The 143,292-nt window shown below is 49.8% G+C and overlaps 2 protein-coding genes, 2 long non-coding RNA genes, 1 pseudogene and 6 gene segments (V, D, J or C); 9 read left to right on the forward strand and 2 right to left on the reverse strand.

The window, feature by feature from the left end:
• Positions 1 to 182, reverse strand: part of LOC139358677 (breakpoint cluster region protein-like) — a 24,555-nt gene extending 24,373 nt beyond the window's left edge. For both annotated transcript variants that reach the window (XM_071080105.1, XM_071080104.1), the window contains exon 1: positions 45 to 182. The gene's annotated coding sequence lies outside the window, so the exon portion shown is untranslated. The remainder of the gene's footprint in view (positions 1 to 44) is intronic.
• A 22,675-nt stretch (positions 183 to 22,857) lies between these two features.
• LOC105498520 (immunoglobulin lambda variable 3-25-like) lies at positions 22,858 to 23,876 on the forward strand. The segment is given in 2 exon segments: positions 22,858 to 22,936; positions 23,412 to 23,876. Coding segments are annotated over 2 exon segments (363 nt in total).
• A 244-nt stretch (positions 23,877 to 24,120) lies between these two features.
• LOC139358681 (uncharacterized) lies at positions 24,121 to 32,186 on the reverse strand. Of its 2 annotated transcripts, XR_011613936.1 has the most exons (4): positions 31,790 to 32,186; positions 30,855 to 31,007; positions 28,914 to 29,033; positions 24,121 to 25,229 (listed from the first exon to the last, which is right to left on the reverse strand). It is a non-coding gene; the product is annotated as an uncharacterized lncRNA (long non-coding RNA). The 2 variants fall into 2 exon arrangements; XR_011613937.1 differs by lacking the exons at positions 24,121 to 25,229; positions 28,914 to 29,033 and adding an exon at positions 29,072 to 30,060.
• Positions 32,187 to 36,655: 4,469 nt separating this feature from the next.
• Positions 36,656 to 44,645, forward strand: LOC105498519 (immunoglobulin lambda like polypeptide 5). The gene is given in 3 exon segments (XM_071080106.1): positions 36,656 to 37,091; positions 42,484 to 42,605; positions 44,184 to 44,645. Coding segments are annotated over 3 exon segments (690 nt in total). The 5' UTR covers positions 36,656 to 36,843; the 3' UTR covers positions 44,504 to 44,645.
• A 3,586-nt stretch (positions 44,646 to 48,231) lies between these two features.
• LOC139358396 (immunoglobulin lambda constant 3-like) lies at positions 48,232 to 50,291 on the forward strand (the record flags this gene model as incomplete). The annotated part of the segment is given in 2 exon segments: positions 48,232 to 48,505; positions 49,831 to 50,291. Coding segments are annotated over 2 exon segments (594 nt in total), but the record flags the coding sequence as incomplete, so codon positions are not given.
• Positions 50,292 to 53,645: 3,354 nt separating this feature from the next.
• Positions 53,646 to 55,633, forward strand: LOC139358676 (immunoglobulin lambda constant 6-like). The segment is given in 2 exon segments: positions 53,646 to 53,868; positions 55,173 to 55,633. Coding segments are annotated over 2 exon segments (528 nt in total).
• Positions 55,634 to 59,237: 3,604 nt separating this feature from the next.
• On the forward strand, positions 59,238 to 61,220 carry LOC139358675 (immunoglobulin lambda constant 6-like). The segment is given in 2 exon segments: positions 59,238 to 59,460; positions 60,759 to 61,220. Coding segments are annotated over 2 exon segments (528 nt in total).
• Positions 61,221 to 64,820: 3,600 nt separating this feature from the next.
• LOC139358682 (immunoglobulin lambda constant 6-like) lies at positions 64,821 to 66,841 on the forward strand. The segment is given in 2 exon segments: positions 64,821 to 65,043; positions 66,381 to 66,841. Coding segments are annotated over 2 exon segments (528 nt in total).
• Positions 66,842 to 78,277: 11,436 nt separating this feature from the next.
• Positions 78,278 to 80,352, forward strand: LOC105498528 (immunoglobulin lambda constant 6-like; annotated as a pseudogene).
• A 1,195-nt stretch (positions 80,353 to 81,547) lies between these two features.
• Positions 81,548 to 83,380, forward strand: LOC105498507 (immunoglobulin lambda constant 6-like). The segment is given in 2 exon segments: positions 81,548 to 81,647; positions 82,947 to 83,380. Coding segments are annotated over 2 exon segments (420 nt in total).
• Positions 83,381 to 112,956: 29,576 nt separating this feature from the next.
• Positions 112,957 to 115,957, forward strand: LOC105498505 (uncharacterized). The gene is made up of 3 exons (XR_011614423.1): positions 112,957 to 113,202; positions 113,854 to 113,995; positions 115,508 to 115,957. It is a non-coding gene; the product is annotated as an uncharacterized lncRNA (long non-coding RNA).
• The last annotated feature ends 27,335 nt before the right edge of the window (positions 115,958 to 143,292 follow it).

The raw sequence follows: 143,292 nt of genomic DNA on the forward strand, positions 1-143,292 counted from the left end.
CCTGAAGCCAGAGATCCCATAGCCCAGCCCCACTCAGGTCTCACCTGGGCTCTTGGGTGCTGTGTGCCGTGTTACTCTCCAGTCGCTTAGCATAATTGAAGGCTGCTGCTGAAGCTCGGGCACATCCCAGCTGGAAAAGGCAGTTCCTTCCTCGAGCTGCAGAAAGTGGCTGGAGGAGTTGGCTCAGCTCAGGGTGAGGATTCACACTGGGGCTGAGTCCAGCGATGAGTAGGTGGGAGGGTGCAGGACGGACCCCCAAGCCCCTTGGGGAAGAGGCTGGAGACAAGGCCCTGGTCCGGCACTGGGCCCTGCAGGGCTGTTGGGTGGCTGTGCCAGGGCCACCTGGGTTTTGCCTGAGTCCTGGCAGGGGCATCCATGATGTGGTCAGCAGTGGTCATTGGGAACATTCCCTGGGTGTCTCAGGGGGTGTCACAGAGACCAGCTGTGCCGTGAGGCGCTCATGCCGTTGCACAGGAGGACACCAGATCAGGTAAGGAGCTTCAGTCAAGCCTGGCTCGGCTTCTGCATCCTCCCCGGAGGGGGATTCCCCGCCTGTGCCCCCAGCTTTTGTTTGGCTGAAAGTTGGGCCTTAAGGCTCCAAGCATCGGAGGGCTCTGGGTCTCTTTCCCCAAAGTCCAGGCTTAGTTTCGTCCCAGAGGATCCTCCTTCCCCAGGGCCCCACAATGACTCAGGCCAGGACTGTGAGGTGCCTTGGTGGGCTGCGAGGAAACAACTGGCTTCTCAGAGACAGTACCAGGAGCTGGCCCTGCGGGTCTCCACAGGGCGCCTCTGACTCATGTCCCTGTCCCACATAGAATGCTGTGGCCTTGAAGTGCCCCTCAGGAAGTCTTTGTGTGCCCCCCCATCCTAGACAGAATCAGCCCGTCTGGGCCTGCCCTGCCCTGCCCCAGGGGCCGTCTCCCCAGCCCCAGAACTTCCCCCAGGGATCCTGGGCCTCTGAGGGTGCAGGTTCCAGGGAGGCAAGGGGCTGTCCCATCTGGCTACCCCACCCCCACAGGGTCCGGTGCCAGGCAGGCGGGAACCGGCAGGTGGCTTTGAACCCCGGGAGTGTCCCGAGGCGGCAGGTGCCCTGCCCCTGCGCTGGCCTCCAGGCCTTTGCATGCCTGGGTTCCACCCTTGACAGCCCCTCACTCTGCACTCAGAAATCAGCGCAGGGCTGCCAGGGGCTCACGGGAGCCCAGAGTGCGCCCAGCCCAGGTTCTGGTCCTCTATCCAAGGCTATTGTCTGACCCAGCAAGTCTGTTGAGCGCCTACTGTATATGCATACAGTTGAGGGGGAATGTTGTTCAGCCTCCACGTTGCACACTAGTCTGGTCCAGATAACTGGACCAGTTTAGGGGCATTGGGGCCCATCCCCCAGGGCATGGCCACACCCACTGGACTTTGCCCTTGCTGGCTGCCCCCACCCTGCCCCCTGCTATGCACACACTCCAGGTCCTGGGCAGTGCTACCTGCCAGCCTTCTCAGAAGGCCTCCCTGACCTTCCCACTGCACTCCATGCCTCCCATGGTGGTCCTCCCTCCTGACCCCTTCGCACCACCATGCCACCTCGTATCAGCCTCGGGCCACCTTTCCTTGCACTGTCCCAGGGCAGCACACAAGACAGCAGCCGGGGGGACATGGAGTGGCTAGGAACATCAAGGCCTGGCCCCAGTGGTCTGCTCTGCCCATCCTGACCCAAAGCCTGGGATGACCCCTCCTCGCCAGAAGGCAAAGGAGGGTTGGATCAGCGGAATCCATCAGCCAGGGGGCAGCTCCCACACGCTGACTGTACACAGCTCTTAGCTTTCTGAAGAGCCAACTAAATTGTTTCAACAGCAGAGGGGTTACTCTTTTCTGCACTGCAAGCTGAGGCCCCAGGAGTTCTTGCACCCTACTAGCTGCCCCTCAGCCTGGGGCTGGCCCCAGCCAGCTGTAAGGATGCCCATATGCCTGAGGCCAAGTCAGCTTGGGGACCTGGGACCAGCCTGTCCGGCATTCCTGGACTCAGCTGCCTGCTCCAGGGAGTGATGAATCTGATCCAGGCCTGGCCCCGGGTCCGTGACACGCTAACAGGGCCCCAAGCAGACCTGGAGTGTTCCTACCCCCACTCCACTGAGAACACATGGCAGCCCTGCACCTCCAGCCTCCTCCTTCCCCATTTTCACGTCTCCACTCCCCGCACTGCTGCTGTGCTGGGGGACCTGGGGACGTGCGGGGTTTATAGGGGCCTAGGCACACCTGGCCAGGCCCTGCCTCAGGGATCACATGGCAGAGCCCGGCACCCCACGGCCCTTGCTTGGGATGCTCCCTGCAGGTCCCAGGAACCACTGTAAGGTGGGTGCGGGGCCTCAGAGCCCTTCCCCTGAACTGGGGGCTTGCAGTCACCCTTGGCTATGGAGGTGGTGAGCCAGGTCTGCCTACCAGAAATGAATTATTTCTGCAGCAGCCGCTTTGCCTGCCCGGTGCCCCCACTGCCCTCACTGTAGGCCCCATGGCTTGTTCTGAGTGTCGTGCGTGTGTGCACATGTGTCTGTGAGCATGCTGCCTCGTGTGTGCGCTGCACGTGTGAGTATGCTGTCCAGGTGTGCATGTGTGTGCTGCCCCCATGGGTGTATGTGAGCATGCTGCCCAGGTATGCATGTGTACATGTGTGAATATGCTGCTTGTGCATGTGTGTGTGAGCATGCTACCTACGTGTGCCTGTGAGTGCTGCCTATGTGTGCCTGTTTGTGAGCGTGCTGCCCACGTGAGCATGTGTGAGAGCATGCTGCTGTATGGGCATGTATGTCTGTGTCTACTTGCCGTGCCATGGTATGTGCCCTCCTGGGCTCACCTGCCCCTTTATCTCCATGATGCCCTATGGTCCCTGACTCTCCCCTGTATCCAGTTCCTTTCTCCCCCACCCCACCCAGTGCTGATGGGGGAATCAGGGACCAGAGTGTGTACCTCTCCCAGCCTCACTGTGTGACTGGGAGCTAAAGAGCCCTCTCTGGGCCCACTGCCGCTTCACTGTCTCCCAAGTGAGGTTACTTGTGCACCTGACACAAGCTGAGCTCAGCAATTACGTCCCGGTTGCTCCAGCTCTGGAAGGGGCCCCGAGGATAGACCCAGGGTCACAGGTAGGCTCTAGGCTGCAGAGCTGACCACAGTACAGGGCGGGCGACCAAAGGGAGCCACGGAGTGACAAGCAAGAAAAGAACCCCCAGCTCTGGAAGGTTTGGGTCCCCTCAGCCCCTATCCACAAAAATGAAAATCATCCCTGGGCCTTGACTGATGCTCAGCTCCTGCGTCTGGCTGGCCTCAGTGAAGACAGGAAATCCATACCAGGCTGAGGGATGTTTCCAGCCAGGTCACACCCACTGGCAGGGGAGGCGAGTGGGGGCGGCTGCTCAGCAGCCAGCCTGGCTGCCTCCCCTCCGCAGCTCCCAGGCTGAAATCAGGCCGAATGTCCAGGCCGGCTTCCTGCAGACCTGAGCACACCAGGCTGGGCTATCACAGGGCCAGGTCCTGCCGGGCTCTGTCCAGCTTTGCTGGGTCTCCGGCACACAAGCCCTGACCCCGGGGCCCAGCCGGAGCCCTGGCAGCCCAGGTCCTCACACATAGGCAGCGGGGATGCAGGTTCTACTCCACATCCCAGGAGCCAGCACAGGGGCCAGGACACGAGAGCCCTTGCTAAGCAGGACAGAGCCACCCAGCAGAAATGGATCCTCACTCTCTGGCCACCCCCTGTACCGTCTTCCCCTTCCCAGGCCTGCCTCAGGGTCTGCTGGAGCTTCAAAGGTCCCTGCTGGGGTTCCACTTCACTGCCTCAGCACAGCTCATCTCCCACCTAGGAGCTGTCGCCCTGGATACCACCTGCTCCCACAGCAGCTCAGAAAGGCTTTTTCTGAGCCTCCCAGACCCCCTGGCCAGGCAGGAAGTGATGGCATCAGCATCCCCTCTACCCAGGAACCAGCTGGCCAGCTCAAGAACATGTGGATAATTAAATGAAGGGACGAACAAAACAAATGCTCCAGGCCTCTCCACAGAGCTTAGGGTTGCCCCAGGTAACTGCAGGAAGAGGAGCTTCTGGGCCCTAAGGATGGGGAGCCCAGTCCACAGGGCCCTGGACCCAGCCTTGTTCATGGTTCCTATCAGCACCAAGGATCAGCTACAGGACAGCGATGCCCAGTCTGGGCTCGGGTGCCCGAGGCCTGGCGCCAGCCTCCCTGATGCACACAGCTGGGCAGGGTGTGCTATACGGTCTGCTGGAGAAGTGGAGGCAGAGGGATTGGAAGCTCCTGCTGCTTCCCAAGTTGCTCCCATCTGCCCCTGACTGCTTGGCAGGCTGGCCCTTTCTGGTGTGGCACCACCACGTGGCTGGTTTTGGCTTGTGGGGCACGTTAGGAGTAGGGTACGGCACGCCTGGGTTCCACGCACGACCTGCAGGCTCTGTCTCCCTCTGGGATCCAGCAGCATCTGTGAGGACCATCAAATGACTTAGAACAGGGCCTCACCCACCCACCCTGTGGGGGTTTGCTGGGCCTCTGCCCTGGGTGCCCAGACATGTAGCCACTGTCCTCTGGCACTGGCCAGGGTGGCCTCTGTCTCCGTTTCTCTCCTCCAAGAGGTGGCTCTGCTTGCCAGCTCTTCCTGCTGGTTCCTCCCTCCTCCAGGTCAGACCCCCCAACCTATTCCCCAGGCCTGACTGTGGAGGGGTGTAGACAGCCCCCTGTGCCTGCCTGGTGACCACTGCACACTCTCCCAGGCCAGCCGAACCTGGCACACACTGGGTGTTCCCTAAATAGCCATGGAGGATATCATAGTGACCCCCCATTTTATTCAGGGGTCATCAGCTCCCTGACCTTAAGGCCAGGCTTTCCCTGAGCCCTAGATGTTATTTGGAGGGGGGTGGGGGGGGCACACCTCCAAAGCCATGTTTTCATTAGCAAGAGATGAATAATTAATGCCACAGCACCTTTGAAAACTGTGCACTAAGGAAATAATTGAAAACATGAAGGTAAAAATGAAGAGAAATTCAAAACAGAACTCTGGGGAAAATCAGTAAAAGTAAACCAATTATTGGGATAATTTAGGAACAAAACAAAAAGATAAAAGACATACAGAAACCAAATAGCAACAAGCCAGAAGGTCTTCCTTATCAGAGAGTGCTTTCAATGTTACTGGATTAAATTTCTCAATGACGGCAAAAATGACAGAATTATATTTAAAACAAGATTTAAACATGATCCTATTTATATGCTTTTCACAGCGAATCACTTGAGACCCAAAGACACAAATAGGTTAAAAGAGAAAACAGCGAAAATATGAATAGTAAGAGAGCAGGGGTAGCAAAAGTAATTTCAGACAATACAGACTTTAAGTTAAAAATGCTTAGAAGAGACAAGGGTGTTATAATTGAGAAAATAATTACTCAAGAAGATATAATAGTTATACCCAGATCTGTACCAAGAGATAGCTCTTTAAAATACATGAAGACCGATTTGAGACAAAAATAATATAAGTTGGAGACTTCATTTCCCCACTTTTAATAATGAATGGACCGTCTAGGCCAAGTGCGATGGCTCAGGCCTGTAATTCCAGCACTCTGGGAGGCCGAGGTGGGCAGATCACTTGAGGTCAGGAGTTTTCAGACAAGCCTGGCCAACATGGCAAAACCCTGTCTCTGCTAAAAAAAAAAAAAAAAAAAAAAAATACAAAAAATAGCTGGGCATGGTGGTGGACGTCTGTAAACCCAGCTACTCTACTGGCTGGGGCAGGAGAATTGCTTGAACCCAGGAGGTGAAAGTTGCTGTGAGTGATGATGTCACCACTGCACTCCAGCCTGGGAGACAGAAACTCTGTCTTAAAAATAAATAATTAAAAAATAGATCATCTAGAGAGAACAGAAAATAGAGAATTTGAACAACACTACAAACCATTAGACCTGCCACACATGTAGAAGACACTCCACAAAACAACAGTGGATCACAGTCTTCTCCAGTGCACATGCAACATTCCCCAGAATGAACCCCATTTTTGGCCATAAAACAATCCTCAAGTTTGTTTGGTTTTTTTTTTTTTTTTTTTTTTGAAACTGAAGTCACACAGGGCATCATCTAAAACCACCATGGAATGAAGCAAGTGCAGGGGAGGAAAATATTTTTTTCTTCTATTCGACTTAGGTTTATTAGCTAGAGACCCCTATATCCAAAGGAAAGTTTAAACCTGTGTATTTTTTATGTGGTTAGGTGAATAGAAGATAGCGTGGAGAAATGCGATACATGATAAAGAGTCTGCAGTGAGTGTAGTAGGCTGGGGAAACCTAGTTCAGCCTGTGTGCTCGATTCTTCTCAGCACTTTTCTGTTTTGGAGACAAGCGTGCTCCTTCCCAGCTCTGATTAACAATCCAAATTTACAATTCATGGAACAACAAAAAGAAAAGAAAACCTAAACCATAGCCCACAAAAGGAAGGAAATCATCATTAGAACAGACATAAAAAAAGAGAGAAGAGAAAAACTGTAAATATCAATGGAATGAGAAGCTGGTATTTTAAAAATAGCAACAAATTAACAACTTAGGTAGACTTCAGATCTTAAAAGACAGAACTAAAATCAGAAATTTGGGACAAAACTACCAACCTTATGGAAATTTAAATAAATACATAAGCAATTGTATGGCAAATCTTAGGAGATACGGACATATTCATAGTAAAAATCAACAATCTGATCCAAGAAGAAATAGAAATTAACAGAAGCATAGAAAAGCAGGAAATTAAATCAGTAACGGAAACTTCCCAAAACAACAAGCTCAAAACCAGATGCCCTCACTGGCCATTCTGATAGTGACTTAAAAGAGGAAATGATACCAATATACTCAATCTCTTTCCAAAATAGATTAGGAGGAAGCACTTTCTAGCAGTTAAGAGCCTAACATTAACCTGATACAAAAGGCAAACAAGAACAGTATAATTAAAAAACAAAAAACTAAAGGCTAGTATTCCTTAAGAATAAGCATGCAAAAATCCTCAACAAAATAAACCAAATCCAACCATAAGAGAAATACAGGATTTCAAGGATAGGTCTACATAAGACCATGAAGCGATGTGAAACATTAACAGAGTGACAGAAAAAGCATATGATCATCTAAGTAGATGTAGAAAAAGCATTTAGCAAAATTCACCACACTCCTGATAAAAATTCTCAGCAAATTCAGAAGGAAACTTCCACAAACTGATAAAGGGCCTTTACCTGAAGCTACAATGTACATCACATTAAATGGTAGAATTAAAGCTTCCCTACTAAGATCAGAGACAAAACAAGGACTCCTGCGCCTTCACAACCACTATTTGACATTGTACAGAAGTTTTAGTCAAAGTGCTTAGGCAAAGAAGTATCTAGGATGGAAATGAAGACGTAAAATCATCCTTATTTGCACATCACAGGATTCTAAATGTACAGTGTCCCGAAGAATCTACAAAATAAATTAACAAAGGGAAAAAACATATTGAACAAAGTTTCAAGGTACAAGAACAACTGCTGCTCAACAAATTTTTCTGTTACCCTGCGCATTAGTTCTCTTGGCCTCAATTTTATCTTTACAACTGGAAGGCTTATACTATGGTTATGAAACTGTTTTCTTTAAAAAAAAAATCCAAAAAGACTTGAAAGGGACCTATTAAAGATGGAATATGTGAATCTCAGAGAGTGGAGCCCAGTTGGTGGAGTCCTGTTCATTTCTGTGGGAATTCATGAAGCTCAGCAAAGGAAACGTTTTTGTGGAATGCGGGAATGCATGTTCCCAGGTGTATTAGCAGGATATTCCCAATTTTCTTAAAACAACACACAAGGATGTGTAGAAATCCTCCCACCACCAACTATGAATGGTGTGGATGAAATAAAAATAGAGGAAAAGATGGCAAGGATGATGATAATGATTTAAGTACACAACTAAGGTCTAGTGGCAGAAACATCACATTACCAATTCCAATGCAGCTTTGCTTTTTTTTTTTTTTTTTTTTAAATAGACGGATTCTCACTCTGTTGCCTAGACCAGAGTGCAGTGGCATGATCTAGGCTTACTGCCACCTCTGCCTCCCAGGTTCAAGCAACTCTCTGCTTCAGCCTCCTGAGTAGCTGGGATTAAAGGCACCCGCCACCATGCCCGGCTATGTTTTTCGTATTTTTAGTAGAGACGAGGTTTCATCATCTTGGCCAGGCTTGAACTCCTGACGTCATGATCCATCTGCCTCAGCCTCCCAAAAGTGCTGGGATTACAGGCATGAGCCACTGCGCCTGGCCTCAATGCAGCTTTTCTTATAGAGTGGGGGGCATCAGTCTTAGTTCCTATATATTTAGGAATTGAGGGTTCCTGTAGGGTGACACTGCATTTCTCTGGACTTTTATGTTTATCACAGAAGAGCAACAGGTTATCCTGCATTCTCCAGTCTACAATCAAAAACCATGGACCAAATAACATTTCAGCCCGAGACACCGTTATCAGAATTGCACCTTCCCCACCTTCCTGAAATGATACACAGGATCTTTCTGTGCTGTGGTGAGAAGACCACAGTGGTTCACATAGGCACAGAGTGAGGCCAAACTCCCTGGTCCCCACCTTCCCAGGTGACAGGTGCTGCACCATCATCTGTAGGATGGAAGCTCCTGGGCTGAGTCTCAACCACCAGCAGGGAGCAGCAGAGCCGCAGCTAGGAGCAGCCAGGGAACAGGCTGCGGCTTCCCAGGTGGTGGTTAAGAGGGAAGAAGCCCCGGGGAGGTCCACAGGACTCTCCACAGTCCATCCTATTGTTTCTAGCTACAGTGACCATGATCTGAGGGTGAGACTCACACAGTGTCATTTCAGAACATTGCCATGAGCCCTGGCACAGTGAGGGCCTCACCCGGGAAATGCAGCCAGAGGAGCTGGGCCCAGGTGTCAGTCTGGGCAGCTCCCACAGGGCTGGGATTCCCAAGGAGACGCCCGAGGTTGAGGTGCTCTAGGAGGGGAGCAGTGTGAGGATACAGGGCTCCCAGGGCTCTAGTCCTTCTCCTAGGATATCTGCCTGAGCCTCTTGTCAATCTCAGGGCCTCATCCCTCCCTGTCCAGCAGTGTCCTGGGGAGCTGAGCCCTCTGTCCTAGGCACTTCCAGAGATGCCTGACTCCTCCTCCCTCTGCGTCTCCTTCCAGCTCCAGGCACACTGTGACTCAGTGGGCAGCTCCTGTGCTCAGGGGAGTCTCAGGTGGGTGGCATGGCACATTCAGGGTCCTGGTGCTGGGTGGGCATCTCCAGCCTCCTGAGATGCTCTCCAGAGAGACAGGGATTCTCACCTGCCTTAAGCCACAGCTCTGACTCCAGAGCTATCCTTGTCTCAGTGACACGATCTGCCTGGGTAGAGGGACCAGGGACCACCCACCCTCCAGAGTTCGTGGTCTGTGCACATACTGAGAGCTTAGGACTCTTGACAGAGAACAAGGAGCTTATAAAGTTGACTTCTCAGTTCGGTCTGGGTTTCTGGTACTTTTTCGAGTTTACATAATACATTGATGAGAAAAACAGTAAAGAAGTGAAGAACCAAGAATGCCAATTTTTAGCCTACTTTGAGGGATGGGGATGTCATAGAAGGAGCAACATCAAATGTGAAAGGAGGCTAGACATTGGGATGCATCCACAGAAAAGCAGGTGGTTGTTCACCGAGCAAACTGCCACACAGGAAAGACTACCAGTGATCCTAAAGAGTCAGAGCCTCATTCTGATGAAATGACCAGGAGGGACCAAGTGAGTTTGGAGAGCCCAGAGAGGACAAAGAAGAGGAAGACGATGGGTCCCTGGTCTACCTGCTGCTGAGTCAGGTGTCATCAATGATCTCTGAACAGGGCCCAGCTCAGCCCCAGCCCAGGCTCTTGGAAGGTCCACAGCCCTGCTGAGCCTGGTCCAGGACAGAACATAGACCAGAGAGGTTTGGGACAGTGGCTGTGTGGCCAAACCCTGGGATGGTGACTGTGACCAGGGGCCTTGGAAGTTGAGGCTGATTTTCTGACCAGAGAAGCAGATGGAGGAAGCTGGGGAACCCACCTCTTCCTCCTTGGTCTCCTGCGCTGCCCCCACAGCTGCTTTGAGTGACATCCCTCAAAGAGGAGTCCAAGAGGATGTGCATTTGCATAAACACTAAACACTCACTGCCCCAAAGGGCCTCCTGAGAGAGGATGAGAGACACCTGGGAAGCCCAGATGTGCTGTGGGCTCAGGAGACAGAGCTCTAGGTATCTCACCATGGACTGGACCCCTCATCTGCTCCCCCCTCCTCACTCTTTACTCAGGTGCTGCCCCCAGGCCCTTCCCTAGGCTCAGCTCCCACTGAGCTGAGACTGCCCAGAACCCTGAGCTCACCTCAGGCACAGCCTCAGGGTGCGATCCTCTGGGAATAGGTTCTTCATCTTCAAGCCCTCTCTCCTCCCCTCTTTCACGGGTTCCATGGCATCCGATGAGCTGACACAGCAGTCATTGCTGTCAGTGTCCCTGAGATGGATGGCCAGGATCACCAGTTGTGGAAATACAGTGGGGAAAATTATGATCATTAGTACCAGCTAAAGCCAGGCCAGATCACTGTGCTGGCCCTATATACAGATCACTCCCAGTCCTCGGGGTCTCTTAGTGATTATCGGGGTCTAGATCAGATCAGCCAAGACAGTCACCCTGACCATGAGTGGGACCCAGCCGAGGATGAGGCTATTAATGTCAACTGAGTGGCAGCAGTAGTACTCAATCCACGTTGACTCAGGCAGATGGGGAAGTGAGACAGACACAAACCCCTTCCCAAACTCTGTCTTCCTTTTCTTCCAGCCCCAGGAGGACTGTGGACAAAGCCATGAGCAGGTCTGGCCCAGGTCACCTGGATCCAGCCCCAGGCGACAGCCAGCCCTCCAGCCAGGCTCTGCAAAGGGGAAGTCAGCAGTGAATTGGGGTTTGGCAGAACAACTGAGACCTCAAGTCCAGCTGAGCAGAATGTCAAGGGAGAAGATGAACATTTTTGTCAGCGGGTCACTACGGACATTAATGAGTGGAACCACTCCGACTCACTCCTTGATTCCTGGACCATGAATTTTGGCTATGGGAGGAACAGTGCCACATATTAGCCACTGACAAAATATACCCCATCCTGGAAGACATAGTCCCAATCATACATGTCCTTGCCACCTCACTGGCATAGTAAATGAGTCTTCTAACAGCCATTAAACCATTCATTGAAGCCACATGCCTCAGAATGCTGGGGATGATGGCAAAACACTTGAATTCTATGAGGACGGGCCCATGGCAGCCCTTCATTTTTTTTTTTTTTTTTTTTTTTTTTTTTTTTTTTTTGAGACGGAGTCTCGGGCTGTCGCCAAGGCTGGAGTGCAGTGGCCGCATCTCAGCTCACTGCAAGCTCCGCCTCCCCGGGTTCACGCCATTCTCCTGCCTCAGCCTCCCAAGTAGCTGGGACTACAGGCACCCGCCACCTCACCTGGCTAGTTTTTTGTATTTCTTTTTAGTAGAGACGGGGTTTCACCGGGTTAGTCAGGATGGTCTCGATCTCCTGACCTCGTGATCTGCCCGTCTGGGCCTCCCAAAGTGCTGGGATTACAGGCTTGAGCCACCGTGCCCGGCCTCATTTGCAAATCAGTTCCTTTATCAGAGCCCCCTGTGGAATACCGTCACGGTGGCTGAGGCATTGTGTAGTTCAGGGATAATGGTTTTGGCAGAAGCATTGCAGCCAAAGAAAGCAAATCCCTCTCTAGAGTAAATGTCAATTATGCTACCAAAAAAAGAGCTATTCCTGCCATGATGGAAGAGCTCTAATGAAATTTATCCCAGCCAGATGCTTTCCTGCTTCCTGCAGAGAAGGGCATCCTATAGGGATCTTCCTGCTGGTCCCTGCTGTTGGCAGATGGTCACTCAGCAGTGGCAACCTCAGGCCATGCCCAAGGAAACTGAGACACCAGGCACCAATGAGCCCTTAACTAGAAAATGCACCTGCGAGGTTCCTGCTTGTATATGTGGGCTGCAGGAAGCAGAGCTCTGGGTGTGTCTCCACCCCTCTCTTCCTCACTCTCTGCACCGGTGTGGGTCCTGACCTCAGGCTCAACCTCCACAGGACCCTAAGCCTGGCCATAATCCTGAACTCAGCCTAGAAGTTGCTGACAGTGAGCTGCACATATTCGTGAACTTGCAGGCTCTTTGGTCTTCTAAAGTCTCAGCTGCTCCCAACAGAGGTGGCCATGAGATACCTGTGCCCCACCTGCTCCAGGAGTAGGGCAGGCTACAGAACAGAGAGAAGGAGCAGGAATGAAGCCAGGCCATGTAGAGTGCCAATACAGGCTCCCACCCCAATCCCCACAGATTATCCAGCTCTAACCTGCGGCACGGCCCTGCTGATCCCACCACCTGCAGGCTGAGGTGAGTGCCTCACGATGCCCAGGCCATGATGGGAGATGGCAGTGTACCAGGTGGACACAGCCCTGCTGCCAGCCTTACCCTTACACCCCCTCCTTCCCTGCCTTGGTCAAGCCCTGATCCTCAAAGCAAATTCAGGACACTTGGATTAACTCCTGGATTTGCCATTGCTTTTCTCTATTGTCTTGAGCAATTCAGTCTTTCTGTTCTCAACTTAACTTTCTGAGAAATGAGAAAGCATACACTGACTTTAAGGGTTTTTTTCTAATTCAATAATACAGATAAAAGTGCCCTATAAATTAAAGAGAAACTTGAGAGGCATCTGAATGAGGGGCAGAGTTCTTAGAATCCTGTTCTTCCTCAGAGAGAATCCAGGAAAGAGCCTTGGCCAAGAGCATGTTTTCTGCATGATGGGAATGGGCTTCGCCTTTCATCAAAACTCTAGACCAGGCTATTGTAGAAATCCTCCCCACCAGAAACTCCAAACCTTTGTGATGAAATAAAATAACTAAAATAGAGATAATAATAATAATGATGATAACGGCAATGATGGCGGTGGCGGTGATGGAGGTGGTGATGGTAATGGTGGTGGTGATGCGATGGTTGTGGTGGTGATGGTGGTGGTGTGGTGGTTTGGAGGTGGTGGTGATGGTGGTGATGATGGCAGTGGTGGTGGTGGTGATGGCAGTGGTGGTGGTGATGGAGTTGGTGGTGGTGGTGGTGGTGGTGATGGCAGTGGTGATGGTGGTGGTGTGGAGGTGGTGGTGATGGTGGTGACGGAGTTGGTGATGGTGGTGATGATGGCAGTGGTGATGGAGGTGGTGGTGATGGTGGTGGTGATGGTGGTGGTGATGGAGTTGGTGGTGGTGGTGGTGGTGGTGGCGGTGGTGATGATGGTGGTGATGGCAGTGGTGGTGAGGTCAGTGGTGGTGATGGAGGTGGTGGTGGAGGTGGTGACAGTGGTGGTTATAGCAGTTGTGATGATGGTGGCAGTGATAGAGATGGTGGAGATGGTGGTGGTGATGCTGCTAGTGATGGTGGTGGTGAGGATGGTGGTGGTGGTGGTGATGGAGTTGGTGGTGGTGGTGGTGGTGGTGATGGTGGTGGTGGCGGTGGTGATGCTGGTGGTGATGGAGTTGGTGGTGGTGATGATGGCAGTGGTGGTGATGGCGGTGGTGATGATGGTGATGATGGAGGCGGTGGTGATGGTGGTGGTGATAGAGATGGTGGAGATGGTTGTGGTGATGCTGGTGATGATTATGGTGGTGAGGATGGTGGTGATGATGATGGTGATGATGCAAGTGGACAACTGAGCTTTAGTGCCAGAAACATCATGTATTCCCAGTGAGTTGTAGTTTCTCCTCTTGGGTGGAAAGAGCATCAGTCTTGGTTCTTAAATACACAGGAACTCTGGGTTCCTATAGGGGGTCACAAATGTTTCTCTGCACCTTGACACTTTGCAGAGAACCTACAGCTCATTCTGCTCTCTCCTTTCTTCCAAAAACCTTGATTCACAGAAAGGCATTTAAATCTTCAGTCAGGGTTACAGTAATTGCACCTGCCCCACCTCCCTGAAACACATTTGTAACCTCGCTGTACTGGCCAGAGCAGAGCAGGGTGCGTTACACTAGTATAGAGTCAGGCTGGACTCCCCAGTCCCCAATTTTTCCCTCTCTCCCTCCGCCTCCTTGCTCACTGCACAGGTGCTACCCCCAGGGTCTCAGCAATTCATCAAGCCCCAGGGCTCTGGGTCCAGCCTGGCCCTGACTGTGAGCTCAGCAGGGCCCTGCCTGTGGTGGGCAGGATGCTCATGACCCTGCTGCAGGTGGATGGGCTGGGGGCTGAAATCCCCCCACACTGTGGTCCTGTGCTCACACTGCCCTAAGGGCTCTTTCATCCCTGGAACTGTGTCTAGGCCAAGCACGTGGGAAGATTTTCTTGGAGGTCAGTTTCTCAGTTTTAAGGCTTTCCTCTTTTCTCTCTCTCTAGGCTCCGTGGCCTCCTATGAGCTGACTCAGCCACCCGCGATGTCAGTGTCCCCGAGACGGACAGACAGGATCACCTGCTCTAGAGATATGTTGGAGGATAAATATCCTTCCTGGTGCCAGCAGAAGCCGGGACAGGCCCCTGTGCTGGTCATCTATGAAGACGGCAGTCAACCATCAGGGATCCCTGAGTGATTCTCTGGCTCCAACTCAGGGAACACAGCCACCCTGACCATCAGCAGGGACCAGGCTGGGGACAAGGCTATTAATGTGCTACAGATCATGGCAGTGGGAGCAGCTGGCAGTGACTCGCAGTGACATGGACAGAAGGACAGAAGCCTCTCCCCCAACCTGGCTGTCGCTCTGACCCACCCTCAGCAATGACATGGCCTTCATTACAACTGACTCTGCCTGTTTCTCCTGCAGCCCAAGCAGCAGGAGAATGGTGTCAGACTTCCATTTGTATTGTAGTTTTCACAAATAATTCATCTGAAGTCCAAATATCTTGCCACTTGAAATGCAAGCCTCTGCAGAGACCGGCGCACAGGTTCAGAGGACAGAAAATGTCTCTAGAGAGTTTGATTCCTGCATTGGTGACCAAGTCTTTCCCCTCCCTTTCAACCCAGACTGTGGCAAGAGCACCCCCTACAGGCAGCTGAGTCTATGGGGAGAAGCTGTCTCAACAGGGACCCTGATAATTTGGGCTGAGGATTTTCCCATGCCCTCCCCTGGCAGGCTGGTCCCAAGATGCACAGAAAGAGGCGATTGTTATGGGTTCAGGGCCTCCATGGTCCTCCTTTTTTCTCTCCATCGCAAGTGACCTTTGGATTGTCACACCCCTCTCAGTCCCTTTCCTTCTCTGTCAAGTGCTTTTTGCAGATTCTGTGCTCCAAGGTCCTAGATCTGTAGAATTTCAGGGTAAGAAGTGCTGCTTACCCACAGGGGGCCCCAGGCAGCTGGCACAGGCAACAGTGTAGCTCCCCATAGGCCTTCATCATGGGCTCTGAGCGGAGGAGAGAAACCACTCCCCCGAGTGTCTTCAGTCCCAGGTGAACTAGGAAGAAGCCACTGGGCTCAGCTGAACACACCTGAGCCTCCCCTTTTTCTGGCCTAGCAGCATCATCTTGGATGCCCGTGTATGTGCTAAGCAGCCACCAAAGAACCCAATTACCTGGAAATTTTCCCTCATCACACACGACTACAAAAGACTCTTGTGCCCAAATTACTCATTTGTTAAAATAGCACAGTGAGCCTAAACTGGCTTGAATCCGGGACCCCTTTCAGGTTTGCCACTGTCTTCTCAGAGCCTCACACACACCAGACCCTTCCCACAGGGACCCAACTCCACCATTCCCCACACAGCTCCTGGCATTCATTCCTTCTTTCAGTCCTGACAGCGGTTGCAGAGACACTTCCCCATTAAGGTATCCCCTGGCTCTTATTATAATATGTCCTGCCTGTCATTTTCTGGCCAAATCTTTTAAATTTTCTGCATAATGTTTGTAACTGTAAGGTTCTTTCCTGTCATTATTTTATTAATTGACTGACTTGTGTTAATTATTTTCCTAACGGGTCAGCAATACTTTTTTATTTATTTATTTATTTATTTATTTTGAGATGGAGTGTCGCTCTGTCGCCCAGGCTGGAGTGCAGTGGCCGGATCTCAGCTCACTGCAAGCTCCGCCTCCCGGGTTTACGCCATTCTCCTGCCTCAGCCTCCCGAGTAGCTGGGACTACAGGCGCCCGCCACCTCACCTGGCTAGTTTTTTGTATTTTTTAGTAGAGACGGGGTTTCACCGGGTTAGCCAGGATGGTCTCGATTTCCTGACCTCGTGATCCGCCCGTCTCGGCCTCCCAAAGTGCTGGGATTACAGGCTTCAGCCACTGCGCCCGGCCCAGCAATACTTTTTAACCACAAGAGCACACATATGAAAATCAGATGCACAAACAGCTAAAGGCATATTTCTCCCTGCAATAATACCCACCACTTTCACAAAGACGCCAGGCTCTTTCTCACTTTCTGTTCCACCATCCCTATGATGTTGGCTTTGTTTCTATCCTTGCTGATGTAAGACCTCAGGGTGGCTGCTGCGGCTCCAGCTATCACTCCCATATTCAAGAGGAAAAGTGCCTCATGAATCCAGTGGGTTTCTTTCCTTCACAAGAGCAAAACTTTCCTGAGAAGAACCTCACCCACTGACCTCCCATCCCACTGACCAGGCCTGAACCACACGGTCAGTCTCCATTGAGAAGGACCTGGGAATTGGCCAGGCATGGTGGCTCACGCCTGTAATTATTCCCAGCACTCTGGGAGGCAGAGGCGGGTGGGTCACCTGAGGTCGGGAGTTCGAGACCAGCCTGACCAACATGGAGAAACCCCATCTCTACTAAAAATACAAAAATTAGCTGGGCGTGGGGGCGCATGCCTGTAATCCCAGCTACTCAGGAGGCTGAGGCAGGAGAATCACTTGAACCTGGGAGGCGGAGGTTGCATGAACCAAGATTAAGCCATTACACTCCAGCCTGGGCAACAAGAGCAAAACTCCGTCTCAAAATAAAATTAAATAAATAAATAAATAAATAAGTATAAAAGAAAAAGAAAAGAAAAAGAGAAGGACCTGGGGATCACAGGTCTATCTTTTCAGTGAATATAGAAGACAATGCTCGGGTTGAAGGTGGTCAGGACTATCTGCTTGGTCTGCAAACCCAGTGTTTACTGAACGGTGGAACCAACATGATGAGCAACTCACTTCAAGAACGCTGTGTCCCATTCCTGCTGAATTCCCAGCATGGAACGTGACCCAGACCAGAGTGGGTGGCGATAAACATTTGTTGGGTGTATGTGTTTCTGTCTCTTACATTGGAACAGCAGCCACCACTGACTGTTGGCTCTGTACCTAAAGTGGGCAGCAAAAAGAGGCTGTCCTTGAATTCTGTGAGCCCACTCCCCTGTGCCAAGCCCTGATATCACCCCCATGGCCACCCACAACTCAGAGTCATGTGCAGGCAGCCTCAGGTCGACCTGCCTTCTCCTCCAAATTCTCATGTTCATATTCTCATGGGTAACCTGCACCCCTTGCACCTGGTGTTGAGGCAGGCTTGGGTCACACAGAAAAGAGGAATGCCGCCCCTGTGGCCAGTAGTCCACAGATCAGGGAGTCAGGGACCTGATCACCAGGTTCTGGTTCTACATCTAGACCCAGGAGGCCCCCGAGTCTCCAGTAGTCAGTGTAGAGTGGCCACCAGGGGATGCAGAGTCAGCTGGTAAAGCTACCTGGAGATGGGGGTGGACCCGGGTGACGGGGAAGCTGATACTCAGGGAGAGTCAGTGAGCACCACCTGAGACCTAGAAAGGAAGGCAGCGTTCATCTACAGCACTGTCCTTAACACTGAGGTACAAATTCTCCATGTGTTTCTCAGTTTTGTCTCTGGCCGATGTTGCATATTTGACATAGATCCAGACACTGTTTCCCCGCCACACACTGGCCCACTCTTCTGTGCTAAAACGCTGTCACTGCCACAAATGCTGTCCTCCCTGTGGGCACATTTATTTCATCTCCCTCCTGTTTGCTCTGAGAGCCTCCTCACTCTGCTAGACAGCAAAGATTTCTTTGAGCATGGAAGCTGTACCTGACCCTGACCACACATTGGGAGTACTGAGGCACAGCACCTGTACCCTGCTCCAGGAACTCACAGCCAAGGCCAGGAACTTACAGCATCTGCTGGATCTTTCAACACTCCATGTGAACATGAGAAGGGTGACACTAATTCTGGGAACCACCACTCAGAAGCAACAACAGGTCCCTGCGCATGTGCAAGCCTCATGGTGTCACCTGCAGAGTGGGATATCACAAGGATCACTGCACTGGGCTGAAAAGTGCCCTCCAGAGGGGGAGCTCCAACTACACCTACATCTGGACACTGCCACAAAATGTTTAAGGAAAGGACAGCCCATCCCTGGATTCCTAAATTATCCACATCACTCCTGAGCCAGGATCCAACAGAGAAAGGACCTGAAGTCCCAAAATAACCCCACAGTTGCCACTGTGACTCCCTGGCCACCTCCAGACAGGACAAGGAATGGCCACATGTGCAGGACATTTGATTGCCTGGCAGATGCACACGGAATTCCCCTCAGAGCTTTGCATGACCAGGGCAGCTCAGGAGTGAGGACAGGACCCCACAGTCTACAGTGGGGACATCAGCCCAGATGGTGGGATCAGTAGGAGAAGAATTCTCTGCACTGGGACTGGGTCTGCAGGGCCCACCCCTCCTCTCTCTGTGTCCCTTGGGGTTGAGCCCTTCTCTGGAAACTACAAAGCTCTTCCAGCAGTAGCCCCCAACTCTGCTGATTTAAACCATGGGTTGCTCTCTCCAGTAACGGGATAAGAGAGGTCTTGGAGGAACCTGCCCAGCCTGGGCCTCAGGAAGCAGCATCAAGGGTGCCTCAGCCATGGCCTGGATCCCTCTCCTCCTTGGCCTCCTTGCTCACTGCACAGGTGCTGCCTCCAGGGTCCCAGCCAGCTGCCAAGCCCCGGGGCTCTGGGTCCAGCCTGGCCCTGACTCTGAGCTCAGCAGGGCCCTGCCTGTGGTGGGCAGGATGTTCATGACCCTGCTGCAGAGGGAGGAGCTGGTGAGGCTGAAATCCCGCCACACTGTGCTCTCCTGTGCTCACACTGCCCTAAGGGCTCTGTCATCCTGGAGCTGTGTCCAGGCCAGGCACGTGGGAAATTTTCTTGGAGGTCAGCTCCTCAGTTTCAAGCCTTTTCTCTTCCATTTTCTCTTCTTGTAGCTTCTGTGGCCTCCTATGAGCTGACTCAGCTGCCCTCAATGTCAGTGTCCCTGGGACAGACAGCCAGGATCACCTGCTCTGGAGATAAACTGGGGAATAAATATACTTTCTGGTATTAGCAGAAGCCAGGCCAGGCCGCTGAGCTTGTCATCTACAGTGATAGCCACTGGCCCTCAGGGATCACTGAGTGATTCTCTGGCTCCAATTTGGAGAGCACGGCCACATTGACCATCAGCGGGGTTGAGACTGGGGATGAGGCTATTACTGTACTGCAGACCATGGCGGTGGGAGCAGCTCACAGTGACTCCCAGTGACACAGACAGATGAAGACATGAGACAGAAACCTCTCTCCCAACCTGGCTGTCACTCTCAGGCTGCTCCCTGAGCAGTGACCATGACTTTCATCTCAAGTGAGGCTGCCTATTTCTTCTACAACCCAAACAACAGGAGACTCCTGTCAAATTTCCATTTGTATCATGGTTTTCACAAAGAATTCGCTTCAAACCCAAACATCTTGCCACGTGAAATCCAAACCTCTGCAGAGACCAACCTGCCGGTTCAGGGTGTGGAAAATATCTCTAGAGAGCTTGGTTCCTGCACCGGGGACCAACAGGCTTTCCTATCCCTTTCAACCCAGAGTGTGGCAGGCGCGCCCCCTACAGGCAGCTGGAAGAGCCCACAGGGAGATGCTGTCTCCATAGGAAGGGACCCTGAGTATTTGGGCTGAGGATTTTCCCATGCCCTCCCCTGGCAGGCTGGTCCCAAGACACCCAGATGTTATCGTTACAAGTCCAGGGCCTCCGTGATCCTTTTCTCTCGCCTTCCCAAGTGACCTTGGGATTGTCACACCCCCTCTCAGCCTCTTCCCTTCTCTGTCAAGTGCATTTTGCAGATTGCATGCTCCCTGGTCCTAAATTTATTTCAGAGAAAGAAATGCTGGTCACCCACATGGAATCCCAGACAGCTGGCTTAGGGCCAGAGGCACAGGCAGCAGTGCAGGTCCCCACAGAGCTGCATGGTGGGCACTGGGTGGAGGGGAGGAACCAGGAACCACTCCCCAGAGTGTCTTCAGCCCCAGTTGAACTAAGAAGAGGTCAACGGGCTGGCCTTAATCCACCTGAGCTGCCTCTGTTTCTGGCCCAGCAGCATCATCCAGGAGGCCCCTATATGTGCTAGGCATTCTCCAAAGAACTTGATTAATTACGTGGAAATTTCCTGTCACCACACCTGACTACATATGACTCGCCCCCAAATTGCTCATTTGTTAAAATAGCACAGTGAGCCTACACTGGCTTGAATCTGGAACCTCTTTGAGATTTGCCACTGCCCTTTCAGATCCTCACATGCACCAGACACTTCCCACAGGGCTGTGACTCCACCGTTTCCCACACAGCTCCGGGAACTCACTCCTACTTTCAAACTTGACAGCAGCTTCAGAGACACCTCCCAGTGAAAGTATCCCCAAGCTCGTATTCTAATATGGCCTGCTTGTCATTTTCTGCCTAAAACTTTTTAATTATCAGCAAAACATTTACAACTATAGAGTTCTTTGCCTACTGTTATTTTCTTAATTGTGTTAAGAAAGTAATGTGTGTTATTTTCCTAATTGTCAAAAATGCTTTTAAACCACACGAACACACACATGAAAAATGGGCACAAACAGCTAGAGGCATATTTCCTCCTGCAATAACACACATCACTGCCGTGAACACACTGGGGTCTCTTTCTATTCCACTATCCCTATAATGTCGGCTTTCTTGTCATCCTTGCTGTTGTAAGACCTCAGGGTGGCTGCTGCAGCTCCAGCTATCACACCTGTATTCAAGAGGAAAAGGGCCACACAAATCTGTTGTGTTCCTCCCCTTCACAACAAAAACTTCCTAAGAACCACCCTACCCACTGAATCTCACAACCCATTTGACCAGTCCTTGGCCACAAGGTCAATTCCAGCTAAAAAGGACCTGGCACCGGTGTTTTCAGTGAATATACAGGACAATGCTGAGGTGGAAGGTGGCAGGGACTATCTGCTGGGTCTGTAAACCCTGTGTTTACTGTACGGTGGAGCCAACATGATGAACAACTCACTTCAAGAATGGTGTGTCTTGTTCCTGCTGAGTTCCCAGCATGGAACGTACCCCAGACCAGAGTGGGTCTGGATAAACATTTGTTGTGGTTCATGCTGTTTTGTCTCTGACATTGATGCAGCAGCCACCACAGCACGTTGGCCCTGCATCCACAGCTGGCACCAGTAAAAGCCAATCCCTAAGTCCTGTGACTCACATCTTCCAACCCAAGCCTTGTATTTCCTCCATAATCACCCATCACCCAGAGACATGTGCAGGCAACCACAGGTGGACCTGCCTCCTCCTCGGTTAAACAGTCATGTTTATATTATAATGGGTAAGGTGAGACCCTTGTACCTGGTCTTCAGACAGTCAAGGGTGACACAGCAAAGGGGAATTCCTCCCCTGGGGTCAGCAGTCCACAGATCAGAGAATCGGGGGCCTGAGCAGCTGGTTCTGAATCCACACCTGGACCAAGGAGGCCCCTGAGCCTCCAGCTGCCAATGCAGAGCAACCACAAGGGTGAGGCAGAGAGTCACCTGGCAAAGCCACCTGGGATTGGGGTAGGCCTGCATGACAAGGAGATGCTGACAGGCAGGGAGGGTCAGTGACCATCAGCTGACACACAGAGGGAAAGATAGCATTTTTTCCACTAAGGTACAAATTCTCCAAACCTTATGTTTCTCAGCTCCATCTCTTGTCGATGTCGCATATTTGACACAGGTGTAGATACTTTGCCGCCCCCACACCCGTTGGGCCACTCTTCTGTGCTAAATGCTGTCACTGCCACGGAGCTCACCTTTGGTTTTGTGTCTTTCACCTCCCTCCTATTTCCTCTCAGAGCCCCCTCATTCTGCTAGACGGCAAAGATTTCTTTCAGCACCGAAGCTGTACAGCACCGAAACTTACAGCATCTGCTGGATCTCGCAACACTCCATGTGCACACGCCACAGGTGAAGTTTCTCCTGCCAATCACCACTCAGAAGCAACGGCAGGTCCCTGCACGTGTGCCTGCCGCGTGGTGTCACCTGTAGAGTGGGGTGGCAGGGTCACTGCACTGCATTCAAAAGTGCCCTCCAGAAGGGAAGCTAGACCTACACCTAACATCTAGACTCTGCCACAAAACATTTAAGGATAGCACTTTCCCGGAGTCCCTAAATACCCACACTACTCCTGAGCCAGGTGCCAACAGAGAGAGGACCTGAGGTCCCAGAACAATCCTTCAGTTGCTATTTGACTCTCTGGCCACCTCCAGGCAAGATAAGGCATGACCACAGGGGCATGACATCAGATACCCTGGAAAACGCACACAGAATTCCCCTCAGAGCTCTGCATGGCCAGGCCAGCTCAGAAGTGAGGCCGGGACACCATGGCCTACAGCGGAGATGTCAGCCCAGACTATGGGGCCAGCAAGAGAAAGAGAATCCCATGGGCTGAGGGTGGGTCTTACTGAGCCACCGCAACCTCTCTGTGTTCCTTGGTGCTGAGCCCTCCTGGAAACCACAAAGCTTCTCCAGCAGCAGCCCCTGACTCTGCTGATTTGCATAATGGGCCACTGTCTCCAGCAAGGGGATAAGAGAGGCCTGAGAGGAACCTGCCCATCCTGGCTTCAGAAGCAGCATCTGGGACATGTCAGCCATGGCCTGGACGCCTCTCCTCCTCAGCCTCCTCGCTCACTGCACAGGTGCTGCTCCTAGGGTCCCTGCCACCTACCCAGCCCCAGGGTTCTGGGTCCAGCCTGGCTCTAACTCTGAGCTCAGGAGGGTCCTGCCTGTCCTGCTGCAGGGCGAGGGGCTGGTGGGGCTGAAATCCACCCCCTCACACACTATCCTCTCTGGCTTGGGTATGCCTGACAGGCTGCACCTGCCATGAGCAAGGGGGAATGCAGGCAGAATTTCCCTGTAGACTGGGACATCCTCTCCTTACTCCTGAGCTGGCCTGGCCATGCAGAGCTCTGGGGAATTCTGTCTTCCATTTTCCCATTTGTTCAAAGTCCCCATCCTTACATGCACATGAACCATGGGGGCTGAGATCAATGGGATGGAGTGAACTGTGGGCCCACAGAGTATCTGGACTTGATTCCAGGTACAAAAGGTAAGGAAATGTCTTAGAACTCAGCTTTTTGTTCTCAAGCCCACTTGTCTTTTCTCTCCTTGCAGGCTCTGTGGCCTCCTATGAGCTGACTCAGTCACCCTCAGTGTCGGTGTCCCCAGGACAGCCAGCCAGCATCACCTGCTCTGGAGATAAACTGGGGAATGCATATGCTTACTGGTACCAGCAGAAGCCAGGCCAGGCCCCTGTACTGGTCATCTATAAAGATAGCAACCGGCCCTCAGGGATCCCTGAGCGATTCTCTGGCTCCAACTCGGGGAACACGGCCACCCTGACCATCAGAGGGGTCGAGACTGGGGATGAGGCCGACTATTACTGTGCTACAAGCTATGGCAGTGGGAGCAGCTGGCAGTGACTCACAGTAACACGAACAGATGGAGACATGGGACAGAAACCTCAGCCTTAACCTGATGTCACTCTCAGCCGCCCTCTGAGCGATGACCGTGACCTTCATTTCAACTGACTCTGCCTGTTTCTCCTGCAGTCCAAACAACAGAAAATTTGTGCCAGATTTTTATCGTGGTTTCCACAAAATATTCATTTCAAACCCTAACATCTTGCCACTTGAAATCTAAGCCTCTGCAGAGACCAGCAGGCAGTTTCAGAGGATGGAAAATGTCTCTAGAGAGCTTGGCTCCTGGATTGGTGACCCTCCCTTTCAACCCAGAGTGTGGGTCTTTCCCCTCCCTTTCAACCCAGAGTGTGGCAGGCGCGCCCCCTACAGGCAGCTGAAAGAGCTGGCAGGGAGAAGGGCTCTCCTTAGGGACCCTGACAATTTGGGCTGAGGATTTTCCCTCCCCTAGCATGCTGGACCCAAGAGATGTTATTGTTACAGGTCCAGGGCCTCTGTAGTCCTCCCTTTTCTCTCCTCCCCAAATGATCATGTGATTATCACTTTCCCTCTCAGTTCCTTTCCTTCTCTGTCAAGTGCACTTCGCGGATTCTGTGCTCCCAGGTCCTAGATCTGTAGAATTTCAAGGAAAGCAGTGCTACTCACCCACATGGAATCCCAGACAGCTGACCGAAGACTAGAGGCACAGGCAGCAATGTGGGTCCCCACAGAGCTGCATGGTGGGCACCAGGTAGACTGGAGGAACCAGAAACCACTACCCTGAGGATCTTCAGCCCCAAGTGAACTAGGGAGGGATCAGCAGGCTGGGCTTAACCCACCAGGGCCTCCCCTGTCCCTGTCCCAGCAGCATTGTCTTGGGATTTTCTTTATGTGCTAAGCAACCTCCAAACCACCTGTCTAATTACCTGGAAATTTCCCCTCATCACACCTAACTACACATGACTCTTGCCCCAAATTACTCCTTTATTAAAATAGCTAAAAGAGCTTAAACTGACTTGAACCTGGGACCCCTTTCAGGTTTGCCGAGTACTCTGGGATCCTCACACACACCAGAGCCTTCCCACAGGAGCCCGACTCTGTCATTCCCCCCACAGCTTCCGGGACTCGTTTCTTCTGTCAGTCCTGACAGCAGTTCCAGAGACACCTTGCAATTTAGGTGTCTCCAGGCTCTTATTATAATACAGACAGCCTGTCATTTTCTGCCTAATTCCTTTTCGTTGTCTGCATAGTGTTTACAACTGTAGGATTATTTGCCTGTCATTATTTTATTAATTGATTGACTTGTGTTCATTAGTTTTCTACTTGATCAGGAATGTGTTTATACCACAAAGGCACATATATGAAAAACTGAGGCACAAATAGCTAAGGGCGTATTTCTCCCTGCAACAATACCCGCCAATTACATTAAAATACTGGGTCTTTCTCATTCTCTATTCCACCATCCCTGTTACGTTGGTGATGTTTTCATCCTTGCTGATGGAAGACCTAGCTGCTCCAGCTCCAGCTATCACACCTATAGCCAAGAGGAAAAGGGCCTCATGAATCCAATGGGTTTCTTTTCTTTATAAAACTTTCCTAAGAAACACCTCACCCATTGACTCTCACATTCCATTGAGCAGGCCTGAGCCACATGGTCAATTCTGGCTGAAAAGGACCTGGGAATCACAGGCACCGGTGTTTCCAGCAAATATACAAGACAGTGCTCAGGTGGAAGGTGGCAGGTACTGTCTGCTGGGTCTGTAAACCCAGTGTTTACTGAACAGCCGAACCCACATGATGAGCAACTCACTTCAAGAAGGCAGTGTCTTCTTCCTGCCGAATTCCCAGCATGAACCATGTCCCAGACCAGAGTGGGTCTGGATAAACAATTGTTGGGTTCATGTTCTCTTGTCTCTAAGCATTAGTGCAGCAGCCACCACTGCACAATGGCCCTGCATCCACAGCGGGCACCAGTAACAGCCAGTCCCTAAGTCCTGTGACCTGCATCTTCGGTCCCAAGCCCTGGTATTACCCCCAAAATCACAGAGACATGTGCAGGCAGCCTCAAGTATACCTGCCTCCTCTTCTTCCAAATAGTCATGTTTCTACTGTCATGGGCAATCTGCACCCCTTGCACCTGGTACTGAGGCAGGCAGGGGCCACATAGAGAAGAGGAATTTCTCCCCTGGGGCTGGCAGTCCCAAGGGGAGAATGAGGGAATCAAGGACCTGAGCAGCAGGTTCTGATTCTATACATGGACCCAGGAGAGGCAGAACAGAGTCACGTCGGGATGGGGTGGAGCTGGGTGACAAGGGGATGCTGACATGCAGGGAGAGTCAGCGACCAACACCTAAGACCTGGAAAGAAAGGTGTCACTTTCTACAGCATCGTCCTCAACACTGAGGTACAAATTCTCCAGGCTTTATGTTTCTCAGCTACGTCTCTGGCCGATGTTGCATGTGTGACACAGATGCAGACACTTTACTTCCTCCCACACACTGGCCCACTCTTCTGGGCTGAAACGCTGTCACTGCCACAAATGCCGTCCTCCCTCGTGGTCACGTGCGTTTCATATCCCTCCCATATGCTCTGAGAGCCTTTCTATTCTGCTACACAGCAAACACTTCTTTCAGCATCCAAGCTGTACCTGACCCTGACCACACTGGGGATACTGAGGCACAGCACCTGTGCCCTATGCCAAGAGCTCACAGCCAAGGCCAGAACGCACAGCATCTGCTGGATCTTTCAACACTCTGTGTGCAGATGACAAGGGTGACGTTTTTTCTGGGAACCACCACTCACAGGCAACGGCAGGTCCCTGCACATCTGCAAGCCCCATGGTGTCACCTGTAGAGTGGGGTCACTAGGGCCACTGCATTGGCTCGAAAGGTACTCTCTAGAGGGGGAACTAGAACTATATCATCTGGACTCTGCAACAACTATTTAAGGACAGGACACCCCTGGAGTCCTAGATTACCCACATCACCCCTGAGCCAGGATCCAACAGCGGAAGAACCTGAGGATAATTCCACAGTGGCCATGTGACTCCCTGGCCACCTCTGGGCAGGACAAGGAATGACCGACCACATGGGCAGGACATCAGATTCTCTGGAAAATGCACACAGAAATCCCCTCAGAGCTCTGCATGGCCAGACCAGCTCAGGAGTGAGGCCAGGACACAGCCCGCAGTAAAGATTTCAGCCCACACTATGAGACCAGCAGGAGAAGGAGAATTCTGTAGGCTGAGGGTGGGTATGCAGGGTCCACCCCTCCCCTCTCTGTGCCCCTTGATGCTGAGCACTTCTCTGGAAACCATAACACTCCTGGAGGCCCCTATATGTGCTAAGCAACTGACAAAGAATCTGATTAATTACCTGGAAATTTCCCCTCACCACACCTGACTACACATGACTCCTGCTCCCAAAGTACCAATTTGTTAAAATGGCACAATAGGCCTAAATAGCCTGAATCCGGGACCCCTTTCAGGTTTGCTGCTGTCCTCTCAGGTCCTCACACACACCAGACTCTTTCCACAGCAGCCTGACTCCACGATTCCCCACACAGATCCCGGGACTCGTTTTTTTCTATCAGTCCTGACAGCAGTTCCAGAGACACTTCCCCATTAAGGTGTCCCCAGGCTCTTATTATAATACGACCTGCCTGTTATTTTCTGCCTAAATCTTTTTAATTATCCCCATAGGATTTACAACTGTAGGAATCTTTGCCTATTATTAATTTTATTAACTGATTTGTGTTAGTTATTTACTTAACTGGTCATGGATGCTTTTTTACCACAAAATCACACATTAAAAACAGAGGCACAAACAGCTAAGGGCGTATTTCTCTCTGCAATACCCACCACCTTCACGAAGACACCAGAGTCCTCCCCACTTTTTGTTCCACCACCCCTATGATGTCGGCTTTGTTTTCATCCTTGCTGATGTGTGACCTCAGGGTGGCTGCTGCACCTCCAGCTATCGCTCCCATATTCAAGGGGAAAAGGGCCTCATGAACCCAGTGCTCTTTCGCAAGAGCAAAGCTTTCCTAAGAAGAATTTCACCCACTGACCTCACATCTCACTGATCAGGCCTGAGCCACATGGTCAATGCCAGCTGAGCAGGACCTGGGAATCACAGGCACTGGTCTTTTCAGTGAATATAAAAGACAATGCTCAGGTGGAAGGTGACAGGGACTGTCTGCTGGGTCTGCAAACCCAGTTTTCCTGCACGGCCAAACCAGCACAATGAACAGCTCACTTCAAGAAGGCCATGTCTTGTCCCTGCTGAATTCCCGCATGCAATGTGTCCCAGACTACAGTGGGTCTGGATAAACATTTGTTGGGTGGATGTTCTGTCTCTGACTTTGGTGCAGGAGTCACCACTGTACACTGGCCCTGCATCCAGAGCAGGCACCAGTAAAAGCTAGTCCCTCAGTCCTGTGATCCCCACCCTCTGTGCCAAGCCCTGGTATTACCCCTATAACCACCCACCATCCAGAGACATGTGCAGACAGCCTCAGGTGGACCTTTCCCCTCCTCTTCCAAATATTCATGTTCATATTGTCATGGGTAACCTGCACCCCTCGCACCTGGTATTGAGGCAGGTATGGGTCACAGAGAGAAGAGAAAAACTTCCTCCATTGGCACCAGCAGTTCACAGACCTGATTCCACAGCAGATCTGATTATACACCTAGACTCAGGAGGCCCTTAAGCCTCCAGCAGCCAGTGTGGAGCAGCCACCAGGGGACAGAACAGAGTCACCTGGCAAAGCCACCTGGAGATGGGGTGGACCTGGGTGACAAGGAGATGCGGACATGCAGGGAGGGTCAGTGACCACAACCTCAGACTAGACAGAAAGCTGTCATTTTCTACAGCATTGTCCTCAACACTGAGGTACAAATTCTCCAGGCTTGGTGTTTCTCAGCTCTGTCTCCGGCCGATGTTGTATATTTGAGACAGGTGCACCACTTTGCTTCCCCCCACACACTGGCCCACTCTTCTGTGCTAAAACGCTGTCAGTGCCACAAACGCCATCCTACCCCCGTGGGCACATGTGTTTCATCTCCCTCCTGTTTGCTCTGAGAGCCTCCTCATTCGGCTACACAGCAAAGACTCTTTCAGCATCTAAGCTATACCCAACCCTGACCACACACTGGGGATACTGAGGCACAGCACCTGTGCCCTATGCCAGAAGCTCACAGCCAAGGCCAGGAACTTACAGCAACTCCTGGGTCTTTCAACACTCCATGTGCATATGACAAGGATGATGTTTGATTGTGGGAAGGACGTCTCAGAAGCAATGGCAGGTCCCTGCACATGTGCAAGCCTTATGGTGTCACCTGTAGAGTGGGGTCACGAGGGTCACTGCACTGGGTTGAAAAGTGCCCTTCAGAGGGGGAGCTAGAGCTACACCTGACATGTGGACTTTGCCACAAAATATTTAAGGACAGGACACCCCTGGAGTCCTAAATTGCCCAAATTACTCTGAGCTAGTATCCAACACAGGAAGGACCTTAGGTCTCAGAGTAATCCCTCAGTCACCATTGTAAGTCAGTCCCTGGCCATCTCCATGCAGGACAAGGAATGGCCACAGGGGCAGCACATCATACAACCTGGAAAACGCACACAGAATTCCTGTCAGAGCTCTGCATGGCCAGATCAGCTCAGGAGTGAAGCCAGAACACAGCCTACAGTGGTGATGTCAACCCAGATGTTGGGGCCAGAAGGAGAATGAGAATTCTGTGTGCTGAGGGTGGGCCTTCAGGGTGCCCCCCCTCCTCTGTGTCCCTTGGGGCTGAGTTCTTCTCTGGAAACCACACAGCTCCTCCCGCAGCAACCCCTGACTGCTGATTTCCAAACACAGGCCACTCTCTCCAGCAAGGGGACAAGAGAGGCCTGGAAGAATCTGCCCAGCCTGGGCCTCGGGAAGCAGCATCGGAGGTGCCTCAGTCATGGCCTGGACCCCTCTCCTCCTCGGCCTCCTCGCTCACTGCACAGGTGCTGCCCCTCGGGTCCCAGCCACTGGTCCGGTCTCAGGGCTCTGGGTCCAGCCTGGCTCTGACTCTGAGCTCAGCAGGGCCCTGCCTGTGGTGGGCAGGATGCTCAAGAACCTGCTGCGGGTGGATGGGCTGGGGGGCTGAAATTCCCCCACACTGTGGTCCTGTGCTCACACTGCCCTAAGCGCTCTTTCATCCCTGGAGCTGTGTCCAGGCCAGGCACGTGGGAAGATTTTCTTGGAGTTCGGCTCCTCAGTTTCAAGCCTTTTCTCTCCCCTTTTCTCTCCTGTAGGTTCCATGGCCGCCTATGAGCTGACTCAGCCACCCTCAGTGTCAGTGTCCCCAGGACAGCCAGCCAGCATCACCTGCTCTGGAGATAAATTGGAGGATAAATATGCTCACTGATACCAGCAGAAGCCAGGCCAGCCCCCTGTGCTGGTCATCTATGAAGATAGCAAGTGGCCCTCAGGGATCCCTGAGCAATTCTCTGGCTCCAACTCTGGGAACACGGCCACTCTGACCATCAGCAGGACCCAGGCTCTGGATGAGGCTAATACTGTCAGGCGTGGGACAGCAGCACTGCACACAGTGACACAGACAGATGCGGAGTGAGACAGAAACCTGCCCCCTCGACCTGGTTCACAAGGCCCTGCCCTCTCTCCTGCCCCATTACACTGAGCAGGAGGGAGCCTTCCATGTGGAATGGAAGTTTCCAGTCCTGTCCCTGCCCTTATGTTCCCGAGAGATGGGAGCAATTTCCTGCCCACCTCTAGGCTCAGCTTATCCCAGAGTAAACTGAGCTGGTCACTTTGATGATCAAATGCCAGCTCCCAAAAGACCTCAGAAATCCTGGTATCTAAGTAGCACCAAGTCTATTAGTATCAAAGGAGACCAGCCCTAGGATGGAGTCATTTTAGTGTCTCAGAAGGCACAGGGCAATGGAAGGTTTTATGAGGTTTCAGGATATGCACGTGAGCAGTTAAAGGCAGGTCTTACAAGGAAGGAACCTATTAGAATTGCGGCCTATCTGTGCTATCATAGCACAGCCTGGTGGACACAGAGAAGGGAAGGTCTTGAATCAAGTCTTGATCAATAAATATTCATTAGATAAGGGAGCAATTTACCTAGGTGAGAACTGTGTGCTCTCTTGAGCAGACCACTTACCTGGATAATTGGTTTTCAGAAATTTCCTGAAGCAATGAGAGACATTCTTTATTGTTTACATGTACCTCATCCTCCTGGGAAAGTGTGTTCTGGAACCAGCAGTTAACACTGACACAGTTGGTTTGAGTCCTCAGCACAAACATTCATTGCAGGCTGAAAAGTGATAATGGAAGAGAAAGGAGTTTATTAAATCCCTAGACACAACCAAATCCATGAGCAGGGATGAGAGATGCGGGCTCAGCTGGCCCAGTCCCACAGGGGTCATCCCTCTTTTGATGGAAACGACCACACAAGGGTTCCCCAAGTGGTGTTGGGGGACCATCCAGATGGAGGGAACTGGCCTCCCAGGGTTCCCTGCTGCTTGGACTGAGCCAAGGTTAGAGGGATGGAAGTCTGGTCCAGTCCTTCCCAGCAGCATCTCCAGGCTCCTCCTCCCTCTACTGGGGCTTCCCCTCCGCTCCCCAGCACCATCATTGCTGCCTCATCTCCTGTCTCCTCCCTGTGCTCACCCTGACTCCTCCCTCTGCTCCATGCCCAGCCTCTATAGAGCAGCCAGGGCCCAGAGACTTGGGCAGAAGCTTCCATCCCACCAGCTGCAGAACCTTCCCTACAGAACCAGGCCAGTCCCTGTGTCTCGTATTTGTAGAGATCCCAATCCCCCTGAGAGATGCCAGGTGGGCTCTCTGACCCTAGCTGGGAAACAAGCCCACAGTGACCTAGGCTGTTGGCATATGGACTTCAAGCTGGCTAGACCCCACTTGACTGCATCTCCCTGGCCAACTCCAACATCCGGGCTGGGAGTCTGAAATCCTAGTTCCCTTTGCCCATTCACTTCCACTAGATTTGCTTCTAAACTCCCTGTGCCTCAGCTAGTCTGCCCACCAGAATCAGCGACGGGCATTTTCCAGGGCTGTAGTGAGGGCCCTGGAACTCACTCTCTCTCTCTCTGAGCCTCTGTTTCCTCATCAGTAGTGGGAGCTAGAAGACCCCCTGCCAGGTGGGCCAGTCCATGACATCTACAGAGAGAGCAGGAACCTCTCCTATTTCCTGGAGGAGAGCTGGGGTGGAGGCTGCAACCCATGATCATCAGAGGAGCTGCGGTGTTCAAGGCTCCTACGGACCCCTTAAGCGGGGGTCAGAGTGACTTCAGGGGTCTTATTGCTCGGTCCCGACAGAAGATGTTTCCAGTTGTGAAAAATGACTTCAGGGACAACAAGGACAGAGATTCCCCTCTCTGGACACCAGTGGTTGATGTGCCTGGAGTACTCCTCGTACCAGGCAGGGGAGAGAGACCTAGGAAGTTCTAAGTGTCACCTAGATTTCGGGCCTCGGGGCCTGTATCAGGGGTAGGTGATGTCACAGTGAGTTGATGCTCTACAGCCCCTTCCCTAGGAGGTGGCAGAGGGAAGAGTTGGGGGTCATCTGAGGTATGAGTGAGTCCAACCCTGAGGGTCTTCCCAAGCTGCAGGTGCCTGGGTGTAGAGGGAAGAGGTTCTGGTTAGACAGGCCTGGTGTTGAATCCTGGTCCATTTATTCATTTGGTCAAGAAATACTCATGAAGGGCCCACTATGTGCCAGGTGCCACGTCAGGTGACTGGGGACACAGTGTTGAGTGGGACAGCTGGCCCCTTCACTGCTGGAGGTATGATATTCTCAAGCCGGGACTCAGGGCTCTACGATTGTATGTCAGATATACAGCCTCTATGTGCATGTCTCCAGAGACTGGTTTCCTGGAGTTCCAAGTGACAGCCATCATTCATTCGCCTTGAATGCAAAAGTTAAAAGAGCATCCAAAAACGTAGTGACCCAGATCAATAATATTTAATGCAATATTTTCAAAAATCAAAATTAACGCCCAAAAAACCCACAATGCACAAAATTTCAGGATCTGACTCACTTGTCTCAGTGGTTTCCCTCTTGGTCCTACCCACAGTCCCACAGGTGAGTGAGTGACCACGGGAATGCAAACCCAGAGTCAGGCTCCTGCACCCCCTTCTGCCCGGCCACCAGAGCCCTCCCCTGGGTCTCCACCTTCCTCTTCTGAAGAGCTCCAGTTGGTTAGTGCTCAGGCTTCTACTCCTGGTCTCTTCTGCCCCCTACTGGACTCTCCCCTTCTAGCTGCACTCCAGGCAGCTGGTGGAGGCTAAAGAACAGAAACCTCCCAAAACTCCACCCTCCAGTTCCAGGCTGGCTCCACCCCATGTCCAAAAAGTCTGGTCCTCCCAGCTCTCTAATTGCTATTAGTAAGTCCCGGGGTGCAGTCTTTACACCAAGTCGCTGTGTGCCTCAGGCAAGAAACTCTCCCTCTCTGAGCCTCTGTTTCCACATCAGTAGAAGGAGCTAGAAGGCCTCCCTGCCAGGTTGACAAGTCTACTCTGTGACATCTACAAAGGGAGCAGGGATCTCTCCCATTTCCTGGAGGAGAGCTGGGGTGGAGGCTGCAACCCAGGATCACCAGAGGAGCTGGGGTCTTTGGGGTTCCTGAGGACTCCTCAGAGGGGGATCAGGAGCTGCAGAGTCAGCTTCTACCTCTAGGGACTCAGAGATCCAGAACCTTTGTCACTTCCTCAGCCAATACTTGTCATCCTGTGCCTCAGACTCTCCCAGATCCCAACAGTGAGAAGCTCAAGATGAGACAAGAAAGACCAGCCAGCTTGAATTTGGGGATGGTGGGGAGTGGGGAGCTGGGGATCCCTGGACCTGGGAGAGAGGAGTCTGCAGTGCTTGCAGGTAGAGTTTCTGGGACGTGGGTGCTGCAGACTGGGCAGGGGACTGACCAGCAGGAGGCCAAGGTGGGGGACACCCTCAGACATGGAGCAGAGTAGAAGCAACTGGATGGGGTACACCCCTCTGCTTTGAGAGAGAAGGGCCAGGGCGGGACCCAGAGGGCTCTGCAGAGGCACCATAGACCCTGAGCAGGGGGTCCACCAAGCAGGACAGCTGGACTTGACCTCCTCTGCCCAGGCCTGGATCCAGCCCTTCCACATCTCAGTCCAGGAGGGCAGGGGGCAGGCCTGGGTGGCCAGAGCTGCAGCTGCACCTGCTGGGGAGGCCTAGTCCAGTCCTCTAGGGCCCCCGGCCAGACTCGGATTTCCGACTACAACCACCATAGGAGGATGTGGTCTGCGGTGGCGACGTCTGCCCAGAGGCCACAGCAGGTGCAGTGGTGGGGGTAGGGGCAGCAGCTGGGGATGCTACATTTAGGGACAGCCCCTCTTTATCCCCAAGACCTGGGACTTTCCCTGGAAGGAGCCACAGCTTCTGGGTCCTGAGCAGTGGGTAAGTGTCATACCCACAGAGGGCCTGGGAGGGAGCAGCTTCAGCCTAGACCCTCAGGGTAGACCCTTCCCCAGCCCCCATAACACAAAGAGCCCAAGAACAGAGGCAGGAACAGGCCAAGCTCCCCGGTGGAGGAGAAGGTGTGCTGGACCAGGGGTTTCCTAGGGCCCTCCCTTGTGCCCTGAATGATGTCTGTTAGGGCACCTACACAACGTTACAGATCAGTGCCTTGCCTATCTCCAAGGACAGGGATGTGTGATGATTATTTGTATAATCCAGCCCCCAGGCGCCTGGGCCTCAAAAGTTGCCCAAGCAATACATATAAAGATCCAGCCTGGAGATCTTTGAAAACTGATTCGATGAGTTGAACCATTAAGTCATGATCACCATCCTCAACTTCATCTCTTTCTTCCCCCTCCTCCTCATTATCATCACCTTCAAGAACTGTGAAGGGTCTGAGACTTCATCCTATTTGCAGACTAAAATGTAAGCCTGCCACAGTGTCATAGATGCTGGCAGAAGATACAAGATTCCTGAGTCAGAAACAATGGACAGTCTGTCTTTCACAGCAAGAGCAGTTGCCAAGGTATCAGCATTGTCTTGCACCAGTTCCACAAGGTGATGCAAAGAAGGCCAGGTGACATCTGCGTGCCAGAGCTCAGGGATCTTAAACATTTTATACTTTACAGTAAGCATATCTGCCTTTTGCTCCAAAGAGAGGCACTCTCTGTACCTTCCAAGGTTGTTCACCCTACAAACATCCTTGCAAAGATAATCCACAAGAAAGGCAATCAGTGCCTTTGCCCGAGAAACATGCAGAAATGCAGAGATCCATAGCAGGCCACTGTCTCCCAACAACCATCAACTTTATCAAAGAAATGAAGTCTCGGGCAATTTATCTGTTACCATAGCCCTCAAAAATGTCTGGCTTGATTGTCACCAAATGTATGAGGGAAGTTAAGGAGTATCTGACTCAAAATATGAACCAAGCAATTCTCAAAGGGGCCTCCCAGGAAATTCACTTTAGGAAGTCCTACAAGGCTCCTCTGAGAGTTGCTAAAACAAAACATTGACAGCCCTAGGGGGCTGCATATCCGAACTCGAGCAGATATTTTTAAAGATTTTGTGGCAGAAAAAGTAACTGGAAAGCAAGAGGGCAGACCCTCACTGCAGTTCTGTAAGTGACGGAGCAGGGGCCTTTCTCACCGGAGTATGGGGTCCTGAAGATCTCCTCAAACATTTTTATACTAGGTTCTCAGGGGCAACAGAAAAGATGGCAGCGGTGAATGGGGGGTAAAGGAATGCTAATGACACAAGGGGCCACTTGAAGCAAAAGAGGTTTATTCAACCAGATTTAGTCCATGTTTAATTGAGCAACTCCTTTGTGATGAGCTCTGGGTTTTCCCATGCACCAAGCAGTGATGTTACCACCTAGACCCGGAGAGCTATGTCATCATCAGGAAAGCACGCCCTAGTGTCATGCAAGGACCAGGCCTCAGATTCCGACTCCAGCCCTACCGCCTCTTGGCCCTGTGACATTAAAAAAGTAGGGAATCAGCCTAAGCAGCATTTCCTCATCTTCAAATGTGGGGGACAGTAGATAATCTTAGCTGCCAGGATTAGTGCTTGTAAAGCACCAGGGCTAAAAAGCATTGCTATTATTACTGTATTATGCATCATATTCCCATATCATAGTCAAAAAGGACCCCAACTCAAAGCAACCGCCAGCCCTCTCCTCCTCCACCACTGCTGAATGGAGCCAGACACGAGTATTCTAGGTGGACAGATGAATAGAAATACAGGGGACGAGCCCCTTCCTAGATCCTAGCGCAGCTTGCTCCCTACTCAAGGAATGACATTGGGCCCTGCATTCATGTTCTCTGGATGGTAATTTTCTCACCTGTAAAACAGAGACACTTGCCTCAATGATGCCCCACACGTTGTTCTGAATCCCAAAGTAAGGAACAACAAAAAGAGAACCAGGATTTGTTCAACACCCACTGAGTGCTTAGCAAACACATAGTTTCTTTAACCCTCACAACCTTCATGCTGCAGAGGAACTCTCCCCATTTTACAGATAAGGAAACAGAGGCCCGGGGTAACCTAGGTCTGGATAGACTCCACATTTATGATTTCGCAACTCTTCCTTGCCTGAAGGATATAGAATCACTCCCTGCAGGGCTCTTGCCCGACTCAAGAAAGGGCCACAGGGTAGCTGGCCGGGCTTAACCTAGCCAAGAAAGGGCTGGTCCCAACTGGCTGAAGTGCAGTGTGCAGTCACGCAGCCTGGAGGACTGATCAGAAAAGAAGCCACAGCTCCAGCCCCAGCCCCAACACCCTGAGCTCAAGCCCTTGGGGACTCCTGCTGGGCAGCTCTCTAGGCCCTAGGGACATGCTCCACAGACCCAGGCTGCCCTTTGGGAAACGGGGAAGGGAAGTGAGTCAGGTGTGCACCGCCCAGGGCCCCAGGGGCGGGGCCAGGCAGGCGGCTGCAGTGGGAGGCAGTTGAGCCCTGCATTGTGACCGCATCAGGGCAGTTGGTAGAGGCCCCTCTGGGAGAGATTCCCAGGGGTAACAGCCATGGACGAAGGGCCTGGGCTAGGGACAGGGACCAGAGCCAGTCCAGGGAGAGGACAGAGCCAACAGACTGGGGCGCACTGTAACAGCCCTGCTGGCGAGAGGGACCTGGGCAAGGCCTTCCAGGGAGCCCATGCTGCAAATCGGGTCAGAGGTGCCCCTGACCCTGAGGGCCAATAGACCCAAGACAGGCCAAGTGGGTCGTGAGACCCCTGAGGAGCTGGGTCCTCGTCCCAGGCAGTGCTGGCCCCTGCTGCTGCTGGGTCTGGCCATCGTCACCCATGGCCTGTTGTACCCAATGGCTGCACCGCAGAGCAGGGACCCAGACCCTGGAGCCTCAGTTGGAAGCAGCCGATCCAGCCTACAGAGCCTGTGGGGCAGGTAAGGAGCGAGAGATTTCAGGGAATGTGGGGGTCCTGCGGCAGAGCTGGGAAAGGTGACCAAGGGGAGACAAGCCAGAGGAGTGAGGAGGAAGGTTAACCCCTAAGAGGGGCCTGGGCAGACACTGGCTTTAACTAATGGGTTGATATTTGGTCCATCACAGATTTGTTTGAATTATTGTTTTTAATATCATATTAAGATATTATTTTTCTTGATTTCTGGGTTTTCTAACCCTACTTAAATTTTGCACCAGGGTCAGTGCCTCAATTACCTAGTCCTAGTCCTCTGGGTAGGGCAGGAACAGAGGCAAAGACAGGACGTCCACAGGGGGTGATGGTCACTATCCCCACAGGATGCCCAGGCCTGTTCTTCTTCCTCCTCCTCCTCCTCCTCTCTGCCCATGTGCCTCCTGCCCTGTGAGGGCAGGGGCCATTCCCTGGAGAAGGCAGCAAGGGCTTGGCTTGGTCTCCCCCAAAGCTGTTCATTCACCGACTTGCACATAAATGCTTGCTGGGGCCAGGCTCAGGGACACAGGGAAGGTGGGCTGAACCGAGGGGAGCTGTCCAGTCATCGGAACAGGCCCATGTTTGGAGCAATAAAGGGAGAGGAGAGCTCCCTCTGGGATGATGCCCAGGCTGGTCTCACAGATCAAGGGGCACTGACTGGTGATGGGTGCCCCCAAAAGACAGAGCAGCGTCAGAGGAGAGGAGAGCACAGGATGAAGCTGGGAGCTCCTGGGTGACTGGGAAGGGGAGGAAGGAAGACCATAGGATCCGTGCCCCATCCCCAGAGTCCAGGACGAGTCCTTGGATGGATTTAGATAGGAAACTGATTATCAGAGTCAGATTTGTGTTTCTGGAAAAATTAGCACTGGATAGGAGGCTGATATGAGGACTGATTAGAGGAGAGAGGAGAGAGGAGAGGGGGTGACGGCCAGGTCCAGGGTAGGTGGGGAGCCTGGAGGAAGTCGTGGGGTGGGGAGGACACACAGATCCAGAGCACCCAGGTGCCCAGTTTCCTATGAAATGAGAGCATGAAGCTGAAGTGAGGGATGAGCAGAGGGGAGCAGACACTCTCGGGGACTGTCTATGGGCGTTGAAATGTATAACCATTTTAGTAATAGGCAGCGAGTCAAAAAACAGAGTGTATTTATCTAAATTGGGCAATTCCACGTCTAGGAATTTATCCTAAGGGTGTGGCGGGGAGGGGAATAATCAAAGCTGTAACCAAATGTTTATAACAAGAGTGTGTTAGCTTAGCATTATTAATGATGGGAGAAAACTAGAAATAACCCAAATATCTGAAAGGGTGTGAAAAAACGCAATTGTATTTGGCGGTTGTTGTTGCTGTTGTTGTTTTGAAACAGAGTCCTGCTCTGTTGCCCAGGCTGGAGTACAGTGGCATGGCCACAGCTCACTGCAGCCTCAACATCCAGGGCTCAAATGATCCTCGAGCCTCAGCCTCCTGAGTAGCTAGGACTACAGCTGCAGGCCACTACACCTGGCGAATTTTTATTAGGATTATTATTATTTTAGAGAAAGAGCTTCACTATGTTGCTGAGGCCTGTCTCAAATTCCTAGGCTCAAGCAATCCTTCCGCCTCAACTTCCCCTGTGCTGGAATTACAGGTGTGAGCCACTGCACCTGGCCCAACTGTGTTTTTAAAGTATATATACCTTTTCAAAAACCTGTCTGAAAACATAGAAAAATGTCAATGATGTGTCTGGCTGGCTGGTGGGATTTCCCCTAATTTTAATGTGGCTTTATAATTTTCTGGTTTTGTGATGTTGTTCACAAAAAGAGACATTTCTTCTAATACCATTTTTAATACAAGAGTAATGTACTCATATACATTACTCTTTTTGCAATGAGTACGTTACAAAATATAATGACTTTTGTACATTACTCTTTCTTGCAAAAAAAAAAAAAAAGATTAAGCAGATAAGTATATAAAGTAAAAACAGTGCTTCTTCTTACCATCTCCCACCTCTTCCCAGAGATAGCCACTGTCAGGTTGGTCAATATGCTTCCAGAACTTCTCCTGTGTTGTATGTGTCCCTGAAAATACACACACACACACACACACACACACACAGAGTTGGTGTTGGGATTTTATTTTGCAAAAATAGAGCCATATTCTGCATATTACCAACTTTTAATCTATTATTGACACTTTCTGTATCAGTCCATATGGATTAACCACATCCACTGCTTATAAACTTTGCTTTATAAGCAAAGTTTAGATGAGCCAAGATTTATTTCCACTAAAAAATCTAAATGACAAATGATGCTGCAGTGGAAATTCCTGTGTGTGTGTGTGTGTGCAAAGTGCACTTATATATCTCCCCAAGATAGATGCCTAAAAGTGGAATTGCTGGATCAGAGGACGTACTTTTGAAATGTTATAGGTGGTGCTTCCAAAAGTCTGTGTCCACTCACTCTGGTGAGTGGTAGTGTCTTCTCTCATACATTCTTGCCAACAATGCAAAATTGAATGTGTTTATTGTTTTATTGTGTATTTTATCACTGGTGAAATTTATTTTTTATATTTTTATTTATTGGTTTCATTTCATCTGTGGTCACCATATTGCCCGCTTTTCCATTCAGTTGTTTTCACCTTTTTATATATCTATAATATATTGGGATATATTTGGGATTTTAGCCACTTGTTTAATATATGCATTGTAAATAATTTTCCCTGGTCTGTTTTATGGGTCTTTTGTTTATGGGGTCTCCCACTATAAAACTGTCGTAAATTTTTATGTGTCGAACTGGTTTAACCTTTTCTTTATGGTTTCTGTGACCTCCACCATGTGTAGGAAGTTGTCTTTATTTCAGTATTATAAAGTCATTTTTCTATCTTATTGTGGTACTTTTGGTGTATTGGTGTTTTATTGGTTTTCTTTTTCTTTACTTCACCTGGAGTTTATTTTTGTGGATGTAGGAATAAAACCTTATCTTCCAAATAGGAAAGTCAATCATCACACCTTTGTTGAATATAAATGCAGCTTTCCTCAACTACTACATTACTGATTTGTTACATTCTTTCTGTGGTTCTCTTGGTTTATTGATCTATTCCCGCACCCAAACTGTTTTGATTATTTTAGCTTTATAGTATGTTCGGTATCTGGTAGGGAAAGAACCTGTCATCGTTACTTTTTCTCAAAATAGTCATGTCTATTACCCGTTGTTCTTAAGAGTTAGACTGCAGAATCGGTTCCCTAATTTTCAAAAATCATTCTTTTGGTGTTATGTTTGTAATATCACAGAATATGGGATTAATTTGAGAACTGCTATATTTATAATGCTCAGTGGTGTTTTTGTCCAGAGACATGACGTACTCTCCATTCACTCAGAGAAGTGGTTTAATATTTTATTCATGCAAATCTTGCACACTTTATGTTTTTTATTCATAAAGCATTTGTAAATATAATTTTATTGAAGTTACAAATTTTTTCCCAATTTCATATCCTAAATGATTACTATTTCTATAGCAAGGAACCCTGTTAACTTCTGTATGTTACTCTTGTATCCAGCCACTTTAACTCTTGTATTAATTCCAGCAGTTCTTCAGCTGATTCTGTGTGTGTGTGTGTGTGTGTGTATGTGTGTGTGTGTGTATGTGTGTGTGTGTTTAGTCAACTATCACACCATTTGCCAAAAACAATTTTCTCTCTTTTTCCCTAATATTTATACATCCTCTTCTCCCCCTTTTATGTCATTTCATTGGCTAGAATCTATGGAATATGCTGAATAATAAAAGTGAGACTAGACAACCTTGCCTTGTTTCTGACTCTTCAAATGTTTTGCCTTTAAATATGAAGGTTGCAGTAAATTTGGGCAGATATTCGTTAAGAAAGTTTTCTTCAGTAACTTAATAAAATGCTAAATGTTTGCTTTCTTTATATGAGAAACAAGTGTTAAATTTATATTACTATTATATTAAATTGTTTCAAAAATCTTCTGCACACGTCTTAAATACAAATGTATTAAATACAACCTGCTGCTGAGATGAAAATTGCTGGCCCCGTCACAATGGGTATCTTGCAATGTAAATAAATTCCCATGGGAAATAAAATCAGATTTGGAAAAGTCTGAGGATTCTCGCCATCATGAACTCTTAGCCTGTGACCTCGGTGTTTTTCTTTTTCTCTGGGGGATGTTAATGGTATCTTGTGTCATGCTAGGATGTCTAGGACAGAGAGCAATACAATGAGGGGAAGGCATTCTGCGATGTCCCCATGCCTCTGGCTTGAAGAGTAACTTGCTGAAGTGAGGACTCTGTGGAGGAGCAACGTTATATGGAAATAAGTTTAGTTGGGATCTATTGAGTTGGAGGTGTCTACAGAGCATCCAAGCAGACGTAAGTTGAGGAGGCAGAATATATGTGAATCTGGAGCCAAGAAGAGAGGTAAGGGCTGGAAATAGGGATCTAAGATCCCTGGACAGTTGTGAGTGTGCACAATGAGGGTCAGATGCAGAGAAAATTAGGAGAATACAGAGAGCAGAACCCAGGATGGGGATCCGGGAGTCGGCAGTTGGGCATGGGCCTGAGAGAAAAGGAAGCCGAGGAGGAAAGGGGGCAGTCTCCGATACCAAGGAGGAGAGAGTGACTAGAAAGAACTTCTTGCAGAGACCTAAGGGGACTGGGGAAGAACTGCAGACTGAACTGGGACAAAGCACTGTTGGCCTTAACCAGAGAGATTTGAGGGAGAGATGAGGCTGAGAGCCAGGCGACCCTGCCATGTCCCAGCATAAAAACAGTACCTGACACATATGGATGCTTGGGAGCTGTTGTTGGATGAATGAGTGGACAGATGCATGGATGGATGGACGGATGGATAGGTGATATATGGATGGACAAACAGATGAACAGATGAACAGCTGGATGGACAATTGAATGGATGGGTAGATGGAAAGAATGATCTGAGAGATCAGAAAAAGCTTCAAGCACAAAGTGGGACTGAACTGCGTCTCCATGGGTAGAAAGCAGAGGACTATCCACTTGAGTCAGGAATGACCCAGTGTTCTCAATATAGGGAGAAAGCCAGCCTAGCTTGACTGGGGACACTCATGTGGGGGACTCAGAGGCCCTTTAAATGAGGTCAGACGAGGTTGGACGGGTCGAAGCCAACTCAGCACTCCTCTGCCACACTGCACAGGAGGGGATGTGTCACTCTGGGAGTTGCTGGGACCTATTGGTCCCAGTGTTGTCATCAGCACTGACAGCCTCAGAGAGGAAGGACACACACTGGGTTGACTCCAAGGCTGTGGGTGGCACTTGCCTTAGACAGGGGACAGGCATGGGGAAACCTCTGGGGGACTGGCCACCCCCCTGCCTCATGCCTAGGTCCCAGCCCCGCCTACTGCAACCCTGTGCCCGTCATGCCCAGCAGGCTCCTACTCTAGCCCAGCCCCCAGGGAGCAGACCCCAGGTGCTGGCCCCGGGGGTTTTGGTCTGAGCCTCAGTCACTGTGTTACATCTTCGGTGCTGGGACCCGGCTCACCGTCCTAGGTAAGTGGATCTCAACCTTTCCCAGACTGTCTCACCCTCTGCTGTCCCTGGAAAATCTGTTTTCTCTCTCTGGGGCTTCCTTCCATCTGTCCTCCCAGCCTTAAGCACTGACCCCTACCTTTCTCCATGGGGCCTGGAGGAGGCGCGTTAGTCTCGGGGTAACCGGCAGGAAGGGCCCCCACAGTGGGAGCAGCTGCCTTCAGGTTCCAACAGCTGGATGCAGCCTGGTCCCGGGGCCTGAGCTGGGATTGGGCAGGGTCAGGGCTCCTCCTCTCTTCCAGGGCAGATGTCTGAGTGAGGGACAGAGTCTGGCTCTGATGAGGGGCCCTGCAGTGGCCTTAGGGACATTGCCCAGTGACCCCTGGGGTCAAGGCCAGAGGCTGCTGGGGTGGGCCTGGGGGCTGCTGAGTCTCATAGTCTAGGGGAGTAGCCCCAAGAACAGCTGAGGGTCTAGGCTGAGGACTCGATGCCTATCCAGCCTGGGAGGGCCACATGGGGGCCTGGTGACACAGGGGTCACCCCAAGCGGAGACGAGTGGAGGGCACAGACAGAGCTCTGGGTCTAGGCTGCAACTCTGTGGTCTGTGCTGGGTCATGAGGACATGGGGACACAGAAGGATGGGTGAGACTGGGGGAGGTGCCAGAATCCGACCCTCCCAGGACAGTCACCAGAAAGGAGAGGGTGTCTTAGGGCAGAGATGTGTCTGTCCCTGGAGCCCCGTCACCTCTGGGGCTCGGTGTTTCTCCGTTCACGGATCGGACTCCTGCTTGCCTCAAAGGGCATGTTAGACTCAGGAGATGACCACAGGGGAGCAAATAAGGGGTGCAGAGAACTCCATGGCTACCACGCGAAGTTTGGGGTCATCAGAGGCTGCTGGGGTGGACCAGGGGGCTGCTGAGTCTCATAGTCTAGGGGGGCAACCACAAGACCAGCTGAGGGGAAGGGTTCTGTAGTCGGGCTCGTGGACACAGGAGACATCTCAAAGCCTCAGAGGAGCCCCGAGGCTTGTCTAGGTGGAGCCCACTCCTTGCCAGGAGAGCCAAGTGGGCCGGGCGGGGGCAGAGCCCGGTGCCTGTGAAGGGTAGAAAGCTCCAGTTCAAAGCAGGCTTGGGCCTCCCCACGCACTGCCTGCCAGGACAGTCCTACGGGCTGAGCAGGGGACCCACAGTTCAGAGGAGGCTCTAGGTCCCGGAAGAATAAAGTGGGTGGTGGAGGGGGTGTCTAGGGGTGGAAATGAGGGATCCAGGGGTCAAGGCCACATTCTGAACTCAGACTCCAGAGATCAGAGAAGGAACACAGCCTGCCCTGGGTATATGGGGAAATCGAGGCTGTAGAGGAGAGGGGCTGGACCAGGACACCGGGGAAAGGTGACTTGGGAGGGCTCCTAGGAAGGTACAGAGCTATCTGCCCTCCACAGGGCATGAGTGGAAAGGACGGGGAAAGGAGAGAAGGAGAGAACCCCGAGTGGACCGGACGGCCCCACTGTAAACCCTCCCAGAGACTTTAGACAGAGAGAGGGGCTCCACAACACCCCAGTGTTCTGTCTGCCCTCTCTCACCCCCTTCCCTGTCCACATAGGTCAGCCCAAGGCTTCCCCCACGGTCACTCTGTTCCCGCCCTCCTCTGAGGAGCTCCAAGCAAACAAGGCCACACTAGTGTGTCTGATCAGTGACTTCTACCCGGGAGTCGTGAAAGTGGCCTGGAAGGCAGATGGCAGCGCTGTCAACGCGGGAGTGGAGACCACCACGCCCTCCAAACAGAGCAACAACAAGTATGCAGCCAGCAGCTACCTGAGCCTGACGTCCGACCAGTGGAAGTCCCACAAGAGCTACAGCTGCCAGGTCACGCACGACGGGAGCACTGTGGAGAAGACAGTGGCCCCTGCAGAATGTTCATAGGTTCCCACCCCTACCCCACCCATGGGGGCCTGGAGCTGCAGGATCCCAGGGGAGGGGTCTCTCTCTCTCCATCACAAGGCATCAAGCCCTTCTCCCTGCACTCATGAATCCCTCAATAAATATTCTCATTGACAATCAGAAATCTTGTTTCATCTCATTTTTTCTTAAATTCCTAGTCTTCCCGGGGATCTTAGTGTGGGGTACAGGGAATTCTGCATCCAGTGTCAAAGTTACCAAAGGGGAGGAGGCTCACAGCCTCCCCGAGTGATCTCCCCAAAGGGTCCTTCCTCTCCCAGTCACCCCTCCCCCAACTCTCCACTGTACCCCTGAGCCACCAGCCTGGCATCAGTTCAGACCAGTCCCACACCTTCCTCAATTTTACTTCTCAACAAAGACCTGATCATGTAAAACCCAGCATTTCTAATGTGCCATCTGTATCTGGTCATGTGTCTGGGCTGAAGGGTCCCCGCTCAGGGACAGGGGGCAGTTCCAGGTGAGATCCCATGTCACCATCATCCCACACCCCACCCAACCTGCCAGGGAACCGGGTGAGCTCCCTGTGCCAGTGGGAACTGCAATCCAGGGCAGAAAACTGTCCTGCAGTTTTTGCCCAACTGGGAAGGGACAGGGGCCCAGTGGGAAGTTTGCTGGGGCCCTGTGGGGAGATTCAGGAGAAATGAAGGGGATCCCCGGAGACCAGATGTGGGTTAGAGGGAGCAATAATGGAAAAAGGACACCTTTGACTCAAGACCACGGTACCAGCAGGAACAGAAGCCGAAATTCCCCATTGCATACGAGGAACCAGTCAGGAGAGTGTTTACTGGGTGAGTGGTAAATAACTGTGCCGCCATTGCGAACTCGTAAAAACATTGGGAGAGGAATCATGCAGGTGTCTTTGTAAGGCTTCCACAATGCACACTCGCTGAGGAAACACACTGACAAATCCTGAACTAGGGAACCAGTTTAATATGATGAACCATAGCATATCCAAAAGCATGGTGATCTCCTTCTCCACCTTTAGAAGACCCAAAATATTCTGAAAGATACCAGCGCTTCCTGGAACTAGTTTGGGGAATATGGGGTGAGGTTGATGCACAAGATACTACAGGTGTGTGATCACATGGCTGTGGATTGGGGATCAGGCTCAAGGTTAACACTAGCGTGGGGCTGGACGTCAAGCATGAAGGGTGTGAACTACTAAGTCAGGCCCACGTAGAGTTAGTTTCTGACTGGTTTGTGGATGGATCTTGATGATGGTCAGCCTGCAGGAGCAGGAGGATGTGGGGAAATTGAGAGAACATGAGAAAAGTCACCAATCCAAGCTCCGCATCTATTGATTGCCTGGAGGAGGCTATGTCAGAGTCGAATTCAGGATGAGCTTCAGGGCTGGGTCAGGCTAGATGAGAGCTGAGTGAACGTGGGCTGACAGCTCCAGGCAAGGCCTGGCATCCGTTAGGAATCAGATCCCACAAACCCTCCTGCCTGCGGAGCACCCTCTCCCTCCCTAGCTCGTGACGGTGCAGCCTCCCTACCCAATCCCATGTACACCTGCTGCCTCATCTCAGAGACTTCTCAACTCATCCCAGTGTCTCTGGCAGCAGATGATGTTGGCCTCCTGGGTGTGGAGACACCAGCTGTCTTGGTGAGTCCTCAGTGCCTGGGTACTCTCAGACCCCTTGTCTCTGCCTCCAGCACATCAGGCATGTGGCAGCTGCCTTCACCAGACCTGCTGGCTAGTCCTGACAGGCCAGGGACAGAGCCTGCAAAGACAGGAAGCTCTACAGTCACAATGAGGCAAAGAAAGGGCCCCTTACAGCTTGATCACAGCCACACCTGATCCAAATCCCAGCCTCTCATTAGAAGAACACTTGAGGGTTCTAGTTGCCACAGCACCTGTCTGAGCCCATTTCATGGAGGGGAAAACTGAGACCACCAAGGGCCAGATCCATAGCCCTGCTGGGTATAAAGCCATCCCCAGCAGCTGCGTATAAAGCCATCCCCAGCAGCTGCGTGACCTCCTTTCACTGTGTGGTAAGTTTCCATTATGGAAAACTTTGAACACATACATAAGGAGACAGAGGAATAATGATGCCCCCAAGTTCCCATCACCCAGTCCCCCAAGTAAGCAATTCACAGACATTACTGACCTACACATGGCACAATAACCCCCACATTACACAATACTTACTAACAAATACCAGAAATCACATCTTTTCAGCTGTAAATATCCCATTTCTATGCTGGAAACATATGGACTTAAAAAATACTACAATATTATTACCAAACCTAAAAAGAAATTATCACTAATTTCCTAATACCAAGAAATAATCACGGGCTCCTCAAATGCCTCACAAATGCCAGAAGCATACTGACTTAGTTATGTGTTGGTGCCGTGGTTATTTTGGGGTTTTTGGTTGTTTATTTGAGAATTCAATATGGCATGAACTGGTGATGGGTGTATGTGCTGTTAGGCTGCTTATCACTGGTGAATATCTCCAAATTACTCTAGTGCTTCCTGGAAAGGCAGGAGCTGCAGGAACTGAGAGCTATCTGGGGACCTTCCCATGGTTGGAATAAAGCCACACCTCGCACAACAAGAACCCAGGACTATCATCTACTTCCGTTTTTGTTTTGTTTTGTTCTTTTCTGCAAAATGGTCAGAGCTTGGAGGGACATAACTGGACTCAGAATAGACATTGCAAAATAGCTTTCAAGGACATGGGGCTGCTACCAGCAAAGTCACCCATGTCACATTGCCACTCTTGTAGTAATGTTAGGTGCACAGGATGGTCAATAGCTACATCCCTCAGATGGGAAGGAAGGCAGAGGATTGAGGCTTCAGTTCACGAACTTCTCATGAGCGCTGCAGAGTGTCTTTGAAGCCAGGGGTCTACAGCTGGGCTCTGTTCACCCAGGAGTGAGCTTCATGCTCTAGGAAGGAGACACTTTGCACACAGATGATCCAGGACCCAGCCATCCTTCCAGGGTGAAGAATCCATGTCTTCTCTCACGGTGAACTCTAGGATTCGAGTCATCTAATGTTTTGGAAGCCACTGCCATTATATTTGATGATAACAGGTGGCCAACGATGACGAATATTTTCCCAGGGGGAGTCATCCCAAGTGGCATCAGACTTCTCACATGGCCCCAGAGGATTAAATGGCTCCTGATTAGTCAGAGGATAACACAGTCCAGCTTATCATGTCCCTTTCTTCTTTGTCTTCTATGTATTTCTTGCCCCAGTCCTCGGATCTCCGACTGATATCCCATCCCTTAGTGAGAGGTGGTATTTGGAGACCACATTCTGGAGGTTCCCTCATGTCCCCCATTTGAAAAGACAATGGCAGCCACCACCCCAGTTGTCCCACCCACCATAACACCACATTCAGTGCCCCAGGGGATGCTTCCAGGGTTACCCTAACACATGTGGCTGGCATTTCATATTGGGACCAGCCAGGCCTCACTGACCAGGCCTAGCCAATTAGAACTACTCCAGAAGGTGGGGCTGGAACCCACCAAGGTTCTCAGAACACTGCAACCAGCCTTTCCGTGGGAGGAGAGGGGCACCCTCGGCACCACCCCATGGTGTTACCAAAAGTGGAACCATGAGTTGGTTCAACTTTACAGAGAAGAGCCCACCTATCCCATCTGTGGAAATTCACTCCTTAGTGACACTTATGTCCTCTAATAAATTCAATCCTGGACCTGACTGATGGTTGGCACAAAACCAAATCCAAGATCCCAATGTCCTCCAGAAGCATGGATTTCCAGGGAAACTGCTGCAGGTCACAGGATGTCACCGGTCCTTTTTTCTCTGTAGGCTGAGTGGGGGGGGCCATACGGACTCCCTCACGAGTAGATGCCACCAGGGTCAGTGGCCCCAGCTTCCTCCTTCACAGCTGCACTGGGGGCTGGGGGTAGGGGCGTCCCAGGGAGGGTTTTTGTATGAGCCTGTGTCACAGTGTGGCTTATTCGGAGGAGGGACCCGGCTGACCGTCCTAGGTGAGTCTCTTCTCCCCTCTCCTTCCCCACTCTTGGGACAATTTCTGCTGTTTTTGTTTGTTTCTGCGTCTTGTCTCAACTTGTGGTCAGGTTTTCTCCCTGGATCCCAGGCCTGAGCAACGACCTCTGCCCTCCCTGTCAGACCTTTGCCTGCCTCAGCAGGTCACTACCACCCCTTCACCTCTGACCACAGGGGGAGGGAACTGTATAGAATGACCTCCTAAGCCCCATTTGTCTGTCTCCTCTATGTCTGTCTGTCTGTCTCTACATCTCCCAGAGGAAGGCTGGGTCTCTAAGCGTCCTTCTGTTCTGGCCGTCTCAGTCCGGGTTCTTGTCAGAGCAGCGTTGCTCTTGGGTTACTTCATTCCATCTCCTGGGGAATCAGGAACAAGGGGTCCGAGGGAGGGACCTCTTGGGAGACTCTAGACAGACCCAGTGCCCTCGGGGCTGCTGCTCAGGAATCCCAGGGCTGGGACCCAGGACCAGAATCCAGACCCAGAGTGAGGTAGGAGGTGGACGGGCTGCCCTGGGTGTCTGGGGGCTGCCAGGGACTGAGCCCTGAGCCAGCCTGAGACTCAGGAAACCCAGTCAGGAGAGAGAAGGGAAAAGCATACTCTGGATACCAGAAAGCCAGGGAAAGGGTCTCCAAAGGAGAGGATGTGAGGAAGGGGCAGGCTCCTGGGTCTCTTCAGGACATATCCCACGCCCAGGGGGATCAGAGGGGGCAGAGTACACAGTGGGAAAGCCCCGCTGCTATGACCAGGTACCCGGGACGTGGGGTGGATGCCAGAAAAGACCCCGTGGAATAAGAGAAACCCCAGGACAGCAGACAGACTCTCTGACCCCCCAGGCCTTGGCCCCACACACAGGCTCCAGAACTCATGTTTGGCTGCAACAGCCTGAGGGACCAAAACGCCCCAGCATCCCACAGAGCAGGGGAGCCAGGCCAGAAAAGTGACCTCAGAGGTCGCTGTGCAGGAGACACACACAGCTCTCTTCATCTGCTCAGGGGACAGATGCCACCCAGAAGGCCCTGTCAGGATGGCAGGAGAGGGCAGGGTCAGGGTGCTGACGGTCAGATGTCCGTGTGGGAGGCCAAGACCCCGAGACATCTCAGGACAGGTGATCAGAAGGTGTCTAAGGTGAAACAGCTCCCAGTGCAGATCAGGACATGGTGGAAAACACCCTGAGCCCTCTGCACGGCACAGACCCTCGACACACAGCCCCGGAACAAGCGCACCCCAACATCTCATCATATACTGAGGTCAGGGGCTCCCCGGCTGGACACCGGGACTCTGACCCCCTGCTCCTCGTTCACCCCGCAGGTCAGCCCAAGGCTGCCCCCTCGGTCACTCTCTTCCCGCCCTCCTCTGAGGAGCTTCAAGCCAACAAGGCCACACTAGTGTGTCTGATCAGTGACTTCTACCCGGGAGCCGTGGAAGTGGCCTGGAAGGCAGATGGCAGCGCTGTCAAAGCGGGAGTGGAGACCACCAAACCCTCCAAACAGAGCAACAACAAGTACGCGGCCAGCAGCTACCTGAGCCTGACGTCCGACCAGTGGAAGTCCCACAAGAGCTACAGCTGCCAGGTCACGCACGAAGGGAGCACCGTGGAGAAGACAGTGGCCCCTGCAGAATGTTCATAGGTTCCCAACCCTCACCCCACCCACGGGGGCCTGCAGCTGCAGGATCCCAGGGGAGGGGTCTCTCCTCCCACCCCAAGGCATCCAGCCCTTCTCCCTGCACTCAATAAACCCTCAATAAATATTCTCATTGACAATCAGAAATCTTGTTTTATCTCGCTTTTTCTTTTCTCACGTATAATTCCTAGCCTTCCCTGCCTTCTCAGTTTGGGATGGAAAGAATCCTGAACCCAGTGGGAAAGTTCCCTAGGTGAAGGGGTTCTCAGTCTCCTGGGTATCTCTGCAGGTGGGGCCTTCCTCACCCAGACACCACTTCCTCAGCTCTCCATTGTACCCCTGAGCCACCAACCTTGCCTGGCTGGGACCAGGGGGTTGTCACACTCTCCTAGATTCTGTCTTTCAACAGAGACCTAACCACGCATCACACGGCACTGCTCGCATGCCTTCTGTGTCTGCTCTGGTCTCTGGGCTGAAGAGTTGCTGGTCTGGGACAGGGGATATGTCTGCTCTTTGTCACATGCCAGGTCCCTGACATGGCATCCCTGACGTTGTACACCGAGCCAGTGACTCCAGGGAGCTCTCTGTGTCAGGGGGATCCATGATCCAGAGCTTCATGTTGTCCTGCAAGCATCTGGTGGGATGTAGGTCTTGCAAAACTGGGAAATACCATGGTTCAGCACCAGGATGCAGGACGGTCCTGAGAGGGAAATCAGGAAAAATGAAGGGGTCTCTGAGGAGCCCAGACCCGTGGGCTAGAGGCAGAAATAAGGGTGAAGAGCACCTATGAGTCAATGTCATGGTCTCAGCAGGAACAGAGTTGAAAATCCCCATTCCACATGAAACCATTTAGCAGGAAAGGAGTCCATACTTGTGCTGCCACCGGAAGCACTCAGAAGGCTTGGACAATGAAACATACAGGTGCATTTCCTAGACTTGACGACACACGTCATCCAAGAAAAGGCAATGAAAAGTTCTCTACTAGGGAAATCATTTCATATGATAAAACTTAGCTTTCCTAAAGTCACATTTATCCATCTGGCAGCTGAAAAAGCCCCATAATATTCTGCAAGGTACTCGTATTTCATGGAACTACTTTATGCAACATAAAGTGAGATTTAAGAACAAAGGTGTTACGGCTGTATGATCAGATGGCTGTAGGTTCAGGGTCAGGCTCAAGGTCTGAAGGAGGCCATGTCAAATTCATGACGAGAGTTGGAGCTGGGTCAGACTAGGTCAGGGCTATGTGAATGTGGGTGGAGGACTACAGGCAAGGTCAAGGCATCCAGGAACACTCAGCTCCCCCAGACCCTCCTGCCCACTGGGACCTTCTCCCTCCCTTGTTCACAGTGGTAGAGGCTTCCTACCCAAACTGCTACGGAGGCCCTGGATGACTGTGCGTTCTTAGTGCCCAGGCAAACTTAGACTCCCTGTCTCTGCCTCCAGCACATCAGGGATGTGGCATCTGCCTTCACCAGAGCTGCTGGGTGGCCCTGACAGGCCAGGGACAGAGCCTACAAAGACAGGAAACTCTGCAGTCACAATGACACACAGAAAGGGCCCCTTGGTGATTGATCACAGCCACCTCTCCTCCAAATCCCAGCCTCTGAATTACAAGAAGACTGAAGGGTTCCAGTGGCCACATGTCCTTCTCTAAGCCCGTTTCACAAATGAGAAAACTAAGACCACCCCAGGAGGGCCAGATCCACAGCTCTGCTGGGTACAAAGCCACGTCTGCTTCACACCCAGCAGCTGTCCAGAGACTGACCTGCGTTATGAGTGTATATTATGAAGAACTTTGAACATACAAATAAGGAGACAGAAAAATAACAATGTCCCATGTTCTCATTGCCCAGCACTCAAACTAAGCAAATCACAGATGATGCCGACCCACCTACAGCAAAATAAATTCTCCCTTATACAATATTTAGAAAGAAATACCAGACATCAGATCTGTTCACCTGTAAGTACTACATTACTGTCCTGGAAGGATATGGACCTTAAAATAACCATAATATCATTACCACACCTAAATAGAAATTATCGCTAATTCCCTAATATCGACACATAAGCAGGGTCTCCTCAAATGCATCACAAACACCAGAAGTGCACTGACTTAGTTACATGTTTGTGCCGTTGTTTATATGAGGAGCAATATGGCACCAAATGGTAATGGGTGCATGTGCCGTCAGGCCGGTTGTCACTGGTGAATATCTCCTCAATTGCTCTAGAGCCTCCCAGCAAGGCAGGAGCTGCAGGAGCTGAGAGCTGTCTGGAGACCTTCCCCTGGCTGGAATACAGCCATGCCTCCTGGAGCAGGAACCTAGGGCTTCCCTGAGCTTTTATTTTCCTGGAAAATGATTCCAGCATGAAGGGGATTAACTTGATTCAGATTGGACATTGCAAATGGCTTCCAAGGACACGGGGCTGCTGCCAGCCAAGTCACCCATGTCAGGTTGCCACTCTTGTAGTAATGTTGGGTGCACAGGATGGTCAATAGCTACATCCCTCAGACGGGAAGGAAGGTAGAGGGTTGAGGCTTCAGTTCAGCTCCTTCTCATGAGCGCGGCAGAGTGTCTGTGAAAGTCAGGGGTCTACAGCTGGGCTCTGTTCACCCAGGAGTGAGCTGCATGCTCTAGGAAGGAGCCACTTTGCACACAGATGATCCAGGGCCCAGCCATCCTTCCAGGGTGAACAATTCATGTCTTCTCTCATGGTGAATTCTAGGATTCAAGCCATCTAATATTTTTGAAGCCAACTGTCATTATATTCAATTGATGATGACAGGTGACCACCAATGATGAATATTTTTCCAGGGGAGGTCTCCCCAAGTGGCATCAGACTTCCTCACATGGCTCCAGGGGATTAAATGGCTCCTGATTAGTCAGAGGATCAGAGGTTCTGTCTTATCATGTCCCTTTCTTATTTGTCTGATGTGTTTTTCCTCCCTCAGGCCTAGGATTCCCCACTGATCTCCCATCCCTTAGTGAGAGGTGGTATTTGGAGACCACATTCTAGAGGCTCCCTCATGTCCCCATTTGAAAAAGACAATGGCAGCCACCACCCCAGTTGTCCCACCCACCATGACACCACATTCAGGGCTGCAGGGGATGCTCCCAGGGTTACCCTAACACATGTGGCTGGCATTTCATATTGGGACCAGCCAGGCCTCACTGACCAGGCCTAGCCAACTAGAACTACTCCAGAAGGTGGGGCTGGAACCCACCAAGGTTCCCAGAACACTGCACTCTAGGGCAACCAGCCTCTCCGTGGGAGGAGAGGAGCACCCTCGGCACCACCCCATGGTGTTACCAAAAGTTGAACCATGGGTTGGGGTTCAACTTTGCAGAGAAGAGCCCACCTATCCCATCTGTGGAAATTCACTCCTTAGCGACACTAATGCCCTCCAATAAATTCAATCCTGGGCCTGACTGATGGTTGGCCCAAAAACCAAATCCAAGATCCCAATGTCCTCCAGACGCCTGGACTTCCAGGGATCCTGCTGCAAGTCACAGGATGTCACTGGTCCCCTTCTCTCTGTGGGTTGAGTGTGGGGGCCATGTGGACTCCCTCATGAGCAGATGCCACCAGGGTCAGTGGCCCCAGCTTCCTCCTTCACAGCTGCACTGGGGGCTGGGGGTAGGAGCGTACCAGGGAGCGTTTTTGTATGAGCCTGAGTCACAGTGTGTGTTATTTGGAGGAGGGACCCGGCTGACCGTCCTAGGTGAGTCTCTTCTCCCCTCTCCTTCCCCACTCTTGGGACAATTTCTGCTGTGTTTGTTTGTTTCTGCATCTTGTCTCAATTTGTAGTCAGGCTTTCTCCCTGGATCCCAGGCCTGAGCAAGGACCTCTGCCCTCCCTGTCAGACCCTTGCCTGCCTCAGCAGGTCACTACGACCCCTTCACCTCTGACCACAGTGAGAGGGGACTGTATAGAATGACCTCCTAAGCCCCATTTGTCTGTCTCCTCTCTGTCTGTCTGTCTGTCTGTCTGTCTCTACATCTGCCATAGGAAGGCTGGGTCTCTAAGCGTTCTTCTGTTCTGGCCTTCTCAGTCTGGGTTCTTGTAAGAGCAGCGTTGCTCTTGGGTTACTTTGGTTCCATCTCCTGGGGAATCAGGAACAAGGGGTCCGAGGGGGGGACCTCATGGGAGACTTTAGACGGACCCAGTGCCCTCGGGGCTGCTGCTCAGGAATCCAGACCCAGAGTGAGGTAGGAGGTGGACGGGCTGCCCTGGGTGTCTGGGGGCTGCCAGGGACTGAGCCCTGAGCCAGCCTGAGACTCAGGAAACCCAGTCAGGAGGGAGAAGGGAGAAGCAGACTCTGGACACCAGAAAGCCAGGGAAAGGGTCTCCAAAGGAGAGGATGTGAGGAAAGGGCAGGCTCCTGGGTCTCTTCAGGACATATCCCGCGCCCAGGGGGATCAGAGGGGGCAGAGTACACAGTGGGAAAGCCCCGCTGCTATGACCAGGTACCCGGGACGTGGGGTGGATGCCAGAAAAGACCCCGTGGAATAAGAGAAACCCCAGGACACCAGACAGACTCTCTGAACCCCAGGCCCTTGCCCCACACACAGGCTCCAGAACCCATGTTTGGCTGCAACAGCCTGAGGGACCAAAACGCCCCAGCATCCCACAGAGCAGGGGAGCCAGGCCAGAAAAGTGACCTCCGAGGTCGCTGTGCAGGAGACACACAGCTCTCTTCATCTGCTCAGGGGACAGATGCCACCCAGAAGGCCCTGTCAGGATGGCAGGAGAGGGCAGGGTCAGGGTGCTGACGGTCAGATGTCCGTGTGGGAGGCCAAGACCCCGAGAGATCTCAGGACAGGTGATCAGAAGGTGTCTAAGGTGAAACAGCTCCCAGTGCAGATCAGGACATGGTGGAAAACACCGTGAGCCCTCTGCACGGCACAGACCCTCGACACACAGCCCCGGAACAAGCGCACCCCAACATCTCATCATATACTGAGGTCAGGGGCTCCCCGGCTGGACACCGGGACTCTGACCCCCTGCTCCTCGTTCACCCCGCAGGTCAGCCCAAGGCTGCCCCCTCGGTCACTCTCTTCCCGCCCTCCTCTGAGGAGCTTCAAGCCAACAAGGCCACACTAGTGTGTCTGATCAGTGACTTCTACCCGGGAGCCGTGGAAGTGGCCTGGAAGGCAGATGGCAGCGCTGTCAACGCGGGAGTGGAGACCACCAAACCCTCCAAACAGAGCAACAACAAGTACGCGGCCAGCAGCTACCTGAGCCTGACGTCCGACCAGTGGAAGTCCCACAAGAGCTACAGCTGCCAGGTCACGCACGAAGGGAGCACCGTGGAGAAGACAGTGGCCCCTGCAGAATGTTCATAGGTTCCCAACCCTCACCCCACCCACGGGGGCCTGGAGCTGCAGGATCCCAGGGGAGGCGTCTCTCCCCCCACCCCAAGGCATCCAGTCCTTCTCCCTGCACTCAATAAACCCTCAATAAATATTCTCATTGACAATCAGAAATCTTGTTTTATCTCGCTTTTTCTTTTCTCACGTATAATTCCTAGCCTTTCCTGCCTTCTCAGTTTGGGATGGAAAGAATCCTGAACCCAGTGGGAAAGTTCTCCAGGAGAAGGGGTTCTCAGTCTCCTGGGTATCTCTGCAGGTGGGGCCTTCCTCACCCAGACACCACTTCCTCAGCTCTCCACTGTACCCCTGAGCCACCAACCTTGCCTGGCTGGGACCAGGGGGGTGTCACACTCTCCTAGATTCTGTCTTTCAACAGAGACCTAACCACGCATCACACGGCACTGCTCGCATGCCTTCTGTGTCTGCTCCGGTCTCTGGGCTGAAGAGTTGCTGGTCTGGGACAGGGGTAATGTCTGCTCTTTGTCACATGCCAGGTCCCTGACATGGCATCCCTGACGTTGTACACCGAGCCAGTGACTCCAGGGAGCTCTCTGTGTCAGGGGGATCCATGATCCAGAGCTTCATGTTGTCCTGCAAGCATCTGGTGGGATGTAGGTCTTGCAAAACTGGGAAATACCATGGTTCAGCACCAGGATGCAGGACGGTCCTGAGAGGGAAATCAGGAAAAATGAAGGGGTCTCTGAGGAGCCCAGATCCGTGGGCTAGAGGCAGAAATAAGGGTGAAGAGCACCTATGAGTCAATGTCATGGTCTCAGCAGGAACAGAGTTGAAAATCCCCATTCCACATGAAACCATTTAGCAGGAAAGGAGTCCATACTTGTGCTGCCACCGGAAGCACTCAGAAGGCTTGGACAATGAAACATACAGGTGCATTTCCTAGACTTGACGACACACGTCATCCAAGAGAAGGCAATGAAAAGTTCTCTACTAGGGAAATCATTTCATATGATAAAGCTTAGCTTCCCCCTAAAGTCACATTTATCCATCTGGCAGCTGAAAAAGCCCCATAATGTTCTGCAAGATACTAGTATTTCATGGAACTACTTTATGCAACATAAAGTGAGATTTAAGAACAAAGGTGTTACGGCTGTATGATCAGATGGCTGTAGGTTCAGGGTCAGACTCAAGGTCTGAAGGAGGCCATGTCAAATTCATGACGAGAGTTGGAGCTGGGTCAGACTAGCTCAGGGCTATGTGAATGTGGGTGGAGGACTACAGGCAAGGTCAAGGCATCCAGGAACACTCAGCTCCCCCAGACCCTCCTGCCCACTGGGACCTTCTCCCTCCCTTGTTCACAGTGGTGGAGCCTTCCTACCCAAACTGCTATGGAGGCCCTGGATGACTGTGCGTTCTTAGTGCCCAGGCAAACTTAGACTCCCTGTCTCTGCCTCCAGCACATCAGGGATGTGGCATCTGCCTTCACCAGAGCTGCTGGGTGGCCCTGACAGGCCAGGGACAGAGCCTACAAAGACAGAAAACTCTGCAGTCACGATGACACACAGAAAGGGCCCCTTGGTGCTTGATCACAGCCACCTCTCCTCCAAATCCCAGCCTCTGAATTACAAGAAGACTGAAGGGTTCCAGTGGCCACATGTCCTTCCCTAACCCCGTTTCACAAATGAGAAAACTAAGACCACCCCAGGAGGGCCAGATCCACAGCTCTGCTGGGTACAAAGCCACGGTCTACTTCACACCCAGCAGCTGTCCAAAGACTGACCTGCGTTATAAGTGTATATTATGAAGAACTTTGAACATACAAATAAGGAGACAGAAAAATAACAATATCCCATGTTCTCACTGCCCAGCACTCAAAATAAGCAAATCACAGATGATGCCGACCCACCTACAGCAAAATAAATTCTCCCTTATACAATATTTAGAAAGAAATACCAAACATCAGATCTGTTCACCTGTAAGTATTCCATTACTGTCCTGGAAGGATATGGACCTTAAAATAACTATAATATCATTACCACACCTAAATAGAAATTATCACTAATTCCCTAATATCGAGAAATAAGCATGGTCTCCTCAAATGCATCACAAACACCAGAAGTGCACTGACTTAGTTACATGTTGGTGCTGCTGTTTATATGAGGAGCAATATGGCATCAAATGGTAATGGGTGCATGTGCCGTCAGGCCAGTTGTCACTGGTGAGTATCTCCTCAACTGCTCTAGAATCTCCCAGCAAGGCAGGAGCTGCAGGAGCTGAGAGCTGTCTGGAGACCTTCTCCCGGTTGGAATACAGCCATGCCTCCTGGAGCAGGAGGATCTCCTCAAATGCATCACAAACACCAGAAATTCACTGACTTAGTTACGTGTTGGTGCTGTTGTTTACATGAGGAGCAATATGGCACCAAATGGTAATGGGTGCATGTGCCGTCAGGCCGGTTGTCACTGGTGAATATCTCCTCAATTGCTCTAGAGCCTCCCAGCAAGGCAGGAGCTGCTGGAGCTGAGAGCTGTCTGGAGACCTTCCCCTAGCTGGAATACAGCCATGCCTGCTGGAGCAGGAACCTAGGGCTTCCCTGAGCTTTTATTTTCCTGGAAAATGATTCCAGCATGAAGGGGATTAACTTGATTCAGATTGGACATTGCAAATGGCTTCCAAGGACATGGGGCTGCTGCCAGCCAAGTCACCCATGTCAGGTTGCCACTCTTGTAGTAATGTTGGGTGCACATGATGGTCACTAGCTACATCCCTCAGATGGGAAGGAAGGTAGAGGGTTGAGGCTTCAGTTCAGCTCCTTCTCATGAGCGCTGCAGAGTGTCTGTGAAAGTCAGGGGTCTACAGCTGGGCTCTGTTCACCCAGGAGTGAGCTGCATGCTCTAGGAAGGAGCCACTTTGCACACAGATGATCCAGGGCCCAGTCATCCTTCCAGGGTGAACAATTCATGTCTTCTCTCATGGTGAATTCTAGGATTCAAGCCATCTAATATTTTTGAAGCCAACTGTCATTATATTCAATTGATGATGACAGGTGACAACCAATGATGAATATTTTTCCAGGGGAGGTCTCCTCAAGTGGCATCAGACTTCCTCACATGGCTCCAGGGGATTAAATGGCTCCTGATTAGTCAGAGGATCAGAGGTTCTGTCTTATCATGTCCCTTTCTTATTTGTCTGATGTGTTTTTCCTCCCTCAGGCCTAGGATTCCCCACTGATCTCCCATCCCTTAGTGAGAGGTGGTATTTGGAGACCACATTCTGGAGGCTCCCTCATGTCCGCATTTGAAAAAGACAATGGCAGCCACCACCCCAGTTGTCCCACCCACCATGACACCACATTCAGGGCTGCAGGGGATGCTCCCAGGGTTACCCTAACACATGTGGCTGGCATTTCATATTGGGACCAGCCAGGCCTCACTGACCAGGCCTAGCCAACTAGAAGTCCTCCAGAAGGTGGGGCTGGAACCCACCAAGGTTCCCAGAACACTGCACTCTAGGACAACCAGCCTCTCCATGGGAGGAGAGGAGCACCCTCGGCACCACCCCATGGTGTTACCAAAAGTTGAACCATGGGTTGGGGTTCAACTTTGCAGAGAAAAGCCCACCTATCCCATCTGTGGAAATTCACTCCTTAGCGACACTAATGCCCTCCAATAAATTCAATCCTGGGCCTGACTGATGGTTGGCCCAAAAACCAAATCCAAGATCCCAATGTCCTCCAGACGCCTGGACTTCTAGAGATCCTGCTGCAAGTCACAGGATGTCACTGGTCCCCTTCTCTCTGTGGGTTCAGTGTGGGGGCCATGTGGACTCCCTCATGAGCAGATGCCACCAGGGTCAGTGGCCCCAGCTTCCTCCTTCACAGCTGCACTGGGGGCTGGGGGTAGGGGCGTCCCAGGGAGCGTTTTTGTATGAGCCTGAGTCACAGTGTGTGTTATTCGGAGGAGGGACCCGGCTGACCGTCCTAGGTGAGTCTCTTCTCCCTTCTCCTTCCCCACTCTTGGGACAATTTCTGCTGTGTTTGTTTGTTTCTGCATCTTGTCTCAATTTGTAGTCAGGCTTTCTCCCTGGATCCCAGGCCTCAGCAAGGACCTCTGCCCTCCCTGTCAGACCCTTGCCTGCCTCAGCAGGTCACTACGACCCCTTCACCTCTGACCACAGTGGGAGGGGACTGTATAGAATGACCTCCTAAGCCCCATATGTCTGTCTCCTCTCTGTCTGTCTGTCTGTCTCTACATCTGCCATAGGAAGGCTGGGTCTCTAAGCGTTCTTCTGTTCTGGCCTTCTCAGTCTGGGTTCTTGTAAGAGCAGCGTTGCTCTTGGGTTACTTTGGTTCCATCTCCTGGGGAATCAGGAACAAGGGGTCCGAGGGGGGGACCTCATGGGAGACTTTAGACAGACCCAGTGCCCTCGGGGCTGCTGCTCAGGAATCCAGACCCAGAGTGAGGTAGGAGGTGGACGGGCTGCCCTGGGTGTCTGGGGGCTGCCAGGGACTGAGCCCTGAGCCAGCCTGAGACTCAGGAAACCCAGTCAGGAGGGAGAAGGGAGAAGCAGACTCTGGACACCAGAAAGCCAGGGAAAGGGTCTCCCAAAGGAGAGGATGTGAGGAAGGGGCAGGCTCCTGGGTCTCTTCAGGACATATCCCACGCCCAGGGGGATCAGAGGGGGCAGAGTACACAGTGGGAAAGCCCCGCTGCAATGACCAGGTAGCCGGGACGTGGGGTGGATGCCAGAAAAGACCCCGTGGAATAAGAGAAACCCCAGGACAGCAGACAGACTCTCTGAACCCCCAGGCCCTTGCCCCACACACAGGCTCCAGAACTCATGTTTGGCTGCAACAGCCTGAGGGACCAAAACGCCCCAGCATCCCACAGAGCAGGGGAGCCAGGCCAGAAAAGTGACCTCAGAGGTCGCTGTGCAGGAGACACACAGCTCTCTTCATCTGCTCAGGGGACAGATGCCACCCAGAAGGCCCTGTCAGGATGGCAGGAGAGGGCAGGGTCAGGGCGCTGACGGTCAGATGTCCGTGTGGGAGGCCAAGACCCCGAGAGATCTCAGGACAGGTGATCAGAAGGTGTCTAAGGTGAAACAGCTCCCAGTGCAGATCAGGACATGGTGGAAAACACCCTGAGCCCTCTGCACGGCACAGACCCTCGACACACAGCCCCGGAACAAGCGCACCCCAACATCTCATCATATACTGAGGTCAGGGGCTCCCCGGCTGGACACCGGGACTCTGACCCCCTGCTCCTCGTTCACCCCGCAGGTCAGCCCAAGGCTGCCCCCTCGGTCACTCTCTTCCCGCCCTCCTCTGAGGAGCTTCAAGCCAACAAGGCCACACTAGTGTGTCTGATCAGTGACTTCTACCCGGGAGCCGTGGAAGTGGCCTGGAAGGCAGATGGCAGCGCTGTCAACGCGGGAGTGGAGACCACCAAACCCTCCAAACAGAGCAACAACAAGTACGCGGCCAGCAGCTACCTGAGCCTGACGTCCGACCAGTGGAAGTCCCACAAGAGCTACAGCTGCCAGGTCACGCACGAAGGGAGCACCGTGGAGAAGACAGTGGCCCCTGCAGAATGTTCATAGGTTCCCAACCCTCACCCCACCCACGGGGGCCTGGAGCTGCAGGATCCCAGGGGAGGGGGTCTCTCCTCCCACCCCAAGGCATCCAGCCCTTCTCCCTGCACTCAATAAACCCTCAATAAATATTCTCATTGACAATCAGAAATCTTGTTTTATCTCGCTTTTTCTTTTCTCACGTATAATTCCTAGCCTTTCTTGCCTTCTCAGTTTGGGATGGAAAGAATCCTGAACCCAGTGGGAAAGTCCCCCAGGTGAAGGGGTTCTCAGTCTCCTGGGTATCTCTGCAGGTGGGGCCTTCCTCACCCAGACACCACTTCCTCAGCTCTCCACTGTACCCCTGAGCCACCAACCTTGCCTGGCTGGGACCAGGGGGGTGTCACACTCTCCTAGATTCTGTCTTTCAACAGAGACCTAACCACGCATCACACAGCACTGCTCGCATGCCTTCTGTGTCTGCTCCGGTCTCTGGGCTGAAGAGTTGCTGGTCTGGGACAGGGGTAATGTCTGCTCTTTGTCACATGCCAGGTCCCTGACATGGCATCCCTGACGTTGTACACCGAGCCAGTGACTCCAGGGAGCTCTCTGTGTCAGGGGGATCCATGATCCAGAGCTTCATGTTGTCCTGCAAGCATCTGGTGGGATGTAGGTCTTGCAAAACTGGGAAATACCATGGTTCAGCACCAGGATGCAGGACGGTCCTGAGAGGGAAATCAGGAAAAATGAAGGGGTCTCTGAGGAGCCCAGACCCGTGGGCTAGAGGCAGAAATAAGGGTGAAGAGCACCTATGAGTCAATGTCATGGTCTCAGCAGGAACAGAGTTGAAAATCCCCATTCCACATGAAACCATTTAGCAGGAAAGGAGTCCATACTTGTGCTGCCACCGGAAGCACTCAGAAGGCTTGGACAATGAAACATACAGGTGCATTTCCTAGACTTGACGACACACGTCATCCAAGAGAAGGCAATGAAAAGTTCTCTACTAGGGAAATCATTTCATATGATAAAGCTTAGCTTCCCCCTAAAGTCACATTTATCCATCTGGCAGCTGAAAAAGCCCCATAATGTTCTGCAAGATACTAGTATTTCATGGAACTACTTTATGCAACATAAAGTGAGATTTAAGAACAAAGGTGTTACGGCTGTATGATCAGATGGCTGTAGGTTCAGGGTCAGACTCAAGGTCTGAAGGAGGCCATGTCAAATTCATGACGAGAGTTGGAGCTGGGTCAGACTAGCTCAGGGCTATGTGAATGTGGGTGGAGGACTACAGGCAAGGTCAAGGCATCCAGGAACACTCAGCTCCCCCAGACCCTCCTGCCCCACTGGGACCTTCTCCCTCCCTTGTTCACAGTGGTAGAGGCTTCCTACCCAAACTGCTACGGAGGCCCTGGATGACTGTGCGTTCTTAGTGCCCAGGCAAACTTAGACTCCCTGTCTCTGCCTCCAGCACATCAGGGATGTGGCATCTGCCTTCACCAGAGCTGCTGGGTGGCCCTGACAGGCCAGGGACAGAGCCTGCAAAGACAGAAAACTCTGCAGTCACGATGACACACAGAAAGGGCCCCTTGGTGCTTGATCACAGCCACCTCTCCTCCAAATCCCAGCCTCTGAATTACAGGAAGACTGAAGGGTTCCAGTGGCCACATGTCCTTCCCTAACCCCGTTTCACAAATGAGAAAACTAAGACCACCCCAGGAGGGCCAGATCCACAGCTCTGCTGGGTACAAAGCCACGGTCTACTTCACACCCAGCAGCTGTCCAAAGACTGACCTGCGTTATAAGTGTATATTATGAAGAACTTTGAACATACAAATAAGGAGACAGAAAAATAACAATGTCCCATGTTCTCACTGCCCAGCACTCAAAATAAGCAAATCACAGATGATGCCGACCCACCTACAGCAAAATAAATTCTCCCTTATACAATATTTAGAAAGAAATACCAAACGTCAGATCTGTTCACCTGTAAGTATTCCATTACTGTCCTGGAAGGATATGGACCTTAAAATAACTATAATATCATTACCACACCTAAATAGAAATTATCACTAATTCCCTAATATCGAGAAATAAGCATGGTCTCCTCAAATGCATCACAAACACCAGAAGTGCACTGACTTAGTTACATGTTGGTGCTGCTGTTTATATGAGGAGCAATATGGCATCAAATGGTAATGGGTGCATGTGCCGTCAGGCCAGTTGTCACTGGTATCTCCTCAACTGCTCTAGAATCTCCCAGCAAGGCAGGAGCTGCAGGAGCTGAGAGCTGTCTGGAGACCTTCTCCTGGTTGGAATACAGCCATGCCTCCTGGAGCAGGAGGATCTCCTCAAATGCATCACAAACACCAGAAATTCACTGACTTAGTTACGTGTTGGTACTGTTGTTTATATGAGGAGCAATATGGCACCAAATGGTAATGGGTGCATGTGCCGTCAGGCCGGTTGTCACTGGTGAATATCTCCTCAATTGCTCTAGAGCCTCCCAGCAATGCAGGAGCTGCAGGAGCTGAGAGCTGTCTGGAGACCTTCCCGTGGTTGGAATACAGCCATGACTCCTGGAGCAGGAACTTAGGACTTCCCTCAGCTTTTATTTTCCTGGAAAATGATTCCAGCATGAAGGGGATTAACTTGATTCAGATTGGACATTGCAAATGGCTTCCAAGGACATGGGGCTGCTGCCAGCCAAGTCACCCATGTCAGGTTGCCACTCTTGTAGTAATGTTGGGTGCACAGGATGGCCAATAGCTACATCCCTCAGACGGTAAGGAAGGTAGAGGGTTGAGGCTTCAGTTCACCTCCTTCTCATGAGCGCGGCAGAGTGTCTGTGAAAGTCAGGGGTCTACAGCTGGGCTCTGTTCACCCAGGAGTGAGCTGCATGCTCTAGGAAGGAGCCACTTTGCACACAGATGATCCAGGGCCCAGCCATCCTTCCAGGGTGAACAATTCATGTCTTCTCTCACGGTGTATTCTAGGATTCAAGCCATCTAATATCTTTGAAGCCACTGGCATTATATTCAATTGATGATGACAGGCGACAACCAATGATGAATATTTTCCCAGGGGAGGTCTCCCCAAGTGGCATCAGCCTTCCTCACATGGCTCCAGGGGATTAAATGGCTCCTGATTAGTCAGAGGATAAGAGGTTCTGTCTTATCATGTCCCTTTCTTATTTGTCTGATGTGTTTTTCCTCCCTCAGGCCTAGGATTCCCCACTGATCTCCCATCCCTTAGTGAGAGGTGCTAATGGAGACCACATTCTGCAGGCTCCCTCATGTGCCCCATTTGAAAAAGACAACAGCGTCCACCACCCCAGTTGTCCCACCCAACATGAGGCCAGATTCAGGGCTGCAGGGGATGCTCCCAGGGTTACCCTAACACATGTGGCTGGCATTTCATATTGGGACCAGCCAGGCCTCACTGACCAGGCCTAGCCAACTAGAACTACTCCAGAAGGTGGGGCTGGAACCCACCAAGGTTCCCAGAACACTGCACTCTAGGGCAACCAGCCTCTCCGTGGGAGGAGAGGGGCACCCTCGGCACCACCCCATGGTGTTACTAAAAGTTGAACCATGGGTTGGGGTTCAACTTTGCAGAGAAGAGCCCACCTATCCCATCTGTGGAAATTCACTCCCTAGCGAAACTAATGCCCTCCAATAATTTCAATCCTGGGCCTGACTGATGGTTGGCACAAAAACCAAATCCACGATCCCAATGTCCTCCAGAAGCCTGGATTTCCAGGGATCCTGCTGCAGGTCACAGGATGTCACCGGTCCTCTTCTCTCTGTGGGTTGAGTGTGGGGGCCATGTGGACTCCCTCATGAGCAGATGCCACCAGGGTCAGTGGCCCCAGCTTCCTCCTTCACAGCTGCACTGGGGGCTGGGGGTAGGGGCGTCCCAGGGAGGGTTTTTGTATGAGTCTGTGTCACAGTGTTGGGTATTCGGCGGAGGGACCCGGCTGACCGTCCTAGGTGAGTCTCTTCTCCCTTCTCCTTCCCCACTCTTGGGACAATTTCTGCTGTTTTTGTTTGTTTCTGCGTCTTGTCTCAATTTGTAGTCAGGCTTTCTCCCTGGATCCCAGGCCTGAGCAAGGACCTCTGTCCTCCCTGTCAGACACTTGCCTGCCTCAGCAGGTCACTACGACCCCTTCACCTCTGACCCAGGGGGAGGGGACTGTATAGAATGACCTCCTAAGCCCCATTTGTCTGTCTCCTCTCTTTCTGTCTGTCTGTGTGTCTGTCTGTCTCTACATCTGCCAGAGGAAGGCTGGGTCTCTAAGCGTCCTTCTGTTCTGGCCTCCTCAGTCTGGGTTCTTGTCAGAGCAGCGTTGCTCTTGGGTTACTTTGGTTCCAACTCCTGGGGAATCAGGAACAAGGGGTCCGAGGGGGGACCTCATGGGAGACCTTAGACAGACCCAGTGCCCTCGGGGCTGCTGCTCAGGAATCACAGGGCTGGGACCCAGCACCAGAATCCAGACCCAGAGTGAGGTAGGAGGTGGACGGGCTCCCCTGGATGTCTGGGGGCTGCCAGGGACTGAGCCCTGAGCCAGCCTGAGACTCAGGAAACCCAGTCAGGAGGGAGAAGGGAGAAGCAGACTCTGGACACCAGAAAGCCAGGGAAAGGGTCTCCAAAGGAGAGGATGTGAGGAAGGGGCAGGCTCCTGGGTCTCTTCAGGACATATCCCCTGTGCCCAGGAGGATCAGAAGGGGCAGAGTACACAGTGGGAAAGCCCCGCTGCTATGACCAGGTAGCCGGGATGTGGGGTGGATGCCAGAAAAGACCCCGTGGAATAAGAGAAACCCCAGGACAGCAGACAGACTCTCTGACCCCCCAGGCCCTTGCCCTACACACAGGCTCCAGAACTCATGTTTGGCTGCAACAGCCTGAGGGACCAAAACGCCCCAGCATCCCACAGAGCAGGGGAGCCAGGCCAGAAAAGTGACCTCAGAGGTCGCTGTGCAGGAGACACACAGCTCTCTTCATCTGCTCAGGGGACAGATGCCACCCAGAAGGCCCTGTCAGGATGGCAGGAGAGGGCAGGGTCAGGGCGCTGACGGTCAGATGTCCGTGTGGGAGGCCAACACCCCGAGACATCTCAGGACAGGTGATCAGAAGGTGTCTAAGGTGAAACAGCTCCCAGTGCAGATCAGGACATGGTGGAAAACACCCTGAGCCCTCTGCACGGCACAGACCCTCGGACGCACAGCCCCGGAACAAGCGCACCCCAACATCTCATCATATACTGAGGTCAGGGGCTCCCCGGCTGGACACCGGGACTCTGACCCCCTGCTCCTCATTCACCCCGCAGGTCAGCCCAAGGCTGCCCCCTCGGTCACTCTCTTCCCGCCCTCCTCTGAGGAGCTTCAAGCCAACAAGGCCACACTAGTGTGTCTGATCAGTGACTTCTACCCGGGAGCCGTGGAAGTGGCCTGGAAGGCAGATGGCAGCGCTGTCAACGCGGGAGTGGAGACCACCAAACCCTCCAAACAGAGCAACAACAAGTACGCGGCCAGCAGCTACCTGAGCCTGACGTCCGACCAGTGGAAGTCCCACAAGAGCTACAGCTGCCAGGTCACGCACGAAGGGAGCACCGTGGAGAAGACAGTGGCCCCTGCAGAATGTTCATAGGTTCCCAACCCTCACCCCACCCACGGGGGCCTGCAGCTGCAGGATCCCAGGGGAGGGGTCTCTCCTCCCACCCCAAGGCATCCAGCCCTTCTCCCTGCACTCAATAAACCCTCAATAAATATTCTCATTGACAATCAGAAATCTTGTTTTATCTCGCTTTTTCTTTTCTCACGTATAATTCCTAGCCTTCCCTGGGTTCTCCATTTAGAGTGGAGGGAATTCTGCACCCAGTGGGAAAGTCACCCAACGGAAGAGGCTCACAGCCTCCCCGAGTCATCTTCTCAGAGGGTCCTTCCTCTCCCAGTCACCCTTCCCCCAACTGTCCGCCATACCCATGACCCTGGCATCAGCTCAGACCAGTCCAACACCCTCCTCAATTTTACTTTTCAATGAAGACCTGATCACATAGAACCCAGTTTCCAATGTGCCATCTGTCTGGTCATGTGCCTTTGCTAAAGGGTCACTGCTCAGAGACAACGGGCAGTTTGAAGTGAGATCCCACGCCCCCATCATCCCACACCCTACACAACCTGCCAGGGAATCAGGTGAGCTCCTTGTGCCAGTGGGAACCATGATCCAGAGCAGAAAGTTGTCCCTGCAGAGTGCGTCCTGAAATGCAGTTCTTGCCCACCTGGGAAGGATGTGGAACCTAGTGAGGACAGAGTGGTGGCCCCGAGCGGGGTATCAGGGAGAAACGAGGAGTGTTCCAGGACCCCTGCTTTGGACTAGAGACGGAAAACCCTTGAGTCCAGGCCAAGATCAGAGCAGGAACAGGGTTGAACTTCCCTGTCCCATCCATGATATCCAGTTAGGAGACCATTTACTAGGTGAGGGGTCCATGGTTGTGCCATCACCAGGGAGACATGAAAAGGCTGGAAAATGGAACCCTTTAGTGTAGTTCTCACTTTCACAATGCACATTAGCTATGAAAGATGCTAACAAGTCCTGCAGTTGTAAACAGTTTTTTGTTGTTGTTGTTGTTTTTTTTTTTTTTTTTTTTTTTTTTTTTGAGACGAAGTGTTGCTGTGTGGCCCAGGCTGGAGTTCAGGGGTGTGATCCCGGCTCACTGCAAGTTCCGCCTCCCAGGTTCACGCCATTCTCTTGCCTCAGCCTCCCGAGTAGCTGGAACTACAGGTGCCCACCACCATGCCCAGCTAATTTTTCTATTTTTAGTAGAGACGGGGTTTCACTATGTTAGCCAGGATGGTCTCAATCTCCTGACCTTGTGATTTGCCCTCCTCAGCCTCCCTAAGTGCTGGGATTACAGGTGTGAGCCACTGCGACCTGCCAACAGTTCATTTTATATAACCTTGTAAGTCAAGAATTTTCTATTCACTGTCTCAACCAACTTAGCCCTAGGGTGCTCTTCAAGACACTGATATTCGTGTCACTAGTGCTGGGACACGGGCCGAGGCTGAGGCACACAGATGATTCGTTGTGATCAAATGGGTCAGGCTCAGGGTTAACACTTGCCAGGTCAGAAAGAGAGCAAAGGGCTGTGATCTCAACCATGAAGAGTCTCAAATTCTAAAGTCAGGGGACACAGTAGAGTTAGATTACGGTTATGGCTGGAGCCACGATGGCCAGCCTGTGGGAGGGTAGGACTCAGGTGGACTGGACTGAATGAGAAAGGTACCATCTCAAGCATAGAATGGGCATCACTGGCTATCTGATGGAGGCTGTGTCAAAATCATATTCACCCAAGAATCAGGGCCAGGTCACACAAGGTCAGGGCAGGGTAAGTGTGAATTAAGGGCTACAGGCAGGTCAGGCTTTCATAAGACTCAGCTATCCTAGACCCCACCCCACCAGGGTCCCTCCCTCACTCATGTGACTCAGCCCCTCCATGTGCACCTACAGCCTGATGTCAGAGACACAATCGTCCCAGGGTCCCCGACAGTGGATGAGATGGCCTTGGGAGATGTACTTCCCAGCACTCCTCATCAGTCTTGGGCGCTGTCAGGCCCCTTCTCGGTGCCTCCAGCACATCAGCGATGTGGCGGGTGCCTTCACCAGAGTTGCTGGGTGGTTACGCCAGGCCCGAGACAGAGCCTGCAAGGGCAGGGAACTCTAGGGCCATAGTGGGGCAGAGAAGGGGCTCCTCTTGGAGCCTAATCATAGCCACCCCTGCCCAAAATCACAACCTACAAGTTAGAAAGAAACTTAAGGGTCCTGATTCCCACTACCCTGTCTGGCCCCATTTCATGGATGTGAAAGCTGAGACTCCAACAGCAAAGAGGACCGCATTGCTCTCCACCTTCTCAAAGGCCCTGCTGGGTAGGAAGCCAGACTCCCCTCTGGATGTCCCCTGGTACTGTCCTAAAACTAATCTCTCTCATTACTGCCTTGTAAGACATTATAGGAAACTGACAGTAAGAAAATTTAAAAACAGGAGGATAATACAGCTCAAGTTGACCCACCCACAATCAAGTAACCTCTTTTACACAGTTGTTTGCAGCAAATTGTAGACATCATGCCCATTAGTCTAAACATTCCATTTGTGTCTCTAAACATATGGACCCCAAAAAAACTACATTCTCACAAACCTAAATAGAAATTGTCAATAATTCTTTCATATCAAAAAAAGGATGCTTCCCATCAAATACTTCACAAATGTCCTATGTTTCTTTCACTAGACCTGGGTTTGTGTTGTTATTTTGTGGTTTTGCATTTCATTTCTATGAGGATTCCATACAGTTGGAAATTGTGACTGGTGGCTGTGTTTTTAGACCTGTTCTGTCTGCAGGTATCTTCCTAGTTTATTTTTAATTTCCTTGCAAGGCAGGAGCTACAGGAGCTGAGGGCTGGTCCCAGGACCTTCCCACGGTCAGGATGCAGCCTGCTACCTCCCCAAGCTGGAACCAAGCGCTCCTCTCTGCTTCTGTGTTTTCTGAAAACGGATTCTTGGACAGAAAGTTTTAACAAGGCTCAGTGTGACTTTTCAGCAAGACCGCTTGGCTAGTGGGCTCCCATATGGGGTCATCTATTTGTGACATGAGCTGGGCTTTGCACTTAGTATCCAGTGCCATTAGATGGTATACAGATGCAAAGTGACCACACTTCAGTTCAACCACCTTTTCCTTCTACTGAGCATCTGTAAAGGGTGTGCCCTCATATGTTCTGTGCTCCTCTGGGAGTACGATTCTTATTTCAGTAAGAAATAGCATAGACATGTTGAGTCTTTCCTTTCATTTATAGCATCTTAATAATGATGACCGTGTTGCCTGCCATCTTGTGAAGATGAACAATTATTTCATGGTGAGCTCAAAGTTATGTTACTGTATATGACTTACTTGAGTCCACCATAGTTCTGTTTTATCGATGATGACAATGACCCACCATGGCCCACTGGGTGCCTCTTCTGGTGGCCCCAGGATCCTCCTGAAAGAACCCAGTAGATCTTGACAGCTTTCTGCTCTCTGTTCACAATCTGTCCTGGGCACATCTTTCTCCTGCCTTTGTGTCTGGAATTGCCCATTAACCTCAAGTGGACTGGTCCCCGTAAGTGGGAGGTGGGATTTAGTGACCACACTTGGGGTGCTACTCACACAGCCCTTTTGAGTCAGAAACTCCAGACATACTCAAAAATGAGACGAGACCCTGAAAGGGTAACAGGGGCTTGCTTCCAACTTTTCCCTGGAGGTTGAGGCTGGCATTTCATACTAGAACCTAGTGAGCCCATCCCAAACTAAGACAACACCAGGAGGATAGAAGTGAGACCCCCTGGTGATGTGGTTGTGGTCACACTGGAGCTTCCCATGACTGCTGGCTGTGAGGCAAGCTGCCCCTCCTCTAAGGCACTCACTGGGGACACTTGAGGACGCCTCCAGCTCTTACCCTGCAGTCACACCAAGAGATCAGGGTTACAACCCTGTAAGTATAGACAATCCCTGTCCCCTTCCGTGTCACTTCACTCCTTCATGAAGCAAATGCCCTCCAAAGAGCTCATTCCCATTCCTGGGTCACAGTCACATGGAAAATCTGATCCAGATACCAACTTCCTCAGGCCTCTCCATTTCCAGACGTCCCATTATTGCATACATGGGGTTGACCATCCCATCTCAGCTCCAGAAGGGGAGGCAGGTGTGTGGACTCTGCTGAGCAAATGCCCACCAGGGGCAGTGGTCTGGCTTCCTGCATCATAGCTTCAGGTGGGGGATGGGGAGGGGGAGTTGGGGGCCCCAGGGAAGAGTTTTTGTATGAACCCGTGTCACGGCATTTGGTATTCTGTGGAGGGACCCAGCTGACCATTGTAGATGAGTGTCTTCTTCCCTTTCCTTCCCTGCTCTCGCCAAGTTGGTGGCAATTTTATTCTGATTTCGATCTTTGTCTGTGACTTGCCACAGCCTGTGGTCAGGGTTTCCTTTAGAACCTCAGTCCTGGGAGGCTAATCTCTCCCCTCCCTATTCAGAACTCCTGTATGCCTCAGCTGGTCACTGAGACACCTTCATCTCCTCTGACCCCAGAGGCAGGGAGTTCCAAGACAAGACCACACTGGTATGTCTCATGAGTGACTTCTACCTGAGAGCCATGACAGTGGCCTGGAAGCTAGATGACATCTCCATCACCTAGTGTGTAGAGACCACCACGCCCTCCAAACAGAGCAACAAGGCTACCTGAGCCTGGTGCCAGACAGTGGAAGTCCCACAACCTCTACAGCTGCCAGGTCACGCAGGAAGGGAACACCATGGAAAAGACAGTGGCCCCTGCAGCATGTTCTTAGGTATCCGACCCTCACCTACCCACGGGGTCCTACACCTGCAGGATCAGGTCACGTGTCTCCCCTCCTACCCCAAGTCATCCAGCCCTTCTCCCTGCACCCCCAAATCCCTCAATAAATATCCTCATTGGCAACAAGGAATCCTGCTCCCTCTTTTCATTTCTTATCTACTATTTAATTTGCAACCTCCTTGAATTCTCAGTGGGGATGAGGAAAATCCTGGTGCCCAGTTTATTGGGTGAGAAGTCCATGGTGGTGCCATCACCAGGAACTTGTGGAAAGGAACTGGGAATGGAAACTCACAGGTGAATTTCACAGATTTTCACAACACAGGTTGGCTAAGCAAAGACACTGACAAGCCCTGCAACAGGGAAACAGAAAGTCCAGAATCCTGCTCAATGTCCCAGCCAACTCAGTGAGCCCTAGCATGCTCTGCAGGATACTGGTGTTCATGTCACTAGCTCTGGAACCTGGGGTGAGGCTGGGGCACACAGGTGACCAGTTGTGATCAAATGGGCTTAGAGGTTCAAAGTTAACCAGCACGTGGCTGAGATCTCAACCATGAAGTTCCCAATTCTAAAGTCAGGCTCTAGGGTGGAGTGAGTGTGTGCTTGGTGTGTGGCTGAGCCTGTGATGCTCAGCTTGTGTGAGGGGAGGACTCCGGTGGACTGAGACAAATGAGCAAAGACACTGTCCCAGGCACAGAATGGGCATCCCATGGTTGTCGGGGACAGTCTGTGTCAGAGCCTCATTCTGGACGAGAGCCAAGGCTGGGTCACACAAGGTCAGCACAGGGTGGGCGTGACCTTGGGGCTATAGGCAAAGTCAGGCTTCCACGGGACCTCAACTGCCCCAAACACCCTCATCCCACCAGGCCCCACTCCCTCCGTCACTCACGTTGTTCCGTCGTCCCCTCACGCCCTGCACCATGGTGCACGTGCAGCCTCACTCAGACACCCCCTCATCCCAGGGTCCCTGACAGCGGGCAATTTGGTCCCTTGAAGGCCTTGACTGCCTCGGTGAATCCATAGTGACCGGACCGGGACCCCCACTGTTTCTGGTTCATCAGGGACATGGCAGCAGCTGCTGGGTGGCCAGCCAGGGCAGGGACAGAGCTGCAAGGCCTGGGGACTTTTTCCACAATGATGCAGAAAGAGAGGGGCCCCTTTGGAGCTCAATCTCAGCCACCCCTGCCCCAAATCACAGCCCTGAGCTGAACTGAATTTCAGGCACCCAGAGTTCCTCCGCCTCTGTGTGACCCATTTCACAGCTATGAAAATTCAACCCCATGGGAGACACGGCCCCAAGCTTCACCCTCTCTATAAGATGTTGTATGTTTTGATGATGAAGATCTCTGAACACAAAAATAGGGATACAGAAGAATAGTAATGACTCCAAGGTTCCCATCACCCGGTCCCCAGCATCACCCATTTTCAGATAATGCGGACCCTCCCACAGCCGAATAACTAAACTACTCCCTCAGGCAAGGGCATGAAGCAAATGCTAGTCATCACACACTTAACTGGAGAGAATATCAAGGATTTCTTGACATCAAAAATAGTTAATGAAGGGCTCATCAAATGTCTTGTGAATATCATTGTCTCTTTTTAGTTGACTCTGTGGTGCTGCTGCATATTCATAGTTTTATTTTCGTTTCTATGTGGATTAAATACTTGATGTTATCACTGGTGAATGTGTTTTTAGGCCCATCCCATCTGCAGGTATCTCCCAAATGCCTCTGGCTTTCCCTGGCAAGGCAGGAGCTGCAGGAGCTGCAGGAGCAGTGAGCTGGTCCCACAGTCGGGATGCAGCCGCCGCCTCCCTGAGAGGAATCCAGGGCTTCCCTCAACCTCTCTTTTCCTAAAAAATGGTTCTAGCATCAAAAGACTCAAGGGGGTTCAGGCTGGACATTGGTATAATCCCTTCCCAGGACATGTGGCTACTTCCGGAAAAGCCACCCATGTTGTGTTGTCATTCCTTTAGTGATATCAGCTGCATTTGATGATCAATAACTTCGTGCCTCAGATGAGAAGAAAGGCAGAGGGCCGAGGCTTCAGTTCACCTCCTCCTCATGAGGGCTTCCTGAAGGGAGGGCCCAGCAGCTGCACTGTGCACTCGGGAGTGTGCTTCATGCTTTGGGAGAAAGAAAAAATGTACATTCTTCCCTTTTGTTCAACACTTTGATAACTGATGATCTGATGCCTAGACATCCTTCAGGGCAAACCGCTGGTGTGCATGTGAGGACATCTGACATGCGGGTTCCACTGCGGTTATATTGAATTGGCAATGACAATGTGGCTACAAAACATGAACACTTACCCACTGGGCACCTCCTCAGGTGGCATCTGATTTTCTCCCATTACCCCAGGAGCTTCCGTGGCTCCTGATTTCTCAAAGGATGAGAGGTTCTGTCTCATCATGTCCCTTTCCTGCCCCAGGCCTGGGATACCACACTGACCTCACGTCCCTTCGCGGAAGGTGATATTTGGAGACCACACTCGGGAGCTCCTTTATGTCCCCCTTATTTCAATAACGCAATGGCGGCCACTGCCCCACCTCACCTACCAATATCAGAACAGGTTGAGGGGTGCAGGAGATCCTTCCATTTCACCCTGGACCTGGAGGATGGGGCTGGCATTTCCAGTGGGGACCAGCCAGGCCTCACTGGTCAGGCCCATCCCAACTAGGATAAGCCCAGGGAAGGTGGGGCTGAGACTCCTGGAGTCACAGCTACATTCATGGGAAGGTTCCCAGGACGCCGCACTCTAGGGTAACCTGCTTCTCCCTGGAGGGAGAGGGTACTCTCTGCATCATCCAGGGTGTCACCAAGTAGTCAGTGTTGAGTCAGCTCCACCAGGGAGACCATTTTTCCCTGACCACAGAAGTTCATTCCTAGTGACATAATGCCCTCCAATAAACTCATCCCCATGGCTACATGATGGTTGGTGGGAAAACCAAATCCATTGTCCTCCAGGAACCAGGATTTCTAGGGATCCTGCTGCTGGTCACAGGATGTCACCTGTCAGCCTCTCTCTGTGGGGATGAGTATGGCAGCCGTGTAAACTCCCTCATGAGCAGATGCCACCAGGAGCAGTGGCCCCAGCTTCCTCCATCACAGCTGCAGCGGGGGTTGGGGGTAGGGGCGCCCAGGGAGGGTTTTTGTGTTAAGTCTGTGTCACAGCATTGGGTGTTCGGCGAGGGGACCAAGCTGACCATCCTAGGTGAGTCTCTTCCCCCTCCTTCCCTGCTCTCCCCAAAATATTGAGAAATTTTCTGCTGCTTTTGTTCTTTTCTGTATCTTTTGTTGACTTGTGGTAAAGCTTTCTCTCTGGAGCCTAGGTCCTGGTCAAGGATCTCGCCCCTCCCTGTTCAGACCTTTGCCTCAGTGGGCCACCAAGACTCCTTCACCTCTGGCCTCAGAGATAGGGCACTAGACTGGATGAGCTACTGAAACTCATTCGTCTGTCTGCCAGGGCCAGGCTGCTTCCCTAAAACTTGCTCAGTTCTGTCCTCCCCCCGCCTGGGCTTCTGACTGTCTACCGAGCTTTGTGCAAGGGAAACTGAGGCCCCATCTCATGGGGGAGAGGGAACAAGGGGCTTGAAGAAGTGACCACCTGGGAGACTTTAGAAGGACCTGAAACCCTCAAAGCCAAGACTGGGAAATGGAAAATCAGTGTCTCAGGGCCCAGTCCCCTGGACTGTGGGACTCCAGATCCAGGCTGGCAACAAGGTAGGAGGTGCTGGGGCCTCTCCAGATTTCTGTGGGCTCCCAAGGAGAGAGCCCTGAGCTGGCCTGGGACCCATGAAGCCCTGTCAGGAGGGAGGGAAAGGCTCTGGACATGAAGGAGCCAGGCGAAGGGTCACGAAAGGCCATGGCATTCTGGGAGGTGGCTGTTGGGTCTCTATGGGAGGCAACCCTAGAAGCAGGAACCCCTGAGTTCACTGACAGGCAGATCCCAAGGCACAAAAACTGTAGACTGACCCTAAACACAGAGAGACTCTAACACAGACTCCACAGAAAAAGAGCCCAGGACAGACAGACAGTGGGACTTGGGTAAGCGAAGGCCCTGACTCCACTGCAGAGGCTCCAGGAGATGTGGGTACAAACAGAGCCCTTAGGTGAGAGACCCACTCTCCCCTAATCACGAGCAGCTGTGTCAGGTGAGAAAAATTTCCACACGGAATCTGACAGGAGGCTCACAGAGCCCAGAGAACACAGCCAGAGCCGGACCACGTCAGGATGACAGGGTGAGGCAGGGCCAGGAAACTGAAGGTCCGCTGTCTGTACAAAAGCCCAAGTCCTAAGAAGGTTTCCAAGCAGGCGATGGGCAAGGGTCAAGCTCAGGGGTTTTCTGACTGACCGAGTTCTTTTAGGAACATCATGTCACACCCTTCTGAGACAGTGTGGACCACATCTGAGAGGTCCTGCACTGGCACTGGGGGGCCTGAACACTCACACACTGATGTCAGGGGCTCCCCAGGTGGACACCAAGACTCTAACCCCCTGCCCCTCATCCATTCCGCAGGTCAGCACAAGGCCACCCCCTTGGTCACTCTGTTCCCACCCTCCTCTGAGGAGCTCCAAGCCAACAAGGCCACACTGGTGTGTCTCATAAATGCCTTCTACCCAGGAGCCATGACAGTGGCCTGGAAGGCAGATGGCACCCCAGTCACCAAGGGCATGGAAACAACCACACCCTCCAAACAGAGCAACAAGTATGCGGCCAGCAGTTACCTAAGCCTGATGCCTGAGCAGTGAAAGTCCCACAGAAGCTACCGCTGCCAGGTCACACACGAAGGGAGCACCGTGGAGAAGACAGTGGCCCATGCAGAATGTTCTTAGGCCCCCGACCCTCACCCCACCCACAGGGGCCTGGAGTTGCAGGATCCCAGGGCAGAGGTGTTCCCTCCCACCCCAAGTCATCCACTCCTTCTGCCAACACCCAATAAACCCTCAATAAATGTCCTCCTTGTCAATCAGAAAACATGCTGTCTGCTCATTTACCCACGTTCCATCCTAAATTTGATTATCTCCAACCAAAGGTGAACGGAGTCCTTTGAACTTGTGACAATGCTCCCTGGGAGCATCCTGATGTTTCTCTGAGTCATACTTTTTCCATCACCCCATCCCCATAGAATGTTCCAGAATAAGGAAATAGTCTTCAGAAGGACCCAGGCATCTTCATTCTTACCCATGTCTCCACTGTGCTTCCTGCTGCCCTGTGAGCACATCCAACTCTGGCTGCCCAGGGACACACCCTCCTTACATCCCTACGGCCCTGGGAGAACATCTCAGCTCCCTTCTTTGTTGCCCTTGGCCCTCACTGTCCAGATGCCATCCCTCTCTCAAGGTGTTTGTCCATCCCCCTCCAAGGCCATGTGGTCACCCCACCTGTATTCTTCATCAAAGCCTAGACCATCTCCCCTTCTCCATGGGCACACTCTGTTCCCGTCATCCCAGGGACCCTACCCTCCACCCCCACAAAACCCCCTTGTAACAATCACTGATGGGACGCTTACCCCCTCGACCCTAATCACTCACCCCACATCCCCCTCTGGGTGCCTCTCATCCCAGGTGTCACTGGATGTCCCAGCTGTATTCAACATTTGCAGGGGACAAGGGTCAGCTCTGCTCCTCACTGACGCCACTATGAAAGTCTAATGTCCTGCTGGGCACAAGTGGTCAAATGACTGATGAGTTCGAAGTCAAGAGTCAGGTTCTGGGGTTATGCCAGGAGCTTGGGTGAAACTGATTTGTCTTCTGAAGAACTCAACATGGGATCTGAGCTATAATACGCACACACGTGCACTCGCACACCATGCACACAAACATACATGTTCATGTTGGGCATCTTTCTGGAAGGATCAGGAAGGGCCCAGGTAGAAGGGGCTGCAGTCAGGCCCAGGTCAGGACACGAGCAAAGCAAATCTGGGACCTGCAGTCTCCAGGCTTTGGGACTAGGGGGTCACCCCTGGATATGGGAGGGTGGGGCAGGGTTTTCTGTCCAGGCCAAGGGTAAGAGAGAAGATGTGGAAGGGATTCTGATCAGGGATCAGCAGGCCACATCTCAGCAGTCAGGGGAGGTGTTTGCTGTGGGGAATACTGTTGGAGACGGCAGGGTGCCAGGTGTGTGTCCCAGGTGTGAGCTCTTCAGGTGATGGGCCCAGACCAGGATGCAGGTCCAGGCTGTGTGTGTCCAGGCCCTGCACTGCACATGTCCATCCACTATGGGTGCCCCCCGTGCTGGTGACACTCCTGAGCACAAGCTGTGTAGGTAACCCATGCATGTAGGGTATGTGTGTGAGCTGAGGGAGCTGAAGGGGACGCAGAGACCCCACACACCTAGAGCGCCTGGAGGAAACCACACTGCCAGTGAGGCCTATGGCCTCCCTTGAGGAGCTCTCCTCTGGGCCACTGCAGCTCTAATCCAGCACACACCCCATAGGTAGGAAGCTGTCCCCATAGGCTCAGGAGGGGGACCTGGGCAGTGACCTGTGAGCTGCTCCTTCAGGACAGCTGTGCCAAGGATGCTGGAGCTCAGGCCTTACAGTGGGGTCTGTGTCCCTGTGGTCAACGTCATTCTCCGCACAACCCCAGTCCCCATTCCAAGCCTATCCCACCATGACCTCCAGTGCTGAGGATGTGGGGGGCATCAAGGACCCTCCCCACCATTCCCAATCTCTCAAAGGGGTCCCAGATGCACCATGTCAGTGGTATCACCGAACCGCTCACCTCCTCCTCCTCCCTGGCATTCCTGACACCAGCTGATCCAAGCCACACAACTCCCCCTCAGAAATGCAATTACCTGGGAGACAATTCCACACAGACCTGTCAACTCTTCCCATGACTTGGGTGGATGAACTCCCACGCCCCCAAGGAAGTGATATTCGGGTCAGTAGAAGGTGACCCCTTCACCCCACCTGTGGCTCACCCACCCATGAGAAAAAGGGGCTGGACCCTGCATCTTGTGAGCAGCTGCAGGGTTGCAGGGGGGTTGAGTCGGGTGTATTAGGAGGGTTTGTGTGCAGGGTTATATCACAGTGTGATGTGTTCGGAAGTGGCACCAAGTTGACCGTCCTCGGTGAGTCCCCTTTTCTATTCTTTTGGGTCTAGGGTGAGATCTGGGGAGACTTTTCTCACCTTTCTGTTCTCTCTAGGGCAGGGGTCTCAATCTCTCTGGGGTCTGCCACCATTGCCTTTTCTCCTGGCTCTAAACTCCTCCGGCCTGTCCCTTCTTAGGCACTTGGTGGGGCATGATGGGAAGATCCCAGTGACCTTTTCCTGCTCCCTGCTGAGGCCTGAACCTGCCGCTCTCACTTACAGGGCATTCTCCCCTCGGCTCTGGGATGTTCTGCTCCCTCACACGGAGGCTCCCGGCCCCAAAGACCAGCAGAGCAGGGGCCCTGGCTAGGGCACCAGGGCCGTGGGACAGGGGAAGGATGCTGGAAACAGTTCAGCTTCCTAGGGTTCTGGGTCCCAACTATGGGGCTGCTTTAAAAACCAAGAAGGGAGACCTTTGACTGGGGACTTGGGGAAATGAAGGGGGGACAAGGATGGAGAAAAAATGTCCTGTGAGGTGGCCCCAGGGTGCTGGGTCCCTCCTCCCCCAGGACAGACAGGCTGCCATGGACAGGGTGGTTCTCAGGATAATCAGGCCAAGGTTAGAGCCTTCCCATCCTACCAAAAAGGAGAGACCCCAAAGCAGGTGCTGAGGGAGGCACTCCTCGTGGGCACAGGTGACAGGGACCAGTCAGGACTGACAGATGTCTTAGCACAGCCAGATTTCCCAATATGATAAGGAGACCCCATATAGCAGACACAGCGCTAGGCTCAGAACAGAAAATATACTTCCCATGAAAGCCCTCCAACTCCTGGACTCCCAGGGAGCCGGCTCCTGGGACTGACACCCCGTCCCCACCGAGGGGCCCCTGTGGGAAAGTGGGGCAGAGACTGCAATGATGGTGCCAGGGGGACAAATGGGAAAGAAACTCACTCATCAAAAGGGAGGAGAACCTAAAGACAGGACACAGATGCCCTCATGAGTAGACCCAGAGGAGGGACCTGGCAGGGGATGTTCAGACAGAGACGTCCCCCAAGGAAAGATGAGGGCCCATGGCTGAACCCAACCAGCGTCAGGGAGCACAGGTGAAGTGAGAGCTGGGTGATAAGGAGGGGAGAATCTGAAGAGGAGGCTGGACAAAAGAGGCCTGATTCTCCTCAGTCCTCAGATGCTGAGGAATTTCCCACCAGGAGGTGAGGGTCCCCACCACTGCCAAGTTGACCTCAGTACAGCAAGACCCGGCCTAAGGTCCCTATCCTGGGCCTTAGTCCTTCATCCACCTGAAAACTGACGTCAGGGGCTCCCCAGGTGGACACTAGGACTCTGACACCCCTCCCCTTCATCCACCCCGCAGGTCAGCCCAAGGCTTCCCCCTTGGTCACTCTGTTCCTGCCCTCCTCTGAGGAGCTCCAAGCCAACAAGGCCACACTAGTGTGTCTGATCAGTGACTTCTACCCGGGAGTCGTGAAAGTGGCCTGGAAGGCAGATGGCAACTCTGTCAACACGGGAGTGGAGACCACCACGCCCTCCAAACAGAGCAACAACAAGTATGCGGCCAGCAGCTACCTGAGCCTGACGTCCGACTAGTGGAAGTCCCACAAGAGCTACAGCTGCCAGGTCACGCACGAAGGCAGCACCGTGGAGAAGACAGTGGCCCCTGCAGAATGTTCATAGGTTCCTACCCCTCACCCCACACAGGGGCCTGGAGCTGCAGGATCCCAGGAGAGGGGTCTCTGCATCCCAAGCCATCCAGCCCTTCTCCCTGCACTCAATAAACCTTCAATAAATATCTTTAGTCATCCAAAAACCTTGGGTTTTGTGTTTTGTTTCTGTTTATACATTTTCTACCCGAAATTGGTCCAACCTGCAAGATGAACAAAATTATTTTAGACTTGTGAGAATGGAGTCTGGATTGTTTCTGAGAGGTAGTTCCACCATCACCTAGAAAGGCCCAGAGAATATTCCAGAACACAGCCTTGAGAAGCAGGTCCCAGGATTGCCCCTCTTTCCTATACGTGTTGTGCTTGTGTGGACATGTCCACCTCCAGCAGCCTGGGGCGAGCTCTCCTTGGTTCCCCATGGCCTCCAGAAGAACGAGTTCCCTCCACAGATCATCAGGTCTCACTCCCTGGACAGTCTCCCTCTCTCAAGGAGTCCTTCCTTGAGAAGTCCTTCCTTCTCAGCAGCCTTTCCAATCCACGAGTCCTTGGTCTCCCCTACTCCTTAGGGGCCCACCCTGTTCCTGACTCCCAGGACCCTGCCCTCTACCCCCACATCTATCTCTGAAGCAGGCACAGCCTGGACCCTGATCGTCTGGACCCAAGTCACACACCCCACAGGCCAGCTGGGTACCCTTGGTCCCACATGTGTCACCAGTGTCCCTGTTATACTCAAGTGCCCAGGGAAATAAGGGTCAACTCCACGCTCACCCCTAAGTAGTCAGTCCAAAACTGACCACACCTCAAATACCTAATGTCCAGTTACCCATGGATGGTCAGTGGGGCTGGGGAGGTCAAGGTCAATCAAGAGATTCCGGAGTGGTGCCATAGACGTGCCTGTAAACCAATTGGTCTTTTTAAGAGCTGTATGTGGGATCTAAGAACCAGGCTGATTATTGTCCTGGAAGGTAGCACAGGATGAGGGGCCCGGGCAATGAAACAAACACACATACACACATACTCACAAACATAAACACACATGAGCATCTCTAGGCACACAGGTATTCACAAACAAACTTGCCTGCGTGCAAATACACACACGCACACACACCCTCCTGTGCTATTTAGAATCATTGCCACATGGGCATCCCACTGGGGCTGTGCTGGGCATCCAGAGGACTCGGTTCTCCAATGGGGACCAGCTCCACATTCCGTGTGGTATAAACAGGCTTCTGACTTCTTCCATGGTGACAGTCTCCAAAGGAGCTGAGCTGGGACACATGGCTTCCTCCAGGACGAAGAGTAGCAGGGGACGCAGATGTGATGTGCAGACATGCCTCCTCCCTCTCCCCTCTCCCTCTCCCTCTGGGGGTGGAGGGATCCCTAACTTCCAGTCAAGTGTGCATGCATGCATGGAGGGGCCATCCACCTCACCCTCCTATCGGCCAGATCTGCTTCACGACAGGGCCGCTGGACCTGGGCGCCCAAGCAGCTACAGCGGGGAACGGGTCAGGTGTGTCAGGAGGGGTTTGTGTGTGGGGCTGTGTCACTGTGTGTTATGTTCGGAAGAGGCACCAGATGACCGTCATCATCAAGCGGTAAGTTTCTCCGCTTCTCTCCTCTCTGAGATCCCAAGTGAAATGTGGGGAGATTTTTCCCTTTCCTGTCTGTCTAAGGCTAAGGTCTCAGCCTGCCTGGGTGTCTGGAATCTTTGCCCCTCCTCGCCTGGGCTCCTGGGTCAGTGTTGTCACCCATCCTCTCCTGGGGTTCTGGCCTCTCCTGTGGTTCTGCCCTCTGTAGGTCCCAGTTATGGGGCTGCATTAAACAGTGACAAGAGGCCTCTGACTGAGGATGTAGAGAGATGGGGAAGGAAATGGGAGGAGGAAAAGACAGAGGAAGAATATCCCGTGAGAAGGTGGCCCCACAGTGCTGGGTCGCACTCCCTCCCCCAAGACAGGCAGGACACCATGGACAGGGTGGTGGGTCTCAGAAAACAGGCCCTAAACATGGACCCTTACCAATTCCTCCACTGGAGGAAGACCCCAAAGCAGATGGCCAGGACAAGGACTCCTGGTAGGGACAGTGACTGGGACAGATGCCTGCTTGTCAGGGAAACCCACTGGAGAGTCAGATCCCCCATGTAACTTCTCACAACATGAAAACTCTTTCGAACATACGCAGTTCCACATTCAACTCAGGGAGTCAAAAAAAAAAAAAAAAAAAGTCCTCAATTGGAAGTCTTTGATCTACTGGAATCCATCCCTCAGGAATGACACCCTCTCTCACCAGGCAGACCAGAGGGGTCTCTGCAGGGAGGTGGGGTGGGGGCTGCAATGATGGCGCCAGGGGGATGTGTGGGGAAGAAACCCACTCCCGTGAGAGAGAAGAGCCAGAACCCAGGACAAACAGCTGCCCTGTATGAAGAGACAAGAACAAGGGGAACTGGTAGGAGGCACTGAGACAGATACCCCCAAGACAGACAGATACCCAGGGTGAGATGTGGTCCTGGACTCCATCCCATCCATTGTGGAGCGAGCACAGGTAGGGTCTGTAGATGATGGAACATATGAAAAACAGACAGATCCAAGAGGGGGTCTGTGACTCCCCAAGAGTGGGGGGCACTGAAGAGCCTCCCATCTGAGAAGGAGTGTCTCCACTCACCGCTGGCCTGACCTCAGTCCAGCAAGTGTTCGGCCTGAGGTCCCTGCCCTGGGCCTTAGTCCCATGCCCACTTCAAGACTGAGGTCAGGGGTTCCCCAGGTAGACACCGGGACTCTGACCCCCCCTCCCCCTCATCCACCCCGCAGGTCACCCCAAGGCTTCCCCCTTGGTCACTCTGTTTCCGCCCTCCTCTGAGGAGCTCCAAGCCAACAAGGCCACACTAGTGTGTCTGATCAGTGACTTCTACCCGGGAGCCGTGGAAGTGGCCTGGAAGGCAGATGGCAGCCCCGTCAACATGGGAGTGGAGACCACCACACCCTCCAAACAGAGCAACAACAAGTACGCGGCCAGCAGCTACCTGAGCCTGACGTCCGACCAGTGGAGGTCCCACAACAGCTACAGCTGCCAGGTCACGCACGAAGGGAGCACCGTGGAGAAGACAGTGGCCCGTGTAGAATGCTCTTAGGCCCCTGACCCTTACCCCAGACACAGGGGCCTGGAGCTGCAGGATCCCAGGGGAGGGGTCTCTTTCTCCATCCCAAGTCATCCATCCCTTCTCAATAAATATCCTCATTGTCAACCAGAAATCCTGCTCCTTCTCTTTTTTATCTCACATATAATTTGAGGCTTCCCCTGCGTTCTCAGTGTTGGGTGGGGGGAATCCTGGCACCCAGTGGGAAAGTAGCCCTGAGGGAGAGTCTCATAGCCTCCCAGGGTGTCTCCTGATGAAATAGGCCAGGATAGGAGAAATCTGATCACTGAACACCAGTCCCTCTGCCCTTTCACTCCTCCCCCTTCTCCTCAAAGCACAGCCCCCCTCTCCCTGCCTCCTTCCTGGAAAGAGTTGTCTCTGGCTGGACCTCCAGTTACACACTCTTATCTCTGCCCTAACAGAGATCCTTCACCCACCATCTCTTTTCCCAGCCTGAAAACCCTGCTCCAGGCCTGGAGCCTCTTTGCCCCTGGCCCTTGCCCCTGGCCCTCCTCCCTCTGTGCCCAGCTCAGCTCCCACCCACCCTCGCCCCCTCCCTTTCATCCCTGAGAGCCAGACTGTCCAGGACACTCCAGCACCACTGACTTCTCAAGCTCTTAAATGAGGGATCCACCTCAATTCCGAACCTGACAGCAGGTTCAGACACCTAAGAGGAATTGGAGGAAGCCAGGAAGGAAACTCACACAAAAGGCCTACAGGAGGCTCTGGACGCTTGCAAGAGACAAGCTCTGAACTCCCTAGGAACTAGTGCAAGGAAGGTAATACGCACTTCATCATTTCTGTAAGTTTAAACAAACCCTTTGCTGAAGGGAAGGTGGTGCTCTCAAGGCTGAGGCCAGGGATCTCTTCACAACTAAAAGTGGGAAGATGTTCTCTCCAAGGCCTCAGTAGTAACGGGATTTGAACCTTGAGGCATGCACAGGTAACTGTCTGGCAGCCCTAAGACATGGTGATTCTCTCAAGTGCATGAACAGAAAAGTCACTGGCCATCTTTGGGAACATCATTTTTGGGAACACTTCTCCATGGGATCCCGGGCCTTCACTGGAAAACCAGGTCCGTCTTCAGGACTTTCTCTGCGAGGTTCCCTGAGTCTGGGGCTCCAGCTGCTCTCTGAGAGGAAGGTGTCGGTGGATAGAAGACGACCCAGCTCCACCCAGCCCTCCCTGCATGGTCCCTCCTCTGTAGAGTGGGGGCGCCTGCAGGGGTCAGGCCTGGGTCACGATGGGTGAGGCCTGGGAGGGGGGCCCTCGTGGCATCCTGGGGAGTCTCTCCCACGGCTCCTGTTTGACTTTCCTCTGGTTGTTATCACAAATGACCCCTAAATTAGTGCTTAAAACATCACACATTGATTCTCTCCTAGGTCTGGAGGTCAGAAGTCCAAAATGAGTCCTCGATAGCTAAAATCAGGGTCCCAGCAGGGCAGGCTCCTTCTAGGGACTCTGGGGAGAATTCGTTTCCAGGACTTTTCCAGGTTCTAGAGAACAAACTCAGCTCCTGGCTCCTTCCTCCAACTTCAGAGTCAGAGCTCAGCCTCTTCAAATCTGTCTCCTGCTCTTCTCTCCCTCCCTACCTTCCCCTCTCTCTCTCTTCCTTCCTCTCTCTCTCTCCCTCCATCCCCACGTCTCTCACTCTGACCCTCCTGCCTCCCTCTTTCTTTTATAAAGACCCCAGCTTGGACCCACCTGGATACTCCAGGATCATTTCCCACCTCAGACTCCTTAACGCCATCACATCTGCAAAGTCCCTGTGGTCACACAACATGACACATAGGTCCAGGACTGGGACATGACTGTCCTGGGGGGCCTAATTCAGATGACCACAGCTCCTTTCCTGAGTTCCTCTTCCTTTCTCTGTGCCCTGCCCAGTCCAGACTGAGCGACTCCTGGACGCTGTCCCAGTCCAGCCCCAGCCCTTCCTGTCCCTGGTCTTTTGTGGCCCCTTCTCCTCCTGGGGTTCCAGGAAGACACTGGGAGTTTAGCCACAGCTCCAGGGCACTGTCTTCCAGCAGGCCCCCTGAGGCTAAATGCTCTCCAGGACAAGCCACCCTTAGAGGAAGATCCTGTTGTGATCCTCACCCTAGGATGGTGACACCACAGCCCAGAGAGCCTCAGTGACCTTCCACAGGCCACAGCAGGGATTCAAAACTGCCCTGCCCAACTCCAGACCTCAGCTCTGGACCCCAGGTGCCTTTTTGCCCTCAGGCCACCTGGCCACGCCCACCCACTTCATCCCACTGCCCCGGTTACAGGCCTCCCTGTCTTTCACCATGTGGAGGAAAGGCTCCCAGGATATTCCAGGGCTCCAGGTTCTGATAAGAGTGTGGGAGGGGACCAAATACCCAGCCTCAGGGCCTGGGTTCACCCCTGCAGATGGCAAATCCCATCCACCCGTGGGAGTTCACCAGTTCCTTCTTAGAAGACACCAGCCTGTAGCTACCTTGGCCCAGGAAAGTCAGCAGCCACCACACATGGCCATGGCACATGTCACCTGATACATGAGATGCAAAGTGTAAGTTGGATGGGCCAGGGATGAGTGCCCCCAACTCTGCCTTCCTCCCCACAGGCCCACCCACGAGGCTAAGCAGGGTGGCCCTAGACCCAGCCATCTTCAATCTGTTCATCCACTGGCATCCCCACCACCGTCCCCTCAACATGCACAGGATGCCAGCCACCCAGGCCAGTTCCTGAGGTGAAGCAAGTGACGGGGGTACTTGTTCCTGCCCAGCCCAGAGTTCAGACTGCAGATGAGACCCCCTTGAAGAAAACAAGGGGCAGGGGATACTGGGGATTCCTTGTGGTCAGCAGAGGTGGCCTGGTGGCAGCAGCAACCTCAAATTGGCCCAGGATCTGGACCAAGGGCTGGAGGACAGAGAGAGGACGGGTGTGTTAGAGGTGAGTGGGAGCAAAGATATAGGAGTGACCACAGCGCCCCTTCTTCCCACAGGGCCACAGCAGTGCACAAGAGCCCTAATGGAAGAAATCTGGAGGCTCACCTCAAAGACCCCATACTCTGTCCCCCATGTCACTTGGCCTGCCACCCTACTTAATACCCAGGAAATCCTTGGAGTCTGTGTCACATAGGTGGGCTTCCTCCCTGGAGAGCTCAGAGCCCACTAGACCCAGGCCCCCATCCTGGGACCCGGGATTCAAGTCACAGAGTTATTGGGCCAACAAGGGATGGAGGGGGAGAGGGGCCTTGGGTTGGAGAAGCCAGATTCCTCATGCCCCTTCTCCTTCCTCTGGATCAAATATCATGGTCAGGGCACTTGGGGGAGGGGCCAGGAGAGAATCCCCTCTTCCTAGAAACCCCATCGCATTCCTGGTTCTGGATCCAGGGTTTTCAGTGTCCCCCGCCTCCAGGAGAGTCAGTCCCTGGCAGGTGGCTCCCCAAGCCCAATCCCCTCCATTCCTGGTCCCAGTGGCTCCCTCAAGATCCAAAACTTCGTGACAACATCTTCAGTCAGGGACTGCTCTTCCAAAGGAGGAGCACATGGAGCTCTGGGTCTGGGGCCCCAGCACCGAGCACAGTAGGTGTTCGAGGGGGCTGTTGAGTGGTGGCATGTGAGACTCTTTGTAGAACCCCAGATTCAGGTTCATGTGCCCGATATGCAGCTGAGGTCCAGCACTGAGACGTAAGTGCTTAAGGATAGACAAAGATTTATTTGATTTGGCCAAAGTAAGAAGGCAGGAGAGAAAATCCCTCAACTCCATGTTAGCAAAAGGATGAAGCAGGGAGTTTCTATGTGGCCAAGGAGTGAGGGAGGTGGCATTTCAGGGGAAAAGTCTGTGTTTCTTCAGTCTCAGGTAATACCTTAAGCAACCAGATTCGTGGGCAACAGGGACTGGTCTCTATGTCCTTAAAGACATTCACTCCTACAAAATACTTTTGTGACTCTGAAGTTATCTCCTCCTCCTCCTTGACAAAGAAACAGGACATCCGCAGCTTATGATCATGTTGTGTGAACAAGGGATGCTGGGCAAAAAGCAAGCAGTTAACATGTACAAGCAGGCAAGGGCCAAATCAGAATTTTCTTTATTTCAGTCACAAAAATGCTGGGTACTGAAATCTCAACACACCTGGTGTCACTCCCAGAGCACAGGCTAGGACAACACACACCTGTCCCTGGAGAACTCCGGGCCAGTTCCCCCTTCTCCCACTGCTGACCCCCTCTTAGTCCACTTCCGCTCCTCCCTTCCCCAACCGGAGAACCTCCGAGGGTTTCCATTTCCTCCAGGATAGCACGTGCTGCCCTGTAAGGAGTCGCTAAAGTGAAGAGCAAGGAGGCAGGGGGCTTTCGAGCAAGAAGAGACCTGACTTCAGAGACCCTCAGTCCCCAAGACAGACGCACGCCCGTCAAGGGAGCAGCCATCCCAGGCTGTCAGGATGGGAGCACGTGGTCCTCTTCAACCCACCTCCTGAACCTCCTCTACTCCCCGCACCCATTTCCCTGTGGCCCCCATTTCCCTATCGTCACTGTAATTGAACCCCACTCCAGCCCCCTTCCCCAGTGACTCTTAGAGCTGGGGTTGATGCTGGAGCTGGAGTAGTGACCAGCCCCTGGTGACCCTGGCCCCATCCAGGTACCAGGCCACTGGCCACCAATCAACTATGGTTTCCCGAGCACCCATATGTGCCCAGCCTGGGCTTGGGACCCAGACCTAGTCCTGCCTGGCCTGCTGCAGCAGTAACGGTGGGCTCTTCCTGGAGAGAACCTGGTCCAGTCTCTCTGCCCCACCATCTCACTATGAAGGGCCAGGGACCCTCCTGATGATCACCTTAGGGCAAGCACAGATGTGATCCTTCCAGGAAGTAATAAAATGTGGATGCTGCCTTCCCTCTGGCTGCCACCTCCCTCTCTCCTGCCTTTCACAAGTGGTAATCAAGGGCTGCTGGGCTCCACAGTCCCCTCCTTCCTGCCTCAAGCCCAGCGGTCTCACCGCCACCCCATCACAGCCCCATTGGCCTGCAAGCGGCTCAATCCAAGAGTCCCCTCACTGTCCTCCTTCTGCTGACCTCTGCATGGGCTTGGCAACTCATGTCGCTCTTGTCCTCTTGAAGTCCCTCACCCACCTACCCCCCCCCCAGGTCCTCTCCTCTATGGTCCCCTCACCCTTTGTTCTGCTTCTGCCCCATCAGGGCCACAGGGAGCTAGTACGCTTGGTGACTCTTTCTTTCACCGTGTGACTCATGAACTGCTGGAATGTAAAAGAGTTCCTTGCTCCTTCCTCGGCCCGGGCCCTCAGCCCTGTGGTGCCTCAGGCTTGATGGCTGCCCAGGACTGCTGATCACACTCTCCTGGTGCCGCCCTGCCCAGCACAGCTCTGGGGCACCATGGGAACCCGAAGGCAGGGGCTGCACCCCTCACGTCCTCCAATGTTCAGACAGGTGCTGGGCTGGGTATCACTGAGCCCCTCGATGGCCACTGCTCGATGGTGGAACTGCTCCCAGCTCTGCTGAAGATGCTACCTCACCTGCCACCTGGCCCAAGGCCATTTCCAGGGAAACCCTGTACTGGTCTATGTCGTGGGATCCCAGACCACCCCAGGAGTCCCATATCCATGCCCCACACATCTTACAGATGAGGAGACAGAGGTTCGGAGACCAGCAGCCTGCCCGGGTCCCACAGCTGCTCGGGCTGCAGAGATGGTGAGCACCGGGACTCTGATCCAAGATCAACCCAGAGTCACCCCCTTCCCTAAGGCATGCAGAGGAGGCTGAGCCTGCCCAGGTCCTGCAGATGTTCAGGGAAGCACAGTGGGTACCCAGGCTCCTGACATGAGGCCACCCTTCCCTCCTGAGGCCGTGCCTGGGCAAGGCCAAGAGATGGTGCTGAGCGCATGAACTCCCTTGTGGCTCTGTGGGGTGGGGTGACCTGGGCTCCTCCGGCTCTGTTGACTCAGTGGGTGGAGGAGGCAGGCAGGAGAGGAGTCATGGGGGTGTCCTCTGAGTCTACAAAGCACAGCAAGGACAGGTGTTTGTGTACCCGTTTCACAGATGAAAGAACTCAGGCTCCGATGGGAGGGATAATGACCCACCTACGGTCACACAGTAAGTTACTGGCTGACCCACACTCAGCCTCTATTCATGACTCCTCAGCCCTAAGAGCTTTTCATTCATTCATTCATACATTAATTCATTCATTCATGCATTCATCCATCCATTCATTTGTTCACTGACTCACTCATTCATTCATTTAACAAACTCAGCTGTGGGCCAGAGGCTGGTGCAGGACCACCTGCCCTGGAGAAGCTCACGAGCTTGGGGAACGACATGGAGATACCACTGCCCCACCCTGTCAAGTCTCCAAGGTTGGCACTCTGCCCAGGGAGTGTCTGGGGCAGCAGGAGCATCTCTCCACACTTAGGAAAATATTTAACTGAAAGAATCATCTGAGAGAGCCCCAGCTGTGATCCCTGGGCCACAGTGGGAACATCACAGACCCTCATTGACCCTCACAGTGACCCTGAGACCTAGAGCTGCCATTGCCCACCTCACATGATGGATGTACCAAGGCTGCCCAGGCTCCGCCCAGTCCAGGAGTAGCCAAGTTGGGCCTTAGTCCCCGCCTGTCTTCATATGCCACTGTGTCTAGCTCAGACCTGGGCCAGCCCCTCAGGAGTGATGGCCTCATGACACGGAAGGAGGGTGGGTCTGTGCTGAGGAAACTCCTAGGTAAAGGGAAGGGTGTCACAGTGGGGGATGGGGTGAGAGGAATTCATCCTGGCCCTGGCCCTGCTTAGTTGCAGCCCCGGCTGAGGGAAGTGTTCTGAGTCAGATTAGGGAGGGGCCCTGTGGCTTCCTGTACAGCAAAGCCAGAGCCCAGAATAGCCTGGGAGGGGGTGCAGGGGCCCTGCTGGAGGGGAGGGGAGGTGGCTGCTCAGGGCCCTGAGGGAGGAAAGGACTAGGAGCTACTAAGCTGAGTGGGTGACTCTCCCATCCGGCCCAGTCTCCTGTGGGGCCTGCAAAGCCACCTAGAGTGTCCACAGCCAGGCCTGGACAAAGCCACCCTTACCCTTCAACCCCATATTCACTGAGTCCAGAGGCAGAAAGAGGAACATCGACACTCACCTGGGAACAAGCAAACCAGCCCAGATGCCCCATAGTGAGGCCACCACATCCCCAGCAAGCACCTATTCCCCATCACAAAGCTTCAAAATCAAGTTTCCAGCCAAGTAGAACATGCGAGTTTTGGGGACACAGAGGAAACGATCACTGTCCACTTGCAATGCCCACCACTAATGACACAGCACAACGTTGAGGACACTGCCCCTCCCTCCCGACATGTCATCCTCTTCTCCAGAGTCTCTGTCACACCAGGGCCAGGCTCTGGATCCCTCACCCACCCCGCCTCCAGGACACGAGTCCTTGATGTTGAGCCCACACCCTAGGCTCCATCCTCGACCTCAGGACCAGCTTTTCCGGTCCTGAAGGAGTCACGTGTCATGACTTGACACCAATCCTCTTCCCTGTGCTGAATGAGACGTGAAGGAAAAATGGCCCTAAATCTGCCCGGGGTCCCCCGCGCCATACATGAAATGCTCCAGTTCCCCTGGGGATTCAGAAGCATCTCTAGCTGGCATCAACAGAGGCCGGGAAGGCTAGGTCTTTCCCCAAAACGCTTAGTTATGCAACACCCCAAGAGGCACCCGTACCTCTTGTAATAACCCAAGCATGAGGACTCTCTCTTTCTGGGGTGATGTGGGGAAACCGCTCTCCTACATGGTCATCTTGAGGATTGCAAATGGGCCACGGAAATGTCAACACAGTGACATAAGCAGGGGCAGCAGGGGCAGCAGGGTCAGAATCAGGGTCAGTCTTTGTCACTTGGTTACTTGGGACCACATCAAACCTAACCCTGTTTGGCCAGTCATTTCACAAGGGTGGTCTCCCCAGGAACCATGTGTGCTGGGGGAGGTCTGAGGGGAAGGGGATGACCTGCATCCTGCATTTTCCAGGACATTCCCAGTTTGTGCCACTGACTCTGGGAGCTGAAGTAGATTCTGGGGCCAGAGCAGTGTCCAGCCCCTGGTGACCCTAGCCCCATCCAGGTCCCAGACCACTGGCCACCAATCAGCTGCAGTTTCCCAGGCGCCCATGTGTACCCAGCCTCAGCTCGGGACCCAGGCCTGGCTATGCCTAGCCCATTGCAGCAGTAACGGTGAGCTCTGCCCAGAGACCCAGGCCAGGGCTGCCTCCGAGACCTCCACCCACCTCTGTCAGAGAGCCTGGTGAGGTTATTAATAGCACCCCTTCCGCTCCCAGGTACATCCCAGTTTAAACGACAAATTTTGGTTGCCCAAGCTCAGAGTAACTGTTTGCTAAATGACTGAATGACGTTCTTGATAATGGTTAATAATGAGGGGGACGAAGCCAAGCTCCAGCCACCTAGCATTGTGGTAAGCAGTGCTAGACATTACAACAGGGGCCAGAGGCCAGGAGAGCCTCACTACGGGCCACATCCAGGCAGTCACCATGATGTTCCTGGTCTCACATGGGCCCTGCCTGGAGCCCCCAGGAACCAGCTCACTCAAGCCCAGCTCACAAGAGAACAAGAGATGGCCCTAATACCATCTCCTACTCAGCAACAGCACAGCATGTCCACAGACCAGCAAGGGAAAGCTCCTCGGGGCAGCCCTGGTCCCTGGGGAGACCATAGGCAGCAGGGAGAATGCCTCCAGGCTTTGGGACAGGGGCTGGGTGACTTCTGTGGCTGGCAACACAGAGCTCCCCTCCCTGTCAACTCCAGGAAAGAGTAGCCCACGGCCAGGACGACCCACCAGGTAACCCACAGTGTGTCTCTTTCCATACAGGCTATCCTTCATGGTGACCCTCTCTTCCTACAGCAACATCAACACCCTTACTCTGGCCACGGATCCCTCCTGCTTCTCACGTCAGGTTTGATGCCCACTGAACATCCAATGTGCCAGTTGCTGTGCCAGGCACCAAAGCCTGGACCCCTCACAGGTGTCACTAGGATGGGCCATCCCTGCCCACCCAGTGCCCAGTCTGTGCAGGGACATGTTGGGGCCTTCTGACTATGGAGATGATAGAGGAGAAAGGGGCCTCATCCTCATAGTTGCAGGCCAAAGGGGAGCCTCAGACACATCCTCTCCTGACCTCTCTGGAGAGGAGGATGGCAAGTGGTGGCCAGACTCGGCCTGGGCTCCCACAGGGGAAAGTTTGTAAAGGCCTGGGCAGCAGAGAGCAGCTCCCAGAGAGAAGGGGTGCTGGGCCCCAGGGCTGCTGGGCAGAGTGACTGAAGAAGGTGAGACCCCAGACTGGCCAGGTAAGTCCCCTTCTCAGGGACTGCCCAGAGCCAAGTCACACGTTCAGCTCTCTCCTGAGCACCTCCTGCTCCTGGAAACACAGCAGGGTTAAGGCGGACACAGCCAGGTTCAGAGAGCTCATGTTTGGGGGAGAGGGAAATCAACCCAGCAGAAAAGGAACGATGTCATGCAGGAGACGGGATTTGTGCTGGGGAGAAATAGGGTAGAGGATGGGGAGTAGTGAGCACCTGGCCGGGGTCTCACAGGGGGCAACATCCCAGGGGCTGGAGGCACCCAGCAACTGAGGAGCCCTGACTAGCGCCAGGCCCCTATGGCTGGAGTTAGTGGCTTGGGCTCAGACTCAGTTTCCCCTCTGTGCAGCTGGGTTGATAATAATGGAAACTGACTCTCTGGGTGGGGGGAGGGACAATCAGATGGAAAATGGACGTTCTGTTTGTCTCTGCAGTTGGTTGTTTTCATCCTTGGGCTGTTCCAGCCCAAAATAGCCTCTGGCCAGCCCCCTGCCCATGCTGGGCTCCCAGCCGGCCCTGGAACCCTCACCCCAGTGCAGCTGGCCTGGTGAAACCAAGAGTGCCTGAGGCCAGAAATAGCTGGGAAACCCCACCAAACCTCACTCTGGCAGCAGGTGCCTCCTTCTCCCCAGGGTGGGGGGCAGGGGGGATTCAGTTTCCAAAGCTTCCACCAGCCCAGCTGGAGAATGGACCTGTGTCCCAGCACCAAGGCACCCAAGCCCCGTGCCCAAGATTGAGTTAGACAGGGTCTGGAGATCATGGTCAATCAATGGTCAGAAGTAGCATCTTCTGCTCCAGAAGCTTCTATTCATGCAGGCCCTGCCCGCTCCTCACAGCTCCCCAGGAACTGTTCTAAATGCCAGGTCCAGAGCTGTGACCAATTGAGGGGCACAGCCAGATACTTGGCGCTCAGAGGGGTCTGGGGTGGGCAGGGCTGGACATGGAACCCTGCTGATCACACTCCACCTGCTGCCCCCAGGTCTTGGACCCTTCGAGGGAGCTGGGCCAAGTATGGGGAGGGGAAGGAAAACAAGAATCCTTCCAAGAGCTTCCCTGGGAGCCCAGAACCTGAGACAGTAAGGAAGCTCCTGGAAGCACAGCTGCCAAGAGGACTTCCAGGGTTCCTCCCCAGTAGACAGGACCTCAGACTGGTCAGTCACTTGTTTGTCTGTCCGTCCATGTATCCACACATGCACACACACACACTCATCCTGCTAGAAGCCCCCTGAGGCCTGGCCTGTGCAGGGCTCTTGACACATGGTGTCTCAGGCAAGGCAGGAGTGCCCCAGCCCAGCTCCAGGTGAGACCTAGAGTGTGACTGCTCATGGGAGGAGGGGGCTGCAGTCCTGGGGTACCCCATCCCCTGTCCAGTCTTCCCCATGCTGGGTCTAGATACTGAGGTCAAAGGGTGGTTGACAAGTGTGAGGGACAGGCCACTGTGGGGAGGCTTAATGCCCTCTGCCCAGTGGGTGACCAGATCCCACCCATTGCCCCCGTTACAGGCCTCCCTGTCTTTCTCCCTGTCAGGCTCCAAGTTCTGATGAGAATGCGGGACAGGATCAAATACCCAGCCTCAGAGCCTGGGTTCACCCCTGCAGATGGCAAATCCCATCCACCCGTGGGAGTTCACCAGCTCCTTCTTAGAGGACACCAGCCTGTAGCTTCCTTGGCCCAGGAAAGTCAGCAGCCAGGCCCGTCACACATGGCCATGGCACATGTCACCTGATACATGAGATGCAAAGTGTAGGGTGGATGGGCCAGGGATGAGTGCCCCCAACTCTGCCTTCCTCCCCACAGGCCCACCCATGAGACTGAGCAGGGTGGCCCTAGACCCAGCCATCTTCAATCTGCTCATCCACTGGCATCCCCACCACTGTCCCCTCAACATGCACAGGACACCAGCCACCCAGGCCAGTTCCTGAGGTGAAGCAACCGAGGGGGGTTCTCATTCCTGCCCAGCCCAGAGCTCAGACTGCAGATGAGACCCCCTTGAAGAAAACAAGGGGCAGGGGACACTGGGGATTCCATGTGGTCAGCAGAGGTGGCCTGGTGGCAGCAGCAACCTCAAATAGGCCCAAGAGTTGGACCAAGGGCTGGAGGGCAGAGGGAGGACGGGTGTGTTAGAGGTGAGTGGGAGCAAAGATATAGGAGTGACCACAGCGCCCCTTCTTCCCACAGGGCCACAGCAGTGCACAAGCGCCCTAATGGAAGCAACCTGAAGGCTCACCTCAAAGACCCCGTACTCTGTCCCCCATGTCACCTGGCCTGCCACCCTACTTAATACCCAGGAAGTCCTTGGAAGTCCTTGGAGCACCACCCTTGTGCAAGATGGACCAGACTTCCATGAGGGGAGCGGACAAGGGAGAAAGGAGGTCTGGGCCCTGAATAGGACACAGGTAGTGACTACCTGGTGGAGGAGAGGGAATGAGCAGAGGATGCTGGGAGTCAGGCCCAAGGCAGGGCCCTGCGGGATGCACATTTTCCTCGGGTGGACGGTGGACCAAGGCTGTGAATATTCATGCTTGTCCAGGCCAGTGGACCAGAGTGTCCCAAACCTCAGGGCTCTGCAGAGTGGCAGAGGCAGGGGCCAGAGACAGCAAGGCTGAGAGTAGAGGCCCTGAACCTCAGGTCTGACCAGATCTGCGATTCCTAAAGGCAGCTGCGTCCTGTGTTGAGATGCTGTTGAGTGGTCTTATTGTCCCTGTACCATTTATAAAATGGGTGGACACCTGTTATCCACCTGAGCCACTCAGGGATTCTGTGAGGCCACAGCCAGAATCATGGTCCCATTTCACAGGTAGGAAAACTGAGGCTCACAGCAGTTAGATCCCAAAGAGTCAGAACCAGCTCTGTGATGTCCTGACTTCCAGCCCAGGGCCTCCCATCTGACAAATGGGGAAACAGACCAGGAGAGCAAGGGAACTGCCCAAGCTCACACAGGCGCACCTGTGTGGAGGGGGCCATGTAGAGGGACCCATGTGGAGGGGACCTGTATGGAGGGCATCTATGTGGAAGGACCCGTGTGGAGGGATCATGTGTGGAGGAGCTCATGTAGAGGGATAATGTATGGACGGGCCCGTGTGGAGGCAGCCTTGTGGAGGGCGCTGTGTGGAGGGGCCCGCGTGGAGGGGACCTGTATGGAGGACACCCGTGTGGAGGGGGCCTGTGTGGAGGGATCATGCGTGGAGTGGCCCACGTGGAAGGCACCATGTGGAGGGGCTCGTGTGGAGGGACCATGTGTGGAGGGGCCCGTGTGGAGGGGCTCATGTGGAGGGACTATGTGTGGAGGGGGCCGTGTGTTGGGACCCGTGTGGAGGGCGCCCCATGTGGAGGGGCCTGCCTGGAGGAGACCTGTATGGAGGGCGCCTGTGTGGAGGGGCCCGTGTGGAGGAGACCTGTATGGAGGGCGCCTGTGTGGACCACTACCCTCTGCCAGAAGCCAGATTGTTCACTTCCTCCACTATTCCACAGCCCCAGTCCCAGCCCCATTTCAGGGGTCCAGAAAAGAGGCCTGAAAGCAGCATGGATGAGAGTTAAGGCTACAGACCCTAATGGCCATTCCTTCCCTGAACCCTGAGAGATGCAAGGAAGGAGGGTGGCTGCAAAGGCCTGCAGGAGCCCAGGGCACTGTACTTCCCAGAGGGGCATCTGCCCTGGGAGCCCAGACCCCAGTGTCACACAGAGAAGGGGTCCACCCCAGGCTCAGCCCTCATCAACCCTTGACCCTTGGGCAATTCGCTTCTCTTCTGTAGGCCTCAGTTTCCTCATCTGCACAAGGGGGTGATAACAGTCCCTCCCCACAAGGTGGGTTTGCGGATTGAGATGATGCCTAAGCTGTGCCTAACCCATGGGGACCCACACCTACCCCCAGTCATTGCTCTTGCCCGGGCCCGCGAGTGACACTGTGTAATCTTGGGCAAATGCCTTTGCCTTCCTGGGCCCAGCCTTCCCTCTGCTCAAGGAGGAGCTGGGTCATGGACTCCAAGTGCCAGCCACTCAGGAAACCAGCAGATTCCTGGGTGAAGGGGTTGGTCAGGGAGGCCTGGAGGGGCCACGAGCACTGAAGTGGGAGTAGGGTGGGGGCCGAGCCAAGGGATGGGGGTGGGGGATTTGCCTCCCCAGCTCTGGTGGCCCTGCCTGCAGCTGGCCACCCCTGGAAATCCCCAGGCTAAATTTAACCCCAAGTTGGCTGAAACCAGAACTCAGAGTGACAAAAGGAGAAAAATAAGAGGAAGAGAAACTGAGCCCATGGCCGCCGGGGCGTGGGATGAGTGACAAACAGGCCCAGGTGTGGCCCAGGAGGAGCATGGGGCAGTTTCAGGGCTGCTGCTGGATGTTTGTGCAGCTCACAGGTGGGGGCAGCAGAGCCTGTGCCCCACCCCGCCCCCTCCCAGTCCAGCCCCTGGGCCTGATGCTGCCCCCTGGCTGCCTCCCCACACCCTGAGCTCCATTCTGGGTCCCAGAGTCCACCAGAAGGCATTTCAGAACCAGCCAGCAGTGGCCCTGATTGTCAGCAGGGCCTGAAGGAGGGGGGTGGCCAGGGCAGGGCTCTGGAGCCCCCACCCCAGGCCCTTCCCTAGGCAGAATGAGTGGGTGAGGGAGTGATGAGCAAGCACAGGCCTCCTAACTTCCCAAGCTGGAAATTCTGAGAGGCCTCAAGGCTAAGACACGGTTTGGCCTTTTGGGGGCCTCCTGAACGTGTCTCCCCTGTCTCCACAGCCTGGGAATGCACTCCCCCCTTTGACCCAGAAATCCTGCTGATAAGAATTTTTCATGGAGATGCTGGGGGCCAGTGCATGTGGATGCAAGGGCAGGGAGCTAACAGTAAAACATGACAGAAGACAGCCTGAGAGCAGATGCCGGGCAGATGCCAGCCTCATATCCACATCCCCAGATGGCCTTGGAGAAGGGCCATAGACCGATGTTCACAACAGGGCACATGAGGAAAGAAGTTCCCATGTGTGTGATAAGCACAAGATTTCATGCAGAGAAAGATCTGGAAGGCGCCATACCAACACGCTAACAGGGCCTCTTGGGCAGTGCAGGATCAGAGACTTGCTTTATATTCTTCTTTATTACTTTCCCTGTTTTCAGATTTCTCAAAAAACAGGAATTAGTTTTATAATTGGAGAACAAAACATTAAACCGATTTAAGATGTAAGATCCTATAAAAATGGTGTATTTGATGATTGAAATGGCATCTAAAAAGGCTTAAACATATTATCCCAAAGAGGCCACCAGATAAGACATGACCTGTGTGTGCATGAATCCCTGCATTTGTATCCATATGTAGACGCATATCCATATCCACATCTATTCCCTGAGGCTACCCGTTGCAGGAGTAAACTGCAGGTAATGTTGGTTTTCATTTTGTACATCTAACTCTCTTCATTTTTTTGACAATAATTATACATTTATTATGCAGTTATGAAAAATAGAAGGTTTTTGTCACTTAAATCACGTTTATTCCAATTCACTTAACATTCAGCAAGTATTTCTCGTGTGTCGGCTACACCCACAACAGTCAGGGCGCAGGGTTTGAGATTACACTGACGAGAACACAGAGTGGTCTCTCTTGAGGAACAGTATAACGGGGGATTATATGGAAAGAGGTCACTATGATCCTGACATGGATTCACATCCTCTACGTCTTAGGTGCCGCCCAAAGCCCTGAAATTCTCTCACAGCTCCAGTCAGCACAGAGAGACAGGAAGCCCAGGGAAAGTTGCTGAGTCATCAAAATGGAAAGAGAGGGCATTCGGGGTGGGGAGAGATGAGTACCTAGCAGCAGACATTTAGCAAAGAGGATTGGAAAATGCACCCCATTAAAATACAGTTAAACACAGAGGAAGGAACAACTGCAAACAAAAAGTTTAAGCGATTTCTGCAAAGAGCAATAAAAGCCTTGCTCTGTAGAGCAAGGGACAAGGCCAGGTCAGGATCAGCAGAAGTTGGGAAGGAAAGAAGGAAGCCAGGATAGACTTGGAGAGTGTCTACCAGTTCCTCAGGCAGGAAGAGCTATATAGTAGGTCAGAGAGTATTTCTAGGAAGACCTCGGTTGACAAATGTCTCTGTCACTCAGAAGTGATAATTTACCTTGGTAAAATATCTCTCTCCCCTCATGTTCCAATCTGTTTGATATTGATCATATGAGTAGCTACCTCCCATGTGTATAATGGGAAATTTATGGGAGAATGCACATCAATTCCTGAATAGAGTACCTGGTTCCATGAATAATGGAAATCGGTTAGAATTTATTATTGGAAACTCACCCTGCATTACCTATAGCTGGTTTAATTATACTTATATTCATTATATAGTAACTCATATATATTTGTCATTTCTTATAGTCAAAAACTCTCTACATAAATAAACTCTCCACCTATGGTCACTGCTAGATATCTGTTCTATACACAGCAAGAAGCCAGACACCCTACCTTACCTGTTCACTTTCCACCTTCTCCCTAGAAAAAAAAATACAAGTTTTTAACCCAATTCTGTGAGTCTAGTACTGTGACCCAAAACCCAAAGGGCAGGAACTCAACAGCCACCTCTCCATCCTGCCTGCCTCCCACCCCACATTCCCCTTCCAGAACCTTCACTGATGAGGGAAAAGATGATGTCCCCAAGAGGTGCAGCCTGTTCCCATGTCTTCAAACTCCATCTCCCCAGCAGCCATCCAAGTGCCTGACTTCAAGGTTCTCAATAAACAGTTTGAATGAGGAAAGAAAGGGAGGGAGAAAAGGGTAGGTGGATGGCTGTATAGATAGGTGAGTGATTGATGGGTGGATGAGTGGATGAATCAGCAGGTGAATGGATGAGTGGATAGTTGAGTGGTGAGTGGATGGGTGGATAGATGAGTGGGTGTACTGGTGGGTACCCATGTGTGGGTGGGTAGTTGAATGGGTGAATAGTTGGATGGGGAGGTAAATTCTAACCATGAGAAGCACATATTGGTGACTGGCAGCTCTGTGTAGAAGAGATTGGGTTCCAATCCCTGCTCTGATCCTGACTCCGTTGTGATCTTGTGCCTTTTCCTTAATGTCTTGAAGCCTTTTCCCTTCACCTGCCCTGCCCATCTCACGAACTCTGGGAAGAACACTGGAAGGACATATGTGCATGAAGACGCTTTACAAACCCCAGCAAGCTTCTCAGGTGTGACCTTAGCATTGGAGGGAACTTAGAGGCCATTGGGCTGACTCTCCCCATGGTTGGATCACAGTTCACGGTAAGAGCCTAAGCTTAGAGCCCAGACAGACCTGGGTTTGTGTCCTGGCTCCAACACTCGTCCGAGTGTGTGACTGTCCTCCCTGTGTCCTCCTCTGTGACGTGGAGGTGATGATGTTGGCAGCTTCCCCTCAGGGCTGTGTGAGGATTCAGCGGGATCATCATGGAAAGCCCTGAGCACAGCACCCAGCAGGGGTGCCATGAGGAATTTAAGGTCTGACCTCCGGGGTCCCAAAAAAGAGGCCCAATCTTGCCTTTCCAGAGCTGGGTACCCTAGAGGCCATGGGATTGAAGGAGGGCTCTAGGATGTCCAACTCATATGTTCACAGAACCCTGAAAAGTGTCTGTATACATGCTCATTGCAGGGAAAGATCTGTGGCTCTATACAGAAAGAGGCCATGACCCATAAAGCGTTAACCACAGTCATCTAATCCAGGACTCTCACTTGGGAAACTGAGACCTATGTTCTATCCCAGGGCACTCTGTGGGTCAGGGGACAGCAAAGCCCACACATTCAGCCCAGTATGGAAGCCCTCCCCACCGAGGAGCAGGAGACTGCCTTGGAATACCAGACCTGAGACAGGATTACTGCCACCTGGGAGCAGCATACACCGGTGAGAGGCAGGGGCAGGGAGAATACCACCAGGATGGGGAAAAGGGAACCACAGGGCCCACTATTTGAATCAAGCAGTAGAATTGTAAGAAAACTGCAACTTCCTTTTGAAACCTGTCTTTCAAGGTTGTTAAAATGAGGTTTTAAAACTGGGGTAGAAAGACGTGGCTGGTGTCAAAAACATCTCAACCCGCTCCCCTGGGGGACCTGCAGTTCTCTAGTTCATTTCTGCTAACAAAAAGCACACTAAAAGAGGGGCCAAAACAAATGGAAATCAAGCTTATCAAACACAGATGACATGGAGTTGACCAAAGCATCTGGAGCCAAGATTCCAGGAAGCAGATCTCTCTCCTTTCTCTGGGACCATCCTAGGAGAGGTTCCAGGGCCCCCTGGCAGAGAGCTGCCACCAGGGACCTCGAACTTCAGGCACAGGTGGAGGCAACAGGCGTAGTTGAGGCTACAGGGACACAGGTGTCAGCACAGCCTAAGAGAGGGTCACCTTGTTTGTTTTCTGACTTCCTCTTAAAGAACAGTTTATTGCCCTTGATCTTTAGTTTCAAATAGTAAGTCTTCACAGTAAACAATGTGACACAGTAAACAACGTGTACAATAAACAAAGTACAGAAAAACAAACAGGAGAAAACAATTTGCACCTTGTACTTCACCCAGAAGAGCTACTGCTAATATTTTTATGTATTCCCTTCTATTTTAGTTGCAAACTGTAACAACCATTAAATAAATAAAATGAATTTGTAAAGTTGACAAAGTAATAATAGGAGTGATGATTGCACAATATTGTCAATGTACTAAATGCCACTGAATTGTACACTTTAAAACGGTGAATTCTACATGATGTGAGTTTCACATCTATTAGCCTCCTGGGCTAGGAATACTGCCAAGACCTCAGGAACCACAGAATTCATCATCTCTTTCCTTTTCCTTAAAGTTTGACCTCCTGTGTGTGCCCTTCCACAAACTATTTTTCAGCTTGTCCTGCTTTTGAATTTCACATGGATTGAAGGAGACCGTGTGTATATTCCATGGTTTGCTTCTTTCCCAACACTGTCTCTTTGACATTGATGTTGATGAATTACTCATTTTCATTGCTGACTAGAAGCCCACCGTGCAGAGGTCCCATCACTCAGCTGTCCACTCTGCTGCCACTGACACATGGGCAGTTTTGCTCAGGAGCATGGCATCGCAAACACCCAATTGGAGTCCAGTCTGACAGCTTTTCCAGCACCTGTCATTGTACAACACATCATTTCACTTTGTTTTTCAAACATAGTGAATTCTTTCCTAATTAAAGAAGAAGAGAGTATAAAGAAGAAAAATTTCCAGCACAGTCTGGAGATCTGTACTGGTTGTATCTGGAATTCCAGACTCAGCCTTGCATTTCACATAGCACGCAGACAATGATGATGATGATGATAATGATGAAAAAGAAGAGGAGAAAGAATAAGAACAGAAGAAGAAGAGAGAAGAGAGGAGAGGAGAGGAGAGAGAAGAAAAGAAGAGAAGAAGAAGAGAGAAGGGAGAAGGAGGAGGAGGAACAGACGATAGACTGACAAAGATTCTCTACTTTTGTCACTTAACAACATATCCATGCAGGTGTGGATAAACCTGGGTGTGCATCACACTGGGAACAAGCAGCTCCAACACTACTGAGGCAGCCTCTTCCCAAGTCTGCTGGACAATTAGGCTGCTTTGCTCGGGTTGTTCACTGTTCTGAGCAGGACACAGTCAAAGACCCTCGCCCCCACCTCTGTGCAAGGATCGGATAACTGACTTGGGGTTGACCCTCTCTGCAAAGATCAAAGGTCGTGCCTAAGGCCTTGGACACACGTCCCAGACTGATTTCCAGAAAGGAGAGCCTGGATTGCCCTGCTCAGTGCCCAAAGAGCTCCCTGCATCCACAAAAGGGACCTATGAGGGTGTGGATAAAGAGGTACCCACAGGCCCTGGGCTCCCACCTGCCCCACCTGACCCCAGCTCTACACTGAGACTGGGGAGACAGAGGGGCCTCCTCCAAACTCCCCTAGAGCATCCACTGTGAGGTCACCTGAACCAGGCCCCAAGCTCCCTCCTCACGGAGGCCTCAGTCTCCTTCACCTCTGCAGTCTCCACCGTGGCTGCTCTGTGTCTCTCTCTGGCAGCACCAACCACCCCCACTGCTATTGACCCCACCATCGGAGAAGGCTCAGGGGTATGAGCTCAGCCTCTGGCTGCTCTGGGGAATCTAGGGAGGCAGGAGGGCTGCAAGTGGGTGCTGGGAGAGCTACCCAAGGTCAGGGGTCTTGAGCTGGAGTCTGCGGGGTGTGTACATGTAGGGTTGAGGGACGGCTTGAGAGGCCCTGTTGGTGGCCACTGTCTCCAGAGTCAGAGCCCAGGAAGGAGATCTGGTCCCTCCTGCACCAGGTAATCCCTAGTTCCTTGGTTCCCAAGGCTGCAGTCCCCAGCCTGGCCTTCCCACGGTGGCTGCCCTTGCTGTGGGAAGCTCGGGGATCTCCAGCCCACCACCTCCAGCAGCAGGACCTGGTCCCCCCGGCTCTGCACTGCCCCAGGTTTCAGAGCCTGGGCTGTCGCCCCTCATGGGTCCCGGGTGCCCAGCCCAGCTGCCCCAGGAGCCAGGAGGGTCTGGGGAACACCAAGAGTCTTAGAGAATGGACCCCACCACTCAGCGACACAGGAAAAACTGAGGCTCAGAGGGGACAAAAGGCTTGCCATGGGTCCGGCTGTGAGCCTGGCTGCCAGTCTTAAGGCCCAGTGCCCCCCTAAAGGGTGCTGCCACACACCCTTGGCCCTGATGAGGTCCCCTCTCAGCCCATCTCCAGCCCCATGACCTGCACCTCAAGATTCCACACTGGCCACCCTGAGCAGAGGAGGAGCCCTTGAGTCTTTGGGGAGGTCAGATAGCCGGCACCCCCACCCCAGGCTACCCGGCCCCGGGATCCTCTCTGGACAAGGGGACCCAGTGCAGCTCACACAGGCCCAGTCCTGCCTGTGTTCCTTCCTCAGGGCACGTGAGGCTGAAGCTCACTCAACACTAAACATCCCAGCCCAGTTTATTGAATGTGAGGGATATGCAGGGTCTGAGCAGAGCAGCTGTCCCCTTCTGCCTCCCCTCCTTCCAGCCCTGGAGGCCAGAGTGACCCCACTGTCCTGTGCCCACTCCCAGTCCAAGGAGCCTCAGGACCTTGCCTGGGGCAGAGAGCTCGGGGCTGTAGGAAGATTGCCCCAGAGGAATGTGGCTGAGTGTTCGGGAGTCCAGCCATGTGGTCACCGTGCACTGCACAGTGTTGCCTGAACAGGGATGTCACCACGTGAAGGCATCCCAGCTACATCCTCGGCTGACATATCCCAACTGTCCCTGTACAAGAGGCTCCACACACACGTCCACACACACACTCATACACACAGTCTCACACTTACCCATTCATGCTCACACATTTATCCACACACATTCATACTCATTCATCCACACACACACACACACACACACACACACACACACATTCACACATACTCACACTCACATGCACTCGCCAGAGCCAGAGTTGATAACACCCTCTAGTGGCCGCTGTTGTCCCTTCTCTACAAGGTCTCTTATCAGTCAACACCCAGGAGTCTTCTTCAGAAATCCCAGGATAGGTGAGTCTGGCAAGATCATTATCTCCTTTCACAGAGAGAGATGTGACCTGACCCAGGTCCCTCAGCAGGGAAGTGGTACAGCCCTCGCCCCCACCCACCACCAATGGTCTGAGTACTCAGATTCCAACTAACTCCAGCTCCTAAGGCCCTGTCAGAGCCCAGAGGCAGGGCCCTCTCCCAAGGGAGGGGTTGGAGCAGAGGATTTGGGGGCCCTTGTACACCCACCTCTCACATACACAGGTTGCACGGTCCCCCTGGAGGGAAGAAGGCACCTTGGGGGAGAGGAATTTCCAGCCCAGAGTGCCAGAGACAGCTCTCCTCTGTGCCAGGTGGGATGGGGTGTAGGAGGGGAGGGCCTTGGCTTTAGGAAAACACAAATGCCAAGAACATTGACACACAGCAGTAACAAATGCTGGCCTGTTGTCAACTATCACATGCCTTTACTAAGAGATGAAAATACAACTGACCAGGTTAGATTCCACTCCGTTTCCCTCCCCCTTTTCCCTGGGAGAAACCCAGTGCCACTCACTCCACATGCAGCCATTCAACAGCTCTGGATGTGTCTTTACGCCCGGGGAACCCAGTGGTGGTCTCGGGTGCCAAGCCCTGGAACCAAGTGCCATTGGGTGACATAGGCCTGGAACAAACACCACGTGATGCTGTCATTTGTGACGTGATGAGTTCTTTATGAAAAGGACAAGGTCAAACAGGAGACAGTGACAACTGCTGGTTTAGCTGGATGGTCAGGAAGGGACACCCCTGAGTGAATGAGGGGACCAGCCAGTTGTGGAGTTGCCTGGGGAGGAACACTCCTAGCAGCAGGAACAGCAAGTGTGAAGGCCCTGGGGTGGCACCCTGCTGACCAGCTGCAGAAACAGCAAGGAGGCCATGTGGCCAGATCCAAGGAAGAGAGGAGGGGTGAGGGAGGGAAGGGGTAGAGGGAGCTGGGTGGCACAGGGGTCCTTGGGGCCTTACAGACCGTGCTGAGCAGTTTGCATTTTGTTCCCAGGTTTCAAATGCACCTGAACAACATCATGTGAAACCTGTCACGCTCCTTCTAACTTGCTACATGTATATCTCTAGTACTAGGAGATGCAACCAGGTAAACAAGACAGACTTCCAAGGCTCAATGTACAGATAGACTCTGGTCCTGGCCCATCCCCAGTGGATGGACATCTGGGCTGTTTGGGTTCTTCATTCACAAACACAGGCCAGTGAGCCCCTGCGTGTCCCTGTGCATACATCGTGCCTCCCAAGGACAAGTACTCACCCTGCAACTGCAGGGACAGACGTCTATGTTTGGGTTTACCATGAGCTGGGCTCTCCCCAGAGCAGCCAGACTAATGCACAGCCAGCAAGGCCACCATCTCATGCCACACAACCACACCCTGCATTGGAACTGTGGACGCTTGGGATGTTCCTATCCCCAGATAGCACAGCCATCTGGCCCCAAATGAGAACTCAGGTAAAGCCCAAGGGTGAGGCCCAGCCTACCGCGCATCACTCGAAGGTCACCAGACCTTGCCACCCTGACGCCCATTCTGCTCCTACCTTGTTGACCTTGGCCTGAGCCTCAGTTTCCCCATGGTTTTATTCAAAGGTTGCAGTCCTGGTCCCTACTATTTTGAGTCTGCACAGACTAGGGACCTTCCCAGCGCTGCTAACATGGGGATAGAAACCCTTGGTGGCCGAGGAGGGTGAAGTGGGCCACCGGAGCCGGGATGAGATTGCAGGGAGTGAGGGGGCTACTGGATTGGGTGGTGCAATCCCGTAAAGCACAGGGAGCTGCACCCCTCCGCAGGATTCTCGCCCTCAGAGCCCCTCCACTCTGTGCCCCGGAGCAGAAGCTGAGCCTGGGCTATGTCCGTGGTAGAGGAAATGCCCCCTCCATTGGGAACAAGGTGGCCGGCATCTGGGCTTGGGGAAGGAAAGGGAGAATTCTGGGTGGGAAATAGACAGACCCAGGTCCCTCTGGTCACGACCTTGAAGTTGCCCAGATGACCAGGAAGGAGGAGAGTGCTCCTCTCTGTCAAGAAGATGTGAGCTTCTCTTCCCTAGAATCAGCTCTTCTTCTATCCCCCTAAAAAAGTACAGGAATTTTGCACCTTGAATGAGTGGGAAATTCACTAACCAGTTTGGGAAGAACTGACACCTTTCAATCCATGAATATCGTCTGTCTTTCCCATTAGTATACTTTAATAATTGTCAGGAAAGTTGTACAATTTTCCGCATAAACAGCTTGGACATTTCTGTAGATGAACCCCTAGTTTACTGATATATATTTGTGGTGGGTTTTGTAGGGAGTGAGCGGCGGTAGGTGTTTGTTTTGGTTTTGTTTAGAGACAGGGTCTGGCTCTGTCACCCGGGCTGGAGTGCAGTGGCACAATTATGGCTCACTGCTGCCTCAAATTCCTGGGCTCAAGTGATCCTCCCACCTCAGACACTTGAGTAGCTGGGACTACAGGCATGCACCACCACACCTGGCTAATTTTTAATTTTAATTTTTTTTTTGGTAGAGACAGAGTCTTGCTATGTTTTCCAAGCTGTTCTCAAACTCCTGGGCTCAAGCAATCCAGTTGCCTCAACCTGCCAAAGTGCTGGGATGACAGGTGTGAGCCACTGTGCCCAGTACAACTGATATTTTTAATGCGATTGTAAATTGTATCCCTCTTTAATATTATTTTCCATTCATCTGCTGATGTACAGAAATATATTAAGTAGTAGGCTTATATATTTGAAATCAGATCTGGTAAATTTGCTACACTTTCTTATAGTTCTAAAAGTGTGTCTTTGCAGTCTCTACGATTTGCTGCACACTTAAACATGTCATCTGTGAATGGTGACAATTTCGTTGCCATCTTCTCAATTCCTATACCTTTCATTTTTTTCCTTCACCTTACTCCCCCTGCTGGTATTCAGTACAATGTGCCACAGAAGGGAAGATGATGGGCATCCTTGTCTTGTCACAAAGGATGTTTATATACAGTTCACTATTAAACACGATGCCTGCTGTAGGTTCCTTGTAGGAGTCTCTCACCAGATTAAGGAAGTTATTTTATATTTCTTGTATGATAAGTGGTTTCTGAAAATCGTTTTTCAGATTTTATTCAATGTTTCTTCTGCATTTTTTATTGTGATTACTCTTTTAATATTGCAATGTATCATTCTTCTAATGTTGAACCGATTTTGCATCCTTGGAATGCAAGAACCAGACTTGTCCATTATGTACTAGCCAGCACTATACCTGGAACTAGTGTGAATGAGGCATCGTTTATTCTTTGGAATTGTTTTATTCCCTGGAGGATCTTGTGTAAGGTTGGAATTTCCTATCAGTGAAGTTCTCTGAGCCAGTTTTGGGGCTGGCTATTTGTTTTGAGACAGAGTCTCACTCTTTGGCCCAGGCTGGAGTGCAGTAGCACCATCTCAGCTCACTGCAACCTCCACCTCCTGGACTCAAGTGATTCTCCTGCCTCAGCCTCTGGAGTAGCTGGGAATACAGACTCGTGCCACCACACTCAGCTAATTTTTGTATTTTTAATAGAGAAGAGGTTTCATTGTGTTGGCCAGGCTGGTCACAAACCCCTGACCTCAAGTGATCCACCCGCCGTGGCCTCCCAAAGTGCTGAGATTACAGGCATGAGCCACCGCACCCCACCTAACCCAGTTTTCTTTGTGGGAATATTTTTCACTACTTATTCAATACCCTTACAAGAATTGAGATTTTCTTCTTCTTGAGTCAAATATATATGTTGGATTAGATTTTTCTAATATTCTCATTTCATCTTAAAGTCTTGGCATAATGGCAAAATTGACTTGGCAAAAATTGACTCTACTACCCATTTTAGGTATTGCACATTGATAAAAGAAACCCCCGTCCCCAGCCCTGTTTACACTCTATATGGATGATTTGTGCCTTCTTCTGTTTTTTGGGTTTTTTTGGTATGGAATCTCGCTCTGTCACGTAGGCTGAAGTGCAGTGGTGCAGTGGTGCGACCTCGGCTCACCACAACCTCTGCCTCCCTGGTTCAAGTGATTCTCCTGCCTCAGCCTCCCGAGTAGCTGGGACTACAGGCAAGTGTCACCACACCCGACTAATTTTTTGTATTTTTAGTAGAGACAGGGTTTCGCCATGTTGGCCAGGCTGTTCTTGAACTCCTGACCTCAAGTGATCTGCCCACCTCAGCCTCCCGAAGTGCTGGAATTACAGGAGTGAGCACCACACCCACTCCTTTCTTCTGTTCTTGATAAATTCACCAAATCATTTTCAATTTCTGTAATATCATAAAGGAACCAACTGCCACTTTCTTGCTACATCATCCTACTGAATATATCTACTTCTTTAATACTTGTTCTTCCCTTTCTTACTTCCTTCATTCAACTTTTCAAGATTATTTTACTGCCTTTTTCTGAGATCTGTGCTTAGCTCATTCCTTTTCAGCTTATTTTCTATAAAATTTCTATACATATTTTAAGGTTATCAATTTCCCTCTATGTACTATGTTAGTTGTATCTCACAAGGTTTTTATGTCATGATTTCATTATTGTTTAGTTCAAAATGTGATCTAATTTCCAATTTGAGAATCTCTCTAAATCACTGGGAACATGTTTCCTCATTTCTAAGCATATGAGGATGTTCTAGTTATATTTTTGTGACTGATTTCTAGTATTCTGCTTACAGAACATATGCAGAATGTTTTGGTCCTTTGAAATTTCTTTAGTCTTGCTGTGCAGCCCCACATATGGCCCATGTCTTAGTCCCTTTGGGCTGTTATAACAAAATCCCATAAAATGGGTGGCTCATAAACAGCAGCAATTTATTTTTCACAGTTCTGGAGGCTGAGAAGTCCCAGATCAAGGCACCAGCAGATTCGGTGTCTGGTGAGGACTTGTTTCCTGGTTCACAAAGGGTGCCTTCTTGTGTCCTCATATGCTGGAAGGGACCGGGCAGCTCTCTGAGGCTTCTTTTATAAGGGCACTAATCCCATTCATAAGGGCCCTGGCCTCACGACCTAGTTGCTTCCCAATGGCCTCACTTCCTAACACCATCACATTAAGTTTCAATGTATGAATTCTGGGAACATAAGAATTTAAACCACAGTAGTCCATTTTTGCCCCTGGTCCTTTTCTTTTTCTTTTTTTCTTTTTTGAAATGGAGTTTCGCTCTTGTTGCCCAGGCTTGAGTGTAATGGCACAATCTTGGCTCACCGCAACCTCTGCCTCCCAGGTTCAAGCAATTCTCCTGCCTCAGCCTCCTTAGTAACTATGATTACAGGCATGTGCCACCATGTCCAGATGGGGTTTCTCCATGTTGGTCAGGCTGGTATCGAACTCCCAACCTCAGGTGATTCACCCGCCTCGGCCTCCAAAAGTGCTGGGATTACTGGCATGAGTCACCACACCTGTCTGGTCCTTTTCTGCTCGAAGAGAATATACATCCCATAACTCTGGATGCAATGTTCCATAGATAAGTCCATTAGGTCACGTCGATTACGTCTTCTAATCTTCTGATATCTTCTTCTAGTTATTTCAGGTAATGCTTCTTGGCCATAAAGTTTTAAAATTTGATGTCAACATAACTATGTCAATCTTCCTTGGAGGAGAAATTTCATGGTATCTTTTTAGCCATTCTCTGTCTTAGCCCACCATTCTGCAAATAAGAGCTCTTCTCCAAAAGGTTATCTTCATGCATCATATCTGAAAAATGCCCTTATATTGTGCAAGAGTTGTGTCTGTTCTCCTTGCATTTCCAACAGTTTAGTCACATCTCTATGATAGGATTTCTTGACCTTTTCTGTGCAGTATCTGGGGCAGGGGCAGTACTGCCGGGTGCCCCTCCCCCAATGCTTCCAGAGCACGCATGTAACGTCTGTTATAGACCGTATCAGAGAGCCGTCCTGCAGGTCCCAGAAACACGACTCAAATGGCCTCAGATGAAGAGGGAGTTATTGCCTTGCATAACTGGAAATCCAGACATGGGGCACTCAGGGCCACCTGAACCTGGAGGCTCAGCCCTGTTTGGGACTCTCTCTGCCCTGTCTTCATCTCTGCATTGGCTGGCTTCCCTCATGGAGGCAAACAGCTCTGGCAGAGCAGGGCCTCACCCCTGTACACGATGCCATCCAAAGGAGGAGGAGGTCGAGACCAGAATCCCAGGAGATGCAGAGGCCCATTCTTGATGACCAAGACCAGGGCTGAGGCCTACTTGCCTTCCTCAGGGCAACCAGGGATGGGGTGGTGCCGGCCTCAGGCCTAGGACAGGCAAATGATCACCCCCAACCCCACCCTGCCAGGCCAGGGACAGTGGAGATTCCTGAGCAAGCACAGCTCAAGAACCAACCAAAAATTCCAGCAAGAACAACACAGTCGGCAGAACTCTGGGGAGACGCAGCAAGAACCAGGTCCAAGGCCTCTGGTGCAAGGGTCTCCCCACGAGTGTGGGGTTAGGAATCCCTGCTGGGGGTAGCTCAGCATCAGGTTGGCGCTGTTAGCAGACCTCTGTTGACCCTCAGCAGCCAGGTCCCTGCTCTGTACCCTGCCTGGAGTCTTGAGGACTTCCCTTGTGTCCACTCTCAGCCTGATTTTCCCACCTCCTTGCCAAGCATGGGCATCCCCTCTGCCCCTGCCCTGGCCCTGTTGCAGATGTTACAGAGGAAGGAGACCACGGGATTTGGGTCACACCTTTGTCCAATTTCAGATCCAGTCACTTCCAACCAGGGATACTTCCAGCCATTACACCTTTCAGGGTAATGGCTACTTCAAGTTCATATGCACCATGTTTTCTTGATTTGAGGAATTAATGAACATGTAGGTGAATGGTCTGTCGTGTTACTGGGCACAGGATATGGGCTCAACACTGGTCACCCCTTCCTTTCCTCTTGGATTAGAGACAAGCGAGCCTGTCCCACAGTCCTTGAGCACTGGGGGCTGACTTCACATACACTGCAGATCACCCAGAGATACACAGGCCAGCATCCACAGTAGGCTGAGCCGAGGGATGGAGTCACAATCACACAGGGGAAGAGGCTGAACAAAAGGGAGGGTGGGCCAGATGTGAGTGGGGTGGCTCACACCTGTAATCCCACCACTTTGGGAGCATGAGGAGGGAGGATTACTTGAGGCCAGGAGTTCCAGACCAGCCCTGGCAACAAAATGAGACCCCCTTATCTATTAAAAATATTTTGTTTAATCAGCCATGCACTTGTAGACTCAGCTGCTTGGGAGGCTGAGGCAGGAGAATTAGCTGAACCCAAGAGTTCAAAGCTGCAGTGAGCTATGATCACATCCAATGCACTCCAGCCTGGGCAAGATAAAAGAAAAAAGAAAAGAAGAAAGGGAGAGAGGAAAGGACAGACGGAGGGAGGAAGGGAAAGAGAGAGAGAGAGAGAGAGAGAGAGAGAGAGAGAGAGTGTGAGAGAGAGATTGAGACAGAGAGAGAGAGTTGGCTTTGGGGCCTGAAGAAGGCAGGACACCCACTACAGGACCCAACCAGAGTTCCTCCACCAAAGTCACGATTGAGCCTTTTTAACCACCAGAACTCAGGGGACAATCACTATGGCCACACAGATGTGCAGACTGTGAAAGATGACTGGCTGCAAGTCACTCCACCAGCCATGAACAAAGCCTGGAGGGCCTTTATAACTGGAGGCAAGATGTGCCTCGGTGGAGTGGGCCACGTGGACACATCTCCCAAGTCACACACAAGGTGGCCAGTGCTGAGTGGGAACAGACAATGAGAAGTCTCTGCAGCAATCCTGGGTTCCAGTGCAGGTGTCTCTTCCACTTGAACCTTATAATCTGGCACATTCAGTGGAATCCAAAGTGTCCCACGGGGACTGGGCGTGCCGCTCAAGAGCATCTGGCAAGCAGCAGCAGAATCACCGTGCAGACCTCTAGGATGTGGGAGCAAATCTGCACCCTCTTCTGCAGGTGACTCTGCTTCCTCTGAGAAACTGCTTCCGCTCACCACTGGGCCTTGGTGGAAACTGAATGCCTACCCATAGAACACCAGGCAAGCACCCAGCCTGAGCTTTCCACCAGGGCACCCAAGCAGCCAAAGCAGCAATCAGTCACCAGGGGAAACTGCCTATATGAGCCCAGGCTCAGTCAGGCCCAGAAGGGACAAGCAAGTTTCATGAGCAGGTGGCTCAGATCCCTCAACACCTGCTCCTCTCCCTCCCTCAGGACCAACTAACTGAGGAAGAAAACACACGAGCTTGATTACAGTTGGGTGTGCACAATGTGCTGTTGACCCCTGAAGGTGGCCAGTTACACACTGCTGCACCACTCGAGCTGCCCCAAATGATGCAGGGAAGGTCGGCTTGCCCAGGGGCTGGAGACTGATGGGGATATTTCACTGGCAACTTGGTCTGGATTGAGAGATGGAAAATAACAGAGAGGATGGTGACTCATGAGGAGTTGCTAGAGGTTTGGCTTGATGGTCAGGGACTCAGGAGGATCAATGATCAGATTTGAAAATTAATGACAAGGAAGGGTGGGAAGAGGCATAGGGATGGGCCCCTCATTATGGACACTATGAGTAGATGGCAGCATTGCATATGAATATTCACCACATGGCACATGAACACTCTGCAGAGGCCTCAATAATCAGGTGGACAAAATAACACATTCCATAGATGTCAGTCAACCTCATTCCCCAGCCATCCCAGTGTTTGCCCAATGGACTCATGGACAGAAGGGACAGTCATGGTGGCACGCATAGAGGCTGTGCATTACCTCATGAGCATGGCTGTTACGGCTTCGATGTGGTTTTCCCCCTCCAAAATGCATGTTGAAATTCAGTCCCCATTGTGGCAATGTTGGGAGGTGGGACTTCCTGGGAGATATCTGGGTCATGGGAGCAGATCTGTTGTGAATGGATTAATGCCTTTCCTGGGAGTGAGTTATTGGTCTCACAGGAATGGATTACTTCCCTCCACAGCAAGTTGTTAAATAACAGAGTCTGGCTTCCTTAGTTTCTCTCTCTTGCTTCCTCTCTCTCTAATAAGGTCACTTTGCCTGCTCCCCTTCCATCTTCTGCCATGAGCTGAAGCAGCCTGAGGTCCTGACCAGATGTAGCTGCCCAACCTTGAACCTTCCAGCCACCAGAATCATGAGCCAAGTAAACATCTTTTCTTTATAAATTACCCAGCCTGGGTTATTTTTTTATAATAACACTAAATGATCTAAGACAGAAAACCTCCCTGTTCCTAAGGTTGACCTGGTTACCAGTGATAAAGCAGCCAATCTGTCAAGGGCAGAGACCAACACCAAGACCCCGATATAGCACTAATGTCGGGGACCAGCCAGCCTCCTACTGGCAGATTAATTCCATTGATCTCTTCCACCACAGAAGGGGCACAAATTCTGGATATGGATTTGCCATCCCTGCTTGTAATGCTTCTTCCAGCATCACCAACCCTGAACTCCTGTGATCCTTGGCCACCATTGCGTCATTCCCCACAGTGTTGTGTCTAATCAGGTAACTCAATCCACTGGCAAAGGAACTGCAGCATGGAATTAACTGCTCTTACCACATACCCATGCCCAGGAGTGGCCAGACTAACTAAAAGTGGAGTGAGTTACTGAAGACTCAGTTGTGGCACAAATTGAGAGATAGCACCCTGAAATATGGAGGTTCTATCTATGCTTTAAATTAAGACCATCAAGTGACAGTGTTTTAAGAGTGCCTTGGGTATTTTTAAATCAGGTATGGCAAGACATGCAGACATGGAAATAGCTGGTATAAAGAAAAGGTTTGTTATACTCACAGATCTCAAGGAAAGTGAACACAGCAAGCCACACAGAGCCACACACAGAAGCACCAGCCTTCGTCAGGAGGCAGAGGGGAGAGGGGAAAACACAGGCAAGAGCCTCTATTGTGGTTTCCCCTGGGAAGGAACAGGGGAGGCAAGGTAAGCAGATTTAGGATTGGCTAGTTTGAATAATTTTGGTGGGCTCTGGAGCACAGGAACAACTAGATACCTACTTGTCTGGTACCTGGTCTTGGAGTGATGAGGGCATGTGGATAGCAGCCCAGTGTGTGAGAGCCCAGGAAAGAAAGAGCTTCAGGGTATGGGTTCTGGATTGGTTGGTTTGCACAAGAAAGGCTCGCTGTTTGCCATCTCTAAGAATTAGCTAACCCTGCAAGGGGCAGTGCCCCAGGGTCAGCAGGGCCCCAGATGTCAGATCATCAAAAAAACAGAAAATAAGAGCATGGTTAATACACACAGTCTCCCCAGGAGCCACAATACATGGGTCTGAGAACAGATGGATAGAAGTGAGAGTGGCTTCTTCCACAAATAAACCTTCTAATACACTCAAATAAGGTTTGCTTGCTATCCGAACATTTGAGCTCTGCTGTTTTGAAGATCTTAGTTCCCGAGAATATAATGCCTCTCCCAGGGGACACCACAATGGCTCCACTGAGTTGGAACTAACTTTCAGAAAAGGGGGGTACTTTACTGGAAGGACTGATGTGTGCTAATGAGGGGAAATTGTGCTGCTGTGTCACACAATGGGGGCAGGAAGGACTTCATCTAGAACGCCAAGTACTCATCATCTTAGTGCTTCTGCCTACTCAGACCCTTCAAGAATGAAGGTTTAGATCTTCCCACCAAGTAAAGATCTATAACCAGTTGAGGTTCTAGCTGAAGAACAGGGAACTATTGAATGGGCAGTGGACAAAGGAAGTCACAGATAGCAGCCATGGTTCATAACTAGGGTTTACCAAACAAAAATACAGATGTCCCTGTGAGATCGTAATTTCAGATAAATAACAAACAGTAGTACTAAAAATACTATTTGTATGCCCTATGCAATATTGGGGACATATTTATACTTAAAAACACATTCACTGTTTGGACATCCTATATTTTATCTGGTAATCCCATTCACGACCAAGTAAAACAGCATTTTTTTCTTTGCTTGTTGTGTGTGGTATATATATGTATTTGGAGTTATTAACCATTTATCTTTTCTTATTATTACTTTATGAGTTGTTAGCAGAGTATTCAGTGAAATTGTGACTAAAGATGAAGATAAACTAATATAGTTAGCTGTGGATGCAATGGCTCTTGGGAGCCTGCATCTCGCTTGGGAGAGAGGGTGAGAATTTCGTTCATATAAAGGATAACTGCTTCTTATTAGACGGAAACAGAGTTGTTTTTTGGTTCCTCAGAAGTTCAAATGTGTGTAGAAAGATACAGAAGCTAAGTAGGAAAGTGAGTGAGCTCTGCCAGTTATCAGCAGAATGTCCTGGCTGCAAATTCCCCCTTTCTTGCCAGCTCTAGGAAGCCGACTGGTAAACAGCGCTCTCCTTTGCCCGCCTGCCGCTGCAATGTTACGCTTTGCCAAAAGCAGGCACCTGGGGGGATGCTGCGAGGCCACCGCGGTGAGACCCTGTCCTTCCTTTTTATTCCACACAGGAGCCCATAGTTCTGGTTTGGGATGGCCCAGTCTCACCTTCGCAGCCCTGATGGACCAGCTAGCTCCAATTTGGCACTCAAGCCCCACTGTGCCCCTCTCGCAGCCACTTCCACAGCATCCAGCCTCCTCCACCACTGGCCATGGTGAGCCATTTCCAGGCCCCAGCCCTGCCTGCCTGGCCCTCTGGCAAGGCACTTGAAGATCGGGTGAGCCAGATTCTGGTTTGTGCTGCCTCAGTCTGGCGGGTATTGCCCAGCCTCCTCTCTCGGACTACACCCTTTTCCTCCAAATCATTCATTCATTCATTCATTCATTCAAGTATTTATGAATCGCTTACTACATGCCAGGCAGCATTCTCGCAAACATTTGTGTGTGAGACTTTGTCTAGCTCTACATTGTCTTTTGGGTAAATACCTCGGGATGGAAGAACTAATCAGACGATAGATGTAGTTGTCGCTTTCTCAAGCAACCATCAAACTGTCAAAGTGCAGGTACAATTTTACTTACCCGTGGACAGTGTGAAGACAGAAGTAGACAAAGAGTGAATACAACAAAGTCCTTACAATTCAGAAAGGAAGAGACAACAAACAAAGTTATACACATAAATGATAATGACAGGTCATGGTAAACTGGGATAGAAATTTTCCATTTGTTTCCAAGTTTTGAAATGTACATAAATGCGCATTTATGCTGTACATATCTTCTGGGCACATTATTTCACTCAACATTATGGTTTTGAGATCTAGCTGTGGTAAATATATAGATCTAGCTCGATTATCCCAATTGCTGAGTAGACCATATTAATATAAACGACCACTATATATATAGTGGTACATTTATATATTAGGCATTTAGGCCATATATATGTGTATATATAGGCCATATATATAGACCATATATATAGGCCATATATATAGGCCTATATATATAAAAATATATATTTATTCCATATTTATCTTTCTACACACTATACATATTCCATATTTATCTTTCTACACACTACAAATATATGGTGTGGTACATTCATATATTACACATTTAGGCTATTTATAGATATATAGTGATACATTTATATCTTAGGCATTTAGGCTGTTCACAGCTTTTTGCTACCACAAGTAATGCAGGAATTAGCAAATAAGATCTTCCAGATAATACCCAGAGGCAGGACTGCTGGATCAAGAGGAATGCACATTTTTAGTTTGACTGCCCTCTAGTGTGGCTGAATTTATACCCCATCAGCAATGTGTGGGTTCTGTTTCTGTTAACTCTTTTTGTTCGTTTGTTTTTTTGAGACAGAGTCTTGCTCTGTCGCCCAGGCTGGAGTGCAGTGGCACTGTCTTGGCTCACTGCAAGCTCCGCCTCCCGGGTTCACGCCATTCTCCTGCCTCAGCCTCCCGAGTAGCTGGGACTACAAGCGCCCACCACCACGCCCGGCTAATTTTATTTTTGTATTTTCAGTAGAGACAGGGTTTCACTGTATTCGTCAGGATGGTCTTGATCTCCTGACCTCGTGATCCGCCCACCTCGGCCTCCCAAAGTGCTGGGATTACAGGCTTGAACCACCGCGCCCAGCCTGTTTCTCTAACTCTTTACCGCACTTGGTATCAGTAGGCTTTTCCATTTGCACCACGCTGCTGTTACTACAACCCTCCTTTACAGCTCTCAACTAACCTAGGCAGGCAGCATGCGTGGGCCAGATACCAGTGTAGTCCTCCACTGCCATTACATATTGAGTCTCCCTCCTGTGACCGGGCAGAGGAAAAGGACTTGTTCACTCTTGTTTTCTCTAACACATTGCTTCACACAAAGTTCTTTTCCAGCTCCGTGACTAATTCAATAAACTGCCTGAGCCTTAATTTCCCAATCCGTGTCGCTGAACGGTCACTGTGGCCACTGGTGTGCTGGGAAATGTTTAACAACCAACAGAGTAGCAGGGATGGTGGGAGTCCTAATTTGTAGCATTTGCCCATTTCCGTGGTATAAATAATGCCACCATGGCTCATTTCAAGCTACCAAGGTGCCCCACTGAACACAGAGTTGGGAAGAGATGCTTTTAATCATCAGCTCTCCTGAGCTGGCGCAAGCCGGTTGCAGGACACCGGACACCGCTGAGCTTTTTGCAACCATGTTTCTTAATTCTTAGTTCTGGGCAGGGAGTAGTCGCCTCCTTGTGCTTCTGTACAAGTAGATAGCGACATCTGGTGGCAAAGTCAAGCAAATCCCAGACCATGTAGAGAAGGGCCTAGAGTATGGGAAAGCAAGAAACAACCCCCTTCTCCCACCAGCACCCCCACGAAAGGTTTCTGTCCTCTTCCTTAACCAACCCTGGAACCCACCAACTCCAGCAAAAACTCAATGCCTGGGAGTTCCTCTAGGGACACCCTGCAGGTCTCCCTTCCTGTGGCAGCAGGGGTAGAGTGGCTTGGCTCCTGGTGTTGGAATAAGCAGTGACGTCCTACAGCAGTCATTCCCATCTGCCTTCCCCCCGTGGTTGAGAATTCTCGGAAGAGTCCCTCAACCCAAAGCAGTCACCACAGCTCTCCTAGAACAAGAGTTACTCAGCCAGTGTGACCAGAAGCACTGGTCCACCATGAGCGTTTCCTCCTGGAATTTGGACAACCATCTCAGGGCCTTTCTTTGGTCAATTTCCTTCTGATTCTGTGTGTAAGCCTTGTGTGTGGAATCTCAGTGGCCTAAATATCTCAGCCTATGGTAGGATAGTCGGGGAAGTGAGGGTGGCCCCTGCAATAGCAAAGCCATTAACCTTAGCCTTTGGCTACTAAAACCCCCTATGGCAGCAACAAGCTACTGACCACTGAACGTTCATCTCCTTTTCCACAGTGTATTCCCCTTCTTGAGACAGGATCTCCCTGTATCACCCAGGCTACAGCGCAGCAGTGCTCCCTGCAATCTCGGACTCCTGGGCTCAAGTGATCCTCCTGCTTCAGCCTCCTGAGTAGCTGGGACTACAGGCACACACCACCACACTTAGCTGGTTTTTGTATTTTTTGTAGAGATGGGGAATCTCACTGTTTGCCTAAGCTGGTCTCGAACTCCTGACCTCAAGGAATCCTCCCACCTTGCCCTCCCAGAATGCTGGAATTACAGGCAAGAGCCACCGCATCCAGCTTCCATAGTGAACTGTTAAAGAAGGCATCTGTTCAGCCCAGGACTCCACTTTCCAGATCCCTAAAAGGGCAATGTGGAAAAAGATTATCAATGCAAACATGACTGCTGCTTCTACAGACAAGCTCCTGCTGCATCCTCAGGCAATTGCCTTTCCACCCTGAGGCTGATCCTCCAGTCTTGCGCCAGCCCACCCACACGCCCCTGGGCAATGATAGGCCTTTCCACAGACCAGCTTCTGCTCACACTCTCTGGCAAATGTCGGCCTCTGGCAGGCTACAGGTCATGGCAAAACCATGGTCTCCTGGAAAAGTCTGAATCTCAGCCTTGCCTGGGGTCCCACACCCAAGCTCTCTTAGCTCCTTCTCTGGCTGGCTTCCCTCCACACGAGTCGGTAGCTGCTTTCTGAAACTGCTACTCATGAATTGTGTACAGTTGTGCTTTATCCTTTTCATGAGTTCACCACTCTTTATAGTTTAACAACTCTGAAAAATTCCCTGTTCAAATTATCGGTGTGGTCTGCCTCCTGAGTCTACCCTGATTGACCCAATATCTCAGCATCAAAAGATGGCATGGAAATGGAGATCATCTCCAAACTCTTACTATGATTGACCTTCAATCAAATGAAGTCAAATGAAGCCTTCAGGCATTGAATCTTGCAGAATGCGGTCAGCTGCCACAGGGAACTGCAGAAGGCAAGCTTGTGACCAAACCTTAAATGCCGGTCACTCCCATCTAAATTGGGTTAAAATGGGGATAGATATCAGCCAGTGAGAACACAGGCAGCTTTCTTTGGAATGGCCATTTCACAGGTGGTGGGTGAGCAAGAATGGATGCAGATGCTCTCTCCTCTCCAATGAGCAATGTGGACTACAAAGCCCACAAGGATTCATGAGATTTAATCCTAGAATAACTACCCCCAGAGAAGCCCGCCCAGCAGGGTATAAAAGAAATCAAGAATTTCTGGTGGACCCAGAACGTGTCACAGCTCAGGGCCAAATAAATACACTCCTGCAAATGCCTCGGGCCTACCTCCAGTAAAAAGTGACAGGACAGCCATGTGTCCAAAAGCTCGTGCACTGCATAGCAAAAAGAAAACCAATTTTCCTTTTAGCCTTTGCTCCCCTATAGACATCATATGACCAGAGTGAGGATGGACACTCAGCTCTCTATCTTTTCAAATATTTCCCCATCTCCAAGTTCACAGAGAGAAAACCCGTCATGTCGCCATAGTGATGACTCCTCTAATGATGGTTCAGAGTGGAAAACTTCTGACTTCAGGGATGGCCTTGCACAAGATGGACATGAACTCCAGTCCTCAAAACCCCAAAGTCACATTTTTAAAAATCTGACCATCCCTCAGTCAGTGTTAGGGGTTTTCATGTGGGAAACCTCAAGGAAGGTGAGAAGGCAGGGGAGGTGTAACCCACAGTAATTATTAATAAAACCGACATTCCAGGACAAACTACTGCTAAGAAGGGTGAATTTTTTTTCTAAATGATCCTTCGCAAGTAATATAAGGAACTGGAGTCCTTGGACTGATCACTATTATCATACTAAATGGATGATAGAATACAGCTCGGGAATCAAAGATCATGAGCTTCCAACTGGCCACAAGGACAATAACCCTTTCAGCCCTTGGGTAACAAAGTCAGACAATCTGGTCTGGCAGCCAGAAGATGGTTGAGCTAGAGGGACATCCACAATGGGACAGTCCCAGTGTCTGCCCTCTCTGCTGGGAGGACATTAGCTGCTGAGAATAACTGGATCCAAATTGTTAAGGTAACCCCCCACTGCTCAGGGGGATGAAGAAAAAGATCTGGGGTGAACCGAAACCCACAAAGCAGGAATGCAGATGCTTTATGTCCTTTGAAGGTCTAGTTATAAAAACAAGACCCGAAAGCAGCCTCTTGGTCTCCTCACTGCTGGCTAGCAAAACTGGGAGAGGACCATGTTGTGATACCCCCAGGATATCCTTCATGATTGCCACCAAGATCTGCTGAGATAGGTGCCCGAGACCTGGAAAGAACACTGAACAGAGACCCAGGGATGCACACATCTTGCACGTTCTCACGAGGCCAAACCAGACTCACCACCGGAGAAATGCTAGCCAACAGTCTGTGGACATGGGTGCAGGTTGATTATTCCAGTCCCTCTGTGACCAAGTGTGTCACCTCATCAAAAATGAAATCTGGTCAAACTACCACAACACACATGGCTAAAATACCTCATCACCGGAGGGTGCCAGAGACCACCAAATATAATCCAGAGTCACGGTAGTCCGTGTAAAAGTTGCCCACCAGGTGGCGGAAATGCAGGGAGAAGGCCTGCATGTACAAATAATTTGTTTCCCAGGTCTCTCATCACTTTCTCTGATGAGTGTGTGAATCCGACCCCAGAAGAGAACTGAACAACTACTTGGTTGCATCAGGGCTCAACTAGACTGTGCATGCTCCAAAAAGGCTCAAAAAAGTCAAATCCAAGTAACAAGGGTTTTAGCCTATGAATCAAGGCGTGGCTAGAGAAAAAATTGCTTTAATTTGAAAAGCAGCTAGGAGGGTTGACTGACTGGTGCCTCCATCCTCGAGTCTTCTTACAGTGGGACACAGAGTGAGCAGTCAGCTGGGCATCCACATCTAGAGTGTTGAAAACCTCCTGGGGGTGGCGACGGGGGGGGTCCACTTCCAGAATGGGCAAATTGTGTATGTGTATAAAATATTTAAGATATATTTATTTAAAGTCTCTAGAAATGGCTTCAGGGCATACAGCAAATAAAAAAATGTTTAATTCAAGAAAATCTATTAAAACTTGTCAAGAACTGGGAGGGTCTGTGGCATTTCAACCATGATCTGCTCCATTCCTCCCACTGCCAGTAAAATGTGACAGAAACTCCACTCCAGGTGGGCGCATCCAAGAACACAGCACTGTCTCCACCCAGCTCTCAGCCAAGGGCTATGGTATTTTCCCAGGAAGGAAAATCCATCAGCATTTTTCTTCCCACCCCAGCTACCTGTTGCAGAGACTAAATTCCAGGTGACTGTAGTAATTGGTTGAGGCTCTCTTCTTTTGCTCAGCCACTACTTGTGGGACAAAAGCCCTGCCTTGGGTTCAACACACTGAAAATAGTGGCACCCTCACCCAACTCATTTGTAAAGTACAGGCTGCATGCTATGAGAAGCAAGCGGGAATACCATAGACCCTCCAACAAGCACCCACCTCCTAAAGCAGGGGTGTCACTCAGAAAGTAGCTACCTACCACGGTCCCCACCCAGCCCCAGAGCCACAGCCAAAAACTCCTGAAACATTTCCCCAAGAAGAAAGGCAGGACATAGAGAGCTCTAAAGCCCATCCTGAATGAACTGGCTTTATTTGCAAATGAGTATGAAGTTCAACATTAAGGGGACTCTCAAAACAATAGAGCTTGGGCAAAAAGTAATTGAGAGGAAACTGGTAAGTTCACTAGAGATATAAACTAGACCATAGGCCAGCTAGTTTATCAGAGAGAACCAGGAAAGGACACAGCTAAAAACAGACCTCTTGGGTTCAAAGGAAACCTCAAACACTGACCTCAAAAACTACCCCTGCAAATGAGCCTGAGTTTAATCGGATCAGTCATCTCAATAAAGGTGTTTTTTAAAGGAAAAAACAGCAGTAACAATTACACATTCTGGTCAATATGGAGTAACAGGAACTGGATTTATTCTTAGGCCTGGAATAATTTTAAAAACAACACAAAATATTTTTTAATTTTTTTAAAGTCATTGGACATCAGACAATGAAAGATAATGGTTTATGAGAGATGAAAAATGAACAAGATGAGCCCCACAGTTGCCCCAGATTACCGCATGGAGAGTTTCCAGGCTGAGGCTCAAGGAAAAGAGAATGTAACCAGAGCCCATTGGCCTCCCCAAGTTGAAGAAACAGAGCTGCTTGGAATCACGGGCCGCTGGAGTTCATAGGGCAGAGTGCCAAAGAGGAGGGAGCTTAACAGAAAGAGAACTCGGCAAATATGACAGTGTAAGTATTCCACTGAGTAGCGATCAGTCTATGCATATGAGGAATGTACCTGAGGCCAAGAAAAATACTACCCCAAAGCATTAAACAGAACAATCCCCAGAGAAAATTCAGGGCTGAGAATAATGTCTGACCTCATCAACAAGTACAGAAAATCTTATAATTCAGGAAGTACCAGGTAGAGCACTCAGAGAAGTCTTCCTGATCTGTGGACAAAATTAACCATAGACTTAATGCTCTTGTGGTCTCATGTAAAAATGTGAAAAGGAAATGGGATAAACTGTTTCAAAATAATTTAACTGGGTACCAGAACAAAAACAAAACTTAAGAAAACAAAAATATCTAGCACCCATAAAGATAACATTCACAAAGTCTAGCACTCAACTACAATTAACATGCAGGCAAAGAAGTGGAAGAATATGATCCATAGTTAGGAAAATATCAGCCAGTCAAAACAGATCCAAAATTGACATAGATAATAAATAGATAAGGACATTAAAGCAGTTATTATAATACTATTCCATATATATAAGAAACTAGAGAAAAGATTAAACATTTTTGGCAAATACACAGACGGCTTTTTTCTAAAGCCAAATTAAATTTATAGAAAACAATGTGAAGAAAAATACACTAGATGGAATTAATGACAGATTAGAAACTGCAGAAGAAAAGATTAGTGAACTTGAAGGCAGAGCAGTAGAAATTACACAAAATTGTCAGAGTAAAGGTTAAAGAACTAAAAAACTAAAGAGAACATCAGTGACCTGTGAGATAACTGCCAGTGGTAAAATATATATGTGGTTAAAGTCTCTGAAAAAGAAGGGGGATTTGAAAAAATAATGACAGAAAACTTTCTTAATGTGATGAAAACTGTATACCTACAGATTGAAAAAGTTCAGCAAACCAAAATCACAAAAACATGAAGAAAACCTTACCAAGTCACATTATGATCATCAAATTTCTTAAACCAACTAATCTAAGAGAAAATTTTAAGTGATCAGAAGAAAAATACATTATATGCAGAAGAACAAAGATAAGGATGACAGCAGATTTCTCAGAAAAACAATGCAAGTGGTCAGGCACAGTGACTCATGCCTGTAATCCCAGCACTTTGGGAGGCCGAAATGGGAGGATCACTTGAGGCCAGGAGTTCAAGACCAACCTGGGCAACATAGCAAGACCCTATCTCTATTTAAAAAAAAAAAAAATTTTTTTTTTTTAATTAGCTGGTGTGATGGTGCATCACTGTAGTCCTAGCTACTCAGGAGGCTAAGGCAGGAGGATCACTTGAGCCCAGGAGTTGGAGGCTGCACTCAGCTATAATCATATCACTGCACTCCAGCCTGAGCAACAGAGTGAGACCCCGTCTCAACAAAATAAAAAATAAAAGACAAATGCAAGGTAGAAGAGAGTGGAACAACATCTTTAAAGAATTTAAAGGAAAAAAGTTCATCCTAGAATTCTTCACCTAGTACAAATATCTTTCGAAAAAGAAGGCTGAGTTTTTTTAGACATACAAAAACTGAATGTATCATTGAATTTTCACTATAAGAAATTTCAAAGAAAGTCTTCAAGCAAAAAGAAAGTGACATCACATGGAAATCTGGTTCTACACAAAGGAATAATGAAGGGTGCCCAAAATGGAAACTATGTGGATAAATATACAGACTTGTTCCTAATTATTTAAATCTCTTTAAAGAATATTCAACTATTTAAAGGAGAAATAATGACATTCATAAATTAAAATTTAAGATTTGTAACAAATGTAAAGTAAAATATACAACAATATCACAGAAACTAGGAGAGGAGAAATGAAGTACAGACACTGGGAGATCAGTTCCAGGACCACCCAAGGATACCAAAATCTAAGGATGCTCGAGTGCCTGATATAAAATAATGTAGCATTTGCATATAACTTAAGCACATTCTCCCATATACTTTAAATCATCTCTAGATTACTTACAATAGCTAATGCATGTAAATTATCTGTAAATAGTTGTTATACTGTATTGCTTTTATTGTTGTATTAGTTTTAGCAATAAAATATTTTTTAATTTTTCATTTTACTTTTGGTGGGTACCTAGGTAGGGGTATATATTTATGGGATACATGAGATGTTTTGACACAGGCTTGCAATGTGTAATAATCACATCTTGTAAAATTGGGTATCTATCCTCCTGAAGAATTTATTCTTTGTGTTACAAACAATTCAATTACACTCTTTTAGTTATTTTTAAATGTATAATTAAATTATTATTGACTATACTTTGTTGTGCTGTCAAACTCATTCATATTCATTATTTTTAACTACATTTTTGTACCCATTAACCAACCCCACCTACCTCTCCCCCTCCTACCCCCATCTCATCCTCTGGTAACCATCCTTCTACTCTCTATCTTCATGTGTCCAATTTCTTCGATTTTTAGATCCCATAAGTAAGTGAGAACATGTGTTTGCCTTTCTGGGCCTGGCTTATTTCACTTAGCACAATGACCTCCAGTGCCATCCATGTTGTTGCAAATGACAGGATCTCATTAATTCTTATGGCTGAATAGTACTCCATTGTGTATATGTACCACATTTTCTTTATCTGTTCATTTGCTGAAGAACACTTAGGTTGCTTCCAAATTTTGGCTATTGTGAGTAGTGCTGCAACAAACATGGGAGTACAGATATCTCCTTAATATACTGATTTCCTTACTTTTGGGTATATATCCAGCAGTGGGATTGCTGGATCATATGGTAACTCTAATTTTGGTTTTTTGAGGAAACTCTAAACTGTTCTCGATGGTGGTTGTACTAATTTACATTCCTACCAACAGTGTACAAGGGTTCCCTTTTCTCCATATCCTCTCTAGCATTTGTTATTGCCTATCTTTTGGATATAAGCCATTTTAACTAGGATGAGATATCTCATTGGAGTTTTGATTTGCATTTCTCTGATGATCAATGATGTTGAGCACCTTTTCATATGCCTGTTTGCTATTTGTATGTCTTCTTTTGAGAAATGTCAATTCAAACATTTTGCCCATTTTTGGATAGCATTATTAGATATTTTCCTATAGAGTTGTTTGAGCTCCTTATACATTCTCATTATAAATCTCTTCTCAGATGGGTAGTTTGCAAATATTTTCTCCCATCCTGTGGGTTATCCTTCACTTTGCTGATTGTTTCCTTTGTTGTGCAAATTTTTAACTTACTCTAGTCCCATTTGTCCATTTTTGTTTTGGTTGTCTGTGCTTGCAAGGTATTACTCAATAAATTCTTGCCCAGACCAGTGTTCCGGAGGGTTTCCTCAATGTTTTCTTGTAGTAGTTTCATAGTATGAGATCTTAAAGATTTAAGTCTTTAATCTATTTTTACATTTTGTATATAGTTATACATATGAGTCTAGTTTCATTCTTCTGCATATGGATATCCAATTTTCCCAACATCATTTATTGAAGAGATTGTCTTTTCCCCAGTGTATGTTCTTGGCACCTTTGTTGAAAATAATTTCACTGTAGGTGTGTGGATTTGCTTCTGGGTTACCCATTCTGTTTCATTGGTCTATCTGTTATTATGCTGTAACCATGCTGTTTTGTTTTATATAGCTCTACAGTATAACTTAAAGCAAGGTAATGAGATTCCTAAGTTTTGTTCTTTTTGCTTAGTATACTTTTGACTATTTGGAGCCTTTTGTGGTTCCATGAACATTTTTAATTTTTTTTATTTCTATGAAGAATGTCATTGATATTTTGATAGGAATTGCATTGACTCTGCATATTGCTTTAGGTAGCATAGAATATCTTAACAATATTGATTCTTCCAACCAATGAAAATTGAATATTTTTCCATTTTTTGGTGTTCTCTTCAATTTCTGTCATCAGTATTTTATAGTTTTCTCTGCAGAGATCATTGACTTCTTTGGTTAATTCCTAGGTATTTTATTTGTGGCTATTGTAAATGGGATTACTTTTTTATTTCTTTTTCAGATTGTTCACTGTTGGCATACAGAAATGCTACTGATTTTTGTACATTGATTTTGCATTCTGTAACTTTACTGAATTTATCAGTTCTAATAGTTTTGTGGGGTCTTTAGGTTCTTCTGAATATAATATTTATTATATCATCTATAAACAAGGATAACTGGACTTCTTTCTTTCCTATTTCAATGCCAGTTATTTCATTCTCTTGCCTAATTACTCTAGCTAGGACTTCCAGTAATGTATCCAATAACAGTGGTGACAGTGGGCATCTTTTTCATGTTCCAAATCTTAGAGGAAAGGCTTTCAGTTTTTTCCCATTCAGTTTGACACTGACCATGGGTCTGTCATATATGGCTTTTATTATGCTGAAATGTGTTTCTTCCATACCTAGTTTTCCAAGGGTTTTTATCATGTTGAACTTTATCAAATTATTCCTCAGTATCAATTAAAATCATTATTATTTTTTCCTTTATTCTGTTGACATGATCTCTCACATTGATTAATTTGCTATGTTGAACTATCTTTGCATGCCAGGAATAAATCCCTCTTGGTCATGATGATATTTTGTTGATTTTGGCTTGCTACTATTTTGTTGAGAATTTTTGCACCAATTTTCATCAAAGATATTGGCCTGTAGTTTTTTTTTGTTTTTTGTTTTTTTTTTCCCCAATGTATCTTTGTCTGACTTTGGTATCAGGGTAATACCAGCCTTGTAGAATGAATTGGAAAGTATTCCCTCCTCTATATTTTAGAGTAGTTTGAGTAAGATTGATATTAGTTCTTCTTTAAACATCTGGTAGAATTAATCAGTGAAATCATCGGGTCTTGGGCTTTACTTTACTGGGAGAATTTTTATTATGGCTTCAATCTCATTACTTGTTATTGGTCTGTTCAAGTTTTAAATTTCTTCATGGTTCAATCTTGGTAGGTTGCATGTATCTAGGAATTTGTACATTTCTTCTAGATTTTTCTAACTTATTGACATATGATTGCTCGTAGTAGCCACTAATGATCCTTTTTTAATTTCTGCAGTATCAGTTGTAATGTCTTTATCTCTAATTTTATTTTTTTCTTAATCTAAAGTTTTGTCAATTTTGTTTACCTTTCTTTAAAAACAACTTTTTGTCTCATTGACCTTTTGTATTGTTTTCTTCATTTCAATTTCATTTATCTCTGCTTTAATCTTTATTATTTCTTTCCCTCTACCAATATGGGGTTTGGTTTTCTCTTGTTTTTCCAGTTCTTAAAGGTGCATCTTAAAGACGTTTATTTGATTTTTTTTTTTTCTTTTTTGATATAGGCACTTACAGCTATAAACTTCCCTCTTAGTACTACTTTTGCCATTTCTCATAGATTTTGGTATGTTGTGTTTCTCTTATTACTTGTTTCAAGAAATTTTTCAATTTCCTTCTTAATTTCTTTATTGACCCATTGGTCATTCAGGAGCATATTGGTAATTTACATGTATTTGCATTGTTTCCAAAATTGCTATTATTGATTTCTAGTTTAGTTCTATTGTGATCAGAGAAGACATTGTATCTTGATATTATTCCAATTATTTTAATGATTTAAGACTTGTTTTCTGACCTAACATATGGTCTACTTTGAGAATGATCCATGTGCTTAGGAAAAGAATATGCATTCTTGAGCTGTTGGATGAAATGTTCAGTAAATATCTATTAGGTCCATTTGGACTATCATACAGATTAAGTCTGATGTTTGTTGCTTTTTGTCTGGAGTATCTGTCCAGTGCTGAAAGTGGGGTGTTGAAGTCTCCAGCTATTATTTTATTGGAACCTATTTCTCTCTTTAGCTCTAATAATATTTGCTTTATATATCTAGTTGCTCCAGTGTTGGGAGTGTGTGTGTATATATACATAATATATATAATATATGTAATATACATAATATATATATGATTGTTATATCCTCTTGCTGAAGTGACCCTTTATCATTATATAGTGACCTTTGTGTCTCTTAGAGTCAATAAAATCCATTTTGTCTAAGTGTAGCTATTCCTGATTTTAGGTTTGTTTGTTTCCATTAGCATGGAATATTTTTTCCATCCCTTTATCTTCAGTCTATTTACTTGTTAAGTGTTTCTTGTAGGCAACAGATTATTCCATCTTTTTTTATCCATTCAGCCACTCTGCTTTATTTGGTGAGTTTAGTCCATTTAGATTTGATGTTATTATTGATAAGTAAAAACTTTACTCCTGCCATTTTGTTATTTGTTTTCTGGTTGTTTTGTGATCTTCTCTTCTTTCTTTCTTGTCTTCCTTTCAGTGAAGGCGATTTTCTCTGGTGACACAATTTAGGTTCTTGCTTTCTATTTTTTATGTATTCATTGTGGCTCTTTGGTTTAAGGTTACTATGAGGCTTGAAAATACTATCTTCTTACCCATTTTTTTAGGCTAATAAGTTAACATTGCATAAATAAACAAACAAAAAGAAAATTAATAAAGACTGTACACCATAACTTTGTCCCCCTGCTTTTTCACTTTTGTTGTTTCTATGTGTATCTTATATACTGTCTATGCCTTGAAAAGTTGCGGTTATTTTTTGTTGGCTCATTGTTTAATCTTTCTACTTAAGAAAAAAGTTGCACACCACAGTGAGAGTGTTGTAATATGCTGGATTTTCTGTGTACTTTCTGTAACAGTGAGTTTTGTACCTTCAGATGATTTCTTATTGTTCATTGATGTCCTTTTCTTTCGGATTAAAGTACTCCCTTTAGCATTTATTGTAGAACAGTTCTGGTATATTAGACTGTTCCTGCACTGCTAATAAAGACATATCCAAGATAGAGTAATTTATAAAGAATAGAGGTTTAATTGACTCACTGGTTCCACATGGCTGGGGAGGCCTCACAATCATGGCAGAAGGCAAGGAAAAGCAAAGCCACATCTTACATGGTGGCAGACAAAGGGAGAATGAGAGTCAAGTGAAATAGGAAACTTCTTTAAACACCATCAAACGTCATGAGACTTATTCACTATCATGAGAATAGCATGGGAAATATCTGCCCCCATGATTCAATTACCTCCCACCAGGTCCCTCACATGTGTGGAACTGTGGGAGCTACAATTCAAGATGAGATTGGGACACAGCCAAACCATATCATTCTGCCCCTGACATCTTGCAAATCTCATGTCCTCACATTTCAAAACCAACCATTTCTTCCCAACAGCCTCCCAAAGTCTTAACTCATTTCAGCATTAACTCAAAAGTCCACAGTCCAAAATCTCATCTGAGACAAGGCAAGTCCCTTCTGCCTATGAGCCTGTAAAATCAAAAGCAACTTAGTTACTTTCTAGATACAATGGGAGTACAGGTATTGGGTAAATACAGCCATTCCAAATGGGAGAAATTGGCCAAAACAAAGGTGCTACAAGCCTCAAGCAAGTCCAAAATCCAGTAGGCCAGTCAAATCTTAAAGCTCCAAAATGATCTTTGACTCCATGTCTCACATCCAGGTCACGCTGACACAAGAGGTGGGTTCCCACAGTCATGGGAGGCTCCACCTCTGTGACTTTGCTGCTTTCATGGGCTGGCATTGAGTGTTTGTGGCTTCTCCAGGTGCATGATGCAAGCTGTTTGTGGAGCTACAGTTCTGGGGACTGGAGAACAGTGGCCTTCTTCTCACAGTTCCACTAGGCAGTGCCCAGTGGGGACTCTCTGTGGGGCTCCAACTGCACATTTCCCTTCTGCATGGCCCTGGCAGAAGTTGTTCTCCATGAGGGCCCCATGCCTGCACCAAACTTCTGCCTGGACAGCCAAACATTTCCATACACATTCTGAAATCTAGGTGGAGGTTCCCAATCCTCAATTTTTTTTTTTTTTTTTTTTTTTTTTTGAGACAGAGTCTCACTCTGTTACCCAGCCTGGAGCGCAGTGGCATGATTTTGGCTCACTGTAACCCCCACCCTCTAGGTTAAAGTGATTCTCATGCCTCAACCTCCCAAGTAGTGGGGACTACAGGCATGCAACCCCATGCCTGGGTAATTATATATTTTACATATATATAATATATATCTCTATATATTAATATACATTTATATATGAATATCAATATATAAATATATATATAATTATATATATATGGAGAAAGAGAGAGATGGAGTTTTACCATGTTGGCCAGGCTGGTCTCAAACTCCTGACCACAGGTTACCTGCCCACCTTGGCCTCCCAAAGTCCTGAGATTACAGGCATCAGCCATCACACCTGGCCATCCAAAACTTCAATTCTTGACTTCTGCACACCCACAAACTCAATACCACATAGAAGCTGCCAAGACTTGGGCTTTACACCCTCTTAATCCATGACCGGACCTGTACCTTGGCCCCTTTTAGCTGTAACAGCCATAACTAGAGTGTTTAGGATGCGGGGCACCAAGTCCCTAGGCTCCCCACAGCAGGGGGTCCAGGGCCCAGCCCACAAAACCATTTTTTCCTCCTAGGCCTCTGGGCCAATTATGGGAGAGGCTGCCCCAAAGGTGTCTGACATGCCCTGGAGACATTTTCCCATTGTATTGTCAATTAACATTTGATTCCTCTTTACACAAATTTCTGCAGCCAGCTTCAATTTCTCTTGAGAAAATGGGTTTTTCTTTTCTATCACATTGTCAGGCTGCAAATTTTCCAAACTTTTATGCTGTTTTCCTTTTAAAACTCATGCTTTTAACAGCACCCAAAGCACCTCTCGAATGCTTTACTGCTTAGAATTTTTTTCCACCAGACACCCTAAATCATCTCCCTGAAGTTCAAACTTCCACAGATCTCTACAACAGGGCAAAATGCCCCCAGTCTCTTTGCTAAAACATAGCAAGATTCACCTTTATTCCAGTTCCCAGTAAGTTCCTTATCTCGATCTGAGACCACCCCACCTCAGCCTGGATTTCATTGTCCATATCACTATCAGCATTTTGGTCAAAGCCATTCAACAAATCTCTAGGAAGCTGCAAACTTTCCCACATTTTCCTGTCTTCTTCTGGGCCCTCCAAACTGTTCCAATCTCTCCCTGTTACCCAGCTCCAAAGTCGCTTACACATTTTTAGGTATCTTTACAACAGCATCCCACTCTTGGTACCAATTTATTGTATTAGTTTGTTCTCACAATGCTAATAAAGACATACCTGAGACTGGGTAATGTATAAAGAAAACAGGTTTAATTGACTCACAGTTCCACATGGCTCGGGAGGCCTCACAATCATGGCAGAAGGCAAGGAGGATATAAGCCACATCTTGCATGGCTGCAGGCAAAGAGAGAATGAGAACCAAGTGAAAGAGGAAACTCCTTATAAAACCATCAGATCCTATGAGACTTATTTACTATTGCAAGAACAGCACTGGAAGACCCACCCCCACAGATTCAATTACCTCCCACTGGGTCCCTCCCACAACACATAGGAATTGTCAGAGCTACAATTCAAGATGAGATTTGGGTGGGGACAAAGCCAAAACCTATCATCTGGTATTGATAAAATCCCTCAGCTTTTGTCTGTCGGGGGAAGTCTTTATTCCTTCTTCGTATTTGAAGAATAATTTCACCAGATATATTATTATAGGGCAAAAGGTTTTTTCGTATGCCCCTTAAATATATCATGCCACTCTCTCTTGGCCTATAAGATTTCACTGAAACGTCTACTGCCAGATGTGTTGGAGCATTGTATGTTATCTATTTCTTTTCTTTTGGTGTATTTAGGATCCTTTCCCTATCCTTGACCTTTGAAAGTTTGATTAGTAAATGCCCTGAGATACTCTTCTTGGGTTAAATCTGATTTAATTTTCTATAGCCTTTTTGTACTTGGATATTCATATCATATTTAGGTTTTGGAAATTCTCTATATTCCACTGAACACACTTTCTATTCATATCTCTTTCTCTAACTCTTCTTTAAGACCAATAACTCAGATTTGCCATTTTGAGGCTATGTTCTGATCTTGTAGGCATGCTTCATTCTTTTTATTACTTTTCCTTTTGAGTCCTCTGTGTATTTTTAAGTAACTGTCTTCAGGCTCACCAATTCTTTCTTTTGCTTAGTCAATTCTGCTATTAAAAATCTTTGCCAGGCACAGTGGCTCAAAACTGTAATCCCAGCACTCTGGGAGGCCAAGGCAGACAGATTGCTTCAGCTCAGGAGTTCAAGGCCAGCCTGGCCAAACATGGCAAAACTTCATCTGTGTGTAAAAATACAAAATTTAGCCAGACATGGTGGTGCATGTCTGCAGTCCGAGCTACTTGGGGGCTGAGGCAGAAAGATCACTTGACCCCGAGATCTTGAGGCTGCAGTGAGCCATGACTGTGCCACTGCACAACAGCTGAAGCAACAAAGAGAGACCCTGTCTCAAAAAAACAAGAACGGGGGTCACTTCCAAGATGGCCAAATAGGAACTGCTCCAGTCTGCAGCTGCCAGCAAGATCAACACAGAAGACGGGTGATTTCTGCATTTCCAACTGAGGTACCTGGTTCATCTCATTGGGACTGGTTGGACAGTGGGGGCAGCCCATGGAGGGTAAAGTGAAGCTGGGCAGGGCATTGCCTCACCCAGGAAGTTCAAGGGGTCAGGGGATTTCACTTTCCTAGCCAAGGGAAGCCGTGACAGACTGTACCTGGAGAAACATGTATACTTCTGACCAAATACAGCACTTTTCCCATGGTCTTAACAAACAGCAGACCAGGAGATACCCTCCTGTGCCTGGCTTGGCAGGTCCCACGCCCACGGAGCCTTACTCACTGCTAGGGCAGCAGTCTGAGTTCAACCTGCATGGTGCAGTTATACAGGGGAGGGGCACCTGCCATTGCTGAGACTTAAGCAGCACACAGTGTAAACGAAGAGGCCTGGAAGCACAAACTGGGTGGACTCCACCATAACTCAGCGGGGCCTACTTTCTCTATAGATTCCACATCTGGGGGGAGGGCACAGTAGAACAAAAGGCAGCAGACAGCTTCTGCAGACTTAAACATCCCTGTCTGAACTCTGAAGACAACAGTGGTTCTCTCAGCACAGATTCTGAGCTCCAAGAACAGACAGACTGCCTCCTCAAGCAGGTTGCTGACCCCCATGTAGCCTGACTGGGAAACACCTCCCAGTAGGCAATGAGAGATGCCTCAAACAGGTGGGCACTCCTCTGGGATGAAGCTTCCAGAGGATGGATCAAGCAGTAATATTTGCTGTTCTGCAGCCTCTGCTGGTGACACCCAGGCAAACAGGGTCTGGAGTGGACCTCCAGAAAACTCCAACAGACCTGCAGCTGAGGGGTCTGTTAGAAGGAAAACTAACAAACAGAAAGGAATTGCATCAACATCAACAAAAAGGACATCCACACCAAAATCACATCTGTAGGTCACCAAAATCAAAGACCAAAGGTAGATAAAACCACAAAGATGGGGAGAAATCAGAGCAGAAAAGCTGAAAATTCCAAAAAGCAGAGCACCTCTTCTCCTCCAAAGGACCTCAGCTCCTCCCTAGCAAGGGAACAAAACTGTACCAGAGAATGAGTTGGACGAGTTGACAGAAGTAGGCTTCAAAAGGTCAGTAATAACAAACTTCTCTGAGCTAAAGAAGCATCTTCTAAATCCATTTCAAGGAAACTAAAAACCTTGAAAAAAGGTTAGACAAATGGCTAACTAGAATGAACAGTGTAGAGAAGACCTTAAATGACCTGATGGAGCTGAAAACCATGGCACAAGAACTTCATGATGAATGCACAAGCTTCAATAGCTGAATCAATCAAGTGGAAGAAAGGATATCAGTGATTGAAGATCAAATTAATGAAATAAAGCAAGAGGACAAGATTAGAGAAAAAAGAGTAAAAACAAAGGAACAAGTAGTTCCAAGAAATATGGGACTATGTGAAAAGACCAAATGGTTTGATTGGTATACAAGAAAGTGACAGGGAGAATGGAAATAAGTTAAAAAACACACTTTAGGATATTATCCAGGAGAACTTCCCTAACCTAGCAAGGCAGGCCAACATTCAAATTCAGGAAATACAGAGAACACCATAAAGATACTCCTAGAGAAGAGCAACCCAATACATGTAACTGTCAGATTCACCAAGGTTGAAATAAAGGAAAAAATGGTAGGGGCAGCCAGAGAGAAAGGTTGGGTTACCCACAAAGGGAAGCACACCAGGCTAACAGTTGATTTCTCAGCAGAAACCCTATGAGACAGTGGGGAGCAATATTCAACATTTCTAAAGGAAAGAATTTTCAACCCAGAATCGCATATCCAGCCAAACTAACCTTGATAAGTGAAGGAGAATTAAAATCTTTTACAGACAAGCAAATGTTGAGAGAGTCTGTCACCACCAAGACTGCCTTACAAGAGCTCCTGAAAGAAGTACTAAACATGGAAAGGCACAACCAGTACCATCCACTGCAAAAACATACCAAATTGTAAAGACCATCAACGCTATGAAGTAACTACATCAATTAAGGGGCAAAATAACCAGCTGACATCATAATGACAGGATCAAATTCAAACATAACAATATTAACCTTAAATGTAAATGAGATAAATGCCCCGATTAAAAGACATAGACTGGCAAATTGGATAAAGAGTCAAGACCCACTGGTGTGCTGTATTCAGGAGACCCATCTCATGTGCAAAGACGTACATAGGTTAAAAATAAAGGGATGGAGGCAGATCTACCAAGCAAAGGAAAAGCAAAAAAAAAGCAGGGGTTGCAAACCTAGTCTGATAAAACAGACTGTAAACCAACAAAGATCAAGAGAGACAAAGAAAGTCACTACATAATGGTAAAGGGATCAATTCAACAAGAAGAGCTAAGTATCCTAAATATATATGTACCCAATATAGCATCACCCAGATTCATAAAGCAAGTCCTCAGAGACTTACAAAGAGACTTAGACGCCCACAAAATAAAAATGGGAGACTTTAACACCCCACTGTCAATATTAGACAGATCAATGAGAGAGAAGGTTAACAAGGACATCTAGGACTTGAACTCAGCTCTGGACCAAGTGGACCTAGTAGACATCTACAGAAGTCTACACCCCAAATCAACAGAATATACATTCTTCTTGGAACCACATCATACTTATTCTAAAACTGACCACATAATTGGAAGTAAAACACTCCTCAGCAAATGTAAAAGAACAGAAATCACAACAAACTGTCTCTCAGACCATACAACAGTCAAATTACAACTCAGAATTAATAAACTCACTCAAAACCACACCACTACATGGAAACTGAACAACCTGATCCTGAACGACTACTGGGGTAAATAACAAAATGAAAGCAGAAATAAAGATGTTCTTTGAACCCAGTGAGAACAAAGACGCAATGTGTCCCAGAATCTCTGGGAAACATTTAAAGCAGTGTGTAGAGGGAAATTTATAGCACTAAATGCCCACAAGAGAAAGCAGAAAAGATCTAAAATCAACACCCTAACATCACAATTAAAAGAACTAGAGAAGCAAGAGCAAACACATTCAAAAGCTAGCAGAAGGCAAGAAATAAGATCAGAGCAGAACTGAAGGAGATAGAGATACAAAACAAAAAAAACCCTTCAAAAAATCAATGAATCCAGTAGCTGGTTTTTTGAAAAGATCAACAAAATTGATAGACTGCTAATAAGACTAATAAAGTAGAAAGAAGAGAAGAATCAGATAGATTCAATAAAAATGATAAAGGGGATATTACCACTGATTCCACAGAAATATAAACTACCATCAGAGAATACTATAAACACCTGTACACAAATAAACTAGAAAATCTAGAAGAAATAGATAAATTCCTGGACGTATACACCCTCCCAAGACTAAACCAGGAAGAAGCTGAATCTCTGAATAGACCAATAACAGGCTCTGAAATTGAGGCAATAATTAATAGCCTACAAACCAAAAAAAAGTCCAGGACCAGATGGATTCACAGCCGAATTCTACCAGACATACAAAGAGGAGCTGGTCCCATTCCTTCTGAAACTATTTCAATCAATAGAAAAAGAGGTAATCCTCCCTAAACTCATTTTATGAGGCCAGCATCATCCTAATACCAAAGCCTGGCAGAGACACAACAAAAAAAGAGAGTATTAGGCCAATATCCTTGATGAACATCGATGCAAAAATCCTCAATAAAATACTGGCAAACCGACTCCAGCAGCTCATCAAAAAGCTTATCCACCCCATAATCAAGTTGGCTTTATCCATACCATGTAAGGCTGGTTCAACATATGAAAATCAATATATGTAATCCATCACATAAACAGAACCAAAGACAAAAATCACATAATTATCTCAATAGACGCAGAAAAGGCCTTTGACAAAATTCAACAGCCCTTCATGCTAAAAGCTGTCAATAAACTAGGTATTGATGGAATGTATCTCAAAATAATAAGAGGTATTTGTGACAAACTCATAGCCAATATCATACTGAATGGGCAAAAACTGGAAGCATTCCCTTTGAAAAGCAGCAAAAGACAAGGATGCCCTCTCTCACCACTCCTATTCAATGTAACATTGGAAGTTCTGGCTAGGGCAATCAGGCAAGAGAAAGAGGAAAAGAGGAAAAAAATAATTCAATTAGGAAAAGAGGAAGTCAAATTGTCCCTGTTTGCAGATGACATGATTGTCTATTTAGAAAACCCCATCGTCTCAGCCCCAAATCTCCTTAAGCTGATAAGCAACTTCAGCAAAGTCTCAGGATACAAAATTAATGTGCAAAAATCACAAGCATTCCTATAAACCAGTAATAGACAAGAGAGCCAAATCACGAGTGAACTCCCATTCACAATTTCTACAAAGAGAATAAAATACCTACAAATCCAACTTACAAGGGAAATGAAGGACCTCTTCAAGGAGAACTATAAACCACTGCTCATAAAATAAAAGAGAACACAAACAAATGGAAGAACATTCCATGCTCATGGATAGAAGAATCAGTATCATGAAAATAGCCATACTGCCCAAGGTAATGTATAGATTCAATGCTATCCCCCATCAAGCTACCACTGACTTTCTTCACCAAATTGAAAAAAAAACTACTTTAAAGTTCATATGAAATGAAATGAGAGCCCACATAGCCAAGACAACCGTAAGCAAAAAGAACAAAGCTGGAGGCATCATATTACCTGACTTTCAACTATACTACAAGGCTACAGTAACCAAAACAGCATGGTACTAGTACCAAAACAGATATATAGACCAATGGAACAGAACAGAGGCCTCATAAATAACACCATACATCTACAATCATCTGATCTTTGACAAACCTGACAAAAACAAGAAATGGGGAAAGGATTCCCTATTTAATAAATGGTGCTGGGAAAACTGGCTGCCATATGTAGAAAGCTGAAACTGGACCCCTTCCTTACACCGTACGCAAAAATTAACTCAAGGTGGAATAAAGACTTAAATGTAAGACCTAACACCATCAAAACCCTGGAAGGTAACCTAGGCAATACCATTCAGGACATAGGCATGGGGAAAGACTTCATGACTAAAACACCAAAAGCAATGGCAACAAAAGCCAAAATAGACAAATGGCATCTAGTTAAACTAAGGAGCTTCTGCACAGCAAAAGAAACTATCATCAGAGTGAACAGGCAACCTGCAGAATGGAAGAACATTTTTGCAATCTACCCATCTGACAAAGGGCTAATAATCCAGAGTCTACAAAGAACTTAAATTTACAAGAAAAAAAAACCCCATCAAAAAGTGAGCAAATGGTATGAACAGACACTTATGCAGCCAACAGACATATGCAAAAATGCTCATCATCACTGGTCATCAGAGAAATGCAAATCAAAATTAAAATGAGATACCATCTCATGCCAGTTAGAATGGCAATCATTAAAAAGTCAGGAATCAACAGATGCTGCAGAGGATGTGGATAAATATTAACACTTTTACACTGTTGGTGGGAGTGTAAATTAGTTCAACCATTGTGAAAGACAGTGTGGCAATTCCTCAAGGATTTAGAACCACAAATACCATTTAACCCAGTGATCCCGTTACTGGGTGTATACCCGAAGGTTTATAAATCATGCTACTTTGTAACAAATCATAGTGATCACTTTTTTTCTCAAGACATCCTCACATCTGCAGTTGGTATCATATTATAAAGTGTACAAAAGATATGAAATATGTGTTTATGTATTATGTCTCTTCCGTTTCCATTAAATGTTATAAAAGAGATACTTGTATATTTTAAGGCTTAACTCTCCTTCCCATAGATAATAAAATTCCCAGTAAGCAGTCTGACCCCTCTTCAGAAATTTCCAGTGCCCTGCCAGAAAGTATAATAAATAACAAAAATTTGTTTCAAAATTTGCAGGAAAATAAATGTTACATATAATAAACTGGTTAAAAAAATCTCCAAGTTTAGAGAAGTCCTATGATAGTCTTACTTCTCACTGTATTTATAAAACAGAGATGAGATATTAGATGAAAAGCACAAACTCCAAAGATTGAGGGTTTAAATTAAAATTCTGTCTTTATTTGTTTGGAGCTTTATGATTCTGGAAATGTTGTTTTAGATCCTTGAACTTCAATTTTCTCAGGTGCATAAAAACTGATAGGATTATTTTAAGAACTAAAATAATGTGCAAAACAGTAGTCAAAATGAGTATGAGCTATTAGTCTTATAATATTTAAGCTCTGAGTTAAAAACAATGGGTTAATTGATTTGTCAAAGGTCGTAGTCTTAAAAGAACTTAAAACGAGCACCTCCTGCTATGTTATTTCGGTTCATAGCTTTTTTTGGATCGGAAGAGTTGAAGTGATGACCACAAGATAGTGGAGCAGTAAGTTCCAGGCTAGCCCTTAGTCCTGCCTAACTGAGCATATTACTTATTCTATTTATAATCATTGATGGTAGAAGTAAAAGAGTAAGAGCTAATATCCATTTATTGATATAGTGTGTGTGTTAGGTTTACTGTTGCTGCCATTTTTGTAAGGATATTGAAGTATCACTCAAATATTAATATAAGCATGAATAAGTAAAAATAAACAAATTTTAAAATAAAAATGATTGACTCTACTCTAAGCCAGAGTCCTTTACCTACAAAAGTGAAAAACACCAAATGGCTTCAGAAACTTGTAGAGAAGTCACTGCAAAGTCTAAAATTAAGTTGATATTTGTGTAAATTCATTAAAATTCTCAATAATTCATGAAACTTACTCAGCAGCCTTCTTAAAAATATGATTAAAACAAACTAGTCACTTAGGTATAACAAAATGAAATACACAGTTTCATTGAAGGCTATGAATTCATATCCCTCATCGGATGTGTAGTTGATGTACATTGAAATCTTTGCAGAAGTGTTCTGATTCAGTAAAAAGAACAGATTTGTATTTAAAATCACAACTTTTCTAACGATTACATAATATATTGAATAAAAGTAGCATTTAATCCCTAAAAAAAAAAAAAAAAAAAAAAAAAAAAAAAACATGCTACTCTAAAGACGCACACACACACATTTATTGCAGCGCCATTCACAATAGCAAAGACTTGGAACCAACCCATCAATGATAGACTGGATTAAGAAAATGTGGCACATATACACCATGGAATACTATGCAGCCATAAAGAAAGGATGAGTTCATGTCCTTTGCAGGGACATGGATGAAGCTGGGAACCATCATTCTAAACAAACTATCACAGGGACAGAAAACCAAAACCGAACACCGCGTGTTCTCACTCACAGGTGGGAGTTGAACAATGAAAATACATGGACACAGGGTGGGAAACATCACACACCAGGGCCTGTCGCAGGTGGTTGTCAGGGGAAGGGATAGCATTAGGAGAAATACCTAAGGTAAATAACGAGTTGATGGGTGCAGCAAACCAACATGGCACATGTATACCTATGTAACGAACCTGCAGGCTGTGCACATGTACCCTAGAACTTAAAGTATAAAAAAAAAAAAAAAAAAGAAGAAAAAAAAAGTTCATCGATATAACCAAAAACCACTTACACTCCTAAAGATATTGAAATCTGGGGGGGGTGGGGGGAGATATCCCTTAACCACACTATCCAGGGCCAGATACAGCCCATGTTCCACTGGAAGGTCTAGTGAGTATGAAAGTTTAGGTTGGTGTCACTTATGTCCCCTAAACTGAGCTGTTAACCATTAGAGGCCTCCGCCTGGCCTGCTTCACTAAGCAGGAGTGGCTGGTGACAATGCCACCAAGACAACACCACCAATTGCTAACCAATGGTGGAGTTTTTATTTTGGATGGCCCCTACTGAGCTGAAGACTGCATGCCCATGTGACCTTACTTTGGGGTGTTTATTGGGTCACAGCTTCTTACTGTGGGACATGTGGCCCTTTGAAGTACAATCTTTGGACAATCTTGAGGGCTTACGCATCACTGCACTGCTAGTGGGCAGCTGCAGCAATGGAGTTGTGGACTTTCTTTTAAGAGATCTTTTTTGTATCAGAAGAGAAAATGCAGGCCCTTTATTCCAAATGTAAAGGGACTCCTTTATATCTGAGATTTTTATCTAGATCATTCAAATAATTTTTAAAAATTGTCCTCAGTTATTAGAAGCATCCTTCTGGGTGGCCTGGGCAGGGATTCTGAAGATTGAGCACCTGTTTGGGGATCTTTCCCTTAGTGCTGTTATTGAATTAGGAAGCCCATGCGTAGCTTTGTCTTGGCCATGCTTTGGGTCTATGTCTGGCCAAAGGCAAAGGATGAGTGAGCAATCTGGTCACTTCCAGAGGATACCTGCTGCTCCTTCCTTTCAGGAAGTCATAAAACACGCATGGAGATCCAGAAAACTGATTCCTTTCCTTCTTTAGATTATCTTTCCCCTGGTTCTTTTTAAGAATCAGACATTGTTAACTACAAAAGTTCTGCATGCTCATTGTAAGAAGTGAAAAATGCGCAAAAAGTTAATAAGTTACTGTTCTTCCCCCATCCATTCCTATCTTTCCGAGGTAACCAGAGGCTGTGTATCTTTCCTCCCCTTCCTTCCTCATTTTTTTTTTTTTTTTTTTTTTTTGACAGAATCTTTTCTCTCTTGCCCAGGCTGGAGTGTACTGTACAATAACATGATTTGGGCTCACTGCAGCCTTGAACTCTTGGGCTCAGGTGATCTTCCCACGTCAGCTCCCCTAACTATCTGGGACTACTGGTACATGTCATAATGTCTGGCTAATACTTGTTTAATTTTTTGTAGAAACGGGTCTTACCATGTTACCCAGTTTAGTCTCAAACTCCTGGACTCAAGTGATCCTCCTGCCTTAGCTCCCCTAAAGTTCTGGGATTACAGGCATGAGCTTCCTCCCCTTTCTCAGTGCTTATGCAAATATATGAACACATACGTAGAATTTTTGCATTGTCTTCACAAAAAGGATTATATCAAACACATTACTACTCTGCAACTTGATTTTTAACTTAATATATTAGAGTCCTAAAGTACAATAGATACAGACCTAGCTCATGTTTTAATCAGCTGCACAGTCATCATACAAATGTGTACTATTCAGCTCTTCCCTATTAACTGACACTTAGATTGTTGCCAGGGTTTGTTTACTGTGTTGGTGCTTTTCATTTGTGTGGTGTGGATTCCCAAAATTGAAATTGCAGAGTCAGAAGGACATGTTTACTTTACATTTTAATAGCTATTGCTAAGTGGCAATCCCCAAAGGTTGTTGACATCTGCATTTCACACTGGCAGCATATGAGCATGCCCTTTTCCCCAAGCTCTCACCAGCCTTGACAGCTGCTTGTTTAATTTGTGCATGTGCCAATCTGATGGGTAAGCAGTGATGTCTCGTAGCTTTCATTTGCTGTTCCCAAATGCTATTGATATAAGAGTTAAGAAGAAATCACTTAGGCAGATAGTAAGGGTATGGAAGTCCTTGGTAAGGCTTTTCTTGTTAACAAAAAGCAGCCCAAATTATTTTCTTACAAAGAACAGCCTGTAAAGTCAAGCTGCAGACATAAATAAGCAAGATGGGAGCTCGCACAGGTGAATACTGGCAGAAACTAGGGACTAGATATGTTCAAGATGACAGCTCCAAATTCCCTTCTCTTTGTCAGCCACGTAAACAGTAAAGAGTAGACAAGATAGCACCAAGCAGCTGGTAAGCCTATTTGCATAACAAGATTAGGATGGGGCAACAGCCTTCCCCGCATGCTATGTAAATGTCATACCTGGCTGAACCAATCTGTGAGCCCTACATAAATCAGACACCACCTTCTCCAGCCTGCTTATAAAATCTGCTGCGGTCCACTGTCTCCTGCTTTTCAGACATCTCTCACTCACACACACACAAGGAGTTGCTCTTCTCTCTCCTTTCTTCTATTAAACTTTCCACTCCTTAGCCTACTCACATGTGTCCATGTTCTCAATTCTTTCTTGGTGTGAGACAACAAACCCCGGGGTATATACCCCAGAAAATGTAGTCATTTCAGTTGGGGGTTCTCATCTGAGATTGGGATCAGAACAGAAAGTAGAATCATTGGAGTTGTAAGTATGGAGTGAACCTCAAAATCTGTCCTTTCATTCTGAGGCTCCCAGCCTCCATTTTAAAATCAAATTAAATCAATAACACGCATCCATCAGCCATTTAAAAATATGATTATCATGGCTGCCCTTCTTAAAGACTTGGATGTCAGGCTTACTGGGAAGAATATGGAGAATCCCCCAATACTCACAGGTCATGGACACATTGGCCATGCTTCGAACCA

Source organism: Macaca nemestrina, chromosome 15, assembly GCF_043159975.1.
Source record: "Macaca nemestrina isolate mMacNem1 chromosome 15, mMacNem.hap1, whole genome shotgun sequence".
In the NCBI taxonomy this organism is placed as follows: Eukaryota; Metazoa; Chordata; class Mammalia; order Primates; family Cercopithecidae; genus Macaca; species Macaca nemestrina.